This window comes from Gobio gobio (assembly GCF_949357685.1).
Source record: "Gobio gobio genome assembly, chromosome: 6".
In the NCBI taxonomy this organism is placed as follows: domain Eukaryota; kingdom Metazoa; phylum Chordata; class Actinopteri; order Cypriniformes; family Gobionidae; genus Gobio; species Gobio gobio.
The window spans coordinates 46,478,363-46,590,109 of record NC_137102.1 but is presented as its reverse complement, the minus strand read 5'-3'; the positions used below and the strand labels follow the sequence as shown (position 1 = coordinate 46,590,109).

Genomic DNA, 111,747 nt, shown 5'->3' with positions numbered 1-111,747 from the left:
CAGAATCTGGCAGTACGTTTTGGGAGTTCATTTTTAGTCCATCTCTGCAAAACGGACTTCAGGATGGACTAAAATGAACTCCCAAAACGTCCTGCCAGATTCTGGAAGATGAATTCTTCAAACAGTGGTACTAGAGGATGCGGTGCTGGTCCTTCAAGAGTCACTCTCAACCTATCTGTCCATAAAGCCTATAAAAAAACCTTCTTCATGTATTTTACAACAAAAGCTGATTGGTCTGTGGTTAGTAAGCATTATGAGGTGAAGCACATTTTCAGCACCTCCACTTCTGGGGGTCCTGAACTGCACACACACAAATGACTACTTCTGTTCAGCAATAACGCATTCAATTGATCAATAGTGACAGTAAAGACTTTTACATTGTTACAGAAATTCTCTTTCAAATAAATGCTGTTCTTTTGAACTATCTATTCATCAAAAATCCTGAAATATTTCTTGAGCACCAAATTCATATTAGAATGAATTCAAGGATTTCTGAACGAGTAATGATGCTGAAAATTCAGCTTGTCCATCATAGGAATAAAAGTAATTTTAAAATATATTAAAATAGAAAACTGTTATTTTAAATTGTAATAACATTTGACAATATTGCTGTTTTTATTGTATTTTTTATCAAATAAATGCAGCCTTGCTGAATATAAAACATTGCTAAAATCTGATCGACCCCAAACCTTTGAATGCTCGTGTACTCCATGCGTAATGTGATTTTTGGTAATTTGCATATGGTTTATGTCAGTTTAATAGCCCATGATTTCTTATCATAGGCTTCAGAGTCAGATGTATTGTTGTGCTGCTTTTCCTTTCCCTTTCTTTCTCTTTTCTTCTTTTGTGTTGGAGGAATATGTGTCAGAGATGTGCATGAAGGTAAATACGGTTTTGTGTGTGTGTTTGTGCACTGAAGAGGTCAGATGTGTACATAACTGCCAATGGATGAGCTCATTTCTCTGCAGTATTTCTATTTTCAGAAAAGCAAGAAGATATACTCACCCTATAGTTCACACTCCTCACACACACACACACAAGGTCAAGCACACATCACAGTGCACAGAAATTCTTTACAGCTCACACTCAGGGTCAGCAGGTATGTACCTTTCCTCAGTATTGCATCTGTGTCCTTTCCCCGGCCGCTTTATGTGGGTATGAGTGAATTATCGATATGTGCAGATGGGCTGTCAGTGCTGGTTTAATTTCCACTTTTATTAAAAACTCCTGTCAGCAGATGAGTAATTTACCTTGCTGCTGACATTTAAATAGCCTTGTGCTGTTCTGGACTTTAAATCTTATAAAAGCCATGCAGACATGCTTCAGAGAATGGCGTAAACAGATTACACTTCAAAGAGCAGTATTTAGAAATGATTTTAAAGGGGTCATAATGCCCTTTTTACACGATGTTAAATAATCTCTGATGTCCCTAGAGTGTGTATGTGAAGTTTTAGCTCAAAATACCCCACACATAATTTTTTATAGCATGTTAAAATTGTCTCTTTTTGAGGGTTAGCAAATACGCACCATTTTTGTGTGTCCCTTTAAATGCAAATGAGCTGCTGCACCCCACCCCCTTTCAAGAAGAGCTCGTTTTATGAAAATTACCCCGCAGTACTCCAATACTTACTCCGATTACACAGACACGCACTGAAAAGGTCAGAAACTGTTCAGCCTTTTATTTTCAAACTGGAGTTGGATGATGGAGGGACTCAAGAAGAAGTGACAACATGTAGAATCCAGCAGGACATTTCTTTATGTAGCTTGATCTTCAAGTCATTGATTAGCATGTTCTGTCTTAAAGGAACACACCACTTTTTTTGAAATTAGGCTCATTTTCCATCTCCCTTAGAGTAAAACATAGATAACGGAGATAGATAACGGAGTTAAACACGTTAGCATCTAGCTTAAAAAATGACCAAAGAGTTTCGATATTTTTCCTATTTAAAACTTGACTCTTCTGTAGTTACATTGTGGGTTCGTGGGACTATTTTCAGGCCCTGCATAATATCATTGCGCCGCTGCACCCATGGTACAGCAGCAAAGTTCCTTGATCATTACGCAGGAATGAGAGTATAGTTCCTAGCCATATCGGTCTAGAAAATTGCAACTTTTAATTTTCCGTCTGTCTTAGTACACGATGTAACTACAGAAGAGAGTTTTAAATAGGAAAAATGTTGAAACTCTTTGGTCTTTTTTTTGAGTGAGATGCTAATGGTCTAATCAGATTCAATGATCTATGCTAAGCTATGTTAAAAGTGCTATCGCCAGACCCGGAGATCGGCTGAATGGATTCGAAAACGGTAAAACTCAACTGTTTAACTCTAGGGGAGTTTTGAAAATGAGCCTATTTTCAAAAATAGTGGCGTGTTCATTTAAAAGTTCCGTTTTTCGTGTTTTTTGAAGCTTTGATTGTGTTTACAGTGTGCAATATAACATGTGTTCATGTTTCACGTGTAAAAAAACCCCGTATTTTTCACACAATTTACTTATCTGTATACCGCTGTTTTCACTGTCCTCAAAACGGCTAGAAAGATTTCCCTGTTCTATGAAGTCCCTCCTTCAGAAACGAGTTCTGATTGTGCCAGCGGTTCCCGTGTTGTGATTCGACAGCAGCTTAGCGCACGTTACCCGGAAAGGTCACGCCTCTTCCCATAACGGGGAGATGCATATGCTCAAAGTACAGTGTCCCTGAAGGCCAAACAAAGTCATTTGACTCCGGGATGAAAATAACAGCATCTGAACTACATGGAGACAAACGCAACTGAACCGAACCGAACACAACACTTCCTCTTCTCCACGCGGGAGCAACAAGGCCACGCCCCCTTTTTCGCATATTCTTGTGGGCGGAGGTTAGTCAACAAACTGTTCTACTGACGTCATTAAAGCAGGATGTACAGGGATGTAGTCCAAACCGGCCGTTCGCTGTAGGCTTTGAAAGGGAACTTCTGTTAAATAAAATATCTCGCTTGTCATTAAACTTTGAGCTTTATAATTTTACAGGTATTATTTATGCTCTAACAGCAACATTACACATTAACTAAAGTTTGAAATATGGGACCACGAAGAACAGGACCTTTAATAATCTATAAATCGCTTGTGTGGGAACTGCTGTAAAATGCCTACTGAGCCAGAGAATATATGCTGCATGAAGATAGAACAAGTATAGTTTAGTTTAATTACAGTTATAACTTATGTTGTCATCTTGCTTTTAAGACATGCTATTGCATTCGTGTTATGTATTGCAATAAATGTGAAAAGATGGATGCGAGTCATGCGACAGCTTGACTCCTAAATGTGCTCTACTACAACTCTTCCTCTTCTCAACATGGACTTTGTTGCATGTTCCCGGGGGCAGGGTTTATGTAGCGGACCCCGTCCGAATGATGGCCAGACTTTACTGATGTTTCAGGAGTTTATTGAAACCTGTGTATCTCCTAAAATCACCGTAAGAGCTGAACAAAGAAGTGTGCATAAACACCTCGTACAAACTCTCTCTCATAGCATTATCAATAACATAATACAGCGAAATACACAAACATACTCATTACAAGTGACAGTAAACAAGCACATACACACCTTATTGCTTTTCGGGTTGTGCTAAACAAACTGTAAACTTTATATCTGCTCAAACCCACTGAAAGATGAACCGCGAGGTCTCACGAGCACTCACTCTCTTTTCATATCGCTCCGTAGACTGCAACACCCGTCAAAATAAAAGTGCCTACTTATTAACACAGAGAATACAGACCTAAAATATATTTAACACACAGAAATGTCAAAAATTTACACAAAAACAAATTATAAGATACATTACAATGAAGTCTGTTACAGTTTATGTATATTTTTCATGATGTCACTAACCCATGAATAAGCTCGTTATAGTCCCTACCAGATGTTTGTTGTAATCTTTGAAAGGCGATTTCTGTTAAATAAAATCTCCCTTTGCTTTGAACTTTGAGCGTCGTAACTTTGCGGATGTTGTTTATGTTCAAACAGCAACAATAAACACTGACTAACTAAAGTTAAAAAAGTGAAATCATAATCAACCACCCCTTTAATATATTACTTTCAGGCTAACCAGATTCTAGGGGTCTTAGTTAAAAGTCTTAGCCAATATGTAGATTTTCTAATGTAACAACATTTTCTTTACAAATATCACCATAGCCATTTCAGTGAAGAGTTTAATTGAAAATTTAACATGAATGTCTTAGTATTTGGTTTTTCCCCCTTTTGCCTTAAAGGTGCAGTAAGTGATTTGTGAGAAACACTATTTGAAATGTAGCCAAACAAACACACCCCTCCCTTCATTGCTCCACCCCCAAAATGTGCAAAAATGCAATGCACGACTGGATGTCTCTTTATCATACACTGTCAAAAAAATTCAGGCCTCTCCAATTGAAAATGTTCTAGTGACTGGTCACATCAAAATTTTTCAATTGGCCAAATTGAATTTCTGTGAATTGATACAATTTTATTCACAGAAATTCAATTTGGCCTACTAAAAAAATTAGATAGAACCAGTCACTAGAAAATGTTCAATTGGAGACCTGACATTTTTAACAGGGTAGCTTGAGGCAAAGCAAAATAATGCATTGCGAAAAAATAAAGAGAAGATGATGAACCAACGACAAGGAGGAACAAAAATACAGTACACAAGAGTGTATACAAGCAAGAGTTGGTTGTTTGTCACCAGCAGCACAGCAGATCCAGACAAACATTGACACTCAAAACTGTCCTGCACCGCACAATTATTAGGCAAGTTGTATTTTTGAGGATTCATTTTATTATTGAACAACTACAGTGCTCTCGGTCAGTCCAAAATGTTAAAGTAGTTCACTTTTAAATGAAAATTACCCCATGATTTTCTCAACCTCAAGGCATCCTAGGTATATATGACTTTCTTCTTTCTGATGAACACCATCGGAGTTAAAGTAATAAATATCCTGTCGCTTCCAAGCTTTATAAGGGCAGTGACGGGGTCCATTGAGTTTGAAGCTCAAAAAAACATCCATCATAAATGTCTACTCCACATGGCTCCGGGGGGTTAATAAAGGCCTTCTGAAGTGAATCAATCGGGTTTTATAAGAAAAATGTCCATATTTAAAACTTTATAAAGTAAAATATCTAGCTTCCGGCGGACCGCCTTCCATATTCAACTTATGCAGAAAGTGTAACGCCTCTCGCAGTTTAAAGCGCTCACGCTTCACGTTCTAGTGATACGTCTCGCCTGTTGAATACAGAAGGCGGTCTGCCGGAAGCTAGATATTTTACTTTATAAAGTTTTAAATATGGCTATTTTTCTATTTTTACTATGGATGGATGTGCGTTTTTGAGTTTTAAACTCAATAGACCCCATCACTGCCATTATAAAGCTTGGAAGCGTCTGGATATTTATTAATCTCTTCATTTCTATTGATCTCCTCATTACACAAATACACATCACCTGATATGCTTAAATCCAGGTATTCAAGTTTATACAGCTTGGAGTTGGAAAATTATGCATACAAATTATGAGACGGTCAAAATACTCACTTGCCTTATAATTCTGCACACAGTATATATATATAGCTAAAATGACAACAACAGCATATCTTGTTTCTTTGAAATATAGCAAAACCAATGTTACTCACATATGGAGCAGAAAAACGCAACCTCGGTTTCAGTTTTCAGGCCTTCCATAGAAACCTGCCCTCTTCAGTCCATTATGTGTCTCCTGAAATTAAAGACATTTATGTTATAAAAAAAGTTTTCAACATTGGCAATAATAAGAAATATTTCTTGAGCATCGAATCAGCCTATTATAATGATTTCTGAAGGATCACGTGACACTAACGACTGGAGTAATGATGCTGAAAATTCAGCTTACATTACAGGAATAAATGACATTTGAAAACAGAAAACATTTGTTTTAAATTCTAATAATGTACAGTATATTAAACTATAAAGTATTTTTGATACAAATAAGTGCAGCGTTGGGTGAACCCAAACTTATGTTTTTCTATTTGCATTTTTTTAGACTTTTAATTTGTTCTTTTTTTTAGATTTGGAATTTTTGTATAATGCTCTATTTTGCTGAATATTGTTGTCAGACAATTTCTCAAGTAACTCTCTTGTAAAAAACACTATGAAAATGGGTTGAAATGTGTACAGCATATGCTTTTCACATTAGGAACTGACAACCAAAAGTGAATTCTGCTCCCGATGTGGGATTTCACATTAGGACTTATTGTCCTATGTATCCAATAAGAATTTTAGGTTTTTGAAACTGTTGCGAATGAATAAAACATGATGATTGAACCCAGCAGCTGGACATAGACTGAATTATTCACCCCCTGTCACCCTGACAAAGATGCTCTCTTTTCTTTCTCTCCCCCCGTCTCTTCATCTCCCCTGGCTCTGCTGTTCCTCCAATCTCTGACAAGGAGAAGATGCCGCCTGCTCTGACTTTCCAAGAGCCTAACTCCAAAGTCAGGTTATTTTTGATGTTACTTCACTTTTATTGATCGATTGAGTCTTTTTCATCCCCGCTTTGCTCGTTCTCTCTCTCCCCTCCTTTTCCTTCTGCAGCCGTATGGTTCCCGCTCTCCCGAGGGATGTGTATGTCAGAGCGCGGTGGCACAGGCTCTCTGGACTGAACTATGGCCGCTCTGTGATGCTCTAAGGTTAACGGCATCTCTCCCAGCTGCTTGACATCATAAGCACTTAAATTTATGGCTTATGAATCATAAAAATTTATAGCTGTAATCTCCGGTTGTCTTTCGTAGAAAGAGGAATTAAGAAATCCTGCAACTGCTTCAACTGCTTCATCCCAAAAGAGAATTGGGACTGGATTTGAATTGACATGGATGACTGGGTAAGCAGAGTAGAGAAAGCCAAAGATTAAGAGATTCATGATTGTGCTTTGATTTACAGTCATGATGCACTGCAGCACTGGGGTCACCTTAGACTTAGAGTGTTCCATAAAGAAGTGTATTTAAACAGCGCCTTTCAGTTTTTGAGTTTAACAATGCGAATTTATAGGTTTGAGGACAGATGGGATCATTTTAGAGCTCTGGTCCTGTGTGTGTGTGTGGGCCCTATTTTAATGACCTGAGCACATGGTCTGAAGCGTATGGCTTTTATTTTTTACAGTGTCTTAATGAGTCGTGGGTGTGGGTGTGTTTTGGGCGAAACATGCAATAAACCAATCAGAGTGTCATCTCCCATTCCCTTTAAAAGCCAGTTGTTCCATGGCGGATTTGCTATTTACAGTGGCAAGAAAAAGTATGTGAACCGCTTGCAGAATCTGTGCAAATGGGAATAATTTTAACTAAATTAGAGGGATCATACAAAATGCATGTTATTTTTTATTTAGTACTGTCCTGAATAAGATATTTTACATAATTTTCTTTTTTACATATAGTCCACAGGAAAAATTGCTGAATTTATTAAAATGACCCCCTGTTCAAAAGTTGATGAACCATTGACTGGGTTCAATCGGGTGCTGTGTGTCGTTCCCTGGATGAACTGCCCAATGTTCTTCAGAAAAATCCTTCAGTTTTCCAGCATCTTTTTCATATTTGAACCCTCTCCAGCAATGACTGTACGATTTTAAGATCCATCTTTTCACACTGAGGACAATTGAGGGACTCAAACACAACTATTAAAAAAGGTTGAAACATTCACTGATGCTCCAGAAGGAAACAGAATGCATTAAGAGCCGGGGAGTGAAAGCCAATTGAATTTGAAGATCAAGGTAAATTGTACTTAATTTGTCTTCTGGGAAACATGTAAGTATCTAACTGAGAAAAAATTATATTTATATTAAAATTATATCTTCATCCTGCTCAAAAGTGTTCACCCCCAGCTCTTAATGCGTTGTGTTTCCTTCTGGAGCATCGGTGAATGTTTCAACCTTTTTTAGTAGTTGTGTTTGAGTCCCTCAGTTGTCCTCAGTGTGAAAAGATCGTACAGTCATTGCTGGAGAGGGTTCAAATATGAAAAAGATGCTGGAAAACTGAAGAATGTGCAGGACCTGGAGGATTTTTCTGAAGAACATTGGGCAGTTTAACTGCTTAGGACAAACAAGGGATTCATGAACAACCATCACAAAACAAAAAAAACAGCCGTGGATCATCCAGGGAACGACACACAGCACTGAGAATCAATGGTTCATAAACTTTTGATCGGGGTTGTTTTAATAAAGTCAGCTATTTTTTGTCTTGTGGACTATATGTAAAAAAGATTTATGTAAAATATCTTATTCAGGACAGTGCTACATAAAAAATAACATGCATTTTGTATGATCCCTCTTATTTAGTTAAAATTATTCCCATTTTCACAGATTCTGCAAGCGATTCACATACTTTTTCTTGCCACTATGGCGGAATTTGCAAGCGGAAAGACGGAACGCTTCTCCAGAGAGGAATCCTTTTATTTTTAATATTTAAAAAATGTTTGTGTGCTGCTGTGCGTCCCTTTGTGTGTAATAAGCAGAGTACGCACTTGTGCACCCTTCTATAGGCGCATATTACTATAACACTGTCAGGGTTGGTGAAGGGAAAGGAGCGAGGACTCAAAGATGCAGAAATGATGGGCTTTTAATGATGATAACAACAAAATAAAACAAGACAAAACAAACTACCCCGAAGGGGAAAAACTGACTTGACTTGACTTTGACTTTGACTTTGACTTTGACTTTGACCTTGACTTTAGCAGGAAAACATGAGGTACATTAGACGACGATTCCACACTGGACTGCAAACACAAGGAGATTAAATAGGGAACAAACAAAAGAGGGTAACTAGGGAAGACAGGTGGGGCAAATTAACCAATAATCAGGAAACAAGGTGGGCGGGGTTAGACAATGGACAAGAGCAAATGGCACAAAGAAACACTTAACAAGACATGTGCTCACACCAAACGTGACATGAACATGCAGCTAATGAGAACTCATCAGCTGCATGTTCACACAAATTGACAACATGAAAGCACGTAGCCAGTGAAAAACACCAACAACGTGCTACACAACATAAGACAAAACATAACATGAAAGCACACGGCCGATGTAAACATGAACCGTGTGCTACACAGAACACAACACACAGACAGAAGAGCACACGCTCACATGACAAGACAGAGCGCACAAGAACGAGCGAATGCTCATTCTGTGCGCTCGAGACAAAACAAACACGCGGAGCATGAATGTCCGAATCCCAACACAAAACTGAAACCCAAACTAGACCGAAGTGCTGGGATCCGAACACCACGCCCGCACACAAAACACAAGGACAGAAGAGCACGCAGCTTGAGCATGCTCAGAGCTGCGCGCTCACACAAGACAAGACAAACAATACAGGAGTGTCAGGGCTCTGTCACAAAACCATGAATAAACTAGACCGAAGTGACAGAACCCTGACAAACACGCCCTTTAAATAACACAAAAAATACTGCGGCATTGACTTAAGACCAGGTTTTTGTTGGTCAATGGTGCAGTCGTTTTCTGTTGCCTCAAAATAGCAACGCGCCAAATATGCGCCTGAACGCACCTTGTTTTCAGACCAGCACTCCCATTGGTGAACGGATGGTGCGAGTGCATTTGCTATTTAAACAACGTGGCGCTGGATGTGAAAATTATACCTGCGATGGGCTGAAACTAGCACAAAACACTGTGTGTGTGTGTGTGTGTGTGTGTGTTTGTGATTTATGAGGACACAAATTTGTATAATGACACATGTATTACACTGGTATTACGACGTCAACATGATATATGAGGACATTTCATATGTCATATATTTAAAATAGCTTTAAAAACATACTAAACAATGTTTGTATTAAATGTAGAAATGCAGAATGTTTCCTGTGATGGGTTTAGGCGTAGGGGTAGTGTAAGGGGATAGAATGTACAGTTTGTACAGTATAAAAACCATTACGCCTATATGGAATGTCCTCATTTAGATAGCAAAACAAACGTGTGTGTGTGTGTGGACATTTTTTGGTCCCGATGAGGACCTATTGGTCCTCAACAGTTTATAAATCATACTAACATGCTAACATTTTTGTTTATTTTTTATGTAATGCAGAAAGTTTGCTGTGAGGGCTGTGTAGGTTTAGGGGAGAATATAAAATATAAAGTTAGGGTTGATTTGTAAAATATAAAAATCATTATATCTATAGAAAGTCCCCATAAAACATGGAAATCCCAAATGTGTGTGTTTGTGTGTGTGGTAGTTCAGTAGCCATCTTGACTAGCCCTGTAAAGTGCATCTGAATTCAGCAGAGAGCGGTCGGATGCTCCCTCTGCAGTAGAGCATCTAAAAACACCTACAAAGCGGTACAAAATGCATGCACATGAAAAACAATCAACTTTAGATAAGACAGCACGCGTACTGTAAAACCCCTGTGTGTGCAGAATATTCTCATCTGCTCTGATGTGATTTGAAACCTAAGAAACTTTATTCTCAGAAAGAGTGTAAATCTCATTAATGATAAATGAAATCCTGAGAACCGCTTCACTGTGGGATTCTCGGTTTCAGTTTCAGATTAGAGTGCTTTATTGCAGTGTTTCCCAACCTTTTTTGTCTTTTGTACCTCCACAACCCCATACAGTATAAGGTACAAATGCTCCAACACCAAACCAGAAATGTGTTCCTGTATGCATCATGTTATGCAGAATATTATTTGACATTATCATTGATATCAGTAAAAAAAAAAATGGTGTAATGTGTGTATGTATATATATTTAGTGCTGTCAAATCGATTAATCACATCCAAAATAAAAGTTTGTGTTTACATAATATATGTGTGCAGGGCCGTCGCTAGTGGGGTGAAAGGTGGTGACAATTATAGGGGCCCCCACTGCCCAGGGGGCCCACTAAATCCAGTAATCCTATACATTCTCCTACTCTTATGAATCAATATAGTATATACATTTGTATGCCTGAGAGTTGAATGAAAACCACAAAATCATGCACTTTAGGCTAGTTAAAGAAGTTTTCCAAATTTCCTCTCTCCCCCCTCCCTAAAAATGGTTTAGTCTCATGGTTATATAGTGTATAGAACCTTACGCGCTCAAAGTCACTGTTTTTTTGCGCTATTATGTAGTTTGTTGGTATAACATACAGAAAAATAGATGTGTGTGTCAAAAGGATTACAGACTTGCCGGCTGCTGATGTGATATTGTTAACAATACTGTCAATAAAATGGGAATTCATGAATACATTTATTAGCTTTATTTAATAAAATAGCACATTATCTTTATCAAAAATGAAGACGGTGAGAAACTTAAATGGTTTTATTTTACATTTGACTGCATTAATTTTAATTTCTGAATATTTATCTCAGCTGTTAGACATCAGACTGACTGGAAAGACATTTTATTATATTGCTGTAGGCCTACTTTAAAAAAGTTTATTTCTTATCTTTTGTTGTTGTTTTATTAGTTTGTCTTATTGCACAATAATAGGTTATTAGTCACTTAATGACATTGTTTTGATATAATATTTATATACAACTTTGCATATAAAATAAGTAAAAGCAATAACCTTTATTTGCATTTATTTATTTATTAGTTTTGTCAGAAATCCTTATTAGGTGCATGGCACCAGATGTGAGCCTCCATGCCCATATCTTATAGATCTACCGTATATGATATGAGTGGAGGGCGTTGGGGGTCCACATAAATGTTTTTTTCAGGGGGCCCAGAATTCCCTAGCTACGGCCCTGTATGTGTGTATAATTATTATGTATAAATACACACATAAGCATGTACAGTTGTGGTCAGAATTATTGGCACCCCTGGTGAATATGATCAAAGATGGCTGTAAAAATAAATCTGCATTGTTTATCCTTTTGATCCATCATTCAGAACATTAGCAAATACTTTCATTGAAGTAAAAGAATGGAAGGTCAGAGGAAAATCACATTATGAAACAATTATTGGCACCCCTTGAGATTTTTATGAGTAAAATATCTCTGAAGTTTATTCACATTAATATTCCCATTTTTTAGCACACCAGGGTGACTAGGAACATGAAATTGCCTAGCCATGACGTCTTGTTTCACAGGAGCATATATATGAGGAAACCATCAGAATGAGTAAAAACCAAAGAAACCAAAAAGCAAAAATTGTTGAGCTTCACAAAATGGAAGGAAAATAGCTAAAGCATTGAAAATCCCCATTTCCACCATCAGGGCAATAATTAAGAAGTTCCACAGATGTTACGAATCTGCCTGGATGAGGACGTGTGTCTATATTGTCTTTATATACGGCGAGGAGGAAAGTTTGAGTGGACAAAGACTCTTCAAGGATCACAGACGGAGAACTGCAGAGATTAGTTGAGTCTTGGGGTTGGAAAGCCAAAAAAAAAACCTACATCACCACATGTTGTTTGGGAGGGATTCAAGAAAAATCCTCATCTGGAAACAAACTCCAGCATATTAATTTGTCAGACATGAGACACCATTCTAGCAAATACCAACAGATAAAAAAAACCTGACCGCCTCTGCTAGAAATCTTATAATGGGCCGTGGTTGGATCTTCTATCAGGACAACGATCCAAAACAAACATCAAAATCAACACACAAATGAGTCACTGAACACAAAATGAAGCTTCTGCCATGACCATCCCAGTCCCCTGACCTGAACCCTATAGAACATGAGTGGGTGGAACTGAAAAGAAGAAGCACCAACATGGAGCTGGGAATCTGAAGGATTTGGAGAGATATGGAGGAATGGTCTCTGATCTCTTGTCAGGTGTTCTCCAAACTCATGAGGCATTATAGGAGAAGACTCAGAGCTGTTAGCCAATGTGTTTTGGAGAAAACGTGATTTTCCCCTGACTTTCTATTGTTTTACTTCATTGAAAGGTTAGATTTTTGTGAATTTTTTGAATGATAGATCAAAAGGATAAACAATGCAGATTTATTTTTACAGCCATATTTGATCATATTTACCAGGGGTGCCAATAAGTCTGACCACAACTGTATATACACTCACCTAAAGGATTATTAGGAACACCTGTTCAATTTCTCATTAATGCAATTATCTAATCAACCAATCACATGGCAGTTGCTTCAATGCATTTAGGGGTGTGGTTCTGGTCAAGACAATCTCCTGAACCCCAAACTGAATGTCAGAATGGGAAAGAAAAGCAATTTTGAGCGTGGCATGGTTGTTGGTGTCAGACGGGCCGGTCTGAGTATTTCACAATCTGCTCAGTTACTGGGATTTTCACGCACAGCCATTTCTAGGGTTTACAAAGAATGGTGCGAAAAGGGAAAAACATCCAGTATGCGGCAGTCCTGTGGGCGAAAATGCCTTGTTGATGCTAGAGGTCAGAGGAGAATGGGCCGACTGATTCAAGCTGTTAGAAGAGCAACTTTGACTGAAATAACCACTCGTTACAACCAAGGTATGCAGCAAAGCATTTTTGAAGCCACAACACGCACAACCTTGAGGCGAATGGGCTACAACAGCAGAAGACCCAACCGGGTACCACTCATCTGCACTACAAATAGGAAAAAGAGGCAAAAATTGGACAGTTGAAGACTGGAAAAATGTTGCCTGGTCTGATGAGTCTCTATTTCTGTTGAGACATTCAGATGGTAGAGTCAGAATTTGGCGTAAACAGAATGAGAACATGGATCCATCATGCCTTGTTACCACTGTGCAGGCTGGTGGTGGTGGTGTAATGGTGTGGGGGATGTTTTCTTGGCAAACTTTAGGCCCCTTAGTGCCAATTGGGGATCGTTTAAATGCCACGGCCTACCTGAGCATTGTTTCTGACCATGTCCATCCCTTTATGACCACCATGTACCCATCCTCTGATGGCTACTTCCAGCAGGATAATGCACCATGTCACAAAGCTCGAATCATTTCAAATTGGTTTCTTGAACATGACAATGAGTTCACTGTACTAAAATGGCCCCCACAGTCACCAGATCTCAACCCAATAGAACATCTTTGGAATGTGGTGGAACGGGAGCTTCGTGCCCTGGATGTTCATCCCACAAATCTCCATCAACTGCAAGATGCTATCCTATCAATATGGGCCAACATTTCTAAAGAACGCTTTCAGCACCTTGTTGAATCAATGCCACGTAGAATTAAGGCAGTTCTGAAGGCGAAAGGGGGTCAAACACAGTATTAGTATGGTGTTCCTAATAATCCTTTAGGTGAGTGTATTTAAGAAAAAAATAATAATAATAAATAAATAAATAATAATAATAATAATAATAATATATATATATATGCAAATATTTCTTAAATATATACAAAAATGTTTGTATTCATACACAGTACACACATATATAAACACAAACTTTTATTTTGGATGTGATTAATCAATTTGACAGCACTAAAAGTGTATTTGTATACTTATGTATGCCTACTTAATTAATAGTAAAAATGACAAGAAGCAGCAATAGTGTGTATGAGATAAAAAGAAACCTTGAGTTGTTTAACAAATTTGTATTGTGTTGTATTTGTAAATTTGTAGTGTATGTGATTACATTTTCCCTCTCATTATTTAGAAGCACAAATGCCAGGTGTCTGCAGATTCCAGTCTGTCAGTATTAGATACATTGAGCAGACATTAGAGAGGGGCTTCTGGGACACGGGACGCGGTGAAAGGAGGAATTTACACAGCAAAGCAAAGAGAGTATAAAACAAGGGAGGGGGAGATACATGTCACTGCAACTGTCTAATGCTGAGTAGACTTATGTGCGGTTCTTGCACTGAGGTTTTGAACAGTATATAGCTATTTGTTTTTATAATTTTTAAACTGACAAGACCAAAACTGATGTTTCATTTTCTTCCATAGTAGACCAGTGTAACGTATGTCCACTGGAGGCAAGCTTGATGGACCCAAGTGCAGTTTATTATAAATCAAAAGTGAGCAAACCACGAATAGACAAAACAAACGATGACCTTGACTTGAACAGACTTGACTTGAAACAGAGAAATCAAGCGTATAGCGTCAGTTCTGGTAGGTCACATTAGTCAAACTCGCATCAGCTGTCTGTCAGCTGATCACGTCTACGTATAGGAATATGACGTCTATCACCGCATATATATATATATAGCTCCTCAGCACTATCAGCAGCTATCGCGTTTCTCCAGAGCTCATTTCCCTTGCTCCACCCCCAGCTCCTCCTCTTGTCAGTCAGGATTTGGTATTCGGATTTCCCTTGAATCAGACTAAATTCCTAAATCAGTTTGTATTGTACATGTAATATCAACATTAATGATATCTGCAATACATTATGTTGGTTCTGTTCTGTTTACCATAAGGGGGGTTATTGCTGCTCCCCCTGCTCTTATCCATGCTAGGCTGCATGGATGCGCAGGGAGTTCTTGCCCAGAACAGAACCATACCAGCAATCCAAATGATATGCTAATAGTCAATCAATCATCTTTGACGATAGTGGTCCTGACAGAACTCACCCACAGTGGTTTACAGGGAACAATACTCGACAAAGGTACAAGGCAAACATGAGGGCTAAAATACACAAAGATTAATGACTAAACAAGACACACCTTTGAGCAATCAAGACAATGAACCAATGACAGAAATGAACTGAGAACACATGAGTAAAACAACCAATGAGAACATAACACATGAGACTAGGGAAGCACATGATAAGAAATCACATGACAATGAACATGAACACAAAACCAAAACACAACTAGCTTTATGATTCTTTATTTTTTTATCACAGGAGCTATATTCAGAGGAAAAAGGACTATTGTCAAATAAAAATAAAGAAAATAAGAACAAATAATCAAACTACAAGCAAGCAACAGCACAAATAAATACAATAGAGCAAAGATACTGTAAAGATCTGCTTTTCAGGCATCTAACTGTAGCTTTTAGGTACAGAAATGGAATAAAGTAATCGAATATAAAACAACATTGCATATAATTTTCATTGTATAAATTAAATAAAGATGCTTATTAAATAAATCATAATCCTTATTAAAAGCTAACCAGTTAAAACACTGCTAGTGTATTGATTAACATTTAAAACACAGACAGCAGGAATATTAGGCTGCTGTCACTTCAAGACATAATGAACACTTATACAGTACACGTGCATTGTCTTCCTCCAGTTTACATTCACTTAAAGGAAACACGCCGACTTTTTGGGACTTTAGCTTATTCACCGTATCCCCCAGAGTTAGATAAGTCCATACCTACCGTTCTCATCTCTGTGCGTGCCATAACTCTGTCTGACGCACCCACCGCTAGCCTAGCTTAGCACCAAGACTTGAGGTAAATGGCTCCAGAAAGCCTACTGCTCAGGGTGATATTGTAATGATATTACGCAGCGCCTAAAAACAGTCCCCAGCACACTCTCTGTGCAAGCAGGTTGTCACGTTGGTTATGTTGACAGAAGTTAGCCTATTTTCAGGCACTGCGTAATATCATTGCGCTGCTGCACCCATGGTACGGCAGCAAAGTTCCTTGATTACTACACAGGAATGAGAGTATAGTTCCTATAGCCATAACGGCTTAGATAATTGCAACATTTCATTTTCCATCAGTCTTAGTACACAATGTAACTATACACATCACAACATGTAAATAGGAAAATGTTGGCTTTATTTTGTCACTTATTGAGCAGTAGGCTGGCTGGAGCCATTTACTTCCAGTCTTTGTGCTAAGCTAGGCTAACAGTGGGTGCGTCAGACAGAGTTATGGCACGCACAGAGATGAGAATGGTATGGACTTATCTAAGTCTGGGGGATACAGTGAATAAGTCCCAAAAAGTCAGAGTGTTCCTTTAAGACATAACCTACCATGTTTGCTGGTGCTCGCCAAGATGGGCATGTTGACAATTTTTATGTGAATTTGTCTGTTCAAGCGCAAGACTTGAAAGAGAACTCACACATTTGTGCACTGTTTGAGACGCGGCTTTCCGTGTGCGTGCTCCGGATGTATGTACACACAAATCTTCTTAAAAAGCATGGGCGAGTTCTCTTTTGCGTCTTCTTGTGCTTTAATGTTTAAATTGGCAAGGCTTAAATGAGTTTAGTTTAAACACAGATAGCCACGTGTGCTGCTGTTCAGGTCTCACCTGCGATCGTGCTATCAACACCCGGGTGATGACGGCGTAAAGGACTGGTCATACGGCATTCGCATTGAACAATGTGGGGAAGCCAGAATGTGTATCCATCAACAGAATCATACATTAGCCTAACTCTGTCTGTCTGTATTATGCATTGTTATTTTCAACAAACCTTTTTATAGATGTGTATGTGTCTTCAGATTTGAGATGAACTGTGGTATGTGCCAAACCGGGGGTGGAGAACGGTACGGTTCATTTTTTAACCGAGAACCATTACACCCCTGGTGCGTCTCATCAGGTACATAAAAATAATTCCTTATTCCTTTGCCATTAGTAGGATATTGCATATTACTAGGATATTGGCTGTTTATTAGTATTTATAAAGCACATATTAATGTCTTATTCTGTATGACCATATTCTACATCCCTTAATATACCTACACTCTCAAAAAAAAAGAGTACAAAATTCTACCTTTTAAGGTACAAGTGGCCGTCACTGGGGTGGTACCCTTAAGGATACATTTCTGTACCTCTTAGTCAGGGGTAGGCAAGTTCGGTCCTAGAGAACTGATGTCCTGCAGAGTTTAGCTCCAACCCTACTAAGCCACCACAGTATAAAACTCATGGCTCCCAGCATGCATTGCAGGCTTGCAGAATTAAGTATGTCACCATTGTTGAGAATCATATGCTGATTCTTGATATCTGTGTACGTCTAAACTTTTTCCCGCTAGAATGTATTTAAAAATCAGAATTCAGAATGTCTGATGTGTGGCAAGAAAGTATTGTTGGTCAATATTATTTATTAAGATTTTTAGTCAGTGATGAGTCATTTTTCGTCATGATTCTTTTGAAATGAACAGATTATGTGTTTTGTTTTAACTGTAACAAAAACCACAAACTCACATAAAAAGCCAAGAGTCAAACTGCCTAACTAAAGGAGACACTAATCACCATAATGGTGACCACACATTTTCAATAAAACATCTAAACCTAGGTTAATTCTCAATAAGAGCTTATAGATGTCTTTCAGGGCGCCAAACTATGCAGGACAGCGACTTATAGGACAACAATGATATAATTGTACCCTAAGGACCAATTGTGTGCCTTTAAAGGTACAGTTATATGTTTTGTTCCCCAAGGAACAAAATTGTACACTGTATCTTTTTTTCTGAGAGTGTAACCTTAACACCCTTACTAACTATAAATAAGCAGTTTATTGAGGCAGAAGTTGTAGTTAATAGTTATAGTTAATATTGTGAATTGGACCCTTATCTAAAGTGTGACCATTATATAATGGCATCTACTATATCTACTCAATACATTTGTGGCAACAGCTTACAAGCAATATTATTAATTCAATTCAACAAATACAAATCGAGTTTGAATCAAATGAATTCCTTAAAAGCCAACCATTTAAAATGAGTAACTGCAAAAAGCACACAAATTAAAGCTGAAGGACTACAACTGACTTCCAGTCACAGCCTTAGATCAAATCAACTGAAAAGACATTATAAGTCTCTTATAACAAACCAGATTGACTTTGTTTCTGTCGTTTGTCTGCAGAAGTTCTTTGTGAGAAATAACAGAGGTTTAGATGTTGGTGTTTTATTGAAAATGTTTGTGGGCTTTTTCTTGACAGTGTATGTACAAAATGAATGTAAAATAAAACGTGGTATTATATAGATTTAAATGAAAGTACTGATGTCTGTATCAAAATAAAAATGGGTCTTAAAAGTGTCTCACCATTATTGAGGACAAGCTAAATATTAGATGTGCAGCACATCTACACAAATGCTCATTTATTATTTACTTTGCTCATTTGAACACTGTCTCAGTATTGTATTTATTGTATATCCTACTGTGTATTGTGTATTTGGACGAGATTAGTTTTTTATCAGATGCTACAGCAAAAATTGCCATTTGAAGGGACACATGCATGCTAGCAGATTTTTTTTATCTTTTGCCGTTTGTGTGATTTAACTTTCACAAAATATCATCTCTTTTTTTGTTTATATCTATTGTTCATATAAAAGACTAATACAAAATATTGAGGGACAAAAGTTATAACAATTTACTATTATAGAAAAGAGCCTTGGTTTTTTGAATCTGATGCTTTTCAGGTCCCACAAGCTCATGAAGTATAAAGTGTCCAGTAATTGTGCAGAATCTCAGCGGATACAGTAGGTCATCTGGGTAATGTTCGCCTTTATCATGAGTAATGCATACTATACAGTAGAGAAGAATGTTTCAATATTGAAGCCATACATTTTGGTTCCCCAAATACATTTTCAGTGATCAATTCTTATTTTTTTTTAATATATGAGGAACATTTTAATAATCTAACAAACCTTTTTTTTCACTATAAAGAACCTTTTGTGCAATGGAAAGGTTTAATGGATGTTAATAGTAAATAGTATTCCATTAGAGAGCCACTGCTGTAGAATTCTGATTCTTTGATGTGCACTTTGTGACACTGTTCAGGTTAAGATTACCAGCAATCCACCCGGGAGGAAGGGGGTAGCCTATGCAATCTTCTGCTGTGTGATTCATGTGAAAGCCTCTCTTCGTGGTTTTGGGTTGCGATGGCATCCACAATGCATTGACGAGGCGCAGAGATGCTATGTCAGTAGTGTGTCACGTGCCCACAAGCTCCCTGTCTCGCGCCACCGTCTGAGCCTCCTCCCTCATCTCTCAACAAGCAACGGCAGCACACAAGATCAATTCGGATCAGCAATCATGCGGTCGCGCGGAGAATACGGTAAGGCAGCTCTGTGTGTGTACAACTGACAGCAGAACCGCCGTTATATTTATGCTTTCGGACATTGTTGTGTGTTGCTCATCCCGGTGTAGGCTGGGGCGATACAATTGTTGCACGGCGTTGTTGCGGATGAACCAGATGCTCTTTGTCAGCGCTGTTGAGCCAGTCGACATTTAGCTAGAACCGCAGATTTTCCATTTAACCAGGCATTTGTGACTAGATATGGGAGTCGTAATGAATCAAACTATTTTCGATTCCTTCACGGTTCCGTTAGATATTCTTTAAGTAAAATATATTTGGGAAAAGTGAAATCTTATGGCATGCTGCCTTCAGCAGTTTCAACCAACAGAACATAATATAACAATTCCTAAATAAATGAAATGTATAGACCTGCTTCTTAATGAATTTTCACAGACTTTTTGTCCTCCTAACGTTATGCTGTTACATAAAATACTAAACAAAAATGTTATTCATTCATTACTTAATTGTTTTTTAATTAAGTAGCCTACCATCGATTACATAAATCATATTGTGTATCTGTAACTATGTTGTCATGCCTGCCCAGCCCTCCTACTATAGGCTATATTCTTGTTTTATTTCCAGTTTCATATGACAGATGTAGCCTAATAACGTGTTCAGAATGTAAATCGAAATATTTCACCAACTCTGCTTTATCTTTTATTCACTGAAAAGCATCGGCTCGTAAGAGTCATTCCTTGGGGAATCGGATCACACTGGTCGAGCCGTGTGAAGAACCGGTTCGGGAGTCGGAGCACACTCGTATCATGTTCAGTCGTGGTGTTGTGTTGGTGAAAAGTAGTAGGGGAAACACTGCTAGTGTATGTTAGTATGCTGTTCCGTTCACATCGGCAGAAGAATTCACATCCCAGGCAACCGAGCGTCATGTATGAGAGCGTGTGTGCGTTTGAGAGACTTTAATGTTTTTTTTTTTTCTTCTTCAATCCACAGCCCATCCTCGCGCCTCCCTCCCTGAACGAGGTCCTTAAATGACCCACGACGACTAAGGAGCTCGCGCTTTCCCTGTCCGGATCATGGCATGCGCCCCATCCCGGACTTCCACACGCGCGGCGCCGAGGCTCGAGAGCAGTGAACATGGGGATCAGGTCCAGAAATGCCACTAACGCCGAGGACTCGCGCGAGCGGAAGAGCGCGCTGGCCGGAGACCTGGAGCAGTGCGCGGGGCAGGAACGGGACGGCGCGCTGCTTCTCGTCGGTTCGGGCAGGGAACCGGACTTCAAACGGGGCTCGCAGAACATCGGTCTGCTCGCCAAGACGCCCCTGGGCTACACGCGTCCCGTGAAGAGGAATAATATAAGGAAGCGACGGATCCAGAACCTCATCTACGACGCGCTCGAGAGACCACGAGGATGGGCGCTGCTTTACCACGCGTTTGTGTAAGTGGACCCGATGCATTTCACAGCCAGAAGCGCCCACACACAGAGGGAACAGCCCAGTTAATTATAAATTACAACAATTCAGTTCAATCCAATTTGTTTGTACAGCCCTTTTCATTGTTCCAGCAGCAGCTTTACAGAGAATGCAGCCCCCAAAGGCAAAGAGAAACTGCATATATTCAGATTTATTATAACTGATAAAAAAAAAAAAATGCAAATACATGTAAACCCCATTTATGTCTTTACTGAATCTTGGCTGGAATTGATGTACACAAAGATGTAACCAAATACTCACGATTAGGGGGGGGGGGGGGACCTATTGACCTACAAACCTACTGATTGAACACTAATCTGAATATTGAGGTTCTCCTAAATGTTTATGATGGTTATGGCCCTAGTTATATAGATTTTCAGTCATGTCGTCTGATTTCAACTGAATAATGACTGTCTACTTTTGTCCTTTGATCATCATTAATCATCATTTTCCTGTTTATCACTGTAAAGCTGTTTTGAAACCAATTGTACAACGTGCTATGTAAATAAAGGTGACTTGTGACTATGTTGAGAATGATAGGTTGCCTTTCAATGAGCAGGAAAGCAGTGTTTTGATCACACTGAGTTTTGTGCTTTTGCATTGAGCACTTTGAAGTGTATAATGTGTGCCCATTTGTGCTGGAGCTCTCCATGGTGCTGAGGCAGAGCTCGGCCTCCAGCTGTTACCGCCAGAGCTCAAAGCACTTATAGCTGTCTAGCTGGTGTTTGTGGTAGTGTAACAGTGCCATACGCTCACCGTAGAGCCAGAGTCTAGAGATACTGCCTGTTATCATCGTAGCGTTGCGATAAGGACACTGTGTGCTGCTGTGACACTGAAGTCAAGAGCTCCAGGCATGACAAAGTGGCCCTGGTCTGTGGAGCTGTCCGTGGTCCTGATATCAGTATTGGTTGAGCGATTATACAGAAGTAACAGCAAAGACGATGCATAAGTGACCGTTATCTTAGAGAGGCAAGAATGTTAATGTTGGTTAAGTGGAGGTAGTTCTTTGTCAGGCATTAGAGTGCTGATGAACAACTTCCTTTGAATCCCCAAGCTTGACACTAAACCTCTGTTGCCTACTCACACACAATCACACATTATTCATGGTCCATTTTCTGTCCAATGCTCTTAATGCCTTATGCAGGATGTGGATCATACAGTAACTGCAACTCAGCACAGATTTTCTCCAGTGTGTCTGTGGTTTCTAAGACTGTATCAGGGTTTTTAACCAGGCCATCATGTGAGGTTTGTCCACACCATATTAATGTGAATAATTGATTAAAATGCTTTATATGCCGAAAAGTGGTGTGGCATGTGAGTGTGGTGTGAGTGTGGTGTGTGTGTCTGTATTTGTGAACAATTTTGTAGTTAATAATTCAACTTGCCCCCGCCCTGCCATAGCAGTGTATCTAGAGGAAGGGATTAAATTAAGTTGTTAAACATAGGGTGGGTCCTTCCTTTTTCTGCTGTCAACTGACGCTTTAGTTGATCCGAGCATTGCTGGTCTTTGCAGAAAAATATAAAAACATCTGCAGGAATAATAAATTAAAACACAAGTAGTGTAAAATAGTGTTTACTCTTTTAATGATTCAGAGAAATATCAATAATAATTATGTATATGTATATATATATATGTATATATGTATGTATATATATACAGTATATAGTACATAAGCTATATACTATACTATATTGCATACTTATGTACTTTAGTATACTCATACATACATACATATACATACACTATATTGCCAAAAGTTTTGGGATGCCTGCCTTTACATGCACATGAACTTTAATGACATCCCATTCTTTGCCCACCCTTTGCAGTTATAACAGCTTCAACTCTTCTGGGAAGGCTTTCCACAAGGTTTAGGAGTGTGTTTATGGGGATTTTTGACCATTCTTCTTGAAGCGCATTTGTGAGATCAGTCACTGATGTTGGACGAGAAGGCCTGGCTCACAGTCTCTAATTCATCCCAAAGGTGTTCTATTGGGTTGAGGTCAGGACTCTGTGCAGGCCAGTCAAGTTTCTCTAACTCGCTCATCCATGTCTTTATGGACCTTGCTTTGTGCACTGGTGCGCAGTCATTGTTGGAAGGGGCCATCCCCACACTGTTCCCACAAAGTTGGAAGCACGATTGTCCAAAATGTCTTGGTATGCTGAAGCATTAAGAGTTCCTTTGACTGAAACTAAGGGGCCAAGTCCAACCCCTGAAAAACAACCCCACACCATAATCCCCCCTCAACCAAACTTCACACTTGGCACAATGCAGTCAGGCAAGTACCGTTCTCCTGGCAACCTTTACATGCACATGAACTTTAATGGCATCCCATTCTTTGCCCACCCTTTGCAGCTACAACAGCTTCAACTCTTCTGGGAAGGCTTTCCACAAAGTTTAGGAGAGTGTTTATGGGAATTTTTGACCATTCTTCTAGAAGCGCATTTGTGAGTTCAGGCACTGGTGTTGGACGAGAAGGCCTGGCTCGCAGTCTCCGCTCTAATTCATTCCAAAGGTGTTCTCTATGAAATGTGGTAGGGTGGAGGCAAGTTGAATTATTTAAGGCCCACTGAAATCAAAATAAAGTTTTTTAGCTTTTAGTATGATTATCTTAGCCTTAAGGTTATGAATAAGCTGGTGTGTTCCAAAACAATGACAAAATTTGCATTTAGGAGATATAAGCATTCAAAACTTACAGTCTCTCACTTCCATTAAAACGAATCACAGATTTTGATGACATCATGGCAGACTTCACCTTCTCATCAAATCTTCTGTACAATCAAATGCGCTCTACAATCTGAAGTCCCGCCCCCTGCATTATAAATAGACCCTGAACTGCGTCTGAAACGGTCAGTTGTTCAGACGCATTTACTATTTTCTACATGGTGAAGGGCACATAGCGCCCTATATATGCGATAGGAAACGATTCAGACAGTGTAAATATGCTTTCAGTTGAGGCGAATGAAGTTTGGGTTCACGATACTTTCACGCGCACCGTACTCTAGACCACAGCCGTTGACTAGAGACACGAGAGCGCAGCGCGGATCATATGCGCGAGTCGGCGCATACAACAAAACATATCGGACCCATTTAAATGCTGCACAGAGTGCTGTATTTCAGAGATATTGAAGAGATTATGATGATAAACGGTTAGATTCGGCGGAAACTGGCTTTAAAAAAACAGAAAGGCTAGTCAAACTGTGGTAATATTGAAACGCTATTGGCTGTTTCAAAAAAGGGGAGGAGCTGCTTACAGCTGGAGCCGCTTCAATAGAAATTACGTCAACACAATGAATAATGCCGTGCGTTCCAAGGAACTTCAGTGGGCCTTTAACTGCAAATTGCTCGCCAAACCCAGACTCGTCCATGGGATTGCCAGACATAGAAGTGTGATTCTTCACTCCAGAGAACACGTCTCCACTGCTCTAGAGTCCAGTGGCGGAGTGCTTTACACCACTGCATCTGACGCTTTACATTGCACTTGATGGATGCAGCTGCTCGGCCATGGAAACCCATTCCATGAAGCTCTCTACGCACTGTTCTGGAGCTAATCTGAAGGCCACACGAAGTTTGGAGGTCTGTAGCTATTGACTCTGCAGAAAGTTGGCGACTTCTGCGCACTGTGCACCTCAGCATGCGCTGACCCCGCTCTGTGATTTTACATGACCTATCACTTCGTGGCTGAGTTGCTGTTGTTCCCAATTACTTTCACTTTGTTACAATACCACTAACAGTTGACCGTTGACCGTGGAATATTTAGGAGTGAGAAAATTTCACGAATGGACTTATTGCACTGGTGGCAACTTATCACAGTACCACGATTGAATTCACAGAGCTCCTTAGAGCGACCCATTCTTTCACAAATGTTTGTAGAAGCGTCTGCATGCCTAAGTGCTGGATTTTATACACCTGTGGCCATGGAAGTGAATGGGGTGTCCCAATACTTTTGCCAATATATATGGTACATGGTACATGAGTATACTATACAGTATAGTATGTAGTATAACTATTGATATTTCTCTGAATCTTTAGATTATATATTTAAAGAGCTTATTTAATTGCATAGTATATATATATTGCATAATATATAGTTCATTTTTATATATTAAATGACTTGATGTTTTTAGATAATGAAACATTGGATTCTGAGGCTGCACCTCTAGAGATGTAATTAGCTGTATTGCAGGATGGGTGAGCCAACTATTGGTAACTTCCTGTAGTTAATTGCCTCTGTTGTTCCCGTAGCAATGGTGTACTTGTGGTCTATATGCTGATATGAGAAAAATACATCAGACCAGCACACTTTTTACGTCTCTGTGTGATATCTGTAAGGGGCCGTTTAGTTGTGTAGAGAATAGAATAGAGTAAAGAAGAATAGTGTAGAGAACAGAATAAGGTTTACAACTGCCGTGTCAATAGATTGATATAGTAATGGTGGTATGGGATCAACGGTGCTGCTTAGCTCAGTAAAAAACGAGAGGGTTTGGGTTTCATCCATCCATTATACGTGCTCTTTAAAATTTGACAGGATGTGATTTTCTGCATTGAGTTCTCACTTTGCCTTTGGCTATCGATTTGTGACCACCATGTACAGCAGGGAATTGCAAAGCATTTCTCAGAACGCAGGAATTCTTTGTTCTATATCTCAGAAAAGAATGTCCTACTTTTCTTGAACACACACCGATGCTTCTTTTGGAGATTTATCTTGTAGAAGATGTCAGGTTGAAGCTGATTTACTCAGAAGATTAAGACAGTGACGTTAGTGTTATGGAGAGTCGCTTGCCTAATTAAACTTTCCATGTGCTTCATTAAATGAGTTTTGGAAAGGTGTCAGGTCATGTGTGAATAATGGTTAAAGCAGACTACATAGGTCAGGGCAGTGATGATTCAATTCAACCACATTCTTATGTTACCTTATGTTATCTGGTCATAGTTTGTGGGTAACAGGGGCCAAGGCCGCTGGCTGCACTCTTGGCTTGAAACTCTAAGTGGAATTTGATACTGGCAGCTAAATACACACTTACACAGGGAGCTCGGCAAATAAATAATGTGAGAATTTATGGAGGAGGAATATGACAAGCAGCAGCCTTTTAGAATGGGGTGGCGGTAGCAGCCTAATGGTTAAAGATCTGAGCTGGTAATCTGAAGGTTGATGCCGTGATTCATGAAGTGGAGAGCCACTGGGATCCTCCATCACAGTTTCGCCCTTGAGCAAAGCACTTAACCGTAGTTTGCTCTGGGTGGGCCTCTCCTGTCATAAATATACTGTAAGTTGCTTTGGGTAAGAAAGTGTCAGCTGAATGACTAATAAAATAACATGTTAGATGGATTTCAGGAGGGCCAGCGTGGAGTGGGTTGCAGTAAACCAGCCTAGCAGAAGTTAATCTTAAAGTGAGGCTGCGGGAGCGGGTGGTTGTCGCAATGCAACGATAACTGAAGGTCGGCTGGACATCTAGGACGATGTCCAGGGTTTGCGCTCACCTGGTGATGATGAAGTCTTGTGACCTTCAACCCATAGAGAGAGCATGTGGGGGATGTTGAGACTTGTTCAGAGAGGAGCTCACTGTCTTTCCAGTTTCGCTGCTGATTAATGTTGATTCATAGCTTTCAACAGCAAACAGAACCGTCCACCCCATTCCACACAGAGGTGATCCCACCTAATCCATTCTCTCCATTGATCCAGCCGTTAGCCATAATTAGAACAAATGTATGCCTAAAGGAATAGTCTAATATAACAAACCCTTAAAGGGGGGGTGAAATGCTGTTTCATGCATACTGATCTTTTTGCACTGTTAAAGACTTGGATTCCCATGCTAAACATGGACACAGTTTCAAAAGCTAAGGTGGACGTTTGATGGGAGTATTTCTTTGCCAAAATTAGTACTTCCTGTTAGTCATAAGTTTCGGAAAGTTTTTTTCGATCATGGGTCCGCTTGACGTCAACAGGGCGGAATTTCCTTGTATGGGCCGTACGGACAATTCTACCGGAAGAGCGCGTGCGTGAAAGCAATAGGCAACGCCCATCAAAGCGCTGGCTCGTAGCCAAATAACCCGGCGTTAAGGCAAAAGTGGATGGAATTTGCTTTTCCGGATTTTCAAATCGCCTAATACTGAAGGATGGAGCGGTCCCAATGATAAAGGTCCCAACGTTGGAACCGCAGGCAGTGAGTAAGACTGCTTCAATTGTCTGTTTTTGCCTATGCCCATCAAGTAGCCCAAACATGACCACGTATTGATCAATAGAGCATGCGATGTATAGTGTGTACATTTGTTTAGCTGGCCACTATATGTGTATGTTTGTGTATTGTAAAAACACTCCAAACAACAATACACAAAGAGTGGGGAAATATGTTGAACTAAATATGCACGCTTCTTCATTCAAATGCGCTACTATTCCATGTCTTTCTATGTAAACACTAGCCTGACGCGCAAAACCAGTCCGCTTTCTACAAATCATGTCTACACAAACCACGCGTAAACACACACACACATACATACACACACACACACACACACACACACACACACACACACACACACACACACACACACACACACACACACACACATGTTTGTTTTTGTGAAATGTGAGGACATTCCATAGGCGTAATGGTTTTTATACTGTACAAACCGTATTTTCTATCCCCTTACACTGCCCCTACCCCTAAACCTAGCCCTCACAGGAGACTGTGCAGTTCACTTTCTGTGAAAAAAAACTTGTTCTGTATGATTTATAAGCATTTTGAAAAGTGAGGACATGGGGAACGTATGTCTCATATTTCACCCTCTTTTTGTAATACCTGTGTCATACCCATGTCATTATACACATTTGTGTCCTGATATTTCACAAAAACATGCCCACACACACACACACACACACACACACACACACACACACACACACACACACACACACACACACACGATATAATTAAAGTATAAATGTGTAAATAACACAAGCCGCTAAGCATATTATATAGTTAGTGTAACTTATACCACATAGAGATGTCCTGCTCTAGTCGTTTTTGCTGCTGCTCCTGTTCAACTTCAGCCTCTGGGTCTGATTCCGGATCATAGATGTATGGCTGTATCTGATTAAAAGCCATTTTTTATGTCGAATAAAGTTTTTTTCCGCTTTTAGGGATGACGCAGCTTTCAGACGCACTCAACACAGTAACAGCGGCGCGCGCTCGACATTCTTTAGCTCCGCCCACACGATACGCCCCCAGCCGCACGGCTTTTTTCAGAAAGACTCGGAACAGCGCATCTTCCTTTTATAATTATAATAAAAATAAAGACTTTTCGGAGATATGCAGGATGCAATGCTACTCTATAGGTACTCAAGATTGACATGAGACTGACTGAAACTGAGTGTTTCCCCCCCCCTTTAAAGATCCGATGTGCACTTTTTTAATGTTGTTTCACGAGTACACACTTACATAAAATTTATAGAGAGTAAATTTAAATGCGTATTTGGAGTGCTGTCCGGGGGGAGGGCTTCGAGCTCGGAGCTCGGAATTTGGCCCTAACCCAGAGAACCCCCGTAAGTGGTTAGAACTAAAAGTGTGGAGAAGGCTGGTGGAGGAATGCTGATAACTGTCAACAAACGGAGGCATGACTGCTGCATATACCTCTATTGTTGATTAGCTGAGTGCTCTCCACTTGTGTCAATTATCTGAACGTGCTCCCCCCGAACCTTGTTAATAAAACATCATTTATATGTCTATGTGGTGTTTTTACTATGCATTAAGATAAACCATGTGCAAATTCACAAGTCAACATAGGGCTGTAACGATTTGACCAAAAATAAAAACCTCGATTAATTGAACATATTACCTCGATTACGATTAATGAACGATTATTTTGCTCTATTTTTTTTTGCCCTCATAAGGTTTTTGAGTAAGTTCCTGATAAGGTTTGTAGGCCTACTGTAAATATTTTCTACTATTAAAGGTGGAATTTCTTTTTCTAATTAAAAAGTGTTTGTCTCAATATATCAGGCATTAGTTCAACATAATACACATCTGATGGTCTAAACTCACTTTAATGTTCAAACTGGCAGGGCTTAAAACACATACAATGACAAAGCTTTGTGAGGACGCAGGTGAAAGAGGTCTGCCTTCAGGGCGCGCGCGTGCGTTGTCAGAGACGCGACACGGCTCGGCTCACTGTGTCACAGAAAAAAGCTGAGCACTGAACGGAGAAGTTTTCCGTATTGTTATTTTTGAATAGTGCACAATCGCTTTAAATGGTGAAACTGGCAAGCCTTTAAACGCATTTACTTGACAAACTTTATGAGCACGAAAGTGAAAGCGATCTGGCTTCGGGGCTTGCGCGCGCCGTCTGTGTGTGTGTGTGTGTGTGTGTCGGTGGCAGCGCGTATAGGCTATAAGAACGGCGATTAACTGACCTGTATATAAACTGTGTAAAACATGCAGTTACTATAGTGATTCTGGGTACTATAAACAAAGATAACTGCTCCTGCATCTCTGTGTGCCTGCAAACTGCACTTGATGTGACTGACGGGGCGGAGTCACGTGAAAACCGAAATAACCGACATGGGAAAAATACGTCGGTTAGAGGTTCTGAATGTCGTTTCGGTTATTTTTCGATTAATCGTACAGCCCTAGTCAACACCATTGCTGAGTATTATCAACTTAAAACTGTAGTGAAAAAAAGGCGCAGTTTGAATCGAAGGCAGCTGTCTGACTCTGAGATAGCAAATGGAAAAATGGTTTCTGTAACATTAGCAACACATTATTAGCTGTTTTATAACGTAGTCAAGCAAAAGGCCAATCATATTAATTACTGTGTTCGACGTTGTAGAGTGCGATACATAAAATGCATTACCATTTTGATGCATCGCTTCTTCTTCTGAATCGGTTTCTAGTTAAAAAATGTATGGCTGAATTAACCCTCTCGAGTCGGGTGATTGCTTTTTTTCTTATCAGTGCCAAAGAGACTCAAATAACTCGAAAAAAAGACTAAAAAAACTGTCGTTTTTTTATCATTCAGGTAAGTGTTATACATCATTATAATCTGTTAAGTTTCTTTTTTTTTTAGTATAGTCACAATAAAAACAAATGGTTGTGCTTTTTGCAAAATAAAGAAATCAAACATGATGCGCGATCTGCAGCCTCTCTGTCAAAGACGTTCATTCAGATAGTCTTCAGAAAATGACCTCTAGCTTATTGAATACTTGTCTGACAAACATGAGCCATAAGTCTAAAGAAACGCTGAAATGTCAGGTTTTAAACACTGTAAACCAAATCAAAAACAAATATTCTGTTTTTATGTAATCCGTTTGAAAGCAGATCGTATTTCACTTGCCATTGTGCGGCGTTTATACAGTAAAGTTGAGCGAGTGGATTGGGTATTTTGAGCTGGTGTGATTGAGTGGAGGCGGGGCTTATTTGCATAGGCATGAATCCAGGCATACTAAATGAAGCGAGGGTGTAGAGTTACATTCAAGCTCTTTTAAGACATGAAGGAAAAAAGGGGAAAAATTTCATTTTGGTGATCAAAGATGAGTTTTAAGGGATACAATTATTGACTACAGGGGGACTTTCTTGTCTACATGTATCATTTAATTAGACATGTTTTTGTTTTCAAGATTAATTAATTAAATAAAATGTAAAACAAAGAATTATTTGCCACAATTCCACTCAAGATACAAAACTTGAGTTTTTTCTTGTTATATTTATGAATAAAAGTATGTTATCTGATATTTATGTTTCTTTAAAGAGCTTTCCCCTTAAAGGGATAGTTCACTCAAAAATGAAAATTAGCCCATGATTTTCTCACCCTCAAGTCATCCTAGGTGTAAATGACATTCTTCTTTCAGACGAATAAAATCAGAGTTATATTAAAAATGTCCTGGCTCTTCAAAACTTTATAATGGCAGTGAATTGTTGGGTCATTTTTGAAGTCCATAAAAGTGCATCTATCAATCATATAACTGCTTCACACGGCTCCGGGGGGTTAATAAAGGCCTTCTGAAGCAAAGTGGCGCGTTTGTGTAAGAAAAATATCCATATTTAAAACTTTACAGACTAAAATAACTAGCTTCCGGTGGTCAGCGGTACGCAAGTGAAAGAGTAAAAAGTTACAGTGAAAGAGTAACCATTGACCCTTGATTCATGCGTATTCACAAACGCAGAAGCGCAGAGGATAAAGCAAAACAAAACACTGGTCATGAATTAGAAATCTAAAACGAGACTTTTTAAAGAGAAATAGCGGAGGATTTTGATATAAGAGAAGAGGGGCTTGAATTTTTTGCCCAGCCCTATCCACGAGAGGCGTCAAAGCTTGCGATGCTCCTATACATCGCATCAAGGGTTACTCTTTTAGCGCAAGTCGACTTGCGCACCCCTGACTGCCGGAAGCTATTTTAGTCTATAAAGTTTTAAATATGGATATTTTTGGATATACGCCACTATACGCCACTTTGCTTCAGAAGGCCTTTATTAACCCCCTGGAGCCATGTGGAGCAGTTATATGATGGATAAATGCACTTTCATGGACTTCAAAAATGACCCAACAATTCACTGCCATAATAAAGCTTGGAAGAGCCACAACATTTTTAATATAACTCAGATTTTATTCATCTGAAAGAAGATTGTCATATACACCTAAGATGACTTGAGGGTGAGTAAATCATGGGATAATTTTCATTTTTGGGTGAACTATCCCTTTAAATTGCTTCATTGTAGTTAGCTACTTTATGTTAGTAGTTTGTAGTGTAGCTAAGAGTAATTTTTTTCTGTACTAGTGAAACGTCCTATAGCTGCTAGATATTGATGATAGATAGATAGATAGATAGATAGATAGATAGATAGATAGATAGATAGATAGATAGATAGATAGATAGATAGATAGATAGATAGATAGATAGATAGATAGATAGATAGATAGATAGATAGATAGATAGATAGATAGATAGATAGATAGATAGATAGATAGATAGATAGATAGAAATAACTTTTGTGAAACCACATTTGTGTTTTTTTTTTTATTGCTGAAGCAAGAGTGGCCCTATCCCACATGGCACCCTAAACACAGTCTTCCTACGAGTCCGCACTTTCGTGACGTAACATTGCTTTGACTGTCGGGAAGAAGTCTGCTGCGGGGTTTAGCAAAAGTGGTCATCGAGGGTGCATATCAACCTCAAAGGGCGCTCATGAGTGCTATTCTGACAGCTAAAATGGCAACAGTCTCATGGACTTAACTGACACATGTACGTGGCAGCCATTGTAATTACAAGACCCCGAAAGTGCATATGAAGTATGCCATTTGGGACAGGGCCAGTGTTGAACTTTCTTCTCCTGTGTCCTCTGCAATCCAAAATGACAGCACAGCTGAAATGTTTGTTTGAGCGGCACCCTCTACTGTACAGGCATGAATTTGCATTTTCTTCACCCTGAGGCTTATTCTTTTCACTTTTGGTGTAAAAGGGCCTTTACATTTGCCAAAAATAGAACTATAATTGACAACTTTTCTGAAATTTTTATGATTTAACCCTTAATCGTCCCTTGGGGTCCAGCTGACCCCACTGGACTTTTCCTCCATTTTTTTAAAGTGTTCCCTTCATCTCAGGGCCATGAGACTCGGTGACTTTTGCTAAATAATCTATCTAAACATGCACAAAAAATCTGGGCTTGATTTGGTTGTTCTAAAGGTGTGTAAAAAAAAATTTACCGTTTAAGTCCCTCGGGGTCAGATTGACCCCACATTGAAAATGAATGGGAAAGTGTAAAAAATAAAAAAAATTCACTTTTTTTGTCAAATTTTTTTTTACTAAATCCAGTATAAATCTGAAAATTTCCACATTTATATCAAGGTCTGGTCCTAGAGCATAAACACAAAGTAGAACGAACTTTCTATCTCATACACACACACGTACACACACACACACACAAACACACACATGTGTGACTGCAACAGAGAGTATTTTTATTGAAATTGGCAAATAAAATCAACAAAACTGGCATAAATCTGAAAGATTTTCATACATAAATGAAGTACTAATACTAGAGCACAAATGCAATATGGAACAAGCATGTTCACTCACACGCACACACACACAAACACAAACACAGGTGTCTGGAGCATTTTTTTGGATTTTGGCAATGAATGGGAAAATGTAAAAAATGCTTTTTTTTTCACTTTGTTTGTAAAAAAAATCAACTAAATCCAGTATAAATCTGAAAATGTCTACATTTATATCAAGATCTGGTCCTAGAGCATAAACACAAAGTGGAACGAACTTTCTGTCTCATACACACACGCACACACACACACACAAACACACACGTGTGTGACTGCAACAGAGAGCATTTTTATAGAAACTGGCAAATAAAATCAACAAAACTGGCATAAATCTGAAAAAATTCCATACATAAATGAAGGACAAATACTAGAGCACAAATGCAACATGGAACAATCATGAGAAAGAGAGGGAAAAGGGCAAATAAAAGAAAGATGAAAGGCAGCTTAACTTTTGCATAACTTCCCTATGGACCTCTATTGGATAATGTGGTCATTGCACTCTCTTTCTCTTTAACTATAATTCCTAAAGTTTTTCCACAAACCTACAGATGGCGGTATTCTATCCCTAACACATAGAGCAATGTCCAAAAACTATTTATATTTATTTAAGATCATCATTCAAGTGATTTTTTCATAAAAAAATAATTTTTAATGAGCCAATTTATGACATTGTTAGGTATTTGTGCAGAAAATAGGTAAAAAACTACCAAATACCCACAAAAACACAGCATAAATGTATAGTTGAGAAGTAAATAAAAAAAATGATATATAGTTTTCCATGTAAAAAAATTATATTTCCTTATGCAATCGCTCTGTAAAAGTTTGGGGTCTATCTGACCCCAAGGGACTCAAACGTAAACCCTACTTGAGGGGCGATTAAGGGTTAATCGAAAACAATTAATTGAATTAATAAAAAATAACTACACTTATTAATCTGTTTACAATAATAGGGCCCTATAAAATGTTTTTCGGACAATGCGGGCCAATCATGTGGAAAATCATCGATTATGATTCCTGGCCGGTTGATCAGTTCATCTCTATAAGTAACGCAATTGGTTACATTTTTAGGGAGTAATGCAATATTGTAATGCACTACTTTTAAAAGTAACTTTCCCAAACATAGTTATGTAAGCTATAAGGTCTCTTGGCTGGTTACTAGATATTTAGGGAATTCCAAGTGGTTGCTAGGATGTTCTAGTTAGTGGCTAGGCATTGCTAGGGTCTTTTGACTGTTTACTAGACATTTTTAAGGTATTCTAGATGGTTAATAGGATGTTCTAGTTAGTGGCTAGGCATTGCTAGGGTCTTTTGACTGTTTACTAGACATTTTTAAGGTATTCTAGATGGTTAATAGGATGTTCTAGTTAGCTGCTGGGCATTGCTAGGGTCTTTTGGCTGGTTTCTAGGTGTTGCTAAGGACATATATCTGGTTACTAGTGTGTTCTAGTTAGCTGCTGGGCATTGGGTCTTTTGGCTGGTTTCTATGTGTTGCTAAGGACATATAGCTGGTTACTAGGGTGTTCTAGTTAGCTGCTGGGCATTGCTAGGGTCTTTTGGCTGGTTTCTAGGTGTTGCTAAGGACATATATCTGGATACTAGTGTGTTCTAGTTAGCTGCTGGGCATTGGGTCTTTTGGCTGGTTTCTAGGTGTTGCTAAGGACATATAGCTGGTTACTAGGGTGTTCTAGTTAGCTGCTGGGCATTGCTAGGGTCTTTTGGCTGGTTTCTAGGTGTTGCTAAGGACACATAGCTGGTTACTAGGGTGTTCTAGTTAGCTGCTGGGCATTGCTAGGGTCTTTTGGCTGGTTTCTAGGTGTTGCTAAGGACATATAGCTGGTTACTAGGGTGTTCTAGTTAGCTGCTGGGCATTGCTAGGGTCTTTTGGCTGGTTTCTAGGTGTTGCTAAGGACATATAGCTGGTTACTAGGGTGTTCTAGTTAGCTGCTGGGCATTGCTAGGGTCTTTTGGCTGGTTTCTAGGTGTTGCTAAGGACAAATATCTGGTTACTAGTGTGTTCTAGTTAGCTGCTGGGCATTGGGTCTTTTGGCTGGTTTCTAGGTGTTGCTAAGGACATATAGCTGGTTACTAGGGTGTTCTAGTTAGCTGCTGGGCATCGCTAGGGTCTTTTGGCTGGTTTCTAGGTGTTGCTAAGAACATATAGCTGGTTACTAGGGTGTTCTAGTTAGCTGCTGGGCATTGCTAGGGTCTTTTGGCTGGTTTCTAGGTGTTGCTAAGGACATATAGCTGGTTACTAGGCGTTTCTAGGGTGTTTTGGTTAGTTACTAGATGTTTCTAGGCTATTGCTAGGTTGTTTTGGCTTCAGATCAGCTAAGCATAATGAGCTTAATAAAAAAAAAAGGTTTTATTTTATTTGCAACAGGTGAGTAAGTGACTTTAATCTCTTTTTGTCTAAGCAGCAGTTTTGCAGTGGGTTAAAACTGGAAACACTAACGGCAAACACAGTATCAGTTTTGCAGTTGAAACACAATTGCAGTAGGTGCAAAGTCTCTTCCTTCCTAAACTGCATTACCCAGCATTCTACGGCCACATGGTGATTCCTCACCTCTAGTTGGCCTCCTCTGCAAGTGTGTGTGTGGGTGTGAGTGTGACCTTCCCAGTCAGATAAAAGGTTAAAGGATTAGTTTTTTCAGAGTAAGAGAAAATCCATTTATGTCATGTATGTACAGCTCTAGGCCAACATACTCTGTCTCTTTCTGTAACGCACACACTCGCAATGTGGAGGTGTAAATATGTTTGTGTGAGTGCACGTGCTGTGTGTGTGCAGTCTCTGTGGTTCTGTAATTCACAGATCATTTTATCACGGCAGGTTGTTGTGTTACAGAGTGAGAATGGAAATGGCGTGCTGTCAGAGTGGGGAATCCCTATGTATGTGTGTGTGTGTGTGTGTGTGCGCGCGGGTTCAGATATGTGCCAGCAAATAATGTTTTCTTCTTGACAAACTGAATTAAAGACGCTGGAGCAGGTTGGCGCCACATGAGCCATGGTGCTCTTATGAGCAGCGAGTAAAACCCTGCTTTTCGTCCGATCATTTATTGTTTTTTCTTTCTTTCTCTTCTGTACCTATAAATAAAAGAGACAATTATGCAGCAAAAGGCACACATAACCATAATTCTTTGCAACGATAGAATAGACTCCAGTTGTAAAATTGAATTTTGGCTTCTCGTTTAATTTGGTTTATAATGGAGAAGCAAGACAGATCCTCACTATAGTACGTCAGTGGTGTTGAGTAATGTTGCCTGAATTGAGCAGCATGTTTTGTGTGTTGCTCCACTCACATATTCCAATCCTCATGTCATGTTTTGTCTATAGTCTGTTTTCCTAGACATTTCCAATAGACAAGGCCAAGAATAAAATGATAACTTTGCTGATAAAGTATTTAGCCTAATATGGTGTATTATTAAAACGGTAGCATTTAAATTGTGGAATAAAACAGTTGAATTAGAATTGACATACAATTCAAATTTCAATTTTTTAAATATATGTATTACATTAAAGGACATTACTCACACACATGTTGTTCCAAACCTGCATTCATTTCTTTCTTCTGTGGAACATAAAAGGAGATATTTTGAAAGTCAGTTGTGTCAAAACAACATTGGAACCTATTGATTGAAACCTATTGATTTTCATTGTTTCTCACTGGAAAACATTTTTCAAAATATCGTCTTTGTGTCCCACAGAAGAAAATCATACAGGTTTGAACATAAGAGTAAATTATTTTTTTGAAGTATGCCTTTAATATTTTATCATACACACAACATAAGGGGTATTTTCAGAAACTATAGATTATATTAACTATGATTCTCTGAAATTGGATGGAATTTTATATTTCATTTTAATAGGTATGCACCGGAATGAAAATTCTGGGCTGAACCTGAAAATTCTGGATGCTATTGGCTGAAAACCAGAACCAAAATTATTTATTTCTCATTTTAAATTAGCTCTTTTTTTGTATGTTATTATCATTAGACTTTTTAATGAAATACCATGATTTTAATGAAACTGAATTAAAAAAATCAAGTCAATTTAACTAAAATAACCACACTTTTATTGAAAGTAACAATTTTTTTTTTTATATTAAATGTCAATATATTATTCAGTAAAACTTTAGTATGGGGAACAAATATTTACTGTTTTGCCTCAATAAACTCCTAATTTACTGCTTATTTATAGTTAGTAAGGTATTTTTTGAAGGATGTGGAATATGGTCATGCAGAATAAGCCATTAATATGTGCTTTATAAGTACTAATAAACAGCCAATATCCTAGTATTATGCATGATAATAAGCAACTAGTTAATAGGACACTAAAATAAAGTGTTACCTATTTTTCTTTATTCGGTTTTATGCAACAGAATCATATATAACAGATTCATTTTTTTTTTTACCAATTATCGCTATAATGTATATTATCAGAGCATGTGAGCAGAGTGTAGCGGGGATCGGATCAGTGAACGAGTGGGTAGCGTCATTTTACCAGCATTGCCCATCATGGCTAGTCCATACTTATTGCGCTATTGTAAACAGAAACAAGTATACTACTACATAGAAATTTAATGTCAGTGCGTTATTTGAGTGGACTTTGCTTGAGTGGTACATGAGTGGAGGCCCATGAGTGGTACATTTGCATGGGCCGTGAGCAACTGAGCTCCGCACGTGCATAAAGCAGAATATTGAGCGGAGTTGAACCTAAGCATTGAACACTGAGGAATGGGGTGGGGAGGCATATATATTTGGCCGTTTTTTTCTTTTGGCCAAAAATTTTTTTCCGGTGCATCCCTAAAATTTATATTGTTCATTATAATTTTAGTAAATGTTGGAAACATTAACTTCTATCAAGTTGTTATTGTTAGGTTATTAATAATTTTGTAATCAATTAATTAATCAATTCCTCTGTTGTGTGAATTTCTTTGAATTGTAATTCAGTAAATTCAGTGTTTTTAATATGCTTTAAAGGGTAACTTCAGTGATTTAGCATTAAAGGGTAACTTCAGTGATTTAGCATTAGGCTTTGTATCAGTAGAATCCCAGTAGTATATTCAAATTATGGTACTTTCCCCCCTCATATCCCCCTGAGATGAGAGAATTATGCATTTTATTTCTGGAAAAAATCCTCCGATTACGCAAATATCGTTATTTTGCGTCATCGGAGGATTTTTTGGCCAGAGGCTAAAGACTACAGCCACTAGATGGAGCTGTTCCGCATGTTATCAACCCGCCCACAGGCGAGAGATCTCACGCGCAGAATGTAAGACACAGACGGACGCACGGACAATCATAACGGAGCGCGGTGCAGAGTAAAAGTAAAGTGAGTGTTTCAACTTTTCAATGAATTCCTGTGATAGTTTAGCTTCCATATGCGATCTGAAAACGTGCCAGACTGGCGCTTAACGTTACCTCAGCTCTGCTCAGCTCTTCTCTCGTGAAGAATGAAATCTGACACTGCTGCTCATGTGCCGTGACTTTCATTCAGGTCACTCACACTTTATTGAAAAGACACGTTCAGTTTTTAATTGTAGTGTTTATTCTCTAACTGAACGAAATTATTTTATTACTATGAAGATCAAAACGACGGTGTACGGAGTGGCCTCGTAGGGCAGCGAAGCAAGTGCATTGTGGGAGTTGTTGTCTTTCATCCACATGAGACAAAAATACATTTTCTGTCATTTCTCAGTCTAGAAGGCACCAAATTCAAAAATAATTCACATTTCTGCTACATAAATGACCCCGTTTAAATACAAAGCTTAAAGGGTTATTTCACCCAAAAATGAAAATTCTGTCATTAATTACTCACCCTCATGTCGTTCGACACCCGTAAGACCTCCGTTCATATTCGGAACACAAATGAAGATATTTTTGTTAAAAGCTGATGGCTGAGAAAGGCTTCAGACAGGCCTCCACTGGCATTCAGTACATTTACACTCCCAAGACCCATAAAAGGCACTTAAAACGTCGTTACAAAGTCCATCTCACCACAGTGGCTCTACAATAATTTTACGATGCGACGACATATGACTAACCGTCATATTCTCGCGCATGCGTCGTGGAGGCACACACGGAAGACAAGAACAAGTTGGATAAAGGTGTTATTTAGATTTTTTTTTGCGCACAAAAACTATTGTCGTCGCATCGTAAAATTATTGTAGAGTCACTGTGGTGAGATGGACTTTGTAACGACGTTTTAAGTGCCTTTTATGGGTCTTGGGAGTGTAAATGTACTGAATGCCAATGGAGGCCTATCTGAAGCCTTTCTCAGCATCAGCTTTCAACAAAAATATCTTCATTTGTGTTCCGAATATGAACGGAGGTCTTACGGGTGTCGAACGACATGAGGGTGAGTAATTAATGACAGAATTTTCATTTTTGGGTGAACTAACCCTTTAATGCTAAATCACTGAAGTAACACTTTGAGCTTTGTATCAGTAGAAACCCGGTGGTATATTCGAATTACGGTACTTTCCCCCTTCATATCCCCCTGAGACGAGAGAATTATGCATTTTATTTCTGGAAAAAATCCTCCGATGACGCAAATATCGTCATTTTGCGTCATCTGAGGATTTTTGGCCAGAGCCTAGAGACTACAGGAGCTAGTTCCGCATGTTTTCAACCCGCCCACAGGGGAGGGATCTCACTCACAGAATGTAAATGCGCACGGCCGCTGCCGCTCGGCTCGGGCATTCATAACGGAGCGGTACGGAGCAAAGTGAGTGTTTCAACTTTTCAATTAATTCCTATGAAAGTTTAGCTTCCACATGCGATCTGAATGATAACGCGCCAGACTGGACACGTGCCGTGAATGACAGCCGCGCTTACCTCAGCTCTGCTCAGCTCAGCTCTTCTCTCATGATGAATGAAATCTGACACTGCTGCTTCTGTGACGTGACTTTCGTTCGGCTCACTCACACTTTATTGAAAAGACACGTTCAGTTTTTAATTGTAGTGTCTGGTCTCTAACTGAACAAAATGATTTTATTACTATGAATATCAAAACGACGGTGGGGCTGTGCCACGGTGGGCAAGTGATAACCAATAGCCGTTGCTTTGGGAGTGGCCTCGTAGGGCATCGAAGCAAGTGCATTCTGGGAGTTGTTGTCTTTCATCCACATGAGACAAAAATATATGTTCTGTCTTTTCTCAGTCTAGAAGGCACCAAATTCAAAAATAATTTCACAATTATTCTACATAAATGACACAGTTTAAATACAAATTCATCTTCCCAGCACTGAAGTGCCCCTTTAAGACAAACCATGTGCAAATTCACACTGTAAGTCAACAACATTGCTGAGTATTTTCTTGTTAAAACTGCAGTGAAAAAAAGACAAAACGCTATTTGAAACCACCCGTTTCCTGTCACAAACAATCCCGTAAACTTTTCTCTCCTGGCTTTCTAAGATGTTCAAAGAGTTTCTAAGGATGCTGATTTTTAGAAGGTGTCTGACTCTGAGATGAAGAACGGGAACATGGTTTGTGTAACACTAGCAACACATTATTAGCTGTTTGATTACGTAGTCAAGCCTAAGGCTAATCATATCTGTTGACGTTGTAGAGAGTGATACATAAAACGCATTACCATTCTGATACATTGACTTGTATATGGTTGAATTAAACCAATATTTCCACTTGCCATTGTGTAGTGTTTAGTTGAGCGAGTGGATCAGGTAGCCTGAGCTAGTGTAAGTGCGTGGAGGCGGGGGTAATTTGCATATTCATAAGTCCACGTATACTAAATGAAGCAAGGGCGTAGAGTTACATTCAAGCTATTTTAAGGCATGAAGAAATTATTTTACCAGGAAAAAAACATTACATTTTAACCGATAAAATGATTGACTGCAGGGGGACTTAAATGTTGACGTTTGCCCAACGCTGGTGTCCGTTAACATTTAATTCATGCGGAAAGCAAACTCCTAAAGACATATCAATAGAGCTCTCTGTACAGGTGAATGTAACCTGCTGAATACAGAATTTGTTTGAAGCATTTGAAAGGAAGCATAAAATGATCTACCACTGATTGATCCTGCCGAGTTCAATGAGGCCATGAGCGCCAGCTCTGCCATCAACACGACATACACACAGACACACATCTGCCTGAGTCAGGTCTGTCTGAGTAAAAGAGTCCCCAAATGTACTGGACAAGCAACCAGGTCCGATTCCCTCATGGCTCAAAATCGTTGCCTATCTGTCAGAATGACTTGCAATAAGTCTAATATGCTGCTTGTCGTGTGAAAGAAGTGGTCATTCAGCAGACCTTTTTATCCAAAGCAGCTTACAGTACACTTAATACAGGGTCAATCTCCCTGGTGCTTTGCTCAGAAGCACAGCGGTGATCAGTCATGAGTCACTCCTCTTTCTGCCTCTAATTTTTATGTGGCATCACCTTTCTAGAGATGCTCTGTTGCTGTAAAGTACTGGCTATGTAGTGAATATTGTAAAAAGTGAGGGCTTCCATCAAGGGCTGCCTTCCTGTTCTAATCTTTATTAGATCTGTTCTGTATTAGATCTGTTCGTTTCTTCCATATATTTAAGCTAAAAGCTCTACTTCATATTCTAAATCACATTCTAATCTTATTCTGGTTTTGCTTCAGGACAGATTCTACATTGGACACCATTCACAACCCAAGACAAGTACAAAAATGTCCTTTAAATCAAACATTAGTAGTCATTAAATTTCTAAATATGATTTATTTTTATAAATGTTATTTATTAAAGGGATAGTTCAACCTAAAAGGAAAATTAAGTCATCATTTATTGTTCTAAAGCTGTATGGCGTTCTTTCTTTCTTTTTTCGGACCACAAATGGAGATTTTTTTTTTTTTAATGTACACGGGTTTGTTGAAAACAAACCAAAATGTAATGTATTATTTAACTAAAATCCTGACCTTGGCCGTTGGAGGTTGGACTTCTGTGCTTAACTGCGCAAGACTCTATTAGCATTGCAATTTACTGAAAAAGCCCACTTTACCCAGAAAAAGTCCACAGTTGTGAGAAATCAAGATGAATAAAAACGCAACACGCCTATAAATCCCCAAAAAAGTATGTGAATTCGATAACTATTTATTGCGATGAACACAACATATATATTCACCTCAGAGAAGAAAGTACATGGATTGTCATATCTCACAACTTGTGTGCTTTTTCTGGACGAGTCGGAGTGAACTGTGGCGCTAATAGAGTCACACGAACGCACAGCCGTGAAGAAATGTCCAACAGCCCTGGTCAAGATTTTCATTCAATACTACATTCAATTTCAGTTTGTGTTTCACGAAACCCAATCAAATACTGCCAGGACACTTAGACTATATGCTTGTCGCTAATCACTGCCGTTATACACTTTTTAAAAAAATGTTATTCTGCATAAGAACAACATACAGCATATGAACAACACAAGGGTGAGTAAATGATGGCTTCATTTTTATTTTAGGGTGAACTATACCTCATAATATACATTAAAGCATTACCTCCTTTCTCACAGTGTCTAAAACAGTTTGATGAAGGATTTTGTCTCTATAAAACCCCCTTGCCTGCTTTTTTCTGATTGGTCAGATGGCCCAGTTTGTTGTGATTGGTCTACCAAACGCCCATTACCAGACCATTCATTACCATGCATTTCAGCTCTGGAGGTTAAGTAAAGGTTTTACCATATCAATCCAGGTCCGCATTCCTTTGGAAGTGCATGAAAAGTTGATTTGCTTTCGCAGCACAGAAACACAGAAACGTCTCTACAACATGTCGACAACACAAACCAAACTCTTCCAGGCCTCAGCTACAACTACAGTGTTTAAGGGCGGGTCAAAATAGACGTTGTTCATGGGCAGCCAATAAAGAACATAGGCAAGCTTTATGCCAATTTGTTACAAACCAATGTAGGGTTGTGCAGGAAGTGAGACTGGAATTGCTGACGACTCATTTCAGGCAGTATTCTTTCTTTTGGGAGACAATAATAGATCTTTGAAACATTGCAGACTTCTTGATTCACAAACAGCTATATTACATTACATGAAAGGTAATATCCAAAAAAGCATTAGAGAGGCACTAATAAAATGCATAGGCCTCAACAATTTGAAAGATTATTAACATAACATGGGCTGAATTGAAAATTGGCCATTGGATTTTATGCTTGGCAGTAGTGGGAAGTTTAGTTTTACAGACTCTGATCTTTGAGTCTTGTTCAGCAAAATGAACAAATCATTTTTCAAGTCATTTCATTCACTTCAGCAGAGTGTTAATAGCCAAATTCCCCAACACATCAACTTACGCAAACGTCGATCACATTTAGAATAAGAAAAAAACTATAATGCAGCCAAGGCCAGGTTATGAGAAACATAAATGATTAAGTCATTGCTTAGCTGGGTCTTCAGGCTATGCAGTCGCCTCAAGAGTCAATCATTCTTTTATCACATCACAATCCCATAGGCAGAAGAAGCTATGCAGTCTGTACTGGAAACAGAAATGATTATTAGACCAGAGTCTTCAGGTCTGAGTCGTTCGTTCATCACGAGTTATACATCACGTAACTGTAAGAGTAAAAAAAAAACAACAACTATGCACTTGTTTGTAAGGAAGGTTGGGAATTCTTAACTAATTTCTGTATCCAATACAGCCATCACGTCAAAACGAACAACTCAGACACGAAGACTCGAGAGGTGAACTAATCATTTCTGTTCCCTGTACAGAACCTACGGGAGGATGCGCATATGAGGTCAACACAAAATGAACAAATCACTCTCTGAGACAACTCTCTGTTCCCGAGTCATATTAAAGATTCGTTCAAAATAAACAAATCATTCATGATCAACCCATCACTACTTGGCAGCCAATAATTCACAGCACAAACCACACAAACACAATTATAATATAGTTTACAGTGTGTTGTAATTTATTTTACCTTGCATTCTTATTGCTATGCTAACTGTGCACATTATATGGTTAGTTGCATTTTATTATTTACATTGCGCATTGTTTTAGCATACAAAGTGTGTTAATAGTTGTGAATCAAGTGTTCACTGAAGAGTTTGTCTTGAAGAAAGTGGACATAATGTAGACCAATCTGTCCACTTTAAAAAACAGCCGTTGTTAATGCATTTTCCCAAGCCAAATAGAAGCACTCACATGTGTTTTATAGAGTAGAAAATTGATTTAGTTTGATATAAATATAGCATATTTCAGTGTATCTCTGTCTTTTTCCTCACTCACTCTCTCTATTTGCTATGGCCGCTTTACTGCCTTCTCAAGCACATAGTCATGTGACATGTTACCACGGTAACATCTCCTTGTGCAGCGGAGGAGGGTTGCTCAACTGTCCGCCGGTGAACATACATACTTCCAGCATATTTACACCACTCGCTCCCCTCAACGCACAGACACACACTTACACACACTTCTAATTTAAGCAGTTGCTGTGCAACCAACACCAAACAAAAATAAGAGAGTAAGTGTCAAAGTGCGTGTGAGCGTGCATGCTCTTGTATGTGTGTGATAGTGAGGTGTGAGTTCATGAGTGTTTTATTTTCTATGCATGACACAGGGATGTTCTCCACAGCTTCTGTTGCTCAGCAACTGTCCCAAATTAGAGCCACAGCTAAACGTGAACAAACAGATTATGCCTACCCAGGAAGTGTGTGGCGTAGACTTACATGACACCTTATGTACAAGTAAATGTGTAACTCTATAGGTTTGGTAAGTGCTTTAGTGATTCTGGTGCCTTAGGCAAGATATGACATTCCCTAAAAGGAACAAGTACATTTGTTGATACAATTTTGTGACAGTACTATGTGGAAATATTTGCTATATATTTTAAATATTTAATTTATATAATACAATGGAAACTGTACACTGTAAAAAAAATTCAGGTCTCCACTTGAAAATTTTCTAGTGACCGATCACATCTAAATTTTTCAGTTGGCCAAATTGAATTTCTGTGAATTGATGCAATTTAATTCAATTAAAATTCAAGAAATTCAATTTGGCCAACTGAAAAATTTAGATAATCTTTCAATTGGAGACCTGATTTTTTTTACAGTGTAGGATTATTTGATGAGTAGAAAGATCAAAAGAACAGACTTATTTGAAGGAGAAATCATTTGTAACATTACTAATTCTAGTGTTGGGTCCGAGTCCACCTTTGTCGAGTTCGAGTCAAGACCAAGTCTTAAACAATCAAATCCGAGTCCAGAAGGGGCAGAGTTGGACTCAAGGCCGAGTTCTTATCGGCCAAGTCCGAGTCGAGTCCGCCCGAGTTACAGAATGTTATTAAATTGAAGAAAGATTAGAAGTTGCTATTGTACATTTTTACCTTCTATTAATATTTTAACATTTCAACCCATTAAACCAATGGCAATATAAAATTGAACAAAAATACCACTATTACATCTTGCCATTGCCATTTAACATTTTTATTTTGTGATCAGAACCTCAACTAGTTTCCAATCAAAAAGGTTTTCAAAGAATAGAATGGACATAGATATATATGTTGAACTTTTATTATTACAAGTGCATGAAAAACACAAATTAACCTGTTTTATTATATTCCAATTATTTAATTCCTCTGGTATCACAAAATGCTAATGTTTAGGGGTGGGCGATACCAAAATCTTATTTCACGATAATGATATGTTTTCTCAAGTAGGATTATTCAAGTAAGAATAAATACTATAGAAATTGAATGAAACAATTAAATGTAAAATAAAACAAACTTCACTGTATTACATGTACAGTGATTCTTATTAAATTTACTAAAGTTAGTCAGCAGTAGAGTCAGTGAGTGAGTGATTTTCTCTTTGTCTTTTGTTGTTTGATTAACATTACAGCAGCAGGTTTATTGGACTGCTATATTGACGATTAACTGTTTACATTTACTTAAGAAGACCTAACCGACTGTGTTTAGACCTACATGAATACTCCGTCAAACTTGCATTTTGACATGATGTATGTGAATTTATTTGACAGTCCAAGTGTAAAACATTAGATAATTTATCACAATGAGGCGGCATCATTCTGTTTGCCGCTTTAAGTGTATGCACACAAAAATTTGAACCAAAAGTTATTTGGATTTAAGTTGGTATTAAAAGTTATAATAAGCAACTTACATTTCTCTAGGTTTTCTTTGAACATGTTGGTGGAAAGTCGTGCCAGACACATCAGTAAGAGTTGATTTGCAAAATGTGCAATCTGCAGAGTGCTTCTTTTTACCGGATTTCTTGCAAATTAATTCTCTTTGATTTTCAAAAGCAAAATAAATTATTGCTGAATTTGAAGACATTGTCCTAGCCACGCATTGGGATCCAGTGTGTGGTGTGTGTTTTCTCTGCAAGCATAAGATGATGCCACTGCTGCCTGCCGGTGTGGTGCCGTAAAATGACAGTCAGGGAGACGTTAATTAATTTCTTATCTTAGTTTTATGCCGGTTTTGTTGTTACACATGACGCGAACTCGACTGCACTCAGAATATTTTCAGAGTACAAAATGTCCAAGTCCGTGTCAAGTCCGAGTACAAATTCACCCGAGTGCGTGACAAGTCCGAGTTCATTCAAAATTGGACTCGAGTCCGAATCCAAGTTCGAGTACCCCAACTCCAATGTCTTTACCTTCATAAAATGCTGAATAAAAGTATTAATTTCTTTCTTTTTTTTAAAACCTTAATGACCCTAGACTTTTGAATGGTAGTCAGTTTTTACAACAACAATTTTTTGTTTACTAGAAAAATTCACAAGAGGAAAAAATCTTAGTTGTATAGGTGACTATCACAGGCAGACTTTAGTGCAACCAGTCCTGTTGAATTTAAATTGACATATATTACATATATTTTTAATGTATTATACATATAGTTTTTACAGACAGGTATTCATTACAACGCTTTTTATTAACTTTACATGTTCATAACGGCACAATTAAAGACATTTACAAAAAAACTGAAGAAAAGTTGAGATATATCAGTTCGGAAAGGGTTAAAAAGTCCATTTCTTAGACTCTGTTGAACCACAGTGCAAGCCATTACTTTTAAATAGAGCAGTGGTGAATATTCCCAGAAGTGGTTGACCGGACAAATTTTCTTGGAGAGTACAAGAACAACACCTCATCCGGGAAGTCTCAAAAGATCCCAGCACAACTGCAGGCATCTTAAGCATTAGCTTAGTTCAGTGTGCAGGACTTAAATCGTCATCTGAATGGCTGAAAAGAAACAAAATTAAAGTTTTAGAGTGGCCTAGTTAAAGTTCTAAAGTTGAATCCTATAGAGAGGATGTGAAAAGAGCAGTTCATTCTCAAAGGCCTAGTTTGTAAGGGTTAAAAGAGAGTTCTTAAAAGAAGAATGAGCTGAGATTCTTCAACTGAAACAAACAAAATGTTTAGTTGTTAAGTTAATGCAGAAAAGTGTTGTCCAACCAAATATTTACATTTATGCATTTGGCAGACGCTTTTATCCAAAGCGACTTACAGTGCCCTCATTACAGGGACAATCCCCCTGAAGCAACATGGAGTGCCTTGCTCAAGGACACACTGGTGGTGACCGCTGGGATCAAACCAGCAACCTTCTGTGTGTCAGTTCCATGGTTTAACCCACTGGACCACCATCTCATTTAATTTAATATTATGGAGTTTACTCTTTCACAAGGGTGATATGAATATATGGTAACTTTTTTCACAAAATAATCATTAAAACACTTCACTGTTTTATTCAGATTCTTTGTGTACAATTACATTTTGCTTTAAAAACGACAACCGTTTAGTTCTCTTAATAATGAAGGGGGTACATACCCACGCAACTGTATGTGAATGTGTTTGATGAATCATCTCTTAGTCAAAAGACACATTTTCAATTCAGTTTGTCTAAATAACACTAATAAGCCTACAGCATAAATACTGCCTAATGTTTGTAGTATTTTAAAGGAGTCATGACATGGACTTTTCTATTATTTTAATGTTCCTTGAGGTTCACTTATAATGTTAAGGCCTGTCAGTAAACGAGATATATCTAATTGCAGAACATGTCACAGCATTCTGAGGACAACAGCATCAGCCCGGAAGTTTGGGTGGTGCTGACGGTCACGTATCCCACCCCAAATACTAACTGTACCCGTCACTATAACTATAATCTCTATCTTAACGAATGCTCAACCACTTAACCTACCCGGTCTGAGACTGTCCTCAGACTGCTGTGACTTATGGCCCTGTGGTTCTGCAGGTTATTATTGCAGTAAACAGCCTCTGTTACGATTGGCTAACATCATTGCATGAGAAAACAGCATCAACTGCCACTTTGCATGTGAGTAAGTGTTTTGAAAACATTATCTTCGGACAAAGCATCATGAAATCATTTACTTACGGTTTGTGATGCATCTGCTATCAGATCCATTACAGTTGGTTGCTTCATCTTTAAGTTTCTTTGTGAACTCTCCATTACACTGTGCCTCACTGACAAAATAAAATGCTCCGAACAAACATATAATCCTTCGATCCGATCCGGGATGCCATTAATGTTGTTGACAGACTCAGGTGCGTACAGTTAGCCTGGCTCTGCCCTCCTACGTACTTCCGCTCAATTTTCATTTTCCTTCAGTACTTCGTCTGGGATTGCGGTATATTCTTAGGTTTTCTCCAGTCAAATTTTAACCGGTCCAAGCAGCGAACAGAGGGAGTGGCTGATAACGATGATGTTGATGTCGTGAGCTAGTTTGAGATGACATATGTCACGACCAAACGTTAGCGATTGGTTATGGCAGATCCAGAGTGTCTCTGGGCAGATCCAATGGTTTTAAACTTCAACAGAGTACCCGCCTTCAAGGAAATTAACGCTTGTCAATGGAGAGTGGCCAGATTCTCTGTACAAACGAAATGTATAAGAGTCTGGTTGGACCAGGCTAGCGTAGAGTAGGCCCAATGTCAGAAACTGAATGCTCATCTGCATACAGTATCCATTGTAGGCAGTTTCAGTGATTATAATTCTATTGGTTCTATTTGTTTTTGATGCAACCAATGCCAGTGGGCTTGGCCTATGGTGTGATGCATATCTATTCATTGATGTCTTGCCATGGAGGAAGGCACATGTAAATGTACAGTGAGGAAAATAAGTATTTGAACACCCTGCTATTTTGCAAGTTCTCCCACTTAGAAATCATGGAGGGGTCTGAAATTGTCATCGTTGGTGCATGTCCACTGTGAGAGACATAATCAACAAAAAAAATCCAGAAATCACAATGTATGATTTTTTAACTATTTATTTGTATGATACAGCTGCAAATGTACACAAAGTATTTGAACACCTGAGAAAATCAATGTTAATATTTGGTACAGTAGCCTTTGTTTGCAATTACAGAGGTCAAACGTTTCCTGTAGTTTTTCACCAAGTTTGCACACACTGCAGGAGGGATTTTGGCCCACTCCTCCGCACAGATATCCTCTAGATCAGTCAGGTTTCTGGCCCGACTGTGTTACCTTGTTTGTGTTCCTATACAAGTTCTTCCTTTTCAGTCACTCCTTACTTACAAACCTTCTTAGTAAGTATGTGTTGTGGCCTGATCATCTGTTTGCTTCTATTACCAACCTGTCATTTTGGATTTATTATCTTCGTCTGTGTCTGCCTTCCTGTAACCAACGTGAGAGCGGGACTTTATTTTGATCAGGAATTGATTGGACGGTTGATTGGTGGTTGTTTTCTACTGCTGTGATGTCATGTAAGTGACAGGTTGCCCCGTCTGTTAAAAGTAGAAAAGAGATGTCACTGCAAGAGGGAGGGGAAGTTATTTTGATTAAAGATTACGAGGGCACATGAATAAAAAAAAAATAGGTATAATAAATACTGTATTTTCCATAAAAAAAAAATAAGAATTGTCCATTTTAATTTTATCGTTACTAGGCTTTCTGCGATTAGTCGGTGTTGACTGTATTGTTCAGACGCAACACCGGTTACATCACTTGCCTACCGCGGCACCGCCACGTCCAGAAAATTCAGTTAGAGAATAGATTCTACAATTAAAAACTGAATGTGCAGCACGAGCCGAACGAGAGTCGGAGCACAGATCAGCAGCAGGTGTCAGATTTCATTCATCACGAGAGCGAGGAGCTGAATGACAAGACGACAGCAGAAGATTTGGTTTCAAAGCGAACCGAAAAAGCGCCTGTTTAAGTGAGTTTGTACTGTTTTGTTGTTGTGTTTTACATTAAGAATAACAATGAACCCGCCATTCAAGCAATTGCCGCCCCCGAATTGGCGCTAATTCTAAAGTGAAAGTAAAATGCGCACCGCCATTCATAATGAATGTTTTGAGTTCATTCCTATGGAAGCTCAACTTCCAAAGGAATTTATTGAAAACACTCAATCTGCTCCGCATCGGATTTAACTTTCGCTTTAATTAACTATTTAAAAGAGAGGTGCAAAAGAGGGAAAACTACAACGTCAGCCCCCTCCCGTTGATACCAGTATTACTGGTGTTGGCACACGTCGACAAGTGTGCCGGTGGGAAAATTTTCTCACCGTCACATCCCTAATGGTTACTTGAAAGGGCTCAGTAGAAATCAAATGTTTAGGTAACACTTTATTTTAGTGTCCAAAACTCACTATTAACTAGTTGCGTATTATCATGCATATTACTAGGATATTGGCTGTTTATTAGTACTTATAAAGCACATATTAATGCCTTATTCTGCATGATCTTATTCTACATCCCTTAATCCTACCCAATTCCTAGACTTAACCACTACAAAAACGACCTTACTAACAGTAAATTACGAGTTTATTGAGGCAAAAGTCGTAGTTAATAGTGAATATTGGTTTCCCATACTAAAGTGTTACCATTGTTTATTGATTGTTTAAAGCCTTGTTTTGGTGTTGATTTTACTTATTTATTAGTATTTTCCAGCTTTTTATTGAACAGACCTGCAACCCATTTTGAACCACTTGTCAACACATGGACCTTCATCCACATGCTTCTTTCTTTATTCTCTGGTCTCCAGTGAGAGCTGCAATCTGCTGTTCCCTGAAATCAGCAGAGAAATAATGCGCTTTTAACATCCACCTCACTAATAACCTCTAATGGGGCTACATGTCTCTCTCTCTGGCTCCTTTTCTTTTCCTCACAAGTACTACAGAATAGTTCACTGTAGTACCCACCCAACATGCTCTGGGGCAGAACTGCAAGGCTGTGTGTGTGTGTGTGTGTGTGTGTGTGTGTGTGTGTGTGTGTGTGTGTGTGTGTGTGCGCGCTTTATTATAAAGGTTGATGTGTCCTGTTATGACTCACCTCGTAAATTGATGCTCCCATTACAGCCAATATGCCCTCAACATCGATCAGACAAACAGCCACGTTACACACACACACCCACACCCACATGCTCATAGGCACACATGTACACAGTACACACATATTGGGTTTTCATGTTTTATGGGGACTTTACCACTCTAAAAAAAGGCTCGTAATCATAGGGGAATCTTTTTTAGTGCTATATAGCACCAATTTTGGTGCTTCAGTGGTTCTTCAGCGGTTCTTCAGAGGTGCTATATAGCACCTTAGTCAAAGAACCGGTGAAGAACCTCTGAAGAACCGCTGAAGAACCTCTGAAGAACCACTGAAGCACCAAAATTGGTGCTATATAGCACTAAAAAAGGTTCCCCTATGATTACGAGCCAAGAACCATTGTTGGTGCCATATAGAACTTTTTTTTTTTTAGAGTGTAGACGTAACAATTTTTATACTGTACAAACTGTATATTTTATATCCTAACCCTAAACCTACCCATCACACAAAACTTTCAGCATTTTTACATTTTCAAAAAACATCACTTAGTATGATTTACAAGTTGATTTCCTCATGGGGACCAAAAAATGTCCCCACAAGGACAAGGATGTTGCCATCTTTGGGGGTGTCCCCATAACGTAGGGTTTACCTGAAACACACACACACACTCACACACACACTAATCTGACTCATTACCAAGACAGAACACAGGCATAGGGAAACTTCCATGACAGACTCTCTCTTTCAAATACACACAGTATTACTGGTTTTGTACAATGCTTCTGCACTTTCTCTGTTCTCTTGAACTTTATAAGTCACCTTTAGTTATATAACGCTTTATACAATACACATTGTTTCAAAGCAACTTTACAGTGATAAACAGGAAAATAACGATTAATGATGCAAACGTCATCAAATATAAGACAAATTCTAATTCTGCTATAAAGCAGCTGTAAAAAAGGCAATACTGTCGTTATTTAGCTAAAGTCAGTTAAGTGTTGACTCTGTTCAGTTCAAAACTGAAGCCAGCATCTGTAAGGATGACAAAATTATTTGATTACAATTATTTGTGGGAGTGGTTTAAACCTAACAATCCACAACAAAATGAAATTGCGCAATGTATTTTTAGATGTAAATATTTTATAGTTTCATATGCCTGTACAGTATGGTAAAGTTAAACAATAGTAGTCTACTTAGAAGTATTGGTAACAATGACCATGTTTACCACATACAATATGCATACATAATTAATATCCTTTCCTCTGCATGCCGATGGTCTTATATGGTGTTACGTTAAAAACTGCACAGTTGTCTCCATTTAGTGGACTATAAAATGATCCCAGATTTGACTTCCTCTACCAACTGAATCACTATTGATTGGTGTGGATTGCTCTCCCTCACCAACCTCTATATTCAACAAACATCTCTAATAATACTGTAGTTCTTTGTAAACACCATTGAAGGAGTCATTTTATGAACAATCTGATTTTCCTTGATTCTATCCGATAAAAGAGTTTGATATACTGTGGAAACCTACTGTAACTTTTACTCAAAACTTACTCAATCCAAAAATAACTTTTATTATGTGGAACTAAGCAGTAAAAACAACTCGTCCACAACTTTCTGACGTCAGATAAATGAATGCATCAACACGTCAACCGTTACACACCGATGATGCCTATTGTGTGATCAGACACTTGTATCTTGTTGCTAGAATGCAGTCCTCTGATTTGATTATGAAATAAGACACCACCATCATTTTTCAGGCTTTGATATTATAGACCTCACAAACTGTAACAGTCGGTGAACCAGGAACAGGCTGAAGACTCAGAAGATCAAAATACAAACAAACAGAAAGGCAGGGAAATACATTCCAACATAACAGTGACTAGACAAAGGCTGCGTTCAAAAACCTAGCAGGGTTCATACACATTTCAACCAATACATTTCCATGGCTTTCCCATGACTTTTAAGAAAATATTCAGGACCTAACCTTCCATGAAAGTCTGTGTATACATGTAAAATAAGAAAAATCCACGTTCAAATGTCAAATCACAGCCTATCTTAACTAATTAACGTAAATATCTATATGGTTTGATACTAAATAAACGCTGACACACCAGTAAAACGGTTAGATAAAATACTGACCCTAGCAATGGATTAAAGGGGTGGTAAAACACATTGTTTTGAAGGCTTGATTGTGTTTGTGGGGTGCACTGTAACATGTGTTCATGCTTCGTTTTTTAAAAAAAAATCATTATTTTTCATATATTTGACATTTATTCTACACTGCTCTGTCCCTCCTTGTAAAACGGTCTGATGCTTTCCGGGTTGAATGAAGCCAGTCCCTCAAAAATACGCAATGGGCTGAGATTGGTTAGCTGGCCCAGTGTGTTGTGATTCGCTAACCGGAGTGTATGTTTGTCGGAAACGTCACGCCCCTTACCTTTACCGGTAGACTTTGCTTTGGTCAGTATTAGAAACGATGGCGTCAATAAAACCACACCAATCTGAGCCCGAATCAGACCCAGAACATTTTAGTGAAGATGATCGAGCAGAACCTGTTCAGTCCTAATGAGTAAAGACTGCGGATTTTTAGAACGATTATAGCCAAATATCTGTCGCAAGAACTATTAACCCAAAACACTAAACACTGGCTTTACTATAGTAGCCAAATCACACACAGAACCATGTTTAGCATGCCTGTAGATAAATAATACATAAAAGCTCTAATCAAAGAATCATTTACACTAATGCCAAGTTCGCTGTTGAGATTTTAACGTTAGTGTTTGTAACGATAGGTGTTCGTCGGATAACGTTAAGTATGAATAAGCATTTAACAGACTGGTTTGCAGAACAGCATTGTCATCTGTTTACTTCCTTGCTACAACCTATTACAGGAAAACACATCGATGAAAAATAAATCAGACTTACAGGTTGTGGCCCGTAAACAGCTTCTGTTTGTAAATCCAGCTTTCAGGTCAAGCCGTTGTGCATATCCTGCATTGAACTCGCGAACATTGTGAAAGTTTTCCTCCGTGAAATGTGCTGCGGGAGGGAGCCCCGCGCGCGTCGTGCATTCACACACTGGCAGTGTTTGTCTTATGCAGCTGACGTTGTGCATATCCTGTATTGAACTCGCGAACATTGTGAAAGTTTTCCTCCGTGAAAAACTGCTGCGGGAGGGAGCCCCGCGCGCGTCGTGCATTCCCATTCACACACCGGCGTTGAACTCGCGAACATTGTGAAAGTTTCCCTCCGTGAGATGTGCTGCGGGTGCGGGAGCCCCGCACGTGCCTGTTCCCTTCTGTCTCAAACACACGTGCATATAACATGCTGTATGTTAAACGCTCTGCAACGCACCCCTGTCCCTATGAAGGCTGAACAAAGCAAGTACCCCAGACCTGCAATCCGGATGAATATAACAGCATTTCCTCGGCATCGCGGCAACAACACTCCAGCCTAACTATACCACAACAGCGCCGCGATACAAAATGGCCTCACCCCCCCCTTATTTAATATTCTCGGAGGAGGGGTTTATGTAAATATTGAGCCTGGTGATGTCACCAACCCTGGAGGAATGTGTGTAGTCGCCTACTGGCCGTTTGCTGTAGTTCTTAGAAACTGTTTTCTTTAAAAGCAAATATCTCCCTTTGCTTTAAACTTTGAACGTTGTAACTTTGCAGATGTTGTTTATGCTAAAGCAGCAACATTACACGCTAGCTTAAGTTAGAATAGTGAAATCGTGGTTTACCACCCCTTTAACACACATCAATGAGAGGCAACAATGATAAATAAGTAAATAAAAATGTCCAGTGACAGTAACTTTACAAGGTGGCAGTGCCAGAGACAAACTTTTGGAATACAAAATTGGGTAACTATAAGAAGATTTTAAAACAGCTTTGCCTCCTAGTATTTACCATTCATCTCATTGGAAAACCATCAATCATTAACAAGATAACGTCCCTATTTGAATTTTTATTTTATTTTTTTATTTCTGCAATTGACACCTATACAAACTGCAAATGCCAGACGTTCCCCCATGCCAGGGTCAGAAATTAACTTTTACATTAAGGGGCTCCATGCAATTGATTTCCAAGAGCATTTTATTTATTTATAAGTGCAATTTTTAATGATTACCTTTGTTTTCGTTTGTCAAATACTTAAATTTAACCAATTACTTAAATCAATCAGAATACTAGACTTTTATTAATAAAATAATCATTAACAAAAGCCATCTTTACACTGCAAAGGGGGAACGGAAGCTGCGTCTGAAATAGCTTGTTTAATGTTACTCATATTATAAAATGAACAGGAACTCTTTACAGTCATTGTCAGTTATTGCTATGCTCTCGATATTGTAGGCCAATAATGATTTGTCGATTAATAGATACATAAAATGTTTTGTGTTTGGGGAAACTGCACGTCATATTCTGACTACACAGATAAAAATACAAACATTTCCGAATTATTTTAATGCTTTTTATGCATTAGAAAATGAAGACTTTGTGTGATTTTACCAGCAAGATGAATAAATGATATTAACGGGAATAAACTATACAGAAAGGGAGCAGAGAATGTGACCGATCGTGAAGCTGTCCATAACTTGGTTCTAGCGGGAGTTTAAGCGCTCTCTCACAAACACTCCCGTTAAAATCACGGAAGCTGACGACACTGCAAAATAAATCTCTTACATCTGCACTTTGTTGTTTATGATGACAGGAGAATTCCTGAGAGTTTCAGTCAGAATTCAGTCAGAGAGTACACGCAGCCGCGCACTGAACAAAACTCTTTGTTTCAGTGAAGACTAATCTGAACGCCTCTAATTGGCCATCTCGCTCGACAGAAACACGTGTGATTGGTTATAATGCTCAGTGCTGCAAAAGGAAATCTGACGGAATGCAGCAGTCGGGTGGATCGAAGCCGAAGTAATGAAGTATGTTTAAGAAGTTTCAAAGTTTGTTAAAACCAATATTATCACTTAAACATATATTCTACTACATACATTTTTGAAACAAATTTCCATTACTTTTCCAAAACTTTTCCAGGCCTGGAAATTGCTACTTTAAAATTCAATGACTTTTCCAGGTTTTTCATGACCATACGAACCCGAACTGACTCGTTGCCTAGCTGCCTTATCAGACAATGACTTGTAAGGCAACGTTTGTGCATGAAGGCACCTCACGATTTTCGGACAGACTTCTAAGGCAGTGTAACAGTTTAATGATGTACAGCAAAATAGAGAGAGCTTTGGTGAGAACTAAAATATTTAACCCCCTCGAGTCGGCGGTCACGCCGGCGTGATCGACTCGCTTTTTTTCTTATCAGTGCCAAAGAGACTCAAATAACTCAGTTGTTTTTTATCATTCAGGCAAGTGTTATACATCATTATAATCTGTTACGTTTCTATTTTATTATTTATTAATATTTAGTTAATTTAAAGTTATTTTTTTTATAAAGCAGTATCTTTTCTTATTACCCCATTTCATTAACAACATAATCATATTTTAAGGGCAATTGTGCTGAATGGGCACCCTGAGAGTCATGGCATTCCAGCGTTTTGTGTTAAAAGAAGCATTGCTCTTCAAGTAAATCCTAGATACTTCAACTAAAACAGAGATATGTATGACCATTAGAGTTTATTAGTGTGATGCTAAAAGCTTTCACTGGAGACCAGATGCTGAGCATGTACCGGTGTGTATGGCCATGTATGTGTGTGTGTGTATGATGAATATGTGTAACCATGGAAACAGCACAGATATAGCCTACAAATACGAAACCATAGTAACTGCCAACAGGTCAACTGACGAATAGAGTGAGGGCGATTAAGGAAATATGTGAGTCTGCATGTGTGCTCTGCTGGATGCCACACAATACATGTAGATTCCCAGACGTACCAGCACAAGTCTGCATAAAAAGGAATCAGAGGACTTAATCACACACATGATTTGCTCAGTCACTTGCATACACAAATAAATACACACATATATATTACCTAAACAAAATGGTTCTGTGTTTTAGTATTTGGCACTAAATACTTTCCAAAGGATTAGTTTACTGAGTGTGTGTACAGTAATTTATGCTAAAGAGCATAAAACAAGTATCGTCAAGTTATGTTTACCAAAGATCTTATGTATTTTACTCATAAATTGAACAATTTTAAAGTGGAAAATCTTGAGGGAACCAGTGGCAAATGAATGCCTGTTCACACCGAGGACAATTATAACGATAACCGTAAAGGTATCATTCTAAAAAAAATTCTAAATATAAAAGAATAGCAGAGTCCACACCACAAGACATATGCTTGGATGAATCATTTACAGTAAGGGTGAATTTTTATTTCATGCTGACTTTAAGATGTTATTTGCTGAAAATGATCCCCTTCACTCTAAAGGTAGGGACACACCAAACCGATGCCAAAGAACTAGCGCTGATGAAAGCCGACTGTGTTGTCGCCTCGCGTCAGAGAAAAAAACAGCACCTGAACACAGCAAAAGGACTACAGGTGACTATCACGCGCGTTCTGCGTCTGCGTGTAAAGGAGATAACCGTCTAGCTGCTGTCCGTAACTTTTTTTGTGATCAAGATTTACAAAAATTATATAATGAGAATGTACAACATGAATCCATTTTCCAAACCGTCTTACCCTGAATCATTATGATGCACTTATAAAGCGTGTTTATATTGGGACTATTTCAGACCAGACTGGTAGGAACCGCTGCGATGGAGCACAGTCCCTGCGTGACTCGCCATAGACATAAACAAAGAGAAGTAGCTCCGGCTGCAATGTTCTTCCGCAACACGCAAGCAGTTCTTTTTATTAACAACAACAACAAAAAGTTACGGACTGCAGCTTTAAGCATATTTATTTGTCTATATTCATCATTCAAAAAGGGAAAGCGAAGGTATACAAAACCATTAACAAAGCAGCGCTTGCTTACTGTTTTGAATAAATATCATGCTGATCACGTTCTTTATTCCACTCCGCACATGTTATTATGAAAATATTTGCGCAGTGTTTCTCAGGTAAGATGACGTAAACTTATTATGGCCTTCTGTCTGTTCTGTTTTTACTTACGTGCTAGCTTTTATCGCTTTTGCTCTTATTCTCGTGGACCGACTCGTTTACTAAGCTGAACAGCCAATCAGAGTTCTCTCTCTCACCAACAGATCTACTTGGTTGAATCGGCCAAAACAAAACAGATGGTGTGCGACTAGAGCCAACGGTGCAGAACACACTCGAAAAAAACTTGACAAAAGTCAGGCTTGGTGTGTCCCTGGTTTAACGATACTATGCCACATCTATGAATCCCAATTTTTGTCCTTTTTTGAGCATCAAATAACATATGTAAGGAATAAGGTACAAGACGCTGTGCTGTATTGTGAATAAGTCACGACTGAAAGCACGACTTATTCATAATACAGCACTAGCCTTGAGTATCTTATTGCTTCTATAAAATGGTTACCACACAATACAAATATTAAAGCCAAAAAATATGTATCAATGCAACTTTCATGAAGTAAATAGATAAAAGCCTTCCTTCCGCTGGAAAAAATAGTCCCCGACTGTGAGCAGCAACAGAAATTACATTATAACGCCATTAGATGGCGGCAAAGACTGTTAGGAGTGAGTCAGTCAGTAGCGAAGACTTTTATATTGAAAGGACTGAAACTTGTAAACACGGAGGAGCAAGACGCAACTGACAAATACATTGACTAGTGCTGTCAGGCATGGGAAAACCCTTTAAATGTTAAAAGGGCAAGATATCACAGCGGACATTCAAACATTTTTCATTCTGAACATGGGACTGACCCATGGGCGGCGCTAGGGGTCAAGCAGGTGCTTCAGCACCCCTAAGAAAGACCAAAGCACCCCCATAGCACCCCCAAACATTTCAGCTGGAAGCAATTATATATAGGCTGTATTCTAATTAATACATAAGTAAACAATTTAAAACAACAAATGGAAAAAAAGCAAAAAAAGCGTGCGTAACATATGTGACGTGACGTGTCACGTGAATTGTAGCCACGCTGTCGCGCTTAAAGGGGCTATATGCAACTTTTTCCCCAAAATAAACGTAACAATAGCCTTTTTATTTTACCATTTATGACTCAAACATCTCCTGATGAGCATACTGACACCTTGTCCGCTCACAGTGGGTGCACCTATAAGCCTGTATCCTATTTTTCCTATTTTCTGGCGGGTCGTTTTTTTCCCGCGCTGTCTGCGGATGTGACGTCACCACCGCTGCGAGAGCGAGCAGAAAATAAGAGCAGTTCTGTTTTTTGGCCACAGGTGTCAGTCGCGAGTTTAAATTTCAGAAAAACGCATATAGCCCCTTTAATAATGTAGCATTTCATTTTTGAAAAAAAAATGGAGCGGTTCCTTCTGCCAATCAAGCGATCTCGTGATTCTAATTTAGTTCCGACTTCCTAGTAAAAACGAGAACATAAACTTATCTCAGCCAGAGGTTGAGAACGGTTCAGATGTTGATTGTACGGAGTCTAACACGGAGCAGTCCTTTTATACACGTTTGCCGCGGATGCAGAGACGGCAGCTAATCAATACACGAAGAGTGAAGGCTTTGGTTTTTAACGCATAATTTCAGCCGCGTTTCCATTACCCTTCAAATAGCGCAAATTGGAATTGCGAATTGAAAATACGCCCAATGGAAACGCGTAAATTTCGTAAAAACTCCCATAGGCCTGTATGCAAAAAAAGAAAGAAAAAAATGCTGCTCGCATGAGATGGTTTTTCAGGCAATTCGACATAAAAACTAAAAAAAAAATCTTGTTAAAATGAAATATATTTTCTCCTAATACGGACATATGTTGTATAATGTTGTTTACAAAATAAGCCTTTATGTGCCTTTGTCACACTTCCATGTTTTTATACTATATATTAGTATAAAATTATAATAATATAATAAAGTATATCAGTCTGGTGACTAAAATAAAAAATGTACTAGCCAATGGCGATTCTATTGCCAAGGTGCGCGTAGAAGGTTGTGCTCACTTTCATAATCAACATATGAAATAAAAAAAAATTATATTATAGGCCAATATTTAAACATAGCCTAAAACTACAAAACGAAATAGGCCGCGTTTTCTTTAACCCATGGCCGACGAAGGCTTTACGACAGCGGAAACAACTCACAATACTCTGTCATTTTTAGTCATACAGATGAGTGCAAGACATAAATAAACTATAAACTGTCTACTTTTATTTGTGTACACTCACAACAACAACAAAGGCCGTGGACTCAGGGAACGGATTATTTTGCATGCACTCCACTCCAAACGCTGTCTTCATTTCAAAAATGTATTTTGCTTATTAAACGCAAAGTTTTTAATTTCAAAAGCATTTCTAAATTCAGTTCATATTTCCAACAAACGAAATTTCACGCCAAAAAGGGAACGGATTATTTTGCATGCACTCCACTCCAAACGCTGTCTTCATTTCAAAAATGTATTTTGCTTATTAAACGCAAAGTTTTTAATTTCAAAAGCATTTCTAAATTCAGTTCATATTTCCAACAAACGAAATTTCACGCCAAAATAACGAAGTGGTACAAATTTTTACAAAAGTGCAAATTCAAACATTTCGCTCTTTTAATTTGAATGAATGCTTGAATAACACGCCTGTCTCCTTCCATTAAAAATAATGGCGTGCGGTGGCTGGGATATACATAAACCTAACAACATGCGTGGCATAATTTTTGGAATGACTTATCATGAGAGGAAAAACAAAACGTTTTAGTCGCATAACATCGGTTAATGGAAAAGCCGTCATTTCGCAATATTTTTTTAATCGACATTTAGAAAATATCGCAAAACTTTTGCGCAAATCTGTAATGGAAACACGGCTATTGATGCATTTTTCCGTCAATCACAATGCATTGTCCTGATTTGAGACTGTAAATAGTAAGTGATTGTTGTCGCCAATTTGGTGAATACTCATATATTTCCTTGGTGCTATGGGTGCCATTTAACGGCATATTGTCCTTGACTGAAATTTTGTTCAATGAATAGGCCTATGCAAAATCTTAAAAAATATTTGATTGAATAATGAATTTTGTGCTTGTTCAATTTAATACAATTAAAACTTAAATTGTGATAAATAAAATAAATGAATGTTAATAAATGAGTGGCCAAGTTTTGCTCATATTTATTAAGTGTATTTATAAATATATAAATGTGCAGCTCCCCCAGTCAATGATCTAGCGCCGACCTCTCACAATACTCTACATAATACAGTAAGCTTGAATGAACAATATCAATTAGAACAAAGTTTACCTTGTTAAGAGTGTTTGTTAAGGGTGTTGTGTAGTGATCACCATTGGGTGAAGCGGTCATAGCCATTCTTTATCGTTAATACCACACAGCTATTGACCAATCTGAATCAAGGACTGGAACTAATCGTTTTATAAGGGTTTCTAAAGACATGAGGGTGAGTAAATGATGACAGAATTTTAAGATTCTATTTAAATACTCACATTTGGGCCTAAGACTCGTAATTAAATACCCAGGTAAGCAAGCACAGCATGTGTCATTGTTTGGCTTGAAATTCAGGAAGGAAATTTAATAAGCATCCTATACAGTATACAGTAGCACCAGGTTTCTGATTACCTGTCGTAAAAAATTAAGCTTGTAAATCTTACCGGCTCAGCATCTGGTAATAGGATTGTTGTGCAAGTGTGTGTGGTGGGACATATCCAATACATCTCTCTCTCTCTTTCTTCTAATGCAGTGCAGTACATTCACCAGCCCCCTCTGCTGGTAAAACAATATCATGATTGTTTATATCTAAAGCTGGTCTTTCCGGAAAAAAGAAAAAGATTTTATCATGACTCAGCTTAGGTATCCATAGCAACTAAAACATATCCTCATCCTAGTTTTTTCCCCAGCTTTTTAACCATTTTATTGATAGTGACAGTAAATAAAGAGCGTGTGTGAGGAAGTGACATGAATTTTAAACGCTCACTCTCTGTTTCTTAATCTCTAGGTTTCTGATTGTTTTGGGGTGTCTGATTCTGTCGATTTTAACAACGTTCAAAGAGCATGAGCAAGATTCGGCTCACTGGCTGGTGATTCTGGTGAGTGTGTTTTTTGTTCATAGTCAGTCCAGCTTGAGTGTGTGAGACTGAACGGTTGAGAGGAAAATGATTGAATGTTTCTCTCACCTGTAGGAGACATTCACAATCTTTATTTTTGGGGGCGAGTTTGCATTGAGGATATGGGCCGCCGGCTGCTGCTGTCGATATAAGGGCTGGAGAGGACGGCTCAAATTTGCCCGCAAACCACTGTGTGTTCTGGGTGAGTTAAACACACTATCCCAATTAAACAAACACTGAAACACACATATGCATATACACTACAGTTTAAAAGTTTGAGGTCAATACGTTTTTTTTATTTTTTATAAATATTTAATTAATTCAGTAAGAACACATTAAATTGATAAAAAATTACATTAATAGTGTTCCACAAAAGTATTAGGCAGCACAACTGTTTTCAACATTGATAATAATAATAAAGTTATTTAAATGAGTAATAATGCTGAAAATTCAGCTTTGCACCACAGAACTAAATTATATTTTAAAATAGAAAGCATTTATTTTAAATTGTAATCATATTTCACGGAATTACTGATTTTACGGTATTTTTTTATCGTATAAATGCTGCCTTGGTGAGCATAAGAGACTTGTATATCCCCCTGTGCACAATGGGTACTCTCCGTGTTCTTAGATATCTTTGTGCTGATCGCTTCGGTGCCGGTGGTTGCCGTACGTAACCAGGGAAATGTGTTGGCCACGTCACTGCGCAGTCTGCGCTTCCTGCAGATCCTTCGGATGCTACGAATGGACCGCCGTGGAGGCACCTGGAAACTGCTGGGATCTGCAATATACACACACAGCAAGGTATCCGCACGCTTGACGTGATGCACGCAAACAGGACGTACCCCTTAATCAACATCTAAGAGCATGTCCTGCTTGTTAAAATCATGTCAAGCGTGCTCATATAAACCAATGGAGTCGGCAATGTACACACACACACACACACACTCATCTCTCGAAACTGCTATGGTCTGCGATACACACATACAAAGTACATACGTAAGCACAAGCTATCACATATCAGTGTCTGGTGAAGTTTGATCTCGGTACCGCAGACAATACAACTGTGTGTATTTCCTGGCTGGTGTGTGTGGTCAGGAGCTGATCACAGCGTGGTACATCGGCTTCCTGTCATTGATCCTGGCTTCCTTCCTGGTGTACCTGGTTGAGAAGGATGACGTCGCAGTGGAGCTAACAGACCTTGATGGCCCCTCCCCGACACCAGCCACGCAGGACTTTGACACCTATGCAGATGCCCTCTGGTGGGGACTGGTGAGAATTACACACGGCACTCATGCATTCACAACTTTCTTTGAATTGAGAATGCCTCTCAAATCATTTACTTGTTGCAAAAAGAATGCAGAATATGAGTTGTAACAGGGCTTCCAAAGGAGCACACATGCCCCTAATTTGAAACATTTAGGAGAGCATAAAAAAGGGGCACAATGAAAATGTATCAAATTATTCGTTTTTCCTTAATAAAGGCATACAAGGAGACATTTACACACAAAATAATTTAAGACGTTTAAACTGATAATTCAGACTTTTGTTGTAGCATTTATGATATTTGAGATTTTTTGTCTCATATCACATACTCCTAAACATTTCTGGGTAGATTACTTACAAATTGTAGTCGGTTATGGATTTGTAATTAATTAATTGAATAGTAACGTAATTCACTACATTATGCATTTAAGGTAATATCATTTGTCTACTTTTTTGATTACTTTTACAGTAGATTACTTTTGACCTAACTTGTTTATCACATTAGCCACGTTTACATGCGCACTTTTTTGTCATTCCGATTAAAATCATTCCGATTGAAAGATTCGGTGGACTGTTTACATGAGACGTTATCTAAACCGATCTGGTGTTTACATGTGCTGACTTTCAGTCGGAATCATTTTGTGACATGCGCACACAGTTTGTCTGCCGCATCGGATTCGTAACGTTAGTATCGTGGATCAATAGTTCTGAATTGGTAATTTTTATATTTATTTATTTTTCTGTGGGCGGACATGCAGTAGTTGAAACTAATTTATGTCCTATACAATGGCTATTTCAACAGCTGTGAATGATGAATGCGAAATCAAAATGAATTCAATTTATTTATTTTGAAAAACACAAAATTGACTATAAAATTCACCCAAATTATTAATAAAAACATAGGATGTACGGTGAAAAAAGAATTAAAGCATTCAAGACGTGTTCTGCATCATTACTAGTACTAAACGCATAGATATTTCAGATGATTAAGGAAAGATACCATAATCACAAAGGTATAAATATTAACAAAAGTAATTAAAGTAGACTGTGGGTAATGTTAATAAACCAATTTGAAGCAGTTGTTTAACTTTTTTTTTATATCTAACTTACGAGAAACAAAATGTCGACATGTCCAGCAGCTTGAATGTTCCCCGTTGCAATGGAAACTCTCAACGGCCACCAGGACTTATACAGTTTTATAAAAGCTATTCATTATTTGTTGTAAAGTGTAAGAATCACCTCAGAACAATTAATTCTTCTGTCAGGCGCAGTTGAAGCCTATAGGACAAACGCTGTCAAGATGAGATGGTGTAGCCAGGCTATGTCTGTGTCATTATTCCAACATCATGTTCATAACATGTTACGAAATAAAAAGTTTAATACCTCAGAAAAATTAACTTTCCTCTCTTGTCAACATTAGCCTGGTGTGAGCGCGGCGCACGCTCTTCAGTTGTGGAGGCGCGCGCGCGCTGTATATCACGTCACAGAAAGATGTGCACTCAAAGTAATCAGATCAGGTCGTTTACATTGTGGAATTTTTCATTTGATCGGTTCATGAAAAGGTTTATCCCACCCCTCTCAAACCGATTACAATTTCATTCAGTTTGGCCATTTTTATTCCGATTGCGGTGTTTATATGGAGCATTTTCATTCGGATTGGACTTTCAAACCGATTACAGTGCTCCATGTAAACGCACCTATTGATTTGAATAGGATAATCTTATAGCATATTGGTATAAAAATTGAAAAAGTGCATTAAATATTATATTACGTCAGGGTTTCCCAGACTGGGGCTTGTGGTGGAACTGCAGGGGGTTCATGAGTTTAATGAAAAGCTATTAAGTAATTAAATCAGAAACAAAAATACAAATAAATATTTTAAAATAAAAACAATCAAAATACCAGCAAGTTTACCAGCATGTCGCTTGAACTTAATTTTATTATTGAACTAACATATTAACAATCTCAGGGGGTACTTAGTGTAAATATATTACTGTAGGTCTGGTTCAGCTGGCAAAAACGTTGGGGAATCCCTGCATTGCATGTAAATATGATTTTCAGTGATAGTCACATGACTAGTGGCTGGCTGTGTGTGTAATTCCACAAACCTGGGAGAGCTTCTGAACATAAGCAGTAGGCTTTTTTAGAAATGAACATTTAAAGGTGCAGTGTGTAATATATATGAGGATCTATTGACAGAAATGCAATATAATATACATAACTATGTTTTCAGTGGTGTATAAACACCTTACATAATGAACCGTTATGTTTTTATAACCTTAGAATGAGCCATTTCTATCTATATACATATACCCCTTACAGTAAAGTTGCCATTTTGTGCCGGCATGTTTCTACAGTAGCCCGGACAAACTTCTCTACAGAGTGCTAGCTACTCTCTGCTGTCTCCGATGACATCTTTGTCCTGTGTCGGCCACCGTAGCTTCTCTATGAGCTTCGAAAGGGAGGGGTGAGCGGTGGGCGGTTGCAATTCGCAAATCTCACCACTAGATGCCGCTAAAATGTACACAGTGCTCCTTTAAAAGATAAAAAATTTGCTGTAGGGAAAATCAATGAATTATGAATAATTTATTGCCATTGTGAGAATAACATGTAATCATTAAAAAGGTAACTGTAGTAGTAACTACAGTAGTAATTACGAGTATTTTACAAAGTACTTCATTTTTGGAATCTGATTACATAATCCATACTACATGTAATCAGTTACTACCCAGCTCGGCTCCTAAATAATTTTACAGTTCGCACACATTTTTAGTCGCAAAAGAAATGCTCACACACCGCCATGCCGTGTGTAAGGAAGTAAAATTAAATGAATTCAAAGAATTTTTTTTGTTTAAGTCATACAATGCCAATGATGGCCACTAAAAAGTTTGTCTGAAACCTGCATTACTTCTTGGTTGTGCAGTGGATTTCTTATTGTTTTAAAGAGTGACTCTTCTGAATCAGCTTCACAAATATGCAAAAATATATTTGCATAAAAAAACATGTTCACTGACATTTTGATGTACCTATTCAGTGAAATTAACTGTTATGGTAAACATATAAAAGCTTTCCTCCATGTTGAGATGCAAAATTCGATTTAAAAGAATCAGAACCATTGCGGGTTACAAGGTCAAAAGTGATTTTCTAAAAATGTAAGGTAATTCCTTTAACAGAATCTCCATTACCACCACCATTCATGAGGGTAATCAGTTCCATTAGTGCTACTGATTGTGATGGTTTTATAGCAGCTCCTTTGCTGACGTTAACAGCAGCTCCATCAATACTACCTTTTTAATGGTCTTACGACTCAAGTACTTTGATAGCCTCTTAGCCGTGCTAGCCTTAATCACACCGATGATATATGATTTCACTCCTGTGTCAGATCACCTTGACAACCATTGGTTACGGTGACAAGACCCCAAAGACGTGGGCAGGGCGTCTTTTGGCCGGGACCTTCGCTCTTATCGGTGTGTCGTTCTTTGCTCTTCCAGCCGTGAGTACAGCTCAACTTTTACACTATTACAAGTTACAATATAACTGTGAAGGTGTATCTCATCTCGAAATTTCACGCGCAATAGTGTAGAGATGTATAAAGCGATGCTCACACAGAGGTCACTTTTAAACCAAGCAGCTTTCTGTCAACTTCAACATGAGCCAAATCTGCATGGGAAACTTTTTCACCCTCACGCAAAACTCCAGATTCCGTTAAAACATTGCGTGTTTACATAGACTTTTTATACACTCACCTAAAGGATTATTAGGAACACCTGTTCAATTTCTCATTAATGCAATTATCTAATCAACCAATCACATGGCAGTTGCTTCAATGTATTTAGGGGTGTGGTCCTGGTCAAGACAATCTCCTGAACTCCAAACTGAATGTCAGAATGGGAAAGAAAGGTAATTTAAGCAATTTTGAGCGTGGCATGGTTGTTGGTGCCAGACGGGCCGGTCTGAGTATTTCACAATCTGCTCAGTTACTGGGATTTTCACGCACAACCATTTCTAGGGTTTACAAAGAATGGTGTGAAAAGGGAAAAACATCCAGTATGCGGCAGTCCTGTGGGCGAAAATGCCTTGTTGATGCTAGAGGTCAGAGGAGAATGGGCCGACTGATTCAAGCTGATAGAAGAGCAACTTTGACTGAAATAACCACTCGTTACAACCGAGGTATGCAGCAAAGCATTTGTGAAGCCACAACACGCACAACCTTGAGGCGGATGGGCTACAACAGCAGAAGACCCCACCGGGTACCACTCATCTCCACTACAAATAGGAAAAAGAGGCTACAATTTGCACGAGCTCACCAAAATTGGACAGTTGAAGACTGGAAAATGTTGCCTGTCTGATGAGTCTCGATTTCTGTTGAGACATTCAGATGGTAGAGTCAGAATTTGGCGTAAACAGAATGAGAACATGGATCCATCATGCCTTGTTACCACTGTGCAGGCTGGTGGTGGTGGTGTAATGGTGTGGGGGATGTTTACTTGGCACGCTTTAGGCCCCTTAGTGCCAATTGGGGATCGTTTAAATGCCATGGCCTACCTGAGCATTGTTTCTGACCATGTCCATCCCTTTATGACCACCATGTACCCATCCTCTGATGGCTACTTCCAGCAGGATAATGCACCATGTCACAAAGCTTGAATCATTTCAAATTGGTTTCTTGAACATGACAATGAGTTCACTGTACTAAAATGGCCCCCACAGTCACCAGATCTCAACCCAATAGAGCATCTTTGGGATGTGGTGGAACGGGAGCTTCGTGCCCTGGATGTTCATCCCACAAATCTCCATCAACTGCAAGATGCTCTCCTATCAATCTGGGCCAACATTTCTAAAGAATGCTTTCAGCACCTTGTTGAATCAATGCCACGTAGAATTAAGGCAGTTCTGAAGGCAAAAGGGGGTCAAACACAGTATTAGTATGGTGTTCCTAATAATCCTTTAGGTGAGTGTAGATGGCATACATGTAATCCATGAATTGTCCTATAACTATATATTAAACAACAATACCAGAGGCGGACAGTACTTAAGTATTTTTACTTTCAACTCCAGTACATTTTTCAAGTATATATTTTATCAGTGTTTTTCTTTGAAAAACATTTAATTCATTACATTCCAAAGCATAATTTATAATGTCATACTTTTTTTTTTACCTTGAATACTTAATTTCATAAAATTTTTTGGTACTTTCTTACTTGTACTCAAGTAAAATTTTAATTACTTTTACTTGAGAAAAAGTATACAATACTACATTTTTAATGTAATTCAGTATTAAATGATATTCAAAATTGAACATAGTGCAGTAAAAAGTACAATATTATGTTTTGGAAGGTTGTGAAGTAAAAGTTTTCCAAAGAAGAACACTGATAAAGTACATATACTTGAAAAATAAAATGACTTGGAAAGTAAAAATACTTAAGTACTGTCCGCCTCTGAACAATACTAAACAAACAAAAATGTGGTTATATTAAATTTTGTAATTAATTTTATATAAAATATTACTGACAAAACTCCACTGTCCTAACTAGACGCGATAAGATTCCAGCGACAAGCAATTTGTCTGTCCACACTAGATGTGACGTAACTACGAAATGCAACAAAATCAATCAAAAATCACAGCCAATCAGCCAATTCATAAATATTACACCGTTTATGAGTTACTGAAACAATCTGTGTCATAGAATACACTTGTTTGTTCACATTAAGTTGACATTTTGAGCTTTCTTGTTTTTGTATTGCTATAAATGGCACACAAAGTTATATTTAAACTCACATTAGATGCTGGTTTTAGTTCCAGCCATGACATTGTAGAAAAATAGAAACCTTTTCTAAAATAGAATCGACACATATCATCTTTGCGGCTAGTTAAGACAAAAACTCGCTGCTGCGTTGTGCCGCGTCTGGTTAGGACACAGTGCTTTGTGTATCTTTAACAATGCATTGTCAAGCTGTAAGCTGTATGGGTTTGATCCACTAAAAAGAACCGACTCATAAGAGTCATTTGTTTTGGAATCGAATTGACTACACTGCTTTCACTGTATGTTTCACGCTGTCGGAACCTAAAATCATATGGTTTGTGTGTTTTTTTTAAACATGCAGTATGATAGTATATTTCAAAAATAATCTAAGTATATCTGGTTATGTCTGTAGGGTATTCTTGGTTCTGGACTGGCTCTGAAAGTTCAGGAACAGCACAGACAGAAACACTTTGAGAAACGCAGACATCCTGCAGCTTCACTAATACAGGTAACCAGAAACATGCCAACCACCCTTGACTAGAAACTTACATCAGGAGTACGGCTTTTTAGCTCATTCCTCAACAGCACATTGGCTTAACGGTCAATATTAAATATTGGTTTCAGGCTGCATGGAGATACTACTCCACCAACCCCGTCAGAGACGATCTCATCGCCACATGGAGATTCTATGAGACTGTGATCTCTCTGCCATGCTTCAGGTATCATATTCATACAATACATCTTTCACCAAAATGTTATTTGAATATCTTAGTTTTTATGTATTATTTTAGTTTGCTTACCTTTGTTTGCATTCAGCATGTGCGTTTTTATGATTTCAGTGATACTCATGACAAGATTTCACTTGTGTTATTCTTATGATTTCTGCCATCTCTTTAATGTTCATTTATTTTGTTTATATCCATGTGTGTGTTTGTTTGCATGCAGAGACAGCATCATCTAGAGGTCTACTAAAGGTTACAGTGAGGTACTCACTCTTGTGTGTGAACAACACTTGAAATAAATGAGCCCTATTTGAGCATATTCATATTCTCATAATGTGAAATCTGGTGCTTGTGTGATAGTTAAAATTCCAGGATAAACGCACATTAGGCCAGATTTACTAAACAGGGCTAATTAGTGTGAGAGCGCAATCCCATAAAAGCGCCTATGGGAGTGGAAAGTTCTGCGTATGATCTACGGACGATGCACAAATTAAAGAACAGACGCAGCCGGATCATTTCCATAATGACCAACACAATCTATTAAGAGAAGCGCAAATTAGCATCTGGTTTAAGACATGCTTTTTTTTAGGCCATTAAATAATGCCGCAAATACCAGTAAATTGACTAGCGCAACCCTTAGTAAATTCTTTTAAATACACTCCTCCCATAAATTTTGCGTCTGAAAGGGAAACTCCTACAAATACATATGCAAATAAGGTCAGCCGCAAAAATAACCCTGTCTAAGCCTTTTCAATGCTAACTTTTCACTGGGTGTCTTTAGTAAATCCTGATGGTAGAATATTTTTTTAACCAAAAAAAAGGGTTTGTGCTGGCGCAAGCTGTTAGTAAATCTGGCCTATCGTCTCAAATCATTCACTAGCGACTATCCTGAGCCAGGCAGGGATAAATATTGTCAATTTCAATCTTTTAAGAGGATGCTAGTAAAATATCTACTATAATTAATTAAAATATTTGTAATTTACTGTTGCTTGCAAAAAAAAAATTAGCAGTCAATATTTTTTAATGGCCAAATGGCAAAAATGTAGCGGCAATCCCCCTGTCACTCAAGTGACCACGCCCTTAATTATTCATCCCCCTCACAGTTGTCATGAAGGGCAAAATTAGCTGTATAGACCAAAACCACAATTTGTAAACATGTTTTTTTCTGCTGCAAAGTTGGGCATTTTAACATGGGGCTCATGAATTGCAGTTTAAGTCACTTCCATATTGGCTTCAAGAGAAACTGGGGGAGGTTGCCGCTTGCTTGAAAGGTAACATTTGCAACTACTGGCATGAGTTTGATGGCAGGACTCAGGGTTTATTGTTAACTAAAACTATTAAAAACAGTTTTGTTAATTGAAATAAAGCTGGAATAAAATGTAAATGTTAGATGAACTTAAGTTGAAATTGAAGAAATAAAGTGATTAACTGGAAATAATGAACTAAAACTGATATAAAACTAATTAAAGGGGCTATATGCGTTTTTCTGAAATTTAAACTCGCGACTGACACCTGTGGCCAAAAAACAGAACTGCTCTTATTTTCTGCTCGCTCTCGCAGCGGTGGTGACGTCACATCCGCAGACAGCGCGGGAAAAAAACGACCCGCCAGAAAATAGGAAAAATAGGATACAGGCTTATAGGTGCACCCACTGTGAGCGGACAAGGTGTCAGTATGCTCATCAGGAGATGTTTGAGTCATAAATGGTAAAATAAAAAGGCTATTGTTACGTTTATTTTGGGGAAAAAGTTGCATATAGCCCCTTTAAACCTAAATAGTAATATTTTAAATAAAAACAAATAAACAAAATGACTAAAAATGTCACAATTTAAAATGGAAAATTAAAATATTAAAATAAAAGGTAATTCTAATTAATAATAAAATAATATAATAGTGTAAACATACTAAAATAACACTGGTAAGACTATCTGTTTGTCCGGCCAATGGAAGTCATTGTTTTTATATAATTACTAGTGATGCTCTGAAATTAATTTTTACCTGAAATAGAAATTCATGTTTTAATTTAGCCAAAAACCAAAGTTTATTTAGCAATCAGTTAATTCTTGAAATGTATTTAATAATAAACACTCAAATAAATACATTTAAATTGCACATAAATCAGTTAGGTTAGGCATAAAGCATTTAGGCATAAAGTTCGATTTTTGTGTCGACTCCAATCAATTTGTGGAGTTGTAATGTGGTTGTAAAAAATTTATTTAAAAAAGAGTTTTCATGACAGATTTATTCAAACATACATTAAATAGATTAGGTAAAAACTAGTGCTGGTAATCAATAATAAAAAAACAACTAATTAATCACATTGTTTTCGGTAATTAATTGTTATTAATCGGAAGTTTTTAATCATTTTGGAGTTTTTTATATTTTTATATTTTAATAATTTCAGTTATTCTCCAAATTAAGGTAGAAACAATTTAAAGACAGCATATTTTAAATATTTGTTAACACCTTAATTTGCCCAGCACTAGTAAAAACATACATGTAATAAAATTAAAAAAAATTCTAGCTAGGCTTATGAGCTATGGACATTGAATGGCTTTCCTGAGGTAAATGTAACATTAAGTGACATATTGTTTACAAGCCGTTTTATTGACGTCTTTCCCCGGTTGAAACACTGATCATGTCTCGATTACATGAGACATGATTAATTTCAGTAAGTCGTACTGTATATTTCCACATACCTTCTGGTGTTTATTTTGTCCTATAATGAGTAGTAAAAAGGAAGAGGAAAGAAAACCCATTTCGAAAAATGCTGTTTCGGTGCATCACTAGTAATTACTTTTACATTTCCGTTCGGTGATGCTAAAATTACACACATTATCTTAAAAAAAGAAATTTAAACATTTAATTTAGCATTATTCACACTGCTCCCGTATTGACACTTTCCATTGTGATTTCAGTTCAGCAATACATAAACAAATGATATCTTGCACTATTCTGTTGATATATATTTGTTATTCTTTGTGGTACATGAAATTAATATAATTATTCACAAATATTACCACAGTTATATTAATTTATATATGCATTTTATATATATATATATATATATATATATATATATATATATATATATATATATATATATATATATATATATATATATATATATATATATATATATATATATATATATACATTGTTGCTGTTTTCATAAGGTTTATCTGGGTTAACTAAATGTTTGTGTTGTTCTTGTCATCTGCAGGAAGGACCCTCTTGAGGTTATGGCTAGGTAAGTCTCTCTCTCGATCTCGCTCATTCCCTGTGTCTCTCGCTCACTGTTTTAACGATTTACAGCATCTCTGTGAAGTGTGAGATTAATGAATCTGTGAAATGTGTTTCCTTAAATAACTCCTAATAACCACCACCTCCATTAATTCAGTGCCAAAGGCGTAATGGCCAGCAGTGCGTTTCTGTGTGTGTGTGTGAGAGAGATTGTCAGAGCTCGTTTCTTAGTTTGGGGACACGTGTACAGCAGTTCTATATGTGATATTACAGAGTCCATTAGAAAAGAGTGAATTATGGATCACTGATAGATGGTGGTGTCAGAGCAGAGCGAGGAAGAGGGAATGTGAGGGTGTGTGGGAGAATTTAATGGATGCTGGATGTGTGACGTCCGTGTCACTGTAAGGAAAATGATGGGAAGTGTTATTAGCATGACGAGCTGTGACAAAGACGGACTGCGTATATAATAATCATAAGTATCAGTTGTCCTTGACCTGGACACTGGCCTGACAGTCCGTTTATTAAAAGACGGAAGATTTACAGATAGAAACAGGCAGAGTTGGATTGAGTGCTGTGCTTGTTTGTGTCGCCTGACCCGAGACCTGTAAGCCATGTTCGGTACAGATCAGAGATCAGATTACACATTAAAACTGCTAACACTCTAGTGCAAAACACACACCTACGCAAATACTCGCGTACAAAAGACTAGTTAGCTGGGAAACTTGTAGCCTGACATTATCACTGTCAGTGACCTACCAAACAAGTCCAAATGGTGAAACCAGACCACCCACACATTTGCTTTGCTATCGTGGTAAGGACTTTTCATTCACTTCTATTATTTTTGTTACTGAGCTAAATATATTTGATCTACCTAGTGTTGTGAATCAAGAAAAGCTTTTTCTTCAGAATTGTTTTTTGATGTTTGCTTTGTCATTGAATGTCTTGACAGCACATCTTTCTATTTCATTGTCCACAGTGTAGTCCAATTTGGGAACAAACGACTCTTATGAACTGATTCGTATCAGTGAATCAGTCCAAATGATTCACAGATCACAGACTTAAATCAGTGTAATTATTGAGTGGTTGTTTATATGACAACATGTAGTTAAAATATACACATTCTAAACAGAGTTTTGTTGTAATAAATGCTTTTGTTAAAAAAATAAAAACAAATACTAATATAAAGAGCCCTTTAAGAAACACGGAGATGGGATGCTTTTATGTTCAATCACAAAAATTGTGTTGTCTAGCAAAAGTATTGCGTTGGCCAGAAAAACGTTCCATTTGCACACAAAAGTTTTGCGTTGTCTTGCGAAAGTATTATGTTTCCCTGAAAATAATAATAATAATAATAATAATAATAATTTGTAACATTTATACAACGCTTTTCTAGGCACTCAAAGCGCTTTACATGGAAGGGGGGAATCTCCTCAACCACCACCAATGTGCAGCATCCACCTGGATGATGTGACGGCAGCCATAATGCGCCAGAACGCCCACCACACACCAGCTGATTGGTGGAGAGAAGACAGAGTGATGAAGCCAATCAGTATATGGGGATTATTAGGGCCATGATTGACAGAGGCCAATGGGCCAAATGGGATTTTTAATGAGCACAGAGAGTCAGGACCTCGGTTTAACGTCTCTTCTGAAGGACGGTGCTCTCAGACAGTACAGTGTCCCCATCACTATACTGGGGTGTTAGGACCCACACAGACCACAGGGTGAGCGCCCCCTGCTGGTCTCACTAACACCTCTTCATTTCTCAGATATCATTTCTATCATAAAACGTCTCGGTTACGTATGTAACCCTCGTTCCCTGAGGAGGGAACGGAGACGTACGTTAGTGACTAACGAATGGGGGTTTCGCTTAGAAGCCAATCATCTTCATCGTATTCAACAGCGCCCAATGGCAGTGCCAATGCCATGGGCATGCGGAATTTGCATGCGTAACTCCGCCCCACCTCGTGGGTATATAAGGAAGTACGCTGCGAACATCGCATTATGTTACTGCTGCAGGAGCCAAGACTGAACTCCACGTTCCAGGCAGCACAGCTGACGTGGCTAAGGAAACGTACGTCTCCGTTCCCTCCTCAGGGAACGAGGGTTACATACGTAACCGAGACGTTCCCTTTCGTTCAGTCACTAAGACGTACGTTAGTGACTAACGAATGGGGGATCCTATTCAACAACGCCACTCAGCTGTCATCCAGTGCCCTGCGTAAGTGTGAGATCCCGCCACTTAAGGCCCTAGGACTCCCACTTATCACAGGATTACCAAGGTACACTGGGAAGCATATCCCAGTGAGGGAATGCCAAAATGCCTACCGTAGGGAGGACTTAGAGAATACACATATGACCCGCTGAGGGCTGCATATGGAAGATCACTAGGGTACCAGCCGAAGGTGGATTTTTAACCCTAGGGGTGGCAGGGACTTGCCAAGGGAAAGACACCTGCTCACTGAGGAGGCTTACGGTGGGAATACTCGTGTGGGGGTCGCCGGAGGGGAACCAAGCACACGGAGCACCTGGCCGGACATGAGGGTCTGGGCTCGAAAGGGCAGACTGAACTGATGTCGGCGTAAGCAGTGCTGGAGGAGCTCAGGGCTCTCGGGGAGCTCACCTGAGGAAAATATCGCACGTATCCAGTCATGGGAGTGGAATGGCGAGCAAGCGAAGACACCTGAGCCTGGCCCATTACCGGCCACCCGTAGGGGCGAGTACATAGTCGGACACTGGCTCCACTCGGAGATTGTAGAATCTGGCGAATGTGTTGGGTGTCGCCCAGCCTGCAGCTCTGCAGATGTCTGTTAGCGAGGCGCCATGCGCTAGAGCCCAAGAGGAGGCCACACTCCGGGAGGAGTGTGCCCTCACACCAAGGGGACATGGTCGGCCTTGCTGCTGGTATGCCAAAACAATGGTGTCCACTATCCAGTGAGACAACCTCTGCTTTGAGAGAGCGCTTCCCTTCCGCTCTCCACCATAACAGACAAAGAGCTGGTCTGAGGTCCTGAAACACTGCGTCATGTCTACGTAGGCGCGGAGAGCGCGTACTGGACAGAGCAATGTCCAAGGCTGGGTCTGCCTCCTCCAAAGGCAGCGCTTGCAGGTTCACCACCTGATCTCGGAACGGAGTGGTAGGAACCTTGGGCACATATCCGGGCCGGGGTCTCAGGATCACGTGAGAGTTAGCCGGCCCGAACTCAAGGCACGCTTCGTCAACCGAAAATGCTTGCAGGTCCCCGACCCTCTTAAGCGAGGCCAATGCGGTCAGCAGAGCCGTCTTCATAGACAAGAGCTTAATCTCGGCCGACCGCAAAGGCTCAAGGGAGGCCTCTACAGAGCACTTAAGACTACTGAGAGGTCCCAAGAGGGAACGAGAGGAGAGCGAGGAAGATTCAGTCTCCTCGCCCCCCTCAGGAACCTGATGATCAGGTCGTGCTGCTACTTACCTTATTGTCTCCCAGGAGATCGTGGTAGGCAGATATTGCGGCCACGTACACTTAAGGGTGGAAGGAGACAGCCTTCGTCCCACCCCCTCCTGGAGAAACGAAGCACAGACCCGATCGGGCATTTCCAGGGGTCTTCCTGGCGGGAAGAGCACCATGTGACGAAGAGGTCCCACTTCAACGCATAGAGGTGTCATGTAGACTCTGCCCTAGCGGAAGTGATGGTAGCGACCACCGCAGGTGGAGGCTACTCAAACCAGCCGCGTCCCGTCCAGAAGCCACACGTGGAGCTTCCAGAACGCTGGACGCGGGTGCCAAAAGGTGCCCCGTCTCTGAGTGAGGAGTCTCAGAGGAATAGGCCAGGGAGGGGCTGTCGCAAGGAGTAGCAGTTCTGAGAACCAGGTCCGGCCGTGCCAACGGGGCGACCAACATGACCTGCTCCTTGTCCTCCCTGATCTTGCACAGTACCTGTGCGAGAAGGCTCACTGGGGGAAACGCATAATAGCGTAGCCCCGACGACCAGCTGTGCGCCAGTGCATCCGTGCCGACCATAGGTCAGGGAATAATACAGGGAGCAATGGGAAGAGTCCTGGGAGGCAACAGGACTACCTGTGCGTCGCCGAACCGTTCCCATATCAGCTGGACCGTCTGGGGATGGAGTCTCCATTCTCCAGGAAGTGGCTGAAGCCGTGAGCTCGTAGGCTGCACGGTTCAGGACTCCCGGGATGTGGACAGCATGAAGGGACCTCAGATGCTTCTGACTCCAAAAAACGAGATGGCGGGCGAGTTGAGACATACGGCGGGAGCGTAGACCGCCCGGCCGTGTCGTCTGTCCTGACTAGTACATGTTGACCCTTCAGCAACGCTCGGAAGCGGTGCAGGGCGAACCGTACTGCCAGCAACTCGAGGCAATTGACATGCAGAAGGCGCTGGGGTCCTATCCAGGATCCCGCGGCTGCTTGTCCATTGCACATGGCACCCCAGCCCATGGATGACGCATCTGTTGATACAACAAGATGCCTGGAAACTCGTTCTAAGGACACTCCGGTCCGTAGAAAACTGAGGTTCGACCACGGGGAGAGAGTCTGTAAGCAGGCCCGAGTCACTTGAACCCGGAGCGTGCCAGACCGCCATGCCCATCTCGGGACTCGATCGCGTAGCCAGTGCTGAAGCGGTCTCATATGAAGCAACCCGAGCGGCGTTACCGCGGCTGCAGATGCCATATGCCCCAGGAGCCTCTGAAACCATTTCAGTGGAACCGCACTCTTGCCCTCGCGGCCTGCCCGTAGCTCTGCAGGACCACGCCACCGAAGTAGACGAGCCCACAGGCTTTGGGAGGGTGCTTAGGACAGCCACACCACGCCACGTCAAGCCCTCTGTGGACACCGTAGTGCGCAACAGAGAGTTCAACAGTGGGGGTGAGGGGGCCCCAGTGTACCCTAGGCCGCGGCCCCATCAAGGGCAGAGAAGGCGGAGGAGGCCACCAAACGATCGCGGGAAGCACGGGGACTTCCAGGACCGCGTGATCTCCTCATGCACCTCGGGAGCGAAAGGCATTGGGGGCGGGGCCCAACAGCTGTCGGGTGCCGTCCCCAAAAACCAATCGCGCAACCACGAGCACTCGCGACTGGGCGGAGTTCCACACCAGCGCGAGACTCGCGGCTGCCCGAGATAACATGGCTGTCAACCTTAGGTCGGATCAGGCAGCGCTGACACACCCGGAGGCGGAGCACAACTCCTAATCGTCATCCCCAAAGGACTCCAGCCCACCTTGGGATGCGGCGATCGACATCTCACTGCTATCTGGAGCGTGAACGAAACGAACGAGGCGTCAGAGACGGGCCGCTGTTTCAGTCCAACACTCGCGGGTTTAAGCAATGTGCAAGAGGGGGCGTGGCCCGAGGAATGATCGTCTGGTTCTTAATACCACGGCACCGCACTCAGGTCACCCTGGCCACCAGCCAAAGTACCGCCTCACTCGGAGACGGTAGATTGGGGTGTGGCAGAGGGGACTCTCTCTCCTCACGGAGATCACTGAGTCTCGACCGCAACATCGCGATGGTCACGTTCCCGCAGTGGGAACATGACGCATCCACAAACACTGCCCGAACGTGCTGAAGCCCAAACACATCGAGCAGTGAATGTGCCCATAGACAGCAACGGAGATCGATCGCACCCGGAAGTGCACGGGCGAACCGTCTTGAAAAAGACGTGCCACGCGCAAGCTCTTTTTGTGAGAGGAAAGCTCTGCAGAGTGCCGAAGCGCCCAGGGAAACACACACACAGCTGTTGCAGATCACTGCACAGATCAGCAGGCAGGCAGCATGAGATCGCTGGAACGCGCCGTAACACCAACACCCTGGAGAACCGCTGGTCTCTCGAAGACTGAAGAGAAGACTTCAGAATTCAGGCTTGTAGGAGTGAAGAGATCCTCTTGGCTCCAGAGCAGAAACATAATGCGATGTTCGCAGCGTACTTCCTTATATACCCACGAGGTGGGGCGGAGTTACGCATGCAAATTCCGCATGCCCATGGCATTGGCACTGCCATTGGGCGCTGTTGAATACGATGAAGATGATTGGCTTCTAAGCGAAACCCCCATTCGTTAGTCACTAACGTACGTCGTAGTGACTGAACGAAAGGGAACAAAGTTTTACAAACATTTTGAGAGAAATAAAGTTTTAAAAGGAAAGTTTTGTGAATGAATGCAAAGTTTCTCGGGGGAGGCATAAAAGTAAAAAATCATTGAAATATAATTTTTTTCGTCAAATTTTTCCATCACAATGTCCTCTTTAGGAGCTCTGTACCAAAGTATTGTATTGTTTAGCATTTATGTTTAGTTAAGACTAATTATTGATTTGGAGCACTGCTTTTTCAAAAATATTCAGTCAAATAATCAATAATAGATTTTTTTTTTTAAGTGGAATCAGAATATATTTTATAGAAATAATAGATTCCCTTATACATACTCATTAAAGGCACAATATGTAATTTTCGCTGCTAGAGGTCATTTATTCAAAACAAAGGCGTAATGACGCCGTGAATGAGCGTGGAATCATGGGAGTTGTCGTCTTCACCTCCACAGCTGATGGAAAGCAATCTGACGAGACTCCATGTTCTTGTGAGAGCTAACGCCAAGTTCAGACAGTTTTCAAACTCGTCGGATCACTGCTCTTTTCACACTGCACGACTATTTGGGGTAGCATTCAGTCACTCCTGTGTTCACACTGCACGATGGATCGGCAACAGGGGGTTTCACACTGCATGACTGTACAAGTGGATCCCGTCCGCAAACTACGTTTCACAACCAAACACACGTGAGATGTGACAAGTAAACAGCGCAAGATCACACGTGCGTCAGACCGGAGTTCTCGCGCGAGACTGGAATTGTTATTAAAAATATAGACTGCAGAAAGCTTGCCATCCAAATTGTCTGTGCGCTGATTTGCAGCGAAAAGGAAAAAAAGATTATGGAGGAGGAAATGGTTGGGGAGATGCGGGGATCAAGGATTGTGTTCTGCAAAGAGAATTTGAGGTAAATAAATAATTTTGCACCGTGCTGCTGTTGCGGCTGGTCAAGCAAATGTTTGTGCTTTGTTTCTGTTTGATATAATTGTAAATATATCTATTAACTGATACTGATATTCTGGTCTATAACTCCTCCCTGAACCTCCCACTGCCCTGCATCTCACTCTCTCATTGGCTGTAGGTCATCGCCAATGGTATTTTCAGTCAGAACACATTTCACACAGCAGGATTTTGAATCGCCGACAGGTCCAGATATTTAGGACCTGACGACTCATTGGCAATTCTCTCGGATTCGGATTGCATCTTTGATAATTCATACTGCGTGATTTTCACTCGCGTGAGCGAGCACTGATTTGCCTATGATTTTGGGCATTTGTCTGCGATTTTACAAAACCTGTTTGCGAAGTCAAAATCGGGGCTAAAATCAGCCAGTGTGAACTCGGCATAATGTATTAAAGTTTTATTAACGTTACTGTAGTATAAAGCAGAGTGGAGGCGAGAGCCTGGTACATTTTACGTTGCTGTTTTTATGGTGCTTATATGCCGCAGTCGTTTTGTTGGTGTTTTTTTTAAGATTAAAGGTATATTTAAACTTACGTTTAATGTCCGCCTCCTCTTTCCCTGGACTTGGACTTTGTTACAGTTACGTTTGATCACTTAAAGTAACATTATTTTATTTAATTCTAATGAAATAGACGCAAGTGCTGAAATATTACTCATACGTCACTTTATCTGACGAAATTAAAATTGTGTGGTTAGGTAACGCAGCGCTGTTTTACTTGGTCCAAACAATCATACTAAAAATACATTTGAGTGTGTTGAAAGTTATGTTATAACGTTACTCTGTGCATTCGCTCGGTTGATGGTATGAGTCACTTGTTGCACATTGCAGTAAGCTAGATCGATATTAGAATATCATATTAATAAAAGCTAAATTGCTATTAATAAAAGCTTGTGTTGCTAAATTGCATGCAATTCATTTTTAAATTATATTATACAAATTAGCATTGTCTCTGAGGCATGGTAAAAACAAGTTACTTGCGGTAAATCAAGAGATTCCAACAATAAGACTAATTGTGTTGAGGTACATAACGATGATTCGTTTTCTGCCGATGAATGTACCCAAACAGTTTCTCACCTGTCTAATAAAATACATAATATATTAAAGCGTCTTTGGTGTTTCCGTGGATTCTATGGAAGTAAAAAATCGTTACCGGAAATCGAGGGTAACGCGGATATGACGTCATTGACAGGCGACGCATTGACACAGTCCGTCACACTGGTTAAAATAGCTGATTCCTCTGGATTTAAACATTGTTGGAAACATTTGGGATAATGTAAGTACACAAGTCAACAAACTATATAACCTTGTTCTAGTAGTTTTTGGATATTTGAATCCAAAAATCTTACATATTGTGCCTGTAAACGGAACCTTCACACAAACCTTTCTGCAGTTTTGCATTTTCATTAAAAGTTTATAAAGTGTGTAGAAGATTTCAGATCTTAACTTCATTTAGTGAACATTTTGTCCCCGCAATGTAATCTAAACCTGACCCACTGGTACAAATGCATACACACTCACACACACACACATACAAACAAAGGCAAATAGCTGGGAAACCTGCAGCCTGACATTATCAATGACCTTCTAAAACAAGTCCAAAATGGAGAAACTGGATCATACACACACTGTTAAGTAGCTCTTGATATTTTCCATTCTCCTTTCTTTTGTTCATGTGGAATCTATGCGTTGATTCTTTTCCTGTCTGTTCTCAAGTTTTCACTGCTTTCCTGTATGTCCGATGAGCTCCTGTCTACAACAACAACACACACACACATACTGTAAACACTCAGAGTCATTTTTCAATCATTAAAACCCTCTCAGACAGTTTGAATCGACTGTAGACAGATTGTGTTTTGTGTGTGTGTGGGAAATTGTTGTATCAGTAACTGGTTGGTAATCAGCTGTAATTGTGGAGCATTTCAAGATGTTTTAGTCCCTCTCACCACTTCAATCTTCCTCTTTTCACTGTACTCAAGAGATACTGTGTGTGTCGCAGTGCATAGTCTGTATGTGTGTGTGTGTGTGTGTCCATCCTTGGGGACCCTTCACAGTAGAATGCCCTGCGTTGTTTCTTTGGAAGGATTTAGTTTCTCCTGCAGGAAAGTTTGTGTGTGTGCCTGTATGTGCGCACATGTATGTGTGTGTGTGTGTGTGTGTGTGCAGGCCCGCATTAAGACAGATGCTCTCATAGAGCCCTGCACACCTATGCATAGACCTACTGCCAACATACACACTTACATTAAACTAGTTAAGTAAAGTTTGTCAAGATAAACTTTGATGTTGGCTCAACAGCCTCAACGGCCCACTTAATTTGAAGATCCAGTAACCATCACAGGCGACTTTATACACTGCCATTCAAACGTTTGGGGTCTGTGAGATTTTTTTTATGTTTTTGAAAGTCTCTTGCTCACCAAGGCTGCATTTATTTGATCAAAATTATAGTAAAACGGTAATAATGTTATAATATTATTACAATTTAAAAGAACAGTTTTTTATTTTAATATATTTTAAAATATAATTTATTCCAGTGATGTCAAATCTGTATTTTCAGCATCATTACTCCAGTCTTCAGTGTCACATGATCTTTCAGAAATCATTCAAATATGCTGATTTGCTGCTCAAGAAACATTTCTTATTATTTTCAATGTTGAAAACAGTTTGCTGCTTAATAATTTGAGCACAAAACCAGTCATAAGTTGCACGGGTATGTATATATATATATATATTTGTGTGTGTGACCCTCGAGCACAAAACCAGTCATAAGTCGCACGGGTATATTTGTGGCAAAAGCCAACAATACATTGTATGGGTCAAAATTATAGATTTTTCTTTTATGCCAAAAATCATTAGGATATTAAGTAAAGATCATGTTCCATGAAGATATGTACATTTCCTACTGTAAATACATATTAAAATAGTAGTAGTAGTAGTAGTAGTAATATGCATTTCTAAGAACTTAATTTGGACAACTTTAAAGACGATTTTCTCAATATTTAGATTTTTTTGCACCTCAGATTCCAAATTTTCAAATATCTTAACAAACATCAATGGAAAGCTTATCTATTCAACTTTTAAATGATGTATAAATTTCAATTTAATTGAAATAATTTTGGAACGCCTGCTTTTACATGCACATTAACCTTTATTGATTGATTGAAGTTTATAAAGTTCATGACATCCCATTCTTAATCCGTAGGGTTTAATATGGAGTTGGCCCACCCTTTGCAGCTATAACAGCTTCTGGGAAGTGTGTTTATGGACATTTCTGACCATTCTTTTTGAAGCGCATTTGTGAGGTCAGGCACAGATGTTGGACTGGCTCGCAGTCTCCGCTCTAATTCGTCCCAAAGGTGTTCTATCGGGTTGAGGTCAGGACACTGTGCAGGCCAGTCAAGTTACACCACACCAAACTCGCTCATCCATGTCTTTATGGACCTTGTTTTGTGCACTGGTGCGCAGTCATGTTGGAACAGGAAGGGGCCGTCCCCAAACTGTTCCCCCAAAGTTGGGAGCATGAAAAATGTATTGGTATGCTGAAGCATTAAGAGTTCCTTTCACTGGAACTAAGGGGCCAAGCCCAACCCCTGAAAAACAACCCAACACTATAATCCCCCCTTCACCAAATCAGTCAGGCAAGTGCCGTTCTCCTGGCAACCGCCAAACCCAGATTCTTCCATCAGATTGCCAGACAGAGAAGTGTGATTCATCACTCCAGAGAACACGTCTCCACTGCTCTAGAGTCCAGTGGCGGAGTGCTTTACACCACTGCATCCGGCGCTTTACATTGCACTTGATAGATGCAGCTGCTCGGCCATGGAAACCCATTCCATGAAGCTCTCTACACACTGTTCATGATCTAATCTGAAGGCCAAAGTTTGGAGGTCTGTAGCTATTGACTCTGTAGAAAGTTGGCGACTTCTGCGCACTGTGTGCCTCAGCACCCTCAGCTCTGTGATTTTACGTGGCCTATCACTTCGTGGCTGAGTTGCTGTTGTTCTCAATTGCTTCCACTTTGTTATAATACCACTAACAGTTGACCGTGGAATATTTAGTGGTGAGGAAATTTCACGAATGGACTTATTGCACAGGTGGCAACCTATCACAGTACCACACTTGAGTTCACTGAGCTCCTGAGAGCGACCCATTCTTAATGTTTTTAGTAGCGTCTGCATGCCTAGGTGCTTGATTTTATACACCTGTGGCCATGGAAGTGATTGGAACACCTGCATTCAATGATTTGGAGAGGTGTCCCAATACTTTTGGCAATATAGTGTGTATATATATATATATATGAAATTTTACGTGAAATTATAAATCTCTTCACTATTAATCAATTTAATGCAGCCTTGCTAAATAAAAGTTCATTTTTAAAACGTTTTAAAAATGTAAACTGTTTTTTATTTTGTGAGAAAGAGATGGCTCTGTGTTTTGAGAACTCTCAATAAGAATGACTAAATTATAAGGAATAATCAAAAAAACGTGTTCAGAGCTCATCTGTTATTCTGTCTCTTCATCAGTCAGAAGCTGAGTTTGTTGGAACGGGTGCGGCTGTCAACTCCGAGAGCATCAACGGTGAGGGCCCGTGTGATGATGCCTGCTGCGAATCCTGAAAGTGTGTCAGGGAACTGCGGCCCAGCGGAGGCGATTGAGGAGAGTCCATCAAAAGAGGGCAAACCAGCAGGGTTCAGTAACAGAGAGAGGTTCAGAACTGCTTTCAGAATGAAGGCCTACGCCCTGAGACAGAGCTCAGAGGGTATGACACACGCACAAATTACATGTCCCTGCATTCATATACTCCAGATGCATTTTTAAAAGCTGAACTTCTCCAAAGTTCTAAACTTCTTGAAAAAACAGTACCAACAGACATATGCATACATAATGTACATTGATTTGTATATACTCTTAGAAATATGTACACTATAATAATAGAGACACTCCATCAAATACATAGTAGACACTCACACAATGCAATTAATCTGACCTTGTTTTGGTGTTTGATTGTAGATACAGGTGGTCTTCCTGACCCCACGCCTGAAGAGAAGGGCTTCCCACCTGACATACTGTTGGAGGAGATGATTCCAACTCTCAAATTAGTGATAAGAGCACTGCGGTATACAAATATCACATTTTATTTGATTTTATTTTTTTTATCACTAAACATTCACAGCGTGTGCTACGGTTCAAAGATTTGGGGTCAGTAAGATTTTCTTTTTTTATGACATTATATTATTTTTATTTTCTTATATAATATTTTTTATTCAGCAAGAATGCATTAAATTGATTTTGTTTGAGATCACTATACTTATATTCAAAAATGACAGTAAATACATTAATAATGCTACAAAAGATAAATTCTGTATTGTTCTTTTGAACTATTCATCAAGAATCCTGAAACAAAACTATCACTCTTTTTACAAAAATATTTTTCAACATTGATAATAATAAAAGTTTATGTGTGTGTGTTGAAGGATCATAATGTTCCTGTTGTATAAGAAACGTTTTAAGGAGACTCTGAGGCCGTATGATGTAAAGGACGTGATTGAGCAGTATTCTGCTGGACATCTGGACATGCTTACCAGAATCAAATATCTACAGACACGGTAACACACACACACATTAAAACATACTCATATTTTTTAAGAAATAATATATTGCCTCATTGAAATATATTGTCCTATTTTTATTTTGTGTAAAAAACAAAACAAACACAATCTAATATTTGTTTTGTTTCATCTTCAGACTAGATCTGATTCTGACACCTGGACCGCCTCTCACTCCAAAACACAAGAAACCCCAGAAAGCACCTTTTCCATACCCCTCCCAGCAGTCACCTAGGTAAAATCACTCCTAAAAAATACTTCAAGTATATTTTATGTGTCTTTTTACGTTTTTATTAACTTACTTTTATTAACTCTTTCCCCACTAGCAGGTTTTTTTTTTAAGTTGCTGGCCAGCACCACCACTTTTTATTATCTTCACAAAGCTTTCATGGCCCCCCAGAATATTTTGTTGTATGAATATCTGAACATAAAATATTTTAAAAAAGAACAGATCCTCTGCTTTAAAAAATAAAAAACAAATTATTCTAGCTTTATGCATTATTTTATATCAACACTTGAATGTGGGTAAGTTTAATTATAAAAAATGTACATTTTGAACAAAAAACAGAAAATCACGATTTTGTCAAAGACTACATCTGTATTGAATGATAAAAAGGTAGAAGTAGAAAAGACTATACCTCTTTGTGGGTTTGACAATTCATTCAGTAACGTTAGGCAGTTTTGATTTATGTTGTTTAATGTTTGATGATCACGTTATATTACGAGTTTATAAGCAATGCTTCTATCACTTATTTCGATCTGAGCACATGGTCTGAAGCACAGGTGCACTTAGGGCATGTCCGAAATCCACTTTTGCTAATTTAATGACGGAAAAAACGGTCGGTGCGCCAGGTGCATGGTCCAAAAGGATTGTACCTATTCTCTTTATGAGTCATGGGTGTGTTTTGGACATAACGTGCCACCTGTAAATATCTAAATAAAAAATATTAGTAGTAGTAAAATGCATTGCTAAGAACTTAATTTGGACAACTTTAAAGGCGATTTTCTCAATATTTTTATTTTTTTGCACCTCAGATTCCAGATTTTCAAATATCTTAACAAACATCAATGGAAAGCTTATCTATTCAACTTTCAAATGATGTATAAATCTCAATTTTAAAAAAAATACATACAAATATAGGCCTAAATTTTATTGCCAAAAGTTTTGGAATGCCTGCCTTTACTTGCACATGAGCCTTCATTGATTGATTGAAGTTTATAAAGTTCATGACATCCCATTCTTAATCCGTAGGGTTTAATATGGAGTTGGCCCACCCTTTGCAGCTATAACAGCTTCTGGGAAGTGTGTTTATGGAAATTTCTGACCATTCTTCTAGAAGCGCATTTGTGAGGTCAGGCACAGATGTTGGACTGGCTCGCAGTCTCCGCTCTAATTCGTCCCAAAGGTGTTCTATCGGTTTGAGGTCAGGACACTGTGTAGGCCAGTCAAGTTCCACCACACCAAAACCCCCTCATCCAGGTCTTTATGGACCTTGTTTTGTGCACTGGTGCGGAGTCATGTTAGAACAGGAAGGGGCCATTCCAAAACTGTTCCCACAAAGTTGGGAGCATGAAATTGTCCTAAATGTCTTGGTATGCTGAAGCATTAAGATTTCCTTTCACTGGAACTAAGGGGCCAAGCCCAACCCCTGAAAAACCACCCCACACCATAATCCCCCCTCCACCGAACTTTACACTTGTCACAATGCAGTCAGGCAAGTACCATTCTCCTGGCAACCGCCAAACCCAGACTCATCCATGTGATTTCCAGACAGAGAAGCGTGATTCGTCACTCCAGAGAACACGTCTCCCCTGCTCTAGAGTCCAGTGGCGGTGTGCTTTACACCACTGCATCCGACACTTTGCATTGCACTTGGTGGTGTAAGGCTTGGATGCATGCACCTGGCGCATCGACCGTTTTTTACGTCATTAAACTAGCAAAAGTGGACATAAACCAATCAGAGTGTCATCGTTTTAAGTTTCCTCAAATTAGCAACGCGCCAACAATGCACCTGAACACACCTCATTTTCAGACCAGCACGCCCATGGGAGTGTGTAGAGTGCATTTACTATTTAAACAATGTGGCACAGTACGTGAAAATGATAACTGCGTCAGGCTGAAACTAGCAAAAAACACGCGCCTGGTGTTGCATTGCGCTGGGTGTATAATAGGGCCCATATATACCGTATATGTATATATGTATGTATATTTCACGAGTTCAAACTTATATATCATTTATAGAGAGTACATTTAAAATGCGTATTTGACGTGCTGTCCGGGGGGAGGGCTTTGAGCTCGGAATTTGGCCCGAAACCAGTACCCCCCGTGTATGTAAGTGGTTAGAACTAAAAGTGTGGAGAAGGGGTGGTGGAGGGATGCTAATAAACTGTCAATAAAACGGAGGTAGGACTGCTGTGTATATATACACATCTATTGTTGATTGGCTGAGTGCTCTCCACTTGTGTCAATTATCTGAACGTGCTCCTCCTGAACCTTGTTAATAAAATATCATATATATATATATATTGCATTTATTATATTCATGAACCCCAGACATGCAAATCCTCTAGCTACATGTTGTTAAACATGCCATAAATCCATGTTATATATTATGGCCTTTATTGATGCTGAATTTCTGAAAATTTTATTTTTTATTTATATTAATTCATATGAAGTAGATATAACCGCTCTCATTTGAACTCTTTCACTCAGATTTACTTTCCCTCTGTGTCTTTTTCTCCCAGACAAGAGTCATATCTTGCCAAAGCAAGCCTGCCAGATCCTGAAGACCAAAGCATGATGGGTAGATTTGTGCGAGTTGAAAGACAGGTACTCATGCACTCTGAAAGCTCGTTGTGTGTCTTAATGAATTGTTTGGCTAAACTTTGTTGCACCACCCTCACAGGTGGAAGACATGGAGAAGAAACTGGATTTCCTGGTGGATATGCATATGCAACATGACCACACGGGCCCCGGCCACATGACCATGGAGCGCTGCGACCCCACGTTGACCGTTAGCGTCGCAGGCGACCGCGTGTACTGCAGCTACGGCCTGCCACTGCACAATACACCGTATTATACGCAATCCAACACGCACCCAACAAGACCAACCGTCCTGCCCATCAGCCCACTGCCAAGCCACTCCCCGTCCTCCAACGTCAGCCAATCGGGAGGGCACAGGGTGGGCACGCCGCTGTCGCTGTTGTCGGTCACTCACGAGGAGCTGGAACGTTCGCCCAGTGGATTCAGCATCTCCGCCGAGAAAGAGGAGGTCACGGGCAAGGCCTCGGGGTTAACGACGGGGTCGAGCTGGGGCCGCGACCGCCGATATTTAGCGGAGGGCGAGACGGATACGGACACTGATCCCTTTACCCCCAGCGGACCTGTTCCACTCTCGTCCACCGGAGACGGGTTCAACTCCGATGGAGCGTGGGGAACACCACCCTAAAGACACACACACACTCTTTATAAAGACTACAGACTTTGTACAGCACAAAACGACACATAAAGACACAGACATAATACTCGTCATATCTAAATATGTATCCACTTCACGCTTTACCCCTGCAAAGTAGGGCTGCACGATATATTGAAATAAAATCGATATTGCAATATGGTTTAGTGCGATTGTCAAATCACACACACTGCGATTTAACTAAATACATGTGCTGCTCATATAAACGCGTGCAGCCCATGATACAGTGCTTCACGGGACCACGGGCTGCCTGTGAGAGTTTCACTCTGAAACCGGCAGCGCATACATCTATTTGCCAGCAACCTGTCAAAAATAATAACGGTGATGGTTTACATTTAAAAAATAAAGAAATGAAGACGTAAGTATTAGTATTTTAATATTACAGCGACAAAAAAAGAAAAAATTAAAGTCGCCATGAAATCAAAATTGACAAATCTTATTTTTTTAATGGAATATTGCAGTATTTATTATAAATGATTTATCTGTGCACATCATTATTTTTCATGTGACTCATAATCTTTAATCAAAATAACCTGTGTTTACTGACATGAGGGCGGGGCAAACTGCCACTCACATGACATCACAGCAAAAACAAATCACAACCATCAAATCTACATTTGTTCTTGTTTGAAAAGCCGTTTCACTCGGATATACACCACAACAGGGAAGTTTATCGCAGAAAGTCTATCGCAACTTCTGTTTCATGCCGACCTTAATTTTACAGTTACAAAAAAAATTGTTTAAGATTATTATATAATAATAATCACAGCAAAAAACACAATTATTATTATTTTATACTGAATTATACTGGTCAAAGTGTGCCCTATGCAAACAGAAGTGGAAAGATATATTTTTTAAACTTACTTACTGAAAGCAGTTTGTGTTATTTCTTGTATAGAGTAAAACGCTCAAATACATTTAAAAAAAATCCTAAACCCTAAAAGGAATCCTTTTCCAGCTTTTTAAATGAGTTTTACTTTGCACTCCCCAACTAAATCACCCCACTTATTCTAGAATTAATAACTCTTTCCAAATATAGCTATTGAAGTCATTTGGTGAACATTCCATATTTCTTCATGTTGCAACATATAGCAGAAAAAGCAAACATTGCAGTGTCAGTTTTTCCAATATCGTGCAGCCCTACTTCAAAGCAAAGCACTGCATGGAATGCATGCGTTTTATCTAGTGGTAGACACTGCACTTGGCAGATTGAGACTGTGTGGTTGTATTTGACTGGGAACTTTAAGGGAGGAGAACACAACAGATGCTATGCCATTTTTGTAAACATTTATTTTTCTATTTACACATCTTTTCATATGCATGGACTGCATGATTCATCCACGGAGCAGCTAAATGTATCGACGTCTCCTCCGGTTTGCACTTGCTTTCATTTTGAATACGGTTTGAGGAGAGATCGCCGCAAGCTTCTTTCTCTGCACATCTTGAGCTTGTTTTTAGTTCCCTTTGCGAATTGTACAAACCTTTTTACTCTGGTCAGCATGAACTGCACTCTGGGATATTGCATATTTTCCGTAGAATGAACGTCGCCACTAGCTGTTTAAGGACCAAAAGCAGAGCCTCAGTTAGGAATTCCTCAAGTGTCTGGCCTTAATCCAACCAATGAGCACATCCCATCTGTGAGCGGCACATAGAACTGCCAGCTCAAAGAATATTGACACTGTACCGTAGGACCAACATTCTCATGGTAACCACAGCTTTTTTACGGTAAACCTACGTCCATCGCACAAATCATTCCAGGGAAAGGCAGGGATTGACTGTGGGAACTTAGCAAACTTTACCCTTAGACAGCAGATTTATTTTTTAACACTGATCAGCTTATCTATCAGATTACAGTAATTAATAGTCATACTTACTGAAATCCAAAACTAATACTTAGGTCTTCCAAAAAGTTTCACGTTGAACAGATCCTGCGTAAATTCACTGTTCAAATGTCTGTTTTTCTTGTTAAATTTATTTTGTTTGTAATGTCAGTTCTTCCCCAGGTCAAGTGTTATTTTAGTATCGCTGAGATACTATTATAGTTTTTACTAAAATTTTGAATTTGCTATTTTCATTACCTTTTATTTCACTTTTAGGTATTTTAGTATATTAAAGGAAAATGAGAAATGTTGCCTTTGCAACTAGATGACATAAATTAAGTTTTTATATATTTTATTTCATTTCAGCTAATGCTTATTTTATTAAATTTTTTATGGTTTTAGTTTTATTTAACTATAACAACCCTGCCCCAGGTTATGGGTTATGCATATCTTCTTCCCTTTAATATCTAATAACTTGAGAGTGTCTAATTGATCACTGGTTTTTTAGTCTCCAATCGAGATCAGTTGAAAGCGGATTAATCTGAGGTTCAGGTCATTAGTCAAGTCCAGTGTGAATTAAGTTTAGAGTCGAACAACTGGTTGTGTTGTTCCAGTCAGTGTTGTCATAATTTCCATCTTCTTCATCTGAATTAATTTATATTTAACATCTCATTCATGAACAAGTAATTCTGACTCAAGGGACTTGATGCTCAGTAAATCTCCTTAAATTGCACAAATGTGAAATAATGCAACACATTCATTTAGAGTTTGAGACATAATTAGTACATAAATATAAGTAGCAGCTGTAAACCTGTAACAAACAAGACTATGATTTCAGAGAAAAGCCATAATATGGAAATTAACAATTACTCCTAATGTCATTTACATTTATTTGCCGTTTATGGGCTTTTCTCATTGTTCTTTGTCTTTTCTATTCTTTCCTTCTCTGTGTTGTTCTGCCTGCTAAAAGCCTGGGGTTATGATGAGGTCAAGGCAGTAATATGAGCTATAGTACGATGTTTGATGCTTAAAGGGATAGTTCATCTAGTGAAAATGTGACTTATTTTCTTCTGTGGACAAAAAAGAAGATATTTAGTCCAAAAGAAGAATATTTTTGTCCATACAATGAAATTCCAAAACTACGAAGCCATATCGTGGCTATGACAATGAATTTGGAAAAAGAATTCCCCACGACTTAATAATACGTCCCTCATTTTAACGATTTCCCTGCCCGCGTTTTTTTTTTTTTTTTAAGTTACCATCCACCGCCAGCATTTTCGATTATTGTCAGAAAATGTTCATGGCCCCCAGAATATTTTGTTTGTATGAATATCTGAACATGTAATATATCAAAAGAAAGAACACCGCCTCAGCTTTTAAAAAAAAGCTTTTTTATCAACCCTTGAGTGTGGGTAAGTTTCATAAAAAAGGAACATTTTGAGCAAAAAGCTAGATTCAGATCGGATTCTGAAAGATGATGAAAACGTAGCTGGAGTAGATCGAGTCCATCAACACCACCAAAGCTTGCACAGTCCTATACTCATCCTGGGTCGACATTTTGTAAGCTATCGCCATAGACTGACAGCGTGCCATAGACTGGCACCGGATACGTTACTCCCGGATAACTGAGAATAGGCAAAGAGATGGGACGTGGGTGGAGCTGAGGTGCCTGGTTGCTGAAACAAAAAAATTCATCCCCCTCATGAAAGTTGTCATGAAAGGCAAAATTAGCTATATAGACCAAAACCACTTTTTTTACTAGGCAGTAAACATATTTATTTCTGCTGTAAAGTTGGCCATTTTAACATGGGGGTGATACAGATTTGACTACCGTCTCTAGCAGCCAGTTGAATTGCAGTTTAAGTCAGTTCCGTGTTGGTTTTTTAAGAGAGACCGCAGGAGGTTGCCGCTTGGCTATATATTGTTTCTGCATCTTCTTTACCTGCGTTTTGATCTGGAGATTCAGTACTCTTTCAGAAGATATGTCATAGCACACCCTACCGTATAACAGTTAAAACACGGAAAGCCCGGAAAATAAACATCAATGTAAAGCGGGGAAGCGTTGTCTCATTAATGATGGAAATTTCTGTCAATGGTGTGAAAAAGGTTAAATAAATTGTGTGCTTGAAATTGTTCCCTCGTTTTACTAAAACGTGGCCACGTTGTAATAATTTGTTCTTGTTTTAGTTAAATCAAAACGAGGGACCAAATGAATAAGTCGTGGGAACAAATTCTTAATTTGTGGCCACGATTTACTAAAACAAGAACAAATTCTTAATTCGTGGCTACGAGATATATATTTTTGTCACGTGTGGGGCTCCATACAAAACAGACATTTTTCAAAATATCTTTTTTTGTGTTCTGCAGAAGAAAGTCAAATTTTGGACGACATGAGGGTTGATTAAATGATGACAGAATTTTCATATTTGCGTGAACTATCCCTTTAACTGTCCTGTAAACCTGCGATCGTGTGACTAAACCCTGACACTCATCATCATCTCAGACTAAACACTGGCATCAATCCTTAAATTATGTTGTGTTCATGTCATGTCGTAATTACCATAATTACATGACGACCTGTGACATGCGTCCTGATTTTGCGGAGTTAGACGCGTTCCTGGGTCAACATATTTCGTTGATCCTGGAACAACATTCCTGTCTGAAAATCCTTACCCCTAAACCCATCCCTACCCATAAGTTATCTCTAAAATCAGAGGGAAATGATAGGTGAATAACACTGATGTAGAAGCACCGAACCCTGATTGTAAGCCTAAACTTGATATAATCTGTAAACTTGTGCTACTCAAATCTGATTGGTTGAATATAATGTTGTTCCAGGATCAACAAAGACGTAGATCCAGGAACATTGGCGAAATCAGGTTCTGCACCCGAGACGTTGCTGTTTGTGTCTTTGAACTCAGAATTATGCGTTTTTATGGCAACACTATTAATGCCAAAAATGTATCTGCAGAGGTCATGTGGTACAAGTCGGAGATCTCACAGATTTTAAGTTTACAAGTTGTAATTACGAGTTCTACAAGGACGTGAACGCTTTTTACAAGTTGGAATCATGCAATGCCGACATTATGCATTTCTATGGCAACACTATTTACGCCAAAAATGAATCTGCAGAGGTCATGTGGTACAAGTCGGAGCTCTCAGAGAGTTTACAAGTTGTAATTACAAGTTCTACAAGGATGTGAATGCTTTTACAAGTCAGAAATTACATAATAAAACACTGCAACCTATTGTAATCTAGTCACTAAGCACAGGTGTCCACTGTTAACTCAAGTCCAAACACTGTTGTGTTGCCCATTAGGATCCTAAACTAAACCTCTCAGTCACTTATCAGTCTAATAAACTGCCCATTTGTATCTCTATTCATTTTATCTCAGACCAAATATAGCTGCCCATTATAATTATTATTATTACCCAACTGCAATGACTGCGATCTCTATTCCTCTCTGACTATTGAATGCTGTCTACTCGGATGTACACAGATACACTGCTGTTTATTGTTTGTGCCTTGGCCTTTTAGAGCACCAGTCCCTCTCTGCCGCTCATTACGTTCTCTCCATCATCAATCAAACCTGCCATCATTTTGCTTTTTAGGCCATCCATAATCGTTTTGCTCTCGTGGTATCAGTAAAGCATCTGTTCATTTTACTAGGACCTATTCGGTTGTGTATGTTCCTTTTAAAGACCCAACAAAAGATGTTTTGGTTCTCTCTTCTTTTTGGTTTCAGACGAAATGATTTCACACTAGTGGCCTTCGAAGCTCTTATATTCATTCCAGTTTTTGAATAATAATCTTTATTTACATTCTGGTCAAGGCCAGTTTTAATAGTTTGATTTGATGAGATAATATGCAAATGTTATGATAAACTTGATTTTTTATGTTAAATCTTCAAATTGCACCAGTTAGTAATAAAGATATATTAAAATAAATGTTGCTGTGTGTTGTTGTTTAATTAGAAGTAATTTATGTCTCTTAAACAATGAACATGTGAAGTATTATTACAAATTGAAATAACTGTTTTCTAATTGATATATTTTAAAGTGCAATTCATTCCTGTGATGCAAAGCTGAATTTTCAGCATCATTACTCCAGTCTTCAGTGTCACATGATTATTCAGAAAAGCTGATTTGCTGCTCAAGAAACATTTCTTTGTTTTTTCTGCATACTTATTATAAATACACTATATTGTCAAAAGTATTGGGACACCCATCCAAATCATTGAATTCAGTTCCAATCCCTTCCATGGCCACAGGTGTATAAAATCAAGCACCTAGGCATGCAGACACTCCTACAAACATTTGTGAAAGAATGGGTCGCTCTCAGGAGCTCAGTGAATTCAAGAGTGGTACTGTGATAGGTTGCCACCTGTGCAATAAGTCCATTCGTGAAATTTCCTCACTTCTAAATATTCCACGGTCAACTGTTAGTGGTATTGTAACAAAGTGGAAGCAATTGAGAACAACAGCAACTCAGCCACGAAGTGATAGGCCACGTAAAATCACAGAGCTGAGGGTGCTGAGGCACACAGTTCCCAGAAGTCGCCAACTAACGTCAACTAACGTCAATAGCTACAGACCTCCAAACTTCATGAGGCCTTCAGATTAGCTCAAGAACAGTGCGTAGAGAGCTTCATGGAGTGGGTTTCCATGGCCGAGCAGCTGCATCCAAGCCTTACATCACCAAGTGCAATGTAAAGCGTCGGATGCAGTGGTGTAAAGCACTCCGCCACTGGACTCTAGAGCAATGGAGACGTGTTCTCTGATGAATCACGCTTCTCTGTCTGGCAATCCAATGGATTAGTCTGGGTTTGCCTTACTTGCCTGACTGCATTGTGCCAAGTGTAAAGTTTGGTAGAGGGGGGATTATGGAGTCGGGTTGTTTTTCAGGGGTTGGGTTTGGCCCCTTATTTCCAGTGAAAGGAACACTTAATGCTTCAGCATACCAAGACATTTTGGACAATTTCATGCTCCCAACTTTGTGGGGCCTGCAAAGAGTCCTGACCTCAACCTGATAGAACACCTTTGGGATGATTTAGAGTGGAGACTCGAGCCAGGTCTTCTCGTCCAACACCAGTGCCTGATCTCACAAATGCACTTGGTCAAAGAACGGTCAAAAATTCCCATAAACACACCCCTAAACCATGTGGAAAGCCTTCCCAGAAGAGTTAAAGCTGTTATAGCTGCAAAGGGCCAACTCCATATTAAACCCTACGGATTAAGAATGGGATGTCATTAAAGTTCATGTGCATGTAAAGGCAGATGTCCCAAAACTTTTGGCATTATAGTGTATCTTTACTGTCTCTAGTGTATCTTTATATATATATATTAGTTCTGTCAATCGATTTTTTAAATGTATTTAAATTCATATATTTTTATATTGTATTCATTTCACAGTTGATCTCCAAATGAATGTAGAAACAACATAAAAAAACAACATGAATACAGTATATTTAAAATATTTGATCTAACAGGAAATATACAGAAATTGTTATGAAAGTTATCAAACTTCACAGTCTTTACTGCATAATTTATATTTTAAATATAGATTAATCCTTATTAAAGCTACAGATGTTTTTCAGTCAAGAGCAGTGAGTGGTTTTCTCTTTGTCTTTTGTTCTTTGATTCACATTAATGACAAACATCACAGCAGCAGGTTTATTAGGCTGCTGTCACTTTAAGATCTGCACGCAGATCTGACACATATCCCATGGTCTCACAACTCTTTACAGCCATTTAAGACTTTATTTAACTAATTTAAGACTATGCTTACAAGGATACTCAACATTTTGGCATACTTTTGTATGTTTTTGGCCGTTGGAGCGTCTTATTGCACTAGAATGGTTTAATAGCAGTTGAATGAATGCGTGATCATATAAAAGTGAAAGTAAGTATAGTGATTAGAATTTATACTTACCCTGAAAAGTAATTGGATTAAGTAATATGCCTAACTTGTAACATGTTACACCCAGCATTGATCATAAACACATTAGAAACTGCATAGAAAAAAAAAAACTGACCTGAACCAAAGAGCCTGCTACTGAGTTCAGAGTGCAGTAGAGTCACGATAATGGAATATAGGTGGAAATATTGTGCTGAACACAAGTAGAGTGGTTGTTGTGGGAATGGCCCGCTGCCTAGTTCTTGGTCTCCTGGACAACAGAGTTTCCCAGGCCTTGCTCTGTCCCCGAAACCATACCTGCCAAACAGGACAGAGTGCACGAGAAGAGCGGGTTAGCATATACAGGGCATGTGATTTTCATATTTAAAGAGTGGCCAAAAGTGTGTGCAAGCTACATATGTAAGTAAAAGAGGCTATACTATAATTTGGTCAAATGTCCTCACAACTACAGTGAAACGCCAAAAACTGTCTCTTTGGGATGTTTGAAGTCGTTTAAAATCACCTTTATATAATAACAACTGCATATGAAATGTCCTCACCAGTGTGTGTTACGTTTAGCGGGAGGGAGAGAATCTATATCTGTGAGAGTTTCTTTGTGTGTGATTGTGTGTGTGTGAGAGAAAGAGAGAACGATTCTATATCTGTGAGAGTATCTGTGTGTGTGTGTGCTGGTTTGAGAGCAGGTCCTCTGTGTTTGCCAGCTGAGCTCAGGTGACACACTGGAGGGCTATTACAGCCTGTTGCCCTCTCTGGGGACCATGATGCCCTGCTGGTTCTGTGTGTGAGTGTGTGAGAGACAGCGGACAGCGAGCAGACGGCTGTCTGTGTCCTGCAGCGTCTGCGTCTCTCTCCTGCAGGTGAGTGTGGGTTTTTTTTTTATTTTTTAGTTCACACTCTTCCTCGCGCACTCTGCGCTTCAACTCACATGCACTTTGAATATTTAGCTAATGCCAATGTTGAACACCTGCTTTTTTTTATTATGTTTTTGTTTTATTATTTCTACATTTACATTTTTTGTGAATAGTGACATTTTAGTCTGTGGAAATTTTCCGATTAAATAAATGGTGTTAATTTATCTTTGTAATATGTTTTTGATTGCATTCAATTAGTCCTACTTTATACATTTATTTATTTGTTTATTTACCATTTTACTGAAAAACTAGTTTTAAAAAAGGTTAAAGAAAAAGTTAAGGGGAAATGAACTGTCTGCATTCAGACCAACTTTACACATAGAAAAATAATCATATAAGAAATATAAATAAGAAATCATAATAAAAAAATATTTCTCTCTCCGTTTGTGTTGGAATTACAGCAGGCGTCATTAAATAGACCAAATCTGATGGACTAACTGAAAGATTAAACATTCTGACTGTAACTTTTCCACACCAGCGTTAAAAGGATTTTTGTAGCTAAATTTCTCTAGAGGATTGAGCTGGTGCTGTTGTGCCGTTACTAATGATGTCTTTCATCTTTAATGTTATTTGCTCAGCAGTGAAAGACTCATTCTAACTTGTGAACATCATGATCTGTGTGCAGAGAAGAGCCGCTGATAGAGGCTAATTGAGTTTGCAGTGACTGATCCACTCTCTGTGGAAATTAATTAGAATCGTGAAATCTTGTCAGACTTGGCAAACAAATAGAGCCCTGAACTGTATTCCACACACATGTCCACACCAGTGCGAAATTAACCAGGACACAGGGCAACAAAAAACAAATCCTGGTTGTTTTTCTGGTCATTTCATTCCACTTTCATTAAGTTATGAAAACAAATTTTAAAATGTATTGTAGCAGTCTTTTTTGCCTTAGCATATCTTCTGCATAATGTATAGCTATTTTTTACTTGGTGTTGAATGTTTGATGTTTTATTGTTTTCATGTCATTAGAAAAAATGTATGCCCCTTTGAATGTAAAAAATTAAATTGCCATGAAATTCTAGTTTCATTATAGTATTGTTAATATTTTGAATTAGCTTTTATTCTTTTATTTTTATAATTATCTTGATATATCTATATGGGTTTCAGTTTTAATTTTTGTTTTATTTATTTTCAGTAAATAATTTAGTCCTTTAACTTGCACCAAGGCAATAGTTATAGGTACAGTTTTAGCCCTCTAGCGGTTATAAAACAAACCTGCATATATTTATGCGGAAGACCATTGTTTTGGTTGTGCTTAGGCGCTGCATGAGTGTGCAGAATCTGCAGATTAATGACCCTTCACAACAGATAAGGCTTTACAGTGATGAACTACATGGCAATATATTTATTCAATAAAATACCTTACTCACCTGTGTGCTCTATCTCAACCTTTCTCACTTGTTGTGACAACTAACACGCGTCAAAGATGGAGCAACTTTTTTCGATACGTGTACGTATGTGACGTATGTACGCAATTCCCCGCGAAAATCATCCTGTCAGTTCTAAAATATTATAATAGATTTACCATAGTGAATCAAGGTAAGACAAAAACACGCCTTAGAAAAAGGATTGATAATGTATTGACTTATTATTTCAATTTGGTTCAATTTGAAGAAAAAAAAGTGCATAGTGTACCTTTAGTTTTAGAGTTTTTCAACTGATATTTTTATTTCAGCTTTATTATCAATTAACAGACATGTTTTAATAGTTTTAGTTAAACCCTGGTTTGTTTTGGAGGGTTCTTTTAGTTTTTAACAGTTAAAAAAATTTGCATTTTGAGTAGCATTACTCATGTTGATGACAGCACAGTCTCAACTCTGTTACTGAAAGCTCACTGCATAATTCTGCATAATAATAAATAGTATGTTCTCATTGGTGTGTAACACACTGTTGTAGCCTATGTGTAATTTCTTAAGGTATAAACAGGTGCAGATGTAGTATGAAATCTGTGGAATGTTGACCATTGTTTTTAGTGTTTTTAATAAATGTGTTTGTTTTGCAGAGATGGCTAATCTCAAACTAAAACATTGGATCAGCATCAGAATCTGCGCTGTCATAGTAGCCCTGTTCCTTATTCATGCACAAGGTTGGTAACTGAAGATTTTAAAAAATACAAACTTTGCATTAATATATCTGCTAGTCAAGAGGTAAACAATACGTCTTTTTCAGTTAAAAGACAAAGCCAGTTGATGCAAACAGAAAAACGAGAGCTCCTGGTGTCCACAGGTAACCTTTTTTCCCCCCATGAATGACAAGCACCAAAGGACAGAGCTCTTAACATATAGATTCACATATGAAGGCTTTTAATTGTTTATGAATCATTGCATATACTGAATGTTTAAAATGCTTTTACTTTCTCAGGCATTTAGTCCTAATGATTAGTTCAATGTGAAATGATAAATGTGGTGGTGAAACCTGGTAATGAGGTTCATGCGTACAGGGTTGCTTCTCTCCATTTAGGAGTAATTTACAGAGCTTTAAAGAATGGTTTTGCAGATAGATAGCTGGAATGTTTTGGGAGGTTTATAAGCATAATCTTACCATTTACCCAGAGATCCCAGCAGAGGACATTGACCCCGCCTCTATAGATCTTACTGGACTTGTCAACACACTAATCAATGCTTCACAACCAGGTATTACTGTATATACACACACATTACATATGGGTGTTTCTTTGACCACGTTTCTTTGGCACTGTATGTACCGGGGCTTGCTATTAAAATTAAACCTTATATATGAAGGGCACATTTAAACCGTTTGGAGACTTTACATCGCGCCTTCATCGTTAATTTATAGTTTTTATGGTTTTACCTTTTGTCCCAGACATTTAATTCCAAAATATGAAAATCAGTCATTAAAATATTATTACATGTTAAAAACTATGCTTATCTAAACAAAGATTTAAATAACATTTAAATAGTTTAAAATGATTTATAATTGTATATTATTATTTTTAAATAAGTTAAAGTATTATATCATTTATTTACATGTATTTAATCTGTCATTTTATTCCATAAATGTTTTTCATTACAGAATACTAGTAAACACAATACAACATTTGTGATGTGGTGAAAATGTCATGATGTTTCGGAAAACTAAATTTATAAAAAATTAGAGATTTCTCCTGTGATGCATGTATATATTGTTGAAAATTGTTAGCAGAAAAATAAATCAGTGTGTGTTTTAAGAGAGTTAATATTCTAAAAGTGCTTTTAGTGGAAACACTATGTATATAACTATATATATATATATATATATATATATATATATATATATATATATATATATATATATATATATATATATATATATATGGATATGCAAATGCACTCACACATCTCAAAATGTCTTTATGTTTGTGTTTTCAGGTTCACAGCATCTTTTCTCCTTACTCAGTGTGACGTCACACAGTTCACTCTCTCTCCACAAGCTCACGCTGCTGGTCTACAATAGTAACTACCCTTATCCAAATAACACTGTAACTACAGCACCAATATGACACATATATGATGTAATTCTGTGTGTTTGCAAGCATGTATCTGTGCATCATGTACACATGTGTGGGTGTGTGTAGTCTCAAACTTTCAGGACATTGAGAGCAGTATATTTTCCTTGAGATACTGTTACTGTCTGACAAACAGGACCAATGACCTCACAGGTGAAAAACCTCCTTCAGTCGACCTTGATTGCTAATCTCAATCTCATAATAATATTAATAATAATAATGATATGTGTTTTCCAGATTTCACAGCTATTCTGTTGGATGTGATGGGAAATTCCACCAGTTACCTGCAAGAACTATTTAAGTCCAACTCTATACTCTCAGGTAAAACACCAACTATAATCACCTACACACACCTGGATACAAGATCATATGGAACCACTGTTTGCCTTATTATTAATGTACTTTAATGTTGTAGAACTTGTCTTTCTCACATAATAGGTCAAACTGTCATTTTGTCCTTGACTGTGTGATCCTGGTAAACACTACGTTGTGGGGATAAAATGGACATTTCTGATCCCCATGAGGAAAACAGCTTATAAATCATACTAAATTATGTTTTTAACATGTAAAATTGCAGAACGTTTTCTGGATGTGTAGGTTTAGGGGATAGAATACAGTTTGTACAGTATAAAAATCATTATGTCTATGAAAAGTCCCCATAAAACATGTAAACCCAATGCGCGCACGTGTGTGTGTGCTATTATCTTTATTCCAGTAAGTCAGAAGAACAGCTCTGATTGCATCTATATCTGTGTCATGGCTGGAAAGACAGGTGAGTTCTAGCATGCACACACAATTTTTTAAGCAATTTGTAAGAATTGATTCTAAATGCCACATGCGTCTTTTAATATTATACGACAAAATGTCATTTTCTTAAAGGGATAGTTCACCCAAAAATGAAAATTGTGTTAGCATTCACTACCCTCATGTCCTTTTAAAACTATGACTTTCTTTTACAAAAGCATGCAGACAAGAGCAATCCAAAAGAAAGAGAATTAACTCTTGATTCATGATGATATTATTTTAATTATTTTATTAAACCGCAAAAATAACTCACTTACTTTTAAATGAATGCACTCTGCATAAATGTATTACTGACAATTATCCCTTCTCTCACCTACCTTTCATCTGTAATATATTAAATTAAATTAACAAAATATATAAGTTACTACATGTTTATGAAAAAAAAAACTGAGAGTAAAGTAAAGGCATGTGTTCAGACAGTGAGCTGTCTCAGCTGTGGGACATGGGCTCAGTCACACCTCTCTTTAATCAGACCATCACAGAGGAAATACCCAGAGGTACACACACACACACACACACACTTTTATCACTCCAACACTTTATATAATTGGAAACGTGCTGGTCAAATTCTATGATTTATTTCCTGTAGGTAATATGACATTTCCACTGCTGCCCTTTGGTAAGTGAGGTCAGAGAGTGTCTGTTGTCAGCTATGATACTATGATATGCTATGCTATGATATGCTATATTATCAATTTCTATGAAATTATATATGAACGTATAATGAGAATGTATACTGACCAATCAGAACCCTGTCTTACCCTTACAGTAGTGTGGCATGACCTTCCAAACAACACTGACCAGGTGCTGTGGCCTAAAGCCAGTACAGACTCCTACAGGAGCAGAGGTAACGCTTTCTTGACTATTTATTAGTTTAATCTGCAGATTTAAAGGGATTGTTCATCCTAAAATGAAAATTAAGTCATTATTTACTTACCCTAGTGTTGTTCTAATGCTGTATGCATGACGTGCGCGTTCGTGAGACTCTGTTAGCGCCGCAGTTCACTCACTCAGAAAAAGCACATAAGTTCATGATTACGATTATAATGATTAACAAAAACCCAACACGAAATACAATCCATGTACCTTCTTCTCTGTGGTGAAAAAGTTATCGCATTCACATCTGTCAACTCATTCTGACTGTCATCTGACAAACAGAGTTCTGGTCCAGTGATATTTGACTTGTACAATATTTTATGTCGCATTTTGTTCATCTTGATTTCCACAACTTGTGTGCTTTTTCGGAGCGACACAGAGTGAACTGCGTGGCTAATGCCCCGTAACCCGTGTTTTTCCAACCTTCTTCCCGTGAAAGTGCACTGGAACGGCAGTCAAATCCGTGACTTCCCACCCATGAACTCGTACTACTTGATCAATGTACTCCCAGTTACGAGCTCTGACGTCACATAGCCTGCGAAACAACAATGGCAGCCCCTACGGATGCAGTGTTTATGAAACAAATATACAAATAACATAAAATAAAAGGTATAACAGCTTCTCTTTACGTTTTTTCTCCCCCGTTTCCCTCAAATAAGCAAGGAGTACCTTTGGCGATAGAAAATATTGTAAATGAGCACAAGCCCCGCCATGCTTTGTTTACATCTAGCTACCACAATTCCTTGCGCTCAGGCATTTTGGCATGACATTGCCTGGAACTCTACAAAGTCGGGAGTCGTGGTTTGAAGTTGTAACTTACGGGCTCAAAAACCTGCCTGGAATGCAGCCTAATATGCAGCCACAGTAAATAATTTAATTAAATAATACATACAATTTCGGTTTGTTTTTCACTAAACGCTATCAGATACCAGATATCAGAATAAACAGCATGGGATCATTCTGTGATACTTTCGCGTCTTTTTACAAAAGCTTGATGCTGGTCACTATTCACTGCCATTATATGGTTGCGCGTGAGTGGGAATTTTTTTTTTATTCTCCTTTTGTGGTCCATAAAAGAAAGAAAGAGGCATATGGCATTAGAACAACACCAGGGTGAGTAAATTATGACTTAATTTTAATTTTGGCGTGAACTAACCCTTTAAGCAGACATTTGATAGACAATTACTGCCTTCCCAGCAAACACAACGTTCCCCTAATGTTAGTATTTGGTTCTCGTTTGGTTATTTTTTTGAAAACCAAAAAATAACATTCTAGGAACGTTCAGTTTTATTTTTTGCAACCATGAAATAACATTCTCACAACGTTGAAGGAAGGTATTTTTTAAATCATCTAAAATAACTTATACAGAACGTTTTCTAATGGTTATTTTTAAGTTATTATTTTGCAACCATAAAATAATGTTCCCAGAATTAATAAACTGTTAGTTTAAACTTTCAATAAACTGTTCATTAACAGCTTGATTCTTCTGTTTCCACAGTATCAACCAGCGACGAATCCAAAACAGTCGTGCCAACCACTACCGCTACAATGACATCATCACCTCTTATTAGATCGACAGTAGCCCCTCCCACTACTGTCACTGCGACGACCACTGCTACTGTTTCTATGACAAACATGTCCACTAGCGATCTCACAACTGCTGTGATATCCCAACCAAAAGCTTATACCATGACAACACAGCCAACAAAAACCCCACAAGCGACTGTTACCACGGTAACCTCACAGACCATCATGGTGTCCGCAACAATTTCACTGCCAACTCAGAGACAAACAACCGTGACAAGCATCCAGCAGCTTACTAAAGTATCTCATACAGAAAAACCAGGCAAGACCCTCCACCATACACACACACTCACACACACACAATGGAATCTGACATGTTTGACCTTTTATTCTGTTAAAGCGGCAACGGCGACACAGTGGTGCCTTGGCACAGACTGGCAGGGTTAATTTTATTGTTGCCATGACAATGATTTGATTTGAATGGAGTCAGGCTGGAGTCTCTGATAGTATCCATAGCAACGGTCCATTATTTTCCCTGGAGATTGTTTTGATTTGGCTGGGTCAGAGAAGGTTAAAAGCACATTAAAAATCAATATATACACACTTACGTCTGTCTCATCGAGTCAAGACACAGCGGCCACTGCATGTGAGAGAGAGAGAGCGCGATGAATCATAGACGGCTAAACTGCTTACCTTCTGTCCATGTCAATAGCTCTCGATACAGGTGCCCTCATTCAAAGTGGGCGGCATAGAGAGAGAGAATGAGAGCCCTCATCGACCCTTGAGTGGACATTTATTCCAGCAAATTAAAATAGATATGACCACTAGATGGCACCAGAAGCTAATGCAAAATTTTCCGCTTTGTAGAGAGCCACTGTGGGATCATAGCAGACAATCTTTGTTGATCCTGGATCCACATCCAATCAACCAATCAGATTTGAGGGACACTTTTAAAATTGATGTCAAGTTTAGGCTTACAACCAGGGTTAGGTGCTTCTACATCAGTGTTATTCCCCTATCATTTCCCTCTGATTTTAGTGATACCTTAAGGGTTGGGTTAGGTTTAGGGTTAGGGATATGATCAGGGTTCCCGCGGGGTCTTAAAAAGTCTTAAAATGTCTAAAATTAAATTCTTTAAATTTAAGGCCTTAAAACGTCTTAAAAATGGCCAGATTTTCACCCGAGGTCTTAAATTTAATTTAGTTAGGTCTTAAAAAAAGTGTTATCCTCGTTCATTTCCAGAAATGCTGGCTGCAGAAAGTTATTAACGTTACACTGTAGCAAAAAAGTATCGAATCGCGAAAGCGGAGTTCTAGAGCAGGGGTGGCGAACTCCGGTCCTGGAGGGCCACTGTCCTGCATAGTTTTGCTTCAACCCTAATCAAACACACCTGAACAAGCTAATCATGGTCTGAAGGGTTACTAGAAAGCTACAGGCAGGTGAGTTTTATCAGGGTTGGAGCTGAACTCTGCAGGACAGTGGCCCTCCAGGACCGGAGTTCGCCACCCCTGTTCTAGAGTCATTGCTGCGCCGCCCTCAGAGCGTTCGTTCGGGGTGTTGTAGTTCTTTCTGGGGGTGTTGGTAGTTGTAGTTATTTCTGGGGGTGTTGGTACACGTACTCGGGGATAAAACTACAAATCCCGTGATAAATGCAATTACCTGCCCGCAAAATACGTCTACATTTAATAACGTTGTATTTTTCTGGACAGAATGAGGCAGACATGCATTGTTTTATATTATTCTAAACAGTGATAAAGTCTGCACTCAATCAGCACTGCATACCTTATTATTATGACAATAGTGAATGCTTGAAGAACTCAAATACACCATATCTTGATGCAGTCGTGTTTATTGTCTTCGTTTCATCAGTCAAAGCGTTTCTATCTTCAGTTTATCCTACATCGCTAGCTTCACATTAGGGCTAAGGATTACTTCTCTGAGGGAAATGTGGAGTTTCTGCTCGAGGGCGCCCTCTGGCTTCCAGTATGAATGAAAGTTTGGGTAACAAATACGAAAAATAATACTTCTCTCTAAATAAATGTATATGACAACCCATATGTTTTTCTCCAATGTACAGTTTTTCCCCCACAGTGGATGCATAAGAGGCTCATATTTCATATTAAATACATAGACTTTAAGAAATGTATATCACAGATAAAAAGCACAGAATTTTTGTATTTATTTTTTACAATAAATCTTTAGACCTTTCTAATGATTTTTATTTTTAGTCATAGGCTGTCTGCATATTAACAGGTAACCCAGCAGTTTTTTTTTTAAAATAAGTTTTCTGTAAAATATAGATGTTATTTTATTAGTATTATTATTTTATTGTTATATTTATTCTTAAATACTCTATTTTTAATTTTTTAATAATTAAAATGTTATTGTAATAATAATATTTCTAATTTTGTTAAATATTTGTATTTATTGAATATAATCATTATTATTAGTCTCGTTTATATATGGACATTAATATATAAAATGTTATATGCATACACTTTTCAATTGTAAAATGTAAAATTGCATTTTTACCAGAATAATCGCAATTAGATATCTTCCCCAAATCGTGCATCCCTAGTTCATCCTATCTCCCTAGTGCATCCCCTGTTCAATCTCTATTAGGCTATTAATATGCTGTTTTGTAATCTATTCTATTTGAGGGCAAGTTTGTTTTTATTTTAATTTTGGGCCTAAGGTTTTGGGCATTTGGCACGTTGATGGCTGTGGAGGGTTACTAATGTCATTGCTTTATTGCTTTTTTTTTATTATTTCTTTGATTTAAATAATTTTGGTAATGCGTCGTATAGGTCTTAAATTTCAATCTTTATGGTCTTAAAATGTCTTAAAAAGGTCTTAAATTTGACTTTCTGAAACCTGCAAGAACCCTGTATGATTAGCATAACATTTTTGGACAGGAATGTTGTTCCAGGATCAACAAAATATGTTGTTCCAGGACCCTGTCTAACTCGGCTAAATCAGGACATGCTGCATCGTTATGAAGTGTTTAATTTCTGCACTACTAGTGTCAGTCAAGTATGCCTGGCTGGCCAAGTATTTTTGCTTTTAATATTTTGTTAGGATATCTTTACTTTAAAGGGGTGGTAAAACACATTCTTTTGAAGGCTTGATTGTGTTTGTGGGGTGCACTGTAACATGTGTTCATGCTTCGTTTGAAAAAAAATTTGCATTATTTTTCATATACCTTTATTCTACACTGCTCTGTCCCTCCTTGTAAAACGGTCTGATGCTTTCCGGGTTCTATGAAGCCAGTCCCTCAAAAATACGCAGTGGGCTCAGATTAGTTAGCTGGCCCAGTGTGTTGTGATTCGCTAACCGCCTAGTGCACGTTTGTCGGAAACGCCACGCCCCTTACCTTTACCGGTAGACTGTGCTTTGGTAGTATTAGAAACAATGGCGTCAATAAAACCATACCAATCTGAGCCCGAATCAGACCCAGAACATTTTAGTGAAGATGATCGAGCAGAACCTGTTCAGTCCTCAAGTGTAAAGACTGCGGATCTATAGTGATCGCTACTGAATGGCACTGTTACTTTTGTATTTTTAGAACGATTATAGCCAAATATCTGTCGCAAGAACTATTAACCCAAAACGAACACTAAACACTGGCTTTACTAGTAGCCAAATCACACACAGAACCATGTTTAGCATGCCTGTAGATAAATAATACATAAAAACTCTAATCAAAGAATAATTTACACTAATGCCAAGTTCGCTGTTGAGATTTTAACGTTAGTGTTTGTAACGTTAGGTGTTCATCCGTCGTGCCCGTCGTGCAAGATTCACACTGGCAGTGTTTGTCTCGCTGAACCGCTGCTCATGAATTGCAATGGACGAATATTGTCCATTATGTCACATTTTCCAGTCTTCTCCTCCGACCCTGTCTGTCTCGTGATTTATGATGGGCCCCTCTGTCTCATACACATACATGCTGTATGTTAAACGCTCTGCAAACGCACCCCCGTCCCCAGGAAGGCTGAACAAAGCAAGTACCCCAGACCTGCAATCCGGATGAAAATAACAGCGTTTCGTCGGCATTGCAGCAACACCACTCCAGCCTAACTATACCACAACAACAGCGATACAAAATGGCCTCACCCCCCCTTATTTAATATTCTCGGAGGAGGGGTTTATGTAAATATTGAGTGATGTCACCAACCCTGGAGGAATGTCTGTAGTCGCCTACTGGCCGTTTGCTGTAGTCCTTAGAAATTGATTTCTTTAAAAGCAAATATCTCCCTTTGCTTTAAACTTTGAATGTTGTAACTTTGCAGATGTTGTTTATGCTCAAGCAGCAACATTACATGCTAGCTAAAGTTAGAATAGTGAAATCGTGGTTTACCACCCCTTTAACTCAAATACATTATTTGTTTTAGTTTGTTCACCACAGAGGTATAAACATTTCCTAATTAATTTCATTCATCTGACCATTGCGAGATACATGTGAATATTTTTTTCTCCCTATGAGGGATCATGAAGGCTTTGTGAACTTGTGTTAAGGCCTATGTCTCACACCAAGAACGAAAGGATAAATATAATGGTAACTATATTTGCGTCCACTCGGGGACGATAATGTTCTGTTTATCATAAGCGCGCGCTGCAACTATGTCCTCTGCCAAGCTCTGGATTCTAATTTATTTTTATGAAAAAATCGTTCTGAAAGTGTTTACAAGATACTGTCTTGATATGCCAGCAGCCATATCACCCTGTAACCCAAGACTGGTTTCCCACTGAAGCTAAGCAGGGTTGAGCCTGGTCAGTACCTGGATGGTAGCCTAGATGCAAGCCCACAACATTTGAGGTCGGGAAGTTCGGTCTGGACTTGATCCGTTGTGGAGCAACTATGCTCGAACCAGAGCTTTTGGGACCAATCAAATGGTCAGGGCGGGCTTTATACAATGATGGACAGATGATCAACAGTTACGTCATCATCTACGTCACCAAAGAGCGCATGGGTTGAATTCGTTCTAATCCTAAACGGAGAACTTGTTCCCTTTCAGTCGGTCACGTTCGACGTACGTCGGAACTGACCGACGAATTGGGATCTGATCTCAGAGACCAATCTACTTCGAGTGTATTAAAAACGAGCCAATGGAGATTGGCATGCGATCCACGCATTCCACGCACCGCCCCGCAGCGCGGGTATAAATAAGGAAGTGGAATGCTTGATCATTGCCTTTTTTTTCGGAGCCGAACAGCGTCATTGCTGTGTCTACGAAGAGTGTTATTCGAGTCTCGTGAGAAGGATTGCTGTTCCAGTGCGGGTGTGACGGCGCTTTTCAGCGGGTGGCCGCTTCAGAGGAGATAAAGAGCTGGTTTTGTTGGTTGGCTGGGCGTTTCCATTTCTGAGTGCTCACGCAGGCTTGCACTATCTGAACTGCGTGAGCCGCGGTCATCTCCCTGAGTGCTTCAGCACTGAAAGAGCGGTTTTCCTTTTCTAAAAGAGCAACACGGTTTGACCCTGCGTCTTTTTCAAGATGTCATTCAAACCGTGTGTTTCTGGATGCGGTTGTTTCCTGTCCTCATTTGACGGCCACGATCTCTCTCACATATAAACATGTGTGATTGCGTTCGTGGGTGATCCATGCTCTCTCAGGAGAGCATGGTCACGTCGGCGCGTTGTTCGTCTCACCTTTCTCGTAAGGGCTCGAGCGTTCAGCGCGCCGTGTGCCGTCGAGCGCCGGCTGACAGCGGGGGTTGCCACGGCAACCCAGCGCGTCACTCGGCACTCTCTAGATGCGCGGTCCAGACTATGAAACCTCAAATGGGGTTGAGTCCCTTTCCTTATTCCCTGATCTAGTTTCTTTTCTGGTGCATCAGAAAAGGACTACTTTAGTTAATAAGCTTTGGTGGACCTGAGGATTACAGTGGGGCATCCCCGCCGGGTACATCTCTTCGGGCCCCCACTCCTCTATCGCATCATGAGCATGCCGAGACTTTGTTCGTGGGTGGTTCATGTTCTCTCATGAGAACATGACCACGTCGGTGCGGTGTTCGTCTTGCCTTTTCATAGGGCTTGAGCGTTCAGCGCACCGTGTGCCGTCGAGTTTGACGGCCACGTTCACTGTTTCACATGCCTGCTGGTAGCTTACAGATGGGATTGCTGGTCCTTTTAAAACAAGGAGACCTAATGTTTCATTTGTGGCTCTGGCAGAGGACAGATGTCAATTGCTGCATCGGAGAGAGGGCTGTTATGCTCTGGAAATGATGATGCTGAGTTTCCCACTATAATGGTGTGTGCTTTTGCTGAATCAGATTCAGAGTTGGCAGCCATGCTTTCCCGGGTGGCTGAGGCGTAGTGCAACGCTTAAATCGCCTTGCCTACCCCCGTGCCTTTTTTCCCGGATGGGCATTGGAAAAATGAGCAGTATGGAACTATTTGGTGTCAAAATATGGAACACCAAAAGGGCCAAAATCTGTATAAATTTTTCCCTCTCTCACTACCCTCTGTCCTGCATGTACGAGGGTAGTCCCGACCCAGGGGTTATGCAGGAACTGCGTGCGGTGGTGGACCTCGCTCTCTGGGCGACGGAAGTCACTGCACGCTCCCTGGGTCAGGCGATGTCCACACTAGTGGTCCAGGAACCTGGGGCTAAACCTGGCAGATATGCGT

General features: G+C 39.1%; 2 protein-coding genes across 2 annotated transcripts in view; both read left to right on the top strand.

Annotated features, from left to right (window-relative positions):
- Window positions 1-20,923: 20,923 nt before the first annotated feature.
- kcnq3 (potassium voltage-gated channel, KQT-like subfamily, member 3) lies at window positions 20,924-89,729 on the top strand (the record flags this gene model as incomplete). Its single annotated transcript, XM_079818897.1, has 15 exons — window positions 20,924-21,225; window positions 62,556-62,646; window positions 62,740-62,866; window positions 63,296-63,468; window positions 63,763-63,936; window positions 67,313-67,423; window positions 70,087-70,182; window positions 70,299-70,393; window positions 73,620-73,646; window positions 85,198-85,433; window positions 85,685-85,790; window positions 86,149-86,280; window positions 86,420-86,515; window positions 89,026-89,110; window positions 89,187-89,729. 15 exons carry the CDS (start codon window positions 20,924-20,926, stop codon window positions 89,727-89,729), a joined length of 2,394 nt encoding a protein of 797 aa, XP_079675023.1.
- A 10,682-nt stretch (window positions 89,730-100,411) lies between these two features.
- Window positions 100,412-111,747, top strand: part of hhla1 (HHLA1 neighbor of OC90) — a gene marked incomplete at both ends in the record, with an annotated part of 22,486 nt that continues 11,150 nt past the window's right edge. The window contains 11 exons of the mRNA XM_079819416.1: window positions 100,412-100,493; window positions 100,577-100,633; window positions 100,960-101,040; window positions 101,776-101,859; window positions 101,982-102,065; window positions 102,150-102,233; window positions 102,628-102,684; window positions 103,133-103,213; window positions 103,306-103,335; window positions 103,489-103,563; window positions 105,091-105,438. Of these exons, the coding sequence (XP_079675542.1) occupies window positions 100,412-100,493; window positions 100,577-100,633; window positions 100,960-101,040; window positions 101,776-101,859; window positions 101,982-102,065; window positions 102,150-102,233; window positions 102,628-102,684; window positions 103,133-103,213; window positions 103,306-103,335; window positions 103,489-103,563; window positions 105,091-105,438 (1,063 nt within the window). The remainder of the gene's footprint in view (window positions 100,494-100,576; window positions 100,634-100,959; window positions 101,041-101,775; window positions 101,860-101,981; window positions 102,066-102,149; window positions 102,234-102,627; window positions 102,685-103,132; window positions 103,214-103,305; window positions 103,336-103,488; window positions 103,564-105,090; window positions 105,439-111,747) is intronic.